This window comes from Liolophura sinensis, chromosome 3 (genome assembly GCF_032854445.1).
Source record: "Liolophura sinensis isolate JHLJ2023 chromosome 3, CUHK_Ljap_v2, whole genome shotgun sequence".
NCBI classification, from domain to species: domain Eukaryota; kingdom Metazoa; phylum Mollusca; class Polyplacophora; order Chitonida; family Chitonidae; genus Liolophura; species Liolophura sinensis.
In genome coordinates this window covers 26,989,116-27,133,294 of record NC_088297.1, presented here as the reverse complement: position 1 = coordinate 27,133,294, position 144,179 = coordinate 26,989,116, and the positions used below count along the sequence as shown (strand labels likewise).

Here is a 144,179-nt window from a genome sequence, read left to right as displayed (position 1 = left end):
AACATCACAAAGACAAAACTTTATGCTTATTAAACCACTTAATAGATGTATACATACATGTATATTTAGTCTATTGTTGTCTTTTCTTTTCGAAGGTCTGGCAGCAACCTGCAGATGGTCATGGGTTTCAACCAGGCTCTACCCGGTTTCCTCCCACTATAATGCTGGCTGCTGTCGTATAAGTGAAATATTCTTGAGTATGGCATAAAACACCAATCAAATAAATAAATAAATAAATAAATCTTTTCTTTTCACTCTGACCATGCAGGAACAAATGTAACCACTGATCAGTACTAACACTCAAATTTAAGGTAACACAGTAACGTACCTGTTGTCGAACATATTCCACCATGCGAGCCAGGGAACCTGGATCTGTATCTGCCTTCTCAAAAAATATCCTCCAAAGAGCGCCCGCCAACACACGGTCATGAGACAATAGGCCCTGGAATAGGTACAAGCATATATATAGCTTATCGGTAGCATGTATATGAAGGTGGCCAGGTTATGAGTGGTGGAAACTGCTTAGTACAGTCGCGGTTCTAGTAGCGATTCAAGCAAAAAGAATAATCCGCGATGACAGGAATAAGTTATTCTGCTAATTACTGTCAATTTAACAGGGAAACTGGCCTTCACACCCGATTCCTCAAATGATGGATCGAATGATTACCAGTACGAGGCATATCACATTTTTCTTTTATTCTGGTAACAAGTTTTTCTTTTTTTTTTTCTCATTTATTAATTTGAAGCTTAAAGCCATACTCAAGAATTTTTCACTCGTGTAATGGTTTTCACATTGATAGACGCATGAAACCGGTAAGTTGTCATACTATAAAGTACTTATTATTCGCTGGAATTTATTTTGGCGGATTTTCTCCAAAAATAAGTTCGTGGGAAATAATTTTCGTGTATTTAAAATACTGAAAAACAATCTTAAAACCTTAAAATTTTCCAAGATACAATATGGTCGAAATTATTCAAACAGGTATCATCATGGGTGGCTTTAATCCTCCTTTGTTTCCTGCGGTGTCGCCAATCCTCATGATCTGGATCAGAGGTTAAAACAATGGGGGATCTATTATCACTACGTAAGAAGATTAGTTTCGCGCCCACCATGAGCAGTACTCAAACAGGTGTCACTTCTTTTCGAACTGCTGATGAGTACTTTTGAACACCTGGCAAAGTGACCAGTCACTTTTTGAGCAGTTTAATGCAAAACATACAAATTCACCATTATCGGTGCAAGTCACTCATTCTTTATCTAGCAACACGGTAAGTTTTGCATTGTTTTCAGTTTTAATCGTCCTCTGTAGCAGGTCAGAAACCACAAACATTAACGTAACTGTCAAACGGCCATTGTGTGGTTGTACACACTTCACAGTTTGTTAGAAGCTCACTCATTGGACCATAGGAGAGACACAGCCAATGGCATAGTGTGTATCAGAGCGACATTCATTAAAAGCCAGCACGTGCTGGTATCTACTTTTCTTTCACTTTACATAGCGAAAATTGATCAAACTAAAGATGAATAAGCTCCCACTTTGTTTTATATTCACCAAGCCTTAGCACCAGAGTTTGTATATACATGTATTTAAACCGTAATTTCCCTTCCCTGCTGTCAAAAAATTTAGCTGGCCCATCGGGCATTCTCCCGTCACCCTGGCAAACGTTTCACTTCATTATTACTACTACCTGTAGTATATGATTCAATATTGGATATTTTTTTCGCTGGAATTAATTCTCACAGTAAATTATTGACCACGAAATCCGTGAAAATTAGTTCCACTCCAAAATTAAGTCCTTCACAGTATTAGATAAAGAGAAACAGTCTCCTGCAAACATTATCACACAAGGGAAACACATCAACTATCAACTGCAAGGTTGCCACAGGCATTTCAAACCAAAAATGCATGACTCTTTCGAGATGAAATCTGACTAAAATTCATGACTTAAATGGAAACAAAACCTGAAACCAGTTTTGATTTATTTATTTTTTTGATTAGTGTTTTATGCAGTATTGAACAATATTTCACTTATACCTTTTCAATAATGAAACTGTTTTACAAGTAGATTACACTGTGGTAATGGAACACACTGGTATAGGGCCTACATGTCCACATTCACAAACAAAAAGGACCTCCTCATTTTCAAAATACATTAATTCTTCATGACAATTCATCACTTTAAACTTTATCCATGACGGTGGCAACCTTGGAATTTTTGTGAAGACCCCTGAAAACAATGCAGTATTGTACATTAAACTTCCTGGTGAGTAAAGGGAATGAACCCATGCGTCTGGTGTGAGAGGCAAGCTTCTTATCCACTCTGCCATTAAGCAGTGTGAGTGGCAAACCTGAGGCACACTAGTGGCTCTATGTCACTACGAGCCTTCTATCTGGGTGATCCACTCTGCCATGGACGGCTTGCCATTAAGCAGTTTGAGTGGCACACCTGAGGCACACTAGTGGCATGCCACTGCCAGCCTTCTATCTGGGTGATCCACTCTGCCATGGACGGCTTGCCATTAAGCAGTTTGAGTGGCACACCTGAGGCACACTAGTGGCATGCCGCTGCCAGCCTTCTATCTGGGTGATCCACTCTGCCATGGACGGCTTGCCATTAAGCAGTTTGAGTTGCACACCTATGGCACCCCCGCGGCACCCTAGTGGCATGCCACTGCCAGCCTTCTATCTGGGTGATCCACTCTGCCTTGGACGGCTCGCCGTTAATCAGTTTGAGTTGCAAACCTATGGCACACCTGAGATACACTAGTGACATGCCACTGCCAGCCTTCTATCTGGGTGATCCACTCTGCCATGGACGGCTTGCCATTAAGCAGTTTGAGTGGCACACCTGAGGCACACTAGTGGCATGCCGCTGCCAGCCTTCTATCTGGGTGATCCACTCTGCCATGGACGGCTTGCCATTAAGCAGTTTGAGTTGCACACCTATGGCACACCTGAGATACACTAGTGACATGCCACTGCCAGCCTTCTATCTGGGTGATCCACTCTGCCATGGGCGGCTCGCTGTTAATCAGCTTGAGTGGCACACCTATGGCACCCCCGCGGCATGCCACTGCCAGCCTTCAGATAGAAGAGTGATCCACTCTGCCATGAACGGCACGCCGTTAAGCTGTTTGAGTGGCACACCTATGGCACACCCGAGGCACACTAGTGGCATCTATCTGGGTGATAATGTATTGAGCTATTCTGAGCGGCAAGGAGAGTCAACATCAAATAACACAGTACATACCTCATCATAGGCGTACAGACTCATGCGGAAATGGCCACCCAGGCTCTCTAGACTGTCTCTTAGGTAACTACGACGGGCTCCTCCCTGTACAACAACAACAACAACATATTATATAATATATATTAATATTTATCGGTTAGGTGGATACCTGTTGAAACAACTGAAGGAGATTTTTTTTTTGTTTTAATCATGATCTATAAAGGCTGTTAAAAAAAAAATTTAAAGAGATCCACTTCATGCAAATTAAATGGCTATTATTGTCAATGAAAAACAATTGAAAATCTTCAAAAGAGAATGTTTCTAGTTCAATCACATCTATAAATACTGTAAGAATCCCTTCACATCAAGCTTTAATAATGGGTCCTTATCATAAGACATTAGCTCAAAGACAAAAAATAATGGGTTCTTATCATCAGACAGCTCATAGACAAAAAATATTTGTTCTTATCATAAGACATTATCACATACACAAAAAATAACGGGTTGTTATCATAAGACATTATCTCATAGACAAAAAATAATGGGTTCTTATCATCAGACAGCTCATAGACAAAACATAACGGGTTGTTATCATAAGACATTAGCTCATAGACAAAAAAATAATGGGCTTCTTATAAGACATTACCTCAAAGACAAAAGTAATGGGTTCTTATCATCAGACATTAGCTCAGAGACAAAAAATAATGGGTTCTTATCATCAGACAGCTCATAGACAAAACATAACGGGTTCTTATCATAAGACATTAGCTCAAAGACAAAAAAATAATGGGTTCTTATCATCAGACAGCTCATAGACAAAAAATAATGGCTAAGCACATCAAGCAAATGATTTCATGGAACTGGGCGCTGCGGGGAGAACATCAGGGGTGGTCAGCGGATTACATGGACAGTCCCTGAATGCAATAGACATGCAAGCTCATGCTTGACTGGGCCATCAGCCTATGCTCCTACCACCAGCAGTTCACGTTTTCTTCAGCTTTAATCATAATGAATTTAGTATATAAAGGTTTACTTCACAAAAATTGCATCTTGATTGTTTCATGATCATCTTTTTATGATGAATGGGAATTCTGGAAGAAAACTCCCTGGAAATTGAGTGTGACCACCCAGTACAAGGCTATAAACAGAACTTACCATCAGATAATGTCAAACTGTGTTTAAAGCGACAACTTACAATCAACAGTGCTCGAAATCTCCATGTGTTTATTTGTATTATACCCATCAATGGCAGGATAAATCATAAATCACCCCTGGGCAAATTTATATACAGGTAATCATAAAAGATGTACTTTATTTTGATATATAGCCAGTTAGTGTGTGAGAACTGCTAATGTGTCAGCAATAAGGACAAATCCTGTCTGACTCCCAATATACGCTGGACTCGCACAGAGTGCTATTGAAAAGGAGTTGAAAAGTTAATCGCGGCAGTTGCGGAAACCTTACTTTGAGGATGTTTTCTGTGTTTAATGGGAGGTTTCCGATTTCAAGACGCGGGAAAGGAAACTCTTCTACAATAGGAGGACAGTTCTGATACTTCTTCACATTTTTACAAGAAGAAGCTATGATGGAGAGATAAGACCAAGTAAACATGTACATTGTAGCCACCTCCTGAATGAATCGGCACTCAATGTACAGGCAGCATTAGAACATTACCCCAATCATTTTGATTCTTTCTTCCACATCTTTCCACATCATTTCTACCAGACTGTTCCTCACATATTTCCCATCGGCTCCCTCTGCTGCCAGTCGCACCATGTACATCCTGAGCAAAGTCAAACAACGATATTATTACTTTTTCACACATACAAGGGTCATGGGATACTCAGGGTAGCTCATCGATAACAGTTGTTAGGAAATAACAGCATACCTTAGAAAACCAATTAACCTGGCAGTTTACTGACTGAGTGAATTTAAACTTGTATAGAGAAATCCTTTCCTCAGGATTTACTACCCTTTGTCCTCAACCTTTCCACATTTAAAAGAACAACTTTCAGAGCAATCTAGGAACATTTTTAATTTGATTTTGGGAACAAACCTACATTGGTTGGTTTGGCCAATTTCAGGGCATCACAAAAAGTGTAAATAAAAAGTATTTCAGTCTATGCAGAATAATGCCTTCAGAATATGCTTGAACAAACACCTGGGAAACATGTGAAAAGTTTGAAGAATTAAAGTACACCGAGTTAGACCATCATGTTGCATGGTATGGCCTGGTGTGAGATGAAATATCAAGCCGTGCCCCCAAATACTGCACTAGTACAACAACTTTTCAAAATGAAGGGCGGTAATGGACTAATCCTCTTTAACACTGAAGTGGCATTATGCAGCATGTAGGTTGTGTCACAGCAGCAGTGACTACCCTAATTGCTATGCAGTATGTAAGTTGTGTCACAGCAGCAGTGACTACCCTAATGGCTATGCAGCATGTAGGTTGTGTCACAGCAGCAGTGACTACCCTAATGGCTATGCAGTATGTAGGTTGTCTCACAGCTTCAGTGACTACCCTAATTGCTATGCAGCATGTAGGTTGTGTCACAGCAGCAGTAACTACCCTAATGGCTATGCCATATGTTGGTTGTGTCACAGCAGCAGTGACTACCCTAACTGCTATGCAGTTTGTAGGTTGTGTCACAGCAGCAGTGACTACCCTAATGGCTTTGCAGCATGTAGGTTGTGTCACAGCAGCAGTGACTACCCTAATGGATATGCAGTATGTAGGTTGTCTCACAGCTTCAGTGACTACCCTAATGGCTATGCAGTATGTAAGTTGTCTCACAGCTTCAGTGACTACCCTAATGGCTATGCAGTATGTAGGTTGTGTCACAGCAGCAGTGACTACCCTAATGGCTATGCCGTATGCAGGTTGTGTCACAGTAGCAGTGACTACCCTAATGGCTATGCAGTATGTAGGTTGTCTCACAGCTTCAGTGACTACCCTAATGGCTATGTAGTATGTATGTTGTGTCACAGCAGCAGTGGCTACCCTAATGGCTTTGCAGTATGTAAGTTGTGTCACAGCAGCAGTGACTACCCTAATGGCTATGCAATATGTAAGTTGTGTCACAGCAGCAGTGACTTCCCTAATGGCTATGCAGTATGTAGGTTGTGTCACAGCAGCAGTGACTACCCTAATGGCTATGCAGTATGCAGGTTGTGTCACAGCAGCAGTGACTACCCTAATGGCTATGCAGTATGTAGGTTGTGTCACAGCTTCAGTGACTACCCTAATGGCTATGCAGTATGTAGGTTGTGTCACAGCAGCAGTGACTACCCTAATGGCTATGCAGTATGTAGGTTGTGTCACAGCAGCAGTGACTACCCTAATGGCTATGCCGTATGCAGGTTGTGTCACAGCAGCAGTGACTACCCTAATTGCTATGCAGTATGTAGGTTGTCTCACAGCTTCAGTGACTACCCTAATGGCTATGCAGCATGTAGGTTGTGTCACAGCAGCAGTGACTACCCTAATGGCTATGCCGTATGTAGGTTGTGTCACAGCTTCAGTGACTACCCTAATGGCTATGCAGTATGTAGGTTGTGTCACAGCAGCAGTGACTACCCTAATGGCTATGCAGTATGTAGGTTGAGTCACAGCTTCAGTGACTACCCTAATGGCTATGCCGTATGCAGGTTGTGTCACAGCAGCAGTGACTACCCTAATGGCTATGCAGTATGTAAGTTGTCTCACAGCAGCAGTGACTACCCTAATGGCTACGCCGTATGCAAGTTGTGTCACAACAGCAGTGACTACCCTAATGGCTTTGCAGTATGTAGGTTGTGTCACAGCAGCAGTGACTACCCTAATTGCTATGCCGTATGCAGGTTGTGTCACAGCAGCAGTGACTACCCTAATTGCTATGCAGTATGTAAGTTGTCTCACAGCAGCAGTGACTACCCTAATGGCTACGCCGTATGCAAGTTGTGTCACAACAGCAGTGACTACCCTAATGGCTTTGCAGTATGTAGGTTGTGTCACAGCAGCAGTGACTACCCTAATGGCTATGCCGTATGCAGGTTGTGTCACAGCAGCAGTGATTACCCTAATGGCCATGCAGTATGTAGGTTGTCTCACAGCTTCAGTGACTACCCTAATGGATATGCCGTATGTAGGTTGTGTCACAGCAGCAGTGACTACCCTAATGGCTATGCAGTATGTAGGTTGTGTCACATCTTCAGTGACTACCCTAACTGCTATGCAGTATGTAGGTTGTCTCACAGCTTCAGTGACTACCCTAATGGCTATGCAGTATGTAGGTTGTCTCACAGCTTCAGTGACTACCCTGTCTTCAACTTTTCAATCACCAGTGTGGCTAATATCACTGAAACATTCTGAGAGGACTATGGAATGCAAAGAGTAGAGAAATAATTTGCACAGTTTTCTGAAGCTTGCACGTATAATGACACAAACAAATCATTTTTAGTGACATTTTCATAATACAAGTAGTTGTATGCATAAATTCCTCTGAAAAGAAGAGCCTTAGAGGTCAGAAGTCTTGAAGATTTTCAGTATATGCTAGTCAGCAGACTGCAGGAAAGCCTGGCATCAGCCCTTAAGATGCAAATCTTTAATGAATTCCAGGGGGTCTTCATGTATTTATTTATTTACTTGATTGGTGTTTTACGCCGTACTCAAGAATATTTCACTTATGCGACGGCGGCCAGCATTATAGTGGGTGGAAACCCGGGCAGTGCCCGGGGGAAACCCACGACCATCTGCAGGTGGCTGGCAGACCTTCCCACGTACCGACGGAGAGGAAGCCAGTATGAGCTGGATGAACTCACAGCGACCGCACTGGTGAGAGACTCAGGGGTCTTCATGACCAAGGTGGTTAGCAACTGGAAAATGACACCTTCTCTACATTGTATCACAGTTGGGTACAGTTTTTTTCTTTCAACACACGGCATTGACTGTCAGCAAGAATGCTTAGCTCTATGTGGAACCATATTCAGAGGGCAAAGAGGTGTTGTCTCAGGAAAGAAATGACAAGTCAGCCATTATTCTTTCATGAGGGAGCATATACAGAGGGCAAAGAGGTGTTGTCTCAGGAAAGAAATGACAAGTCAGCCATTATTCTTTTATGAGGGAGCATATACAGAGGGCAAAGAGGTGTTGTCTCAGGAAAGAAATGACAAGTCAGTCTTTATTTTTTCATTAGAAGCAGGACATGGATCTTACCAGACATGGAGTTCCATGACAAGGAACCAGGAGTTGAAAGTATCTGGCATGTCAAAGACTGAAACAGAAAAACACAAAAAAGACTGAATTAATAAGGAATATCTACCGTCATAGTCCACAGCCAAGAGCGAATATTTCTTATCATGTTTCTGTCCTATCATCCACACCTATGTAACCTCTGCTGTCATATAAGTGAAATATTCTTGAGTACACCTTAAAACACCAATCAAATCAAATCAGATAAACTCAACGACTTGGTGTTGTCATAACTATCGATGTCTTCTCTTCGCGTGAAAAAGAAATAAATCGCATACATGGACATTTACTATAATTCTAACAAGAGTGGATAATGGAGGATTTTGTTATGTTGCTGCATAGTCCGTTGTCTCAGCAACCATTTTTCTCAAGGACAAGGCTTTTAACACCTCTACTATATATATACCTAAAGAAACTGAAACTTCCTGTAGAACACCAATCAAATAAATAAACCATTTATTTATTTGAATGGTGTTCTACACCGTACTCAAGAATATTTCACTTATATGATGGCAACCAGCATTATAATAGGGCAAAACCTGGCAGGGCCTGGGGGAAACCCACGGCCATTCACAGGTTGCTGGTGAACTGTCCCACGCTGTCACTTTCAAACTGCAGCTGGAATTTAGTGATGTAGAAACTAAGAACATAGGGTGGCCTTAATAATGAGGGAGGATATATATATATATAGTCTTGAAAGTCTCGTTTTAGATGTATTATTTATATATTGATAATTATATCTTTGAAAAAAAAAAAAAATAAAATAAAAAAAACAACAATGATTATAGCTGCATTTGGCCTAAAATTTGGCCAATCAAAATGCACCTTGAGACTTTATTTTTCTTACTACAGGCCTGGGCATAAGGATGAAGTGGCCCTGGATTTTCAGTCAGGAGATCAACATCATGATCACCCCTACAACATCCAGCAGGATGGACTGCTCCCCTCATTCGCTCACCCATGATTCGGCTCAACTTTTCCTGGAGCATCCTATACATCAGCTTCTCTGTCATCTGGAAGACGTCACCTTCTAGAAAGGTGTATGGGAACCTCAAACCCATACCTTAACTTAACTAACTGAGAAGTTGTGTACAGAGAGAATTAATTTAAGTTACATATACCAACACTGCCATGTAAAGATAAAGGGCTACCATATTTTACAAACTATATGTTTTCTTCATTTTGAAGCTTACAGGTTTGATCACGTCTGAATGAAAACTCATACAGACAATTGTCATATATTTTACTGTTTTTAATAATATTATTTCATTGATTTTAACATGGAAATAGTGTTAATTAAAATATTAATCATTAAATTACATTTGCTATTCTGTATATCTGTGTATGATGTCACTGATATAAACAGGTGACTGGATGACATTATTGCTTTCAACCTGACTTCCTCCTACTATAATGCTGGTCGCTGTCATATAGGTGCAAAATTCTTGAAAAACAGAGTAAAGTACCAATCAAACACTGAATATTGTTGCACTGCAGTTTATCTATGTAGCTGTCACTATCAGGGTTCAGGACATCAGACTCCTCCGTGAATGGCCATTTGTAAAAGTCTTTTGATGAACGGTTTCCAGCCTTTCAGTGTGTGTGTGTACAAACTCCTCTGTGAGAACATTTATTTGGGATTATGCAAACAAGACATTTCACACTTTCACGATATATTCCTTGAGCCAATCATACGTCACATTAAACATAAGTAGTCTACACTCACAGCGGCCATTTTCATGTCAGTTGCCAATGCAGATAATCTGTTATGTTTTAAAACCGGCGTAAAGACCGGATTTTCTTTTAAGTAAAACAAATTTATATATTGTGACCAACTGAAAGCACACTGTACTTGACAACACATGAAATTATCGATCCCCTGCGGTTTACATGGTGATCAAGAATTTACATGGTGATAGAGAATTTACATGGTGATCCTGAATTTACATGGTGATAGAGAATTTACATGGTGATACTGAATTTACATGGTGATCCTGAATTTACATGGTGATAGAGAATTTACATGGTGATCAAGAATTTACATGGTGATCAAGAATTTAGATGGTGATCCTGAATTTACATGGTGATCAAGAATTTACATGGTGATAGAGAATTTACATGATCAAGAATTTACATGGTGATCAAGAATTTACACGGTGATCCTGAATTTACATGGTGATAGAGAATTTACATGGTGATCCTGAATTTACATGGTGATGGAGAATTTACATGGTGATAGAGAATTTACATGGTGATAGAGAATTTACATGGTGATCAAGAATTTACATGGTGATCAAGAATTTACATGGTGATCCTGAATTTACATGGTGATCAAGAATTTACATAGTGATCCTGAATTTACATGGTGATCCTGAATTTACATGGTGATCAAGAATTTACATAGTGATCCTGAATTTACATAGTGATCCTGAATTTACGTTTAGGAGAATGACAGGCGATCGGCCGGTTAATCGCCTCTTATGTCTTATGGCCTGTAATAATAATTTACTTAAACTCTTTGCAAAAGAACTCTTCAGTGGCCTTCTATGTGTGGATGGATCAGTCAGAATCCATCGAAATCTGTCACTTGAAACAAGCTAAACTTGTAGATGAAATACAGTAGATGAAATACACATGAATTTCAGTCTAGTCTTATCTGTAACTCACCTTCAAAGAACTCTTCATAATCAATCAGTTCTGAACAATTTCTGAACAGTTTGAAGCCAGTCATTGCCATTTTCTGTAAACGATAAAGGGAGACAACTGTACCTGTTGTACATGACCAACACTTCCTATTTCCCAGTATTTCTCTAACTGGCTAAAACTGCATTACTAAAACGATCCCATTCTACTGTGGTCTGTTGTGACCCAGAACGTATCAATTACGTCACATCTACACTTTTTGCACAAAATGATTTGTTCCAAATCAGCAAATGCATTCATTGATCTGTATGTATATGAATTTTGAATGATGAAATGTAGCAGTCTAATGTGTGCTAATTGGCAAAATGTGGCCTCACTGGTCTCATTTTGGTCAGAAAATGCCGCCATAAAAGAAAAAAATTCAAACGCAGGTTACACCAATTAAAAAACATAAATCCAACCATTCTCCTGGACAGTTTTTAATGTTCTTTCATCTCGTACACACAATGTACTTCAATTTACTGTTTTGTTTGCCTTTAACAGAAATCTTCATTTACATCTAGCGAAGTAAGGATACACTGCTGTATCGGTGAATCGCGATTTGTTGCCCCACAATACGCGTACCGATGTGCAACATCTATGTATAACGTATTTTGCAAAGATGTGAATGAACTCACAAACCTTTAGTTTGCCGAGTTTAAATCTGTGTTTTGACTACCGGCTACTGGCCTCTGGCTAACAGCCTCCGGCTTACAGCGGAAGTCAACCAGTTTCCGGAAGCCTTGCTCTGATTGGCTTTTGGTCAGCAGTACAGCTAATCAAATGACCCATACTATGTCTCCTTGAAAGACCAACAACCAAAATGGTGTCGCGTCAAGAACTTAATACCCCGTGCCATGTGAGCGGAGCGAAGTACAAATCTGCTGTGTGGAAGCATTTTGCTTTCCCGGCAGGCAGCCACTTGGTAACTACATGTCAGACATGGAAAATCGGTTTCAAATATACAGGACCTACCACAAATATGTGTACTCACCTAAGAGGCGCCACCCTGATATAACAGTGGACACAGCGCGCCTAGTCAAACCGAGATGTCAACTTTGTTTAGTACAGACCCTACATTCACCACTGATGGATGGACGTCATGAGGCACAGAAAGCTTCATCACCATAACAGTCCACTTCATTAAAAATGATTGGACGATAGGGAACTATGTCCTTCTAACCTGACCTCTCCATGAATCACACACAGGGATAAATAGTGCACATGTTCTGACATCAGCAGTGGATGAATGGAAACTCCAGAATGTGGGAGTGTTTTATTTTTGGAGATTCAAATAAAATAATAAAATTATATTTTCATTCATAAAATTTATACAGCTGTCATGTGATTTGTTTTCCCTTCTTCAGTAATCAAATAATGAAATATGCAGGGCTTCACCTAGTTAAAATTGAATAATATATTCTCCAGCGAAATAGTCAGGCAAGGCACTGTACAAAGTGGACATATCGTGAACGTATCGTATGGCGACTCCTGTATCGTGTAGTATTCCGACTCCTGTATCGTGAACGTATCGAATGGCGACTCCTGTATCGTGTAGTATTGAGACTCCTGTATCGTGAATGTATCGAATGGCGACTCCTGTATGGTGTAGTATGGCGACTCCTGTATCATGTAGTATTGCGACTCCTGTATCGTGAACGCATCGAATGGCGACTCCTGTATCGTGTAGTATTGTGACTCTTGTATCGTGAACGTATCGTATTGCGACTCCTGTATCGTGTAGTATTGCGACTCCTGTATCGTGTAGTATTGCGACTCCTGTATAGTGAACATATCGTATCGCAACTCCTGTATCATGTATCATACTGTATTGCGACTCCTGTATTGTGTAGTACTGGGACTCCTGTATCATGTAGTATTGCGACTCCTGTATCGTGTAGTATTGTGACTCCTGTATCATGTAGTATTGTGACTCCTGTATCGTGAACGTATCGTATTGCAACTCCTGTATTGTGTAGTATTGTGACTCCTGTATCGTGTAGTATTGCGACCCCTGTATTGTGAACGTATCGTATCACGACTCCTGTATCATGTATCATATTGTATTGCGACTCCTGTATCGCATATCATATCGTATCATGACAGAACAGTATCGTTACATGCCTACTTACATCATTTTCTTCCCTAACACTACTGGTATGTGAAGTTTCTCACATTCTACTCTGACATACCTTCCTTGTTACCTGACAGGGATTATGAGAGGGATTATGAGAGGGATATGAGAGCAGTAACTGAGGCGTGAAACCACGAGAAATCATGAAAATACCATGATCAAAGAAAATGAAAAACATAGAATAAAACTGGCATCACCTAAAGAAGCCTAAAAAAGTGATATAATCATACATACTGTTCTGGGGTATCTGTAAGTAGCTTTCTCCTTCAGGCCCACCGCTTTTTTAATCCTGCCAAAAAGTCCGCCACTGCCAGCTGTGTTAACGAGGGTGCCAGAGCTGTAACACTGAGAACAAAACACAGATAGTGTCATAGTACACTGATGCTATTACCAGGCAATGAGCACTGATGCCATTCCAAGGCAATGTACACTGATGCCATTCCAATCCCAGGCAATGTACACACTGACGCCATTCCCAGGCAATGTACACTGATGCCATTCCCATCCCAGGCAATGTACACTGATGCCATTCCAATCCCAGGCAATGTACACTGATGCCATTCTAATCCCAGGCAATGTACACTGATGCCATTCCAATCCCAGGCAATGTACACACTGACGCCATTCCCAGGCAATGTACACTGATGCCATTCCCATCCCAGGCAATGTACACTTATGCCATGCCCATCCCAGGCAATGTACACTGATGCCATGCCCATCCCAGGCAATGTACACTGATGCCATTCCCATGCAGTGTACACACTGATGCCATTCCCAGGCAGTGTACACACTGATGCTATTCCCAGGCAATGTACACTGATGGCATTCCCATCCCAGGCAATGTACACTGATGCCATTCCCAGGCAATGTACACTGATGCTATTCCCAGGCAATGTACACTGATGCCATTCCCAGGCAATGTACACTGATGCCATTCCCAGGCAATGTATACTGATGCAATTCCCATGCAATGTACACTGATGCTCATTCCCAGGCAGTGTACACACTGACGCCATTCCCAGGCAGTGTACACACTTACGCCATTCACAGGCAATGTACACTGATGCCATTCCCAGGCAATGTACACCGATGCCATTCCCGGGCAAGGTGCACTGATGCAATTCCAAGGCAATGTACACTGATGCCACACTGATGTATACAGACACCAGACATGATGTCCCACCCAGTCACTGTACACTGACACCACATCATCTCACACACATGGTGGTGAAAACATACTGTCTACGACAACATAATGTATAAGTCTAAGCTTACAATTCATGTACAGTTATGCCTGCTGTAATTTCTGGTTATTATCCAGCATAGTTCTCAGAATATCATCCATGGCTGAACATGTCATGGCTAGAACAACTCATTATGGAGGTGAATGAGATCGGAAGGAGCCCTAACACACCTAGTGGTGTAGAAAGAGTCAGTGGTGTTGCTGTCATTCGTTATTTAAAAGACATAAGCCTGTATTGTAAGATATAGCCATCTTTATTGTATCTAGGTGGATACACACTTTTCTGAATTACTCTAATTCCCAAAGAGCAATTTGCAGTGTCAGTTATACATATTGTAAATTTGATTTCAGAGATAAAACTACATTGGCTGGGTTGGCTGATTTCATGGCTTCACAAAAAGTAGAAATTTATCAGACTACACAGAATAATGCAATCAGAACCTGTTTCATAAACTCCTCGGAAACTTGCAAAAAGGTTGAAGAAGTGCAGTAGTTCCCTATACTTAGTACGTGTTACCTCTGACCTCTTCATCTACCAGCCACTGTGAAGTGCCAGGAGGTGGGTGGTCTTGTCCACAGCTCAAGAAAACATACACAATATAGTGAACACTTAATCTTACCCTGTGACAGTGGGTCATTCTCTGGACTAAAGACTGCTGATGGGTCCACATGTTCTCTTCTAGCTGTATCTTCTGGGTATTATTTCGTGTCATGGTACATGAAGTACTTCTGCTGAGTCTGATAGGTAAACTGTGCAGCCGAGAAATGAGCCTCAACTGGGAGGCCATGCTGCAGGCAACGTCCTGAAGACAAACAATACACCAAGTTTTACAGGTATATCACATTTATTCAAACACATTTTGGTTATAAGATGGCTTTCAAGTTCATGAATGGAAGACAACCAGCAGTGCAGCTATCCGATTTCTTCTCAGTTTTAGGACAAATATTGCTGAAAGACATTAAACATAAAGCCCTGAACATTTTATTTATTATATGGACTATCCATGTGAAAAATCAACGACTGAATATTCCTGCTACAGTTACATATATATTGACCAAGAAGAGCAGACCTGGTGTCCCAAAAATTGGAAGCAACAGGGTAACATGTACTTTGTTCCCCACCAAGCAAGACTGATGTTTTTACTGCTTTTCAGGTCTTACATATATCCTCTCACATAATAGGAGAGGAATAGGACAGTAATCAAAAATCTGGTCTAAGGACGGGTTGTATTTTAATGCTGCATCACACAAAGGGACTGCTAACTGCACCTCACACAATATCAAAAACTGAGAAAATTTATCCCTAGTAGGACAAGTTCAAAGGATTTAATTCGAGGTCTCCTGCCAATGAGAAATTTAGATGCCATAAATATTAAACTTCATATCTGCAATTCATCAGAAATTTAGTTGCCGTACACTTCCTTGAAGAAGTATTTAGGACTGGAAAAAGGTTCCAGACAAAGGCGAAGCTGTCGGAACAGTATTAATAGATCTGTAAATGACCTAAAATGTTGTCCTTGACTAAGTTGTTCATTTTTACCAGATTCTGATAGTTTTATTGATTTTAGAACGGTGCTTTGAGGAATCGTTGGGAGGTAGGATGATATCCCGCTGGGAAAATGTTACTTTAGCACCAGACATTTATTTGCCTCCAAAAATGCTCTTTTGTGGTTGAATTTTGAGGTCATTTAGGGTATCCAAGGCTTTCGATTCCCTTTTCCCATGACTTACTAATCGGCAAACTCTCATCCTATGGTATTAACGACTACTCTGCTGAATTGCTTTATGATTACTTAAGAAACCGGAAGCGTAGAGTTATAATCAGAGATTTGTAATACAGAGGCTGGCATGACGTCATCAAGGGAGTAATCCAGGGGTCTATATTGGGTCCTCCCCTGTGTTTAATATTTTTATTAACGGCCTTCCTGTTCATCAAATCTACAACTATGCACATGATAGCACAATTTCTAGTAGTGACAGGACTGTTGACAACATTCTCAATTCACTTAAAGTACAGACAATGAAGGCAATTACATGGTCCAATGAATATCTCATATGTGCCATTCCTAGCAAATTTCAGGGAATACCTTCTGGTGTACGAAATTTGCCACAAGATTTCCTAAACACTGACTTCTTTAGCATTCGAATGCAAGAACTACTAAGTGTTATTTTTGACGTCAAGTTGTCCATGACACCCATGTATCTGATTTGTGTATCTGATTTGTGTACCTGATTTGTGCATCTGATTTGTGCATCTGATTTGTGTATCTGATTTGTGCATCTGATTTGTACATCTGATTTGTGTATTAAGGCCGAGAGGCAGATCTCAAAAACGAAACAATTTGCCAGATTGCTACATTTCAAATGCAAGTTGGAAATTTTAAAGTGGTTTTTATGTCAACTTTTAGTTATTGTACACTGTGGAGTTTTTTAGGTCGTACTTGACAAATGACAAGTGATATGATGATGAGGTGTCATTAGGTGTGTGTGTGTGTGTATATATACTGTGTCTTCTCTTGGCGGAATGAGCCCATGCTGCCAAGGTACTGCTGCCACTGAAGTGTCATGCCAATGACACCAGACATGACACCCCAACCAGTCACATCATACTGATACCCAGCCAACAAGACCAGTATTCTTGCTCTAACCTCTCAGTCATATGAGTGTTGATCGCCAAACGGGGCAGAAACAAGTATCATTTTTAAAGTCATTAGTATGACCTGACCCAGGTTTGATCTCTGGTCTCCCCACTTCAGGGCAGACACCTTAACCATTAGGCCACTGAAGCGTTCCACTGTTCACTTTCTGAAGACCTGCTATGAACTTACTACATCTTTTCTTAAACATGTGTTTCATGCATATCTTGCATTGACTATGTATTTCTGCGACTACTTAAATGTTTTTATATATGCTGAAATAGTTAAATATGTTCTTATACCTGAAATATATACTTATAAATTATTTAAAAATAATTACTTTTTTATACTACAAAAATTTGTTTTGTGTTCTGTAGCTGCTCATGGCTAATACAATCATTCTGTATATAATTTGTTTGTACCAAACTGTATGGTTTCTTTTGTTCAGTTGGCATACGTAACCTATTTACAGCTAATGCTTGTATTTGCTTTAAAACATTGATTCTGAATAAAATTTAATTTGAAATTTGTTTTTGATTTGAAATTCAAGGCATTTTTTTAACAATAAACATCAGAATTTTAAAAGATAAGTATCAGAATTTTAAAAGATAAAATATCAGATTTTTTTAAAATCAAGTGCATCTACATGGCACTGCCATTCATCCTAATCCAAGTAGGTTTAAAATATCTGCATACGCCAAATCACGGCAGCTCAACCCATAGTAGCCATGATTATGGTGCATGAAAATATTTCTCAACCTACTCATCAGTGTACTACTACTAGTCCACACTAGCCAAGAAATCAGCTGGTTAAGGTCTACACTGGCTAGACCTCAACACTGGTTAAGGTCTACATTGGCTAGACCTCAACATTGGTTAAGGTCTACATTGGCTAGACTTCAACACTGGTTAAGGTCTACATTGGCTAGACCTCAACACTGGTTAAGGCCTACATTGGCTAGACCTCAACACTGGTTAAGGTCTATATTGGCTAGACCTTAACACTGGTTAAGGTCTACATTGGCTAGACCTCAACACTGGTTAAGGTCTAGTTCTGGGCAGAAACAACGTCCATAGTAAAATTCCTGTGCAGAACCTTCTGATAAGCAAGCTGGCAGTACGCACATACAGTATGTGCCAAAACTTTCATCTCATGGGGTCAAGTGAGGTGAATTACACTTGTGGTCTTTGCTTTGTGGTCTTCAGGACACTTTTTAGCCCATTCCTTGCATAAACAGATACCAATGCTAATTCCACGACATCTGGCTTTTATGTCGTACTCACAACTGTCACAACAGCGACATGTGATGATACACATGTACCAGTGTACACCCGTCTTAGACCTTTCATGTCTAGGCACATCAACTCACTGTTGAAGCATGAATTTCTTCTGCGCCTGGTGCTTCAGGCTTCTACCTTCACCCTACAATAAGCCTCCAAAACAACATCGCTGTGCACATCAGTGTTCTGAGCTGTTCTATAGGTTACAGTACTCAAATAATGTTGTGACATATTTTCAAAATGGTGCCATTTTCGAAACAGGAACTGACATATCAAGAGATCAATTGGGCAGACATAGCACCCCACAGCAAATAGCTCAAAAAAAAACCCTCAATCCAAGTTTGACTGCGATTATCTAAAGAGTTATCAGACAAAGGTACCAGTGGATGCAAACGGTACACAAATGTCTCAGCCTACAAACAGACCACATATTTAAAGGATTCAGATATTGTGTATCATATGCAGTGATCTTGGCAGATGGGTTACCTAAACACTTCAGTGCTGGAACTTAACATTAGCTTGCTTTGGACTGGGCAAATGAAAATACATAATGGGCAGGAAAAATGTTCCTGATTGTTGCTCTCATCCTGGCAAGCAATGTTTTAAAGAAATCACTGCAAAATCATTCCATTCACCATTGGGATTTCTCGAGTGATAAGCAGGAACTACTATAGTATAACCAGGCATAACTTATCGGTGTGTTTATTGAATTTATCTTGTAAATTTTTGGTGAAATTAGACAAACGGTTTTATGTAATCCTCATCGGCTAAGTGGGTATACAGTACCATTTGAATGGCAAACCTTCTTCAGAGGATACTTGAAGGTATTAAGTCAAGTTAAAATAACTACATAACCTTCTCAACATGCAAATAACAATTTTGTCCCTACAATAATTATCAAATAGAAAGCCAATCTCGCATAATCTCGTGTAAAGCTGAGATAAAAAAAAAATCCTGCTAGCTATGTCGATTTCAGATAGTGCTGATACAGTGGTGTGACGTGACAATGGCGCACCATGGAATGCAACGCCACGCAACAAAGAAAAATGAAGTCAGCATCCTAGTAATTTAACTGCACTGGGTATAAATTTAGCGTCACAGAGAAAACCCTGCATAGTAAATTCACCTGCGCAGGGTTTAAATCTCCTGTACCCTGTGTGGGCATGGGCTCTTACCAGTGTATGTCAACATTTTAACATGCTTTATTAGCTAATGGCAATTGATTGATTTATTTATTTATTTCTTCGATTGGTGTTTTACGCCATACTCAAAAATATTTCACTTATACAATGGTGGCCAGCATTATGGTGAGTGGAAACAGGGCTCAGGGAAACCCAAAGGCCACCCACAGGTTGCTGGCAGACTTCCCACATATGGCCGGAGAGGAAGCCAGCATGAGATGGACTTAAACTCACAGCAACCAATGGCAATTGAGAATCAAGGATGACTTTGAGACAATGTAATTTAGCTAAAAGCTACCTACAGCTATGGTAAATTAAAAAGCCTGATGCAGTTGCCTTGGCAGTTTGTCACGGTGTTTGAGACAAAAGTTATCCATCAGACGAGGTTTCACGGCCTGAAACTTCCAATCACACAAGTTCTTTGGCTTCATGTCTATCATTTACTGCAAGCACAACATCGATCAGTTATTTCCAAGGTCGTGTGAACCCAAAATTCATCGGTAGTGCTCAAAATGACCCAGCATACTGCAGGCCTTGGCATATTTAACAAGGGCGGGTAGCCTAACTGTATCAGCTTTAAAATGGACCGCCCTCTGACATCGGTTTAGGGCCATCCTTGGCCGAAAAAAATTTTGCCAAACCTAACGTCATGGCAATCAGACTAACTATTTGGAGGCCATCACCTTTCCTAGCCTCTGTAGCGTATTGGCACGAAGTACTATGTGTTGTCTACGGAAGACTCCTGAGATACCACTACCGTTTTGCCAAATGATCCCAATTTGATTTGCATGCTGTGAAATTTGATTAGCTTGCACTGAAATTTGATTAGCTTGCACTGAAATTTGAAGATCAATTCTTACACCAACGAACTTACGTCTTGTCGACAAACATTTAATCCTGTCCTCAGGACAACTGTGGAGCACCGTGCTGTCATCATTCTTGTGTACAAGTCCTATTCGATGGAGACCGCTTAGCGATGTCCAGCAATGTAAACAACTTGTGTAACGAGAGTAAGAGGCCACCATACGGTCAAGGGGAAACTCTTCTGTAATAGAGGTCAGAAAACGCGCACCTGTCACACACTTATGACAATATAAATTGTATATTTTTGAAAAATTCAGTCTTTACAGTCCGCATAATTCCCTCAAATGTTATTTCACATAAATCAATTCAAGTATGTATACTGTTTTCGAGAATTTCGAACTGAGGTAAGGCATATTTTTATTTCTCGTTGTTATGGGGAACCACGAGCACCCGAATGATGTTGCTGTTGTTGTCGTTGTGGCAGGACAAGTCGTGTGGGTAAGTGTGAATTGGTGAATTTCAGGGGAAAACGTGTGTGTGCAGAGGTTAGGATAAGAGAGATGTGTAGCAAAGATTATGGTTTCAGAATCTCAATCAAAATTGTTTTGAGCAAAAACACCCATTTATGATGCAACATTTGAAATGTGCCATTGTATGTCTCACGTTAGGACCGCTCTCGTCGACTCTGGACTCATGTTTTGCTATCACTCTCCGATTCGAACCGCTAATCAAGATTTGGTGAGTATTTACATGGCAGACATTAACCGCAACACGTCAGAGGTCAACAGGATTTGGTATTTGTTCAATTAAGTTTGGTTCAATTAAGTTAAACGTTATGCTTTTGAATAATTTCCGATATTTACCTGTCTCAACGTTTAATCATTGAATTAAAAGAAGCCAGCTTTAAGTGTGTTTCTGTGTTTTTAGCGATGTGCGTCATGTAAGCGAAAAATGTTAAGTTGTATGACATATGCAAATGAAATTTGCACATAGGAAATGCAGTCATAATAATGGACGAAACCTAACATTTCACATTGCTCTCATTTTTCAGGCCTAACAAGGGACTTGGCTGTTTTATGGTGGAAGTTGTGACAGTTGTACTGTAACGCTGTCAGCAAGTACAACAGTCAGTGACGACAGCCAGAAGAGGTAGTACACCATGGCTGATGAAGGATCTCATTGGTCATCTGACTTTGTGCCCATTATGGACATGCCCACCCATGTCATGAAATGTGGACAGTTACCTCCCTTAGCAGAACAATCAGACACTCCAAGTCCAAACCCTCGGTTCTTGTTTTTGGTCATTCCTGGTATGAAATTTTGTTTTTGGAAATTTGTTCTCATTTATTTTCCACCAAGCCTTGCCGGCGTAGGTATTAAAACTTGGTTCACTGTGGCTAACAGACCCTAGACTGTTGAGGTTGCATGTTCAAATAAAACTCTCTCGCTTTCTGTTTTGGCTTCAGCTTTAAGTCAAGGGATTTGTCAGGAACGTAGCCAACGGCGGTGGCTTTTTTTGACACTGGGCACTCCGGTTTTCCCCACCCATCAGCCTTATAACTGTCACTTAAGTGAAAAATTCTTTGGCGCGACTTTATATATAAACATCTATAATCAGTCAAGTATTCTCACACAATTCCCTAAGTTCTTTGTCAGTTAACTCTTTATTTACTGGCACTGTAATTTACCTTAAATTTAGCATTTATAAAGTGAAGCATTTTGACTGATTCTGATTGATTATTCATCCACTTTATAAGTCATGTAGGGGCCTCCCTGGCTCAGTTGGTTAGTGGGCTAGCATAGGGTAATGACCCAGGAGTCTCTCACCAGTGCAGTCACTGTGAGTTCAAGTCCAGCTCATGCTGGCTTCCTCCCCGGCAGTGTTAGATTTTTATGTGAAGTTTTAATTGATGAATCATTTTTCAGAAAAAACTTAAGGTTTACATCAAAAGTATAGGTTCAAAGCCCCTATATGCTTCTGAAAGTGCATTTATATATACATGTACCAAACTGTAGGTGAAATAAAGGACATGAGTATCCAACATTTGTCCACCTTCTCAGTTACAACCGGATTTTCTTGTACACATCTTTATATTTTATTTGGATCTTTGCTCCACCTGTAAAAATGCCTGTATTCTGATGTTTCAGGTAATCCAGGTATCATAGGTTATTACCAGGTGTTCATGGAGGAACTGTGGAGGTTATCTGGATGTTCTGTACCAGTTTGGGGGATTTCCAATGGAGGCCATGTGGCTATTCCTAACTCCAACAACAACCTGGATTTAGGTATGCGACATACAAATTTTAGCTAAGATCGTGTGAATGTCATGTATGATGTCATATCATTCCAGTGAGGCAGCACCACAAATACTGTATTTTGCCTAAAGTTTAATTTTTTTCAGTTGACACACTTTGCTGAGTTCTGGTCGATTCATAAACTTTGTGGGGTTTTTTGTGAAGTTTGCAGATCGATTTCTGAAGAAAAATCTTTTTTAAGGCCTTTATATGTTAATAGAGCATGTCAGTGTTAAAGATTAAAGTCTGAGACGGTTGAAATAATATAGAACAGAAAATGGCTGAAATAATATGGAAGGGAGAATATGGCTCAAATAATATGGAACAGAAAATGGCATTAACACCCGAGCAAACAAACTTCGGAATTAAATGTAATTCTAGTGATCTTATATATTTATTAATTGAAAGTGTTACAGTCATATTCAGGTGTCAGGGGTCAACATTTACATACTCCCAGCTCAGTGGTGACCTGGGAAGAAATTGAGGTCATTCAATAAGATTTAAGGTGTGAATCCATTTGTGTCATTGTAAAACAAAAAGTGAAAGAGGATAAAATGCAATGAGCAAGTATTTGCATGATGCAAAGTAATCTTTGTGACCTGGCCTCAGTTTGAGGTAATCAATTTTGTTAGTCATGATCTCTTAAAAAAGGGAGAGAATGACCGAACATTTTGGTCCCTGATATCAACATAATTGTTTTCTTTTTATTTTTTTTGCTTAACAATTTCAAAGAATTTTCTTTTAACACACTTTAATTTTTTTGTAGTTAAGACGTCCTACCAAGTCTGTTCTCTACAAGGACAAATCAAACACAAGGTGGCATTTGTGAAGGAACATGTTCCCCAGGATGTAAAAGTCGTTCTGATTGGCCATTCCATCGGGTGCTACATGATTCTTCACATGATGTCTGGTCTGCGGGACAGCCACCACGTTTTGCGCGCCTTCCTTCTATTCCCGACCATTGAGAGAATGGCGGAGTCGCCCAAAGGTCAGATCGCCACACCCCTGTTGAAATATTTGCGTTGGTTGGGTTTGGGGATTGTGTATATCCTATCATACCTCTCCCCTCATCTGCAGTATCGGATGATTCTCTGGTACTTCCGTGACCGCCATGTTCACGGGTCAGTGTATAACGCATCTATGAACCTCTTTGACCCGTTCACTGTGGGCAATGTCATCTACATGGCTCTGCAAGAGATGTTAACAGTTAAGGAACTGGACGTAGCTTTGGTACAGGAACATTTGCCTAAGCTCAAATTCTACTATGGTGTCGAAGACTACTGGTGTCCCCAGAAGTATTATCGCGAGATGAAGGCCAAGTTTCCTCACGCCGACGTGCGCATTTGTGAGAAAGGCCTAGATCATGCGTTTGTGATTGATTCCAGTGAGGATATGGCTGCGATTCTCTGGGATTGGTTCAAACCTGACCTTCATAAGGCGGTAGATTAAGTGAAGTTTGAAACAAAGAGATTCAGACCAATTTCATGAAATGGCTTTGTACGATGTCTGACAGCTGGGGGTTCTCTAATATATCTGGAAGCTCAGAACCCTTTCTCTTGTATGTCATTCCCTAACAATTCAAACGGCCGTTGGTGGGAAGGTCAGGCAGCAACCTGCCTATAGTTGTGGGTTTCAGCCGGTTTCCTCCCACAGTAATGCTGGCCTCTGTCATACAATTGAAATATTCTTGAGTACGACCAGTAACACCAGTCAAATGAAATAAATGAAAAAACAATTCAAATTGGGCATAGATAATGCTTTATAGCTATTGAGTTTTTATAAGCCTGGGATTAACCACTGGACATTGACTGACCATGCCATGCTTTATAACGTGTATTATGTTGCTCCTAAATTGGATTTAGGACTTCAGGTTCAGGAGTTACTTCCCTTTTCATGTGACAAAAAATGTGCTTAGTTTGAAAGGGGGTAAAATTGGGCGCCTGAGAAAAGGCGATACCTAGTACATGTATTTACTACGTGCAATATGTTTTTTTCATGTCATGTATCATAAATGCCAAAAAGATTTGTGAAAAGTGTTAATTAGGATAACACGTTTTGTCACGTGTCTGATGGATGACATGAAAGCTGTTCAGGTTAGACTGACTGAAGGCTTTAAGCACACAGAAACGCTAACCTCATTTCTGCCATGCTGATGATTTTCTTGCCGAGTTAAAAGTGTGCTTATTGGTGGAACAATGAAATGTGTGTGTAAGTGGAGAAGATCCAATTGATTTTGATGCAAGATTTGACAATCATCATGTGTCTGGAATCTATATGATATATGTAATTAAGACACTTACACAAATTTTCCCTACAAATCTAAGCTTGTAATCATGACAGTAATTGTTTTGCAGACACATTTTGCTTGGTTCTGATTTATTCACATTGTAGTTCCCCTTTTTTTAAGTTTAATCTTATCTTGGCATGAAGTGTCTTTTTAAGTCTGGTAAGTGACTTTGAATGTGCATACCAACCCTAAGCTCAGTTGGTATAGGGTCAGCTTCGGGTGGTACATCCAGCATTAAGGGGAAGTGCAGCAACTGGTTGACCTGTATCAGTGTAATGGCTCAGGAGGGACGGCTTACTTGCCTTCGGTAAGTTGTCTCAGTGAAGCAGCACTAGATAAAAAGAGCGGTGGAAATCCATCCTGCAACAAGGAGGAACATTACATGCACTCTGTGCACTCCTTTGTCGTCATAGGTCTGAAAAATTGTTAAGTACGACGTTAACCCTCGCACATGCGCACTCACGATCAAAATTCTGTTAGGATATAGTATTTTTGTTTGGATGAAATATTTATGCGCAAAATAAATGTTCATGGATGTCAGCCTAAAATAGCCCTCCATGTAAAGCAGACATTTACGTGTGGGTTGTTTTTGTAATTTGTTTGTCACTAATTGAATGATTTCATGCGACTGTTCATGTATGTAGGCTTGTGGCCTATGTGTACCAAGAGGGTAAATCTGTGATCGTTGTGTTCTAGAGAACAAGTATACACATAAAGCATAATATTGTCATTAAACAAAGGTTTGTAATTAAATCATTTTGCACTGACGCCTTTTCTTTCTTTTTCAACAGACTTTTGTTATTTTCTGCTGGGATTAAAATAATCTATCTTTACCCCAGTTAATCCTTCAGCAGATCATTCCTGTACTGCACATACACTGTATATTAGCTCAGAGTCCACTGCTTTGTTTGCTTACATGCAAGTCAGAGTGCTAAGCTGGGAAAAATGTTGGCCACTTCTCTAACAGATGATTTGTACATTTCTACTTTACACATGGGAAATTATTCAAAGTGTCCAATATTCTTGGGTGTATCAGTCACGGCGAAATCACACTGTAGACCGAGATCTCCAAACTATCGGCTTGACTCGTGTTCACTTGTCAGTCAGGTCATTGTCCAGGAAATTCACATCAAAAAGCAGGATTTCACATTGAATGAACTCTACCAGGTTACACCCAGGCACTCTGTCTCCCTCCACCCATGCTACTGATCACCATGGCATTGAGCAACAATTACATAACTTGACTGTTTTCATGTACATACCAACGGTCACATGTTCATGTTTTACCACACACTGTATTGTGTCTTGTGGCAGGGTGAGTCCGTGCCCCTGAAGTATCATGCCGAAGAAACCACACAACACCCCATCCAAGCATACTATACGGATACTGAGCCAATCAGTCTGGTTTCCTTGCTCTGTATAACCTCTGTCATGATCAACTTAGGCAGCAACAAGTCACCATAAACAGGTCATCAAATAATTTGTACTCAAGAATATTTCACTTATATGACAGTTGCCAGCATTATGGTGGGAGGAAACCAGGCAGAGCCCAAGAGAAACCCACGACCATCCTCCGGTTGATGGCAGACCTTCCCACATATGGCCGGAGGGGAAGCCAGCATGAGCTCAACTTCAACTCCCAGCCACAGAGGCTCCTAGGTCATTGTGCCGCTCTAGTGTGCTAACCCCTCTCAGCAACGGAGGCCCCTATAAAGACTTTCTAAAATAACCTTTATGACAAGATAAAAACTATTTTTGTCCTGAAAATCTGACTGATGAGTGGCAGCACCCAGCTGATTAAAACTGCACTTGGCAAATTTGTGTTTATAAACAGAGGAAACCGAATAGCTCTACATGTGACCCAGGGCAACTGAAGTACTGATCTAACAATCTTGTGTTGGTTGGATTCAAACACAGGTGCTTGGATCCAGACCGTAAACCCTATATATATATATATATATATATATACCAGCCTCCTACATCTATACAAGTAAAGGTATGAAACAACTTGTGACCGCCACCACGCAATGTCTCAGAAATTTAAGAAATAAACCCTTCAAGCTCCAACTTTTCCACTCGTTTCCCTACCTGCAGCTATTATCTGCTCAAATCCACCATTTGTGATAACCCAAATAGAGAAATTTCCAGTTTAAGCACTACCGTCTTATGGGCCTAATTAGCACTAGTGCAACTCTGACAAAATACAAACTGATTTGGAAATACTAATGCTGGATCTCCAGGAAAGGAAACAAGTGGGCAAGTTGGAGGTTGAAGGCTTTATTTCTAGATTTCTTGAATTTCAGAGACATTGTATGGTGGCAGTCACAAGTCAATTCATACCTTTATTTCTTTACGGACTGGATCCGAGCGCCTGTGGATTCAAACACACAAGCTCATCAGTCTGTGCTTACAGGCTTCCAGGAACAGAGTGACCACCCAACATCACTACCTGCTATAATGTACGTAATGCTTCTTCAAGGACAGAACAAAGTATTTTAGGGGCATGTTTTCACTTTTTTTTATTTCACCTTTGGAATCATCATCCGACTTCTTCTAATCAAACAGACCTGAAACATAGAAAAAAAAAATTAGCATCAAAACAGACTTATAAACTTCACCATTGATCTGCCGTCTTTTACAGAATTTTAGTTGAGATTTGACAGAACTACACGAGTGCCTGAATGAACTTGTGCTCAGCTCAAGTCTTCTCCAAAACTCAAGAAAATGTATTGATCTCCACTCCAGTAATAATACATATATTTAAATATTTATATCCTGAGACGTTTTGTCACATTGTAATATAATAGCAGTTCCCAGCAACATTTCTCTCACAAAACATAAACAAAACCTGTAAACTGAAGTCATTTTTTTCCAGTTCATTTTACAGCCCTAAATTGTGGGTTTCCATAGATTTTGCCTAATACCAACAAGCAGTTGTCATTCTTCAGAATCAAGAAATAAATATGTGTGGACTCACCAAAGCCCATGTCATCGTCAGACTCTTCTTCCTCCTCTTTCTTTTCTTCTTTCTTTTCCTCAGCTAAAAAACAAGTAACCAACATTACCATAGGACGATAACGAGCCTTTATTCCCTTTTACGATCGTCAAAACTATTTCTCAACTGAAACAGAATGTCACATCAACCACGAACACTTCCTTATCCATAAGAAAACAGACTATCAAATCTACACTCAGAGCATTATCTTTGGTTTAACCTCAACTGTGAACGGAATGGTCTGGTAAGGCACAATTACACTATCCTCTGCTCAACTCTACAAAGTACTGTTATGCTCAACTGCATGAGGAATGTATCCAGGCTGATTTTGCTGCTCTTATCAACTTGATTTAATTGTTTATCTTATTAATGCCATATTGAAGGATATTTCACTTATACAACTGCAGCCAGCCATATGGTGGGAGTGGGAAGCCAGGAACAATCAGCAGGTTGCTGGAAGACCATCCCATGCAAGTCCGACATCAGCTGGTTTTGAACTCCCAAAGAAAGCATTGGTGAGAGAGTCACTGCTGTACTAGCATGCTAAGCACTTCACCACAGAGGCCCTCACTCTGACCCACTTATCACATTTTTCTTAAATGTGTGCGAAATACACCTGTCTCACTCACATCCCCTACAACGTATAACACAGATCTCTCTTTCCTCTTAAGTTTTATATAAAATCTTTTTGAACTTTGGGGAGTGAGTGAATGAGCGAGTCAATGCTTAGGGTTTAACGTCGCACAATTTTTCAGTCATAGGACGACAAAGGAGTCCACAGAGTGCACTAACATGTAATGTGCCTCTCTGTTGCAGGACGGCTTTCCACCACTCGTTTATCTAGAGCTGCTTCACTGAGACAACTTACCGAAGGAAATGAAGCCGCCATTATATTGATACAGGTCAACCAGTCATTGACTCTACCACTTGAGCCATTGGGGCTGGTTTGAACTTTGGGGACAATTTTTTTTCCTACCATTTCTTTCTAATATGAAGGGGCCGTCTTGCTCCATCATTAAATTAACATGCTAAAAGACAACTGATTCCCTTTTCAACAGGACTCCAATGATACATGCAGGACAAATGATGCTCCACAAATACAATAACTGCGACTAAATGGTTCCCCGCGATGAACTAACTACCAAGGCTAAGATACACACCTTTGTCTGCTGCACCACCAGCCTCTGCCGGAGCTGCACCACCTCCAGCAGCAGGTGCCGCACCGACACCGCTTCCCACATTACTGATCAGATCCTTGATGTTAATTCCATCCAGAGCCTTGGCAAAGAGTCCTGGAAAGAGAAACATAGGTTTGGCTTCTTTCTATACCTCCATATTTTATTTGTTTATTTGATTTTAGTTCAAGGCCAGATAAAAACTTGCAAGTGCACATGGCCACTTTAAAGTTACTTATCTTTTTGGTCATTTACAATGCACTCAAGAATATTTCGCTAACAGGATGGCAGCCTGTAATATGGTGAGAGGAAACCCACGACTGTCCGCAGGTCTCTGGCAGACCATTTCTATTATGACCAGAGAGGAAGCCAGCAGGCAGCCACATCAAAAACTGTGTAACATGTATGCTCTCAAATCTACACATACACCCTTCCCCACCCACCTTACAGCTTTTTGCTTTCTTTCTTAAGCCCTGGATTAACCACTTGGCATTTACTTACGTAACTGATCACATTTTCCCAATTCTCCTTATCACGGGCTATGGGAGTATGGTGTGTGTAGCTTTGATATATCTTTACCGTTGAATGTACACATTATAAATCAAAAAAAAAAAAAAAAAGATAAATAAATAAAACAATTTATTAACATTCTCAACACTAATTTACTTTAACATTTGTAGGTCGTTATAATAAGTATCAGCCATCCAAATAATTTTTTAATGTATGCATGTGGACCAAAACTAAATGAACGACATTCTGCATAAAGTTTGGTCTGTAAAAATGGACTTTCCGAACGCATAAAATGAGGCCAAGATATAATCACCAGCATGTGCCAATGTCACCCTATTCTGACGAATACGGTTATCATGAGAGACTGTGCTTGGAAAGAGCCTGACTATTCAGTTTGAAGAACTGTGTGTTAGCCTCACCTGGCCAAAATGGCTCCACACTCACGCCAGACGCCTTCAGGATTGTGTTGATCTTTTCTTCCTGTAACCAAACAATTACAACATACATATTTTCTTGGACGTCAGGACTTTATTTTTGTCATTTTTTACCAGGAGTAAATGGATTTCAGCAGCTTTGCCATGTGAAACTCGGTAACACTTAATACAACAAAACAGTTCCACGAAGTGAAGGTTTTAGTACAAAGTAAAAATATATGATTGTTATATGTTAATAACAGCCATCAGCAGGACCAGAAATCCCATAGTGGAGAATTTCTTGGCAAAACCTTGGCAACACAAACGTGGCTGCCAGTTCAAAATCTTTCAAGATTTGCATTCTAGAAATGGTTGGCTTAAGAGTAAGCCGACTAGCCCAACAAAGGTAACATCCTCTCAGCTAAGAATTGCTGATCAGGAAAACGTCACATAGCAAATGTTACATAAGTGACTGGAAAATACCCAGGGCTCTAGGAATGGACCAATGTTAGACCCTCACCTGAACAGGTCAAAGGATGCCGATGCTTTGAGATCTTTGAGGAAATTTTCAAGCAGTTTTGTTACCCAAAATTAGGAAGAAAAAAAAAAAGAAAAAAAAAAAAAGACCTGTACAGAAAATCCAGATCTTTGTAAACCTTCATGAGCTCCCCCAAAGAGCATGTTGTTTTTGAACACTGCTATATGTGGTCACTTGCATACAAACCATCCCTAAGCTTTTCAGGTGCACTGTTTGTAAATATAAACTATGTTTATAAATACGACACTGTTTTCTCAAAATACTGCTAATTGCAACAACTGCATCATAGTAATTTGAGCCCATCAATATGTGAACATGCATCTGATAATATGTTCCATCTGACTTAAGCAAAACACCAATGTTTTTTTTCTAGATATGTCCCTGAAAGGTCACCATTTTCTTACTCAATACTGTAAGAGCATCTCTCTGTGGCAGATGATTGTCTCTTCATATATTCCAATGTTTACTGACCTGTAACACAAGTCTAACTATACAATTGGTTCAAAGACAAGAAATAACATTTTATTCAGGACCCATTAAATTTTCCTAGGACCCACTCAAAATGGCAACGTCACTCCATTGAATACCTATCAACATTACCGGTAATGGCCGCTGTACGCATGTCAAAATTAAAAATATTGACGATACCAAAATCATGGGGACAATACCGATAAAGAATAGACTGAACGGTTTTCTCTGATTAGCCAGTACTCGTAAGATATAAGCCAGTACTCCTCACCTAAAATTTGGAGGAGCACTGCCGTGTACGAAGGATGATTTGCGTCAGTGACAATGACATCATGGGGGCCATAGTAATGAGGATTTCCCCAAAACGATCATTCTGTTTTCCTGTCGGTTCCCAGGGTAAAAATTTATGGAACTGAAAGTCCGTTTCCCAAAATAAAAGGCTTGGTTGCTCACTCAGTACTGCTTAGTAAACACTGAACAGAGTTAATTGTCCGAAGACTTGAGTTATGATTCTTCAAATTGTGGCTATGGTGTCACTAGGCGCTTGTACTTTGTTGCCAGGAGTCAGTGGTCTCATGAAAAATGGGCCTTTTTCAATCTCTGAGTACAGCAAGCCTGAAATGTTTCTGCCACCATGAGGCAGGACAGCCGATGAATTGCATGTAGGACAGAAAGCTACAGAAGGTCCTTGACCAGTGAAGTTGTGATTCCTATGAAATAAGGATTCTGAGATTCGTTTGGAAGTTGCACACATGCTGGATTGTACACTTCTGGTTGGGGGAGATAGCACAAACTGACAAAGTTCAGAATAGCCAGTTCTCTGTCTTCATTTTCTCTGACAGTTCATAAATTGTTATCCAAAGAAAGGTTGATTATGGTAATTTAACGTCAAACAGTAACTGAATTAGATCTGTAAGAAACACCAACCACCAAAATTTATATGATGAAATGCCATTTACACGTAGGAACAAAATATCTTGCACTCGCTTGCTATAAAAAGACACTGGACCAGGAATGAGGAAGACATGGAATTCTTCTCTTCATAAATAACATTATCTACCGCAGACTGACAGATACTGTTTCAACGAGATGTTGAATTTTTCCTCGCATGTGCTTCACTTATGATTATTTTCCCTTCGATTGTGTAACTTTGTAAATCGTTGTTGTTGTTTACTTTTACGTTTCACGTGTGTCGACTTACGGTCACGGCCACTTGGTCATCGGTGAGGATGAGAGCCGCATAAACACATGCCAATTCATCGTTAGAAGCCATAGTTTTTTTCTATAATCTGTTTTACTTTAGATGTACTCAGGGTACAGTGCACGTCGCCGGATTGGCCTTAGCTCGTTAGAGAACGATGCACTTTCTTCTGCAAGATGGCTGAAGAGGACGAGTGTATTACTCTCCAAGTAAAACATACTGACAAATTTTTATACATTTTACATTGTACACAAATATTATTGGATAAATAAAACTTAAAATTATTGTTTTTTGAGAAACGATAAATTTATTTAAAGCTGGTCATTGTTATATCTTAGAAATGTTTTCAATTTTATTAGAGATTACTTAAAAGTCTTACTCGTACATTTTGTCAATGCCACGTGGATTTCTTCTTATTGATCTAGTAGGGGAAAGGTACGAGTGGAGTTGCGAACGGCTGACTGCATGTGGTGTTAGTTTTCATTTCACTTCCAGCATTAGCCGCATCGAGATGACGCCGACAACTTCTCTCCTCACCTTGCTAGCTGTTTTCAGCGCTTTCTGTGCTGTGTTGTGCGATGACGATCATGGTGCGGATGTCGTTTCTTATGGGGACGAGGAATTTGCCACGAAATTAGAAGAGAAAGCTCACTTTGTCATGTTTTTTGCTCCTTGGTGAGTTTTATTTACAAAGCATTTGACACACATGCAGTCTCATCAAAAATTCATGTCTCAAAGATAAAGTGTATACATCTTAGAGTGCAAAGTAGGAGGGTGGATGGGGATTTACTGCTATCATACGCACATATAGATCTCTAGTTAAAAACCTGTACCAGTATCAAAGATGGCTTGTACGTATACTATTTCCATTATATTCCCCCCCCCCCCCCCCAGTCAAACTGAAGATCATGTGGGGAGAAGATGAGTAAACTGGGTAAATTGATGACATTTGGACATTAAAGTCCTGATCAGTTTTTATCTACATAGCAAAGCACAGACCAGTCTGTGAAACGAATTATCACTTTGTATCCATACTTTTTTTGTGTTGTAGGTCTTGACAAGCTAAACACCCTTTTTTTCTACTACATGTACAGTGTACATCCTCTTTACCTGTGGCTTTTACTGCATGCTTTAATTTGTTAAATAGACGCTTATTCCTGACATTAAGTGGTCTTAGTAATGGCGTTAAACTCCAAGCACTCACTCACTCTTTGTAACGGCTTAATTCTCTTGAAGGCAGTTGTAAAGAGAAGGTTGATCCTTTTGTTATTTTCAATGAACTCCTTCTCAGATGTGAAAAGCTGGTTCTTCATTTAATATATGTCACTCTACCACGTGGCAGGAAACTTAACTTTAAAATTCCCCTATTGAAAGTCTGTTAGTCATTGATCGTGCAATGGCATTGCAAGCTTAAACCTGTAATTCATTTATTGTATTAACTCGTACCAAGTACTGGGAAAGCCGGAACTTACATCTTGTTGTCTGATACATGAACTCTTGGATAAGGTTTCATTTCTCAGAGCATCCTTTAGCACTCTCCAACATTTCAGATTGTCAGTATGAAAATGTCAGTTATATAGGTCGCAAATGGTATATTTATAGATAATACCACTAAAAACAAAATCTGCTTGTGTTAAATATAGTCCTCTCTATGCATTGGAACTTTAATGCACTGTCAGGCCCCTAATAACATATGCGTGAGTTTTGACATTACAACATCACACTGATGCCCCTTGTTATCACGATGTCATCACTTTACTGTCCAGTGGCCCGTGCTCATAAGCAAAATTTTAACGTTGGCTTGGCCAAACATTAACAAATAATGTCTGCAAAAGGTGACGTTTAAGTCCTGATTTATACATGGGTTTATTTTAGAATATGTGCAAGATACCTGTAAGACCGACCTGTGAATAAAATCATCTTTTCGGGATAGTTTTTATTATTGCATATACCCACCCATGTTAAAATGCAGTGATTTGCTGAACTGTTCCATAAAATAGTACCATACCTTATAGCGTACCAATGGTAACTATACCACATGAAATTGTTCATGTTTGAATTTATCAGGGTGGATATGTCACTCTTAATGACTAATAATAATAAAAATATATTAGTAAGTATACATCTATGTGGGGCGTTTATATTTGTACATTTAGGTAGTCATTAATTATGTCATTGTACTGCAGTAAATGCACTTGTGAACCTTGAATTTGATTCTGTTTGTGTTCTAATTGCAATTTGTAAACATGTATGTAGAGGACATCTTGTTTTTGTCAACATGCATGTTGATGTACACATTTGTGAAGCTGTGCAAACTGTCATGACTGTTGTGGCCTGTATGCAAAAGCCAGATATGTTAGTGGTCACATTAATTTTGCTTGATGCACTGTGAACGCAGTGTACATGTATATGTGCATGTGATGTAAGTCCACTGATATGGTGTGACCAACCAGTAACGCTAGCTTACTGTTTAGACACATGTATGTGTGTTTAGACAGGACTAAGTGACAACCAGTAACACTGGCTTACTGAGTAGACACATGTATGTGTGTTTAGACAGGACTAAGTGACAACCAGTAACACTGGCTTACTGATTAGACCCAAGTATGTGTGTTTAGACAGGACTAAGCCACAACCAGTAACACTGGCTTACTGAGTAGACATATGTATATGTGTTTAGATGGGACTAAGTGACAACCAGTTACCTGCAGGATGATGTGGTTAGTAGCTTTATAGACAGTTCAGACTCAGTCCTGCCTTTGGGATGGCAAAGAATCCCAAATACTTGTTATAGTTTTTCAAGGATTGTTGTTTGTGTGCTTACTGCTGATGTGTAGAAAGTGCCGAGATTTATCAGTGATGATTGTCACTTGTGCTGCATGATATTTACCCTAATTCCTCAAACTCTTCGCATTTCAATGCAGTTTATGCAAATTTTAAATTTAAAAAAATAAAGCTGTTTTAGTTAAGGCAATTCCCACAACACTGTAGGGTAGTGGTAGTTACAGTAATGACCCATACACTGGTTTCTATGGTGATCACATGTACCCGTGACACTGGTTACTATGGTAATCACATGTACCTGTGACACTGGTTACTATGGTAATCACATGTACCCGTGACACAGGCTACTATGGTAATCACATGTACCCGTGACACTGGTTACTATGGTAATCACATATACCCGTGACACTGGCTACTATGGCAATCACATGTACCTGTGACACTGGTTACTATGGTAATCACATGTACCTGTGACACTGGCTACTAGCGTAGTTACAGCAATATTATACATGTACTGTACCTTCAGTACAAACTAACAAGGTGCACATACTTACGGAAAAATATGCAATATGCAGGTTGTTTATTTAAAGAATAGGTGGATTTGATGAATTTGAAATATTTTCCTGAAAATCTAATACATGTGCATGTATTTTTATTTCTTCATATACTGATGCTCAGCATGTTATAGCTTATATCTTAACAGTTGATTATTGTCTGAAATGGCAAAAATGTGTTGCCCATAACCCACTCTACATGTTAGGAGATAAAAATCTAACTAAAGAGAGAAGTTCTGTTTTAATGTTATCATAATGTTGAGAGTTCCCATTAATCATCTTAAGGATGCCTTTTTTTTGACAAGGAACTAAAAGTTGTGCGATGTTCTGGGAAGAGAATTGTTATTATGTGACAGGTTTTAGTTAACCTTTATTTTATATGCTAAACACCCCACACAGAAATAAAGTACTGAAGATAACAATGTATTACTAATGGATCATAAGCACAATCTGAGGGGGATGATGTTATTTGAGACCTGCAGTAAAACTGAACAAGTTCATGTAAGGGACAGGAATTTACCAGCTGACTGCTGAGAGTGAGATTTTATGTTGATCCATAATTAAAATATATCATGATCAACTCCATAAAGTTGCGCCGTTGTGGCACTTGCATGCTCCATACAGACAGTTTCTTTTTTATATTAGACTTTTCAACAAATGCAGTTTTGTCACAAACCATCACGTTGCAATTCTAGGAAGCACTAGCATTCTCCTTACAGAGATTTTCTTTTTTATTTTCGACTTTCAACACCTGCTGTATTTGGACAAACTTCCATACTTCTCACATTGCAATTTTAAGAACCACCCACTCCTTACAGTTGGGATGCAATTCACATTATGAAAATGCCAATTGAATTGTTTATTAATTTGTAACAAAATCTAATTCAAAAGTTTATTCACGTATATGACTTATGCACAGTTGATGAAGCAAGATGTACATGCAAGTTGATAAAGCGAGATTTAAGTTGATGAAAAAAGTTCTCACTGTCTAATTATTTTAACTCTCGCAGGGAGACGGCAAGTCACAAGTTTTGAGTTTTCATGTCAAGTCTGTTTTCTCTCCGCCCATTTGTTGGAAGGTTTGCCATCAACCTGCAAATGGTTGTGGGTTTTTGTCCCACCATAATGCTTGCCGCCGTCATCTAAGTGAAATATTATAAGTACAGCATAAAACACCAATCAAATAAATAAATAATCAAGAATCTGTCATTGTTATGCAAGTCACGTCGTGGTTGACGGACAGCATTTAAAAGGCTTACCTAATGAAGTAGTTGTGATTCTTCATGTTTAGGTACTCTATTATAGACGAACTTAATTTGCTAAACGGGTGAATCACTGACACACCTGTCGCCATTGTGCTGTCAAATATTTGTTGAAAAGGCGATCATTAGAAAGTTGTTTGTTGTGAGTAGCGAAAATTGAAATGACTTAATCATTAATCTTTTCCTTTTCTGTCATCTTACCATTAAGTCAGGACTGTGTGAAATAACAAACTTTATCGGGAAAAGAAACTGTGGGCCATTTACTATCAGTTATCGTGCGGGACACACACACACACACACTCAAAAAAAGATTGTGCTGTTCGACCAACCCAATCTTAACAACAATGGTTTGTTACCGGCAACATTCAACTTTTTAAATGATGATCAGTTAGACCTTCTGTTTTCCACCGTTCAAGAGCACATGTGGGAAAGTCAGTGAGCCGCCAAAGGTTGATTTACATTGGCGTACTCCCGGCTTCAACTTCTTCCAGCCATAAAACTGAAAACCATTTTGTTAGTGAAAAATTCCTGATTACCTGAATGGTGCTAAGTTGAAATGATGAAAATAAATCCCTGATTACCTGAATGGTGCTAAGTTGAAATGATGAAAATAAATCCCTGATTACCTGAATGGTGTTAAGTTGAAATGATGAAAATAAATTTCTGCATGTATGACAAATCATTGTAAGAAGACCTCTACTTTACAAGTTACTGTTTTTGATGCTGTAGCTAAGAACCACATTTCACTGCATGCAGATGTTGAGTGTACATGTTGCGGTTGCTGTGAGAGTCAAATCCAGCTTATGCTGACTTCCTCAGCGCTACATGGGAAGGTCTGCCAGCATCATGCAGATGGCTGTGGGTTTACCCCGGGCTCTGCCCGGTTTCCTCCCACCATATTGCTGGCTGCCGTCCTATAAGTGAAATATTCTTGGGTAAGGTAAACACTTATGAAATTTATGAAAACATAACAGTGTACATGTGCAGCAGTGTAAGGTTTTTTTCGTGAACAGATAGATTGAAATTATTAAAGATTACTAGCATTATTGACACGTGATTGCTGGAGCTCTGTACAGTGCCTCGTTGTCACCACATTAATGCTGTTGAAAGCTGCGAGCGAGGTGTAAGGAATTGACACGTCACATGATCAATCGCGGTCATTCATTTTAATAACAGCTGTTACATTCAGCACTATTGGGGGCTATCTTCCCTGCATCTGTCCCTGAGGCAGTGAAATACCCAATACTAGTGGGATTAGCTGAAGGTGGTGATGGTGAGTGGGCTGTGCTGTGCGGGGCGGTGGTTACAGGGCAGTGCAACATGTGTGTGCAATTGATGAAGTTACAGGCTGTTACCATAGCATACTTTCTGTTCTCAACTCAGTCCCCCTCTGATGTATTCTTAGGTTAACACATAATATTGATCTCAGGAATGAATAAGGGGAAACTCTTGTATTTGTAGTGAATCAAAAAATCTGGATAAATGGTTATGTTCATTTAAATTAATGCCATGACATTTGAATTTTTGTTAAATGATGATAAAAACGGGCTGATGCTAACTTGTGATAATACAATATGTGTGTGGTGATATATCACATATGCCTGTGATATTTTGTAATAAACTACATGTAGTACACCTGCACTGATAAAGAAGGCATACTGTATTTCACCAAAAGTTTGGCATGCTTGAATGAAAATGCATTTTCAGAAGGATTTAGATGCATTGAAATGATATTTTGGCTGCCAACTCATACCCTAATTGACCTAAATTGACAAAAGTGCATTTTTAGGGGCAAATAAATGTCACAATATATTATTTTTGGTGCTGAAACTTACAATTTTCCAGTAGAGTATCATCCCACGTTCCAAGCAAACTTAAGAACACCTTTCTAAACTCAATAGAACTTTTAGAATCCGGAAAAGTGGACAAAATATAGGGTTATTTAGGATAAGTTTTTCTGATAAAAATTAATCAGACTTAACAAAAAACTTTTAAGTGGCCCTGTAAGGTTGGCGAATCAAGCGGAATCATGCACAGTGTGACAATGTTAACATACTAAACTATAGGGAAATATAGTACAGGTGAAATGCAGACTCAGACCGTGAAAGTCGTTAAAAATATGTTTGTTGAGCAGTCCCAGTGCAGTTTGTTAAAGGTACTCTGATTCCGGTGGCCACTTTACAGGGTTGAAAGGGTTAACTGGGATAATGCACCACCTTTGGCAAATTACTGACAAATTTTCTAAAGTAAAATGAGACATAAACATGCATGCTCTTGATTTCATGAAATTTTCTTTTATGCATGCCACTACTGTTGTAAGAAACCACATGTATTTGTTTGGTGTTTTATGCCATACTCAAGATTATTTCACTTATATGACTGCGCATTATGGTGGGAGGAAGCCCGCGGGGAAACCCACGACCATCCACAGGTTGCTGACAGAATTTCCAACGTACAGCCGAGGAGGAAGCCAGCTTGAGCTAGACTTGAACTTGCACTGACCACATTGATGAGAGGCTTCTGGGTCAACGCGCTGCACTGGCATGCGAAGCACCTCTGCAACGGAGGCCCTCTTTAGTGATTTTGATATACAGGTGTATACTGCATGTATGACTATCACTGTCAACACGTAGCTACAGGCCATCAACAGATAGCTATAGGCCGTCAACGCGTAGCTACAGGCCGTCAGCACGTAGCTGCAGGCCGTCATCATGTAGCTACAGGCCGTCAGCACGTAGCTGCAGGCCGTCAGCACGTAGCTGCAGGCCGTAAACACGTAGCTATAGGCTGTCAACACGTAGCTACAGGCCGTCAACACGTAGCTACAGGCCGTCAACACGTAGCTACAGGCCATCATCACGTAGCTACAGGCTGTCCACACGTAGCTACAGGCTGTCAACATATAGCTACAGGCCGTCAACACGTAGCTACAGGCCGTCAACACGCAGCTACAGGCTTTCAACACATAGCTACAGGCTTTCAACACATAGCTAAAGGCTGTCAACACGTAGCTACAAGCTTTCAACACTTAGCTATAGGCTGTCAACACTTAGCTATAGGCTGTCAACACTTAGCTATAGGCTGTCAACATGTAGCTATAAGTTGTCAACACGTAGCTATAGACCATCAACACGTAGCTACAGGCTGTCAACACATAGCTATAGGCTGCTGTCAACACGTACCTATAGGCTGTCAACACGTACCTATAGGCTGTCAACACGCAGATATAGGCCATCAACATGTAGCTACAGGCTGTCAACACGTAGCTATAGGCCGTCAATATATAGCTACAGGCTGTAGGCTCGTACACTGTTGCTACACATCTCATAGAGTTGTCTGTCAACTACATGTTTGAGCCGCTGCATAGAAGTGTACTGAATTTTGCTCATCATCACTTACCTGTATTGTCGATATTCCACATGCACTTGTAAGATCAAAGGATAGACGTACATGTATCATTTGCCTCAGGTGTATAGTGTACATCATATATTGTTTTTTTCCAGGATTTTATTATATCTGTGGTTCCTATAGCAACAGCCTATAAAACATGCATATTTTAGATATGGCATTCATATGATGTACATGTATGCAGATAGCCAGTATAGAAATATACCTATTTCTAATTCGAACTCGCGCTCAGCACGCTGGTATGACTGATATGACCTAGCCTGTACAACTTGCATGTGTATGTCCCTATAACATGAGCAGGTGCTAGTCTAGTAGAATGGCAATGCTTGTCACATAAGATGCGAGTTCACTCCTGAGCCTGGACATGTAATTTGTGCATTGCCCTACTCTCATTGTTCATAGGACCTTGTTGACCATAAACGTTTGACGAAGCATACATGCTTTTTTTGGTGCAGTCTGACGTTTCTTTGACGCATTGTCTTCCATCATTATGTATCTGTATGTCACATGTAGGAAGGTTTGTCAGTATCTTGCCAAAGGTCAGTGGTTTGTGCTGGCTGAATTAAAACAAACACGATCCTGTGAATGCCTGAAAGTGTTAACATTTTTGCCATGTGAACAATATAGATCTAATATATAGATGTCGTCCAGAGAGTGGATGTTAAGATTATAATGTGGAAACTTGATTGTTTGTTGTTACAGGTGTGGTCACTGTAAAAGATTAGCTCCTACCTGGAATGAACTGGCCCAGCTTTATAACAAAAACCTGGAGGAGACTGATGTGGTCATTGCAAAGGTAAACCAGGGTTCTAACATGTAGCCAACTGGTCATCAGGGGCTGAATATGTCATGGCTAGAACGACTCATCGTTGAGGTGATTGAGTTCGGAAGGATTTCTAACATTCCTAGTGGTGTGGAAGGCATCAGTATTGTTGCTGTTATTCATTATTTTAATAGATGCCAGCCTGTATTGTTAGATGTCACTATGACGCACCTGAGTACACACTTTCCTGGATTAACCTAGTACTTCAACCTTTTCGCATATGAAAGAGCAACTTGCAGTGTCAGTTATGCACATTGTAAATAAGATTTTGGAGACAAACTACTTTGGTTGGGTCAGTGACTTTCAGGGCTTCAGGAAAAGCATGATTTTATAATTTGTCTATACAACAAAAAAATATCCTTAGAATATGCTTGAAAAATAGATGCGAAAAAGGTTGAAGAATTGCAGTATATATATATAATTTAAAAATATAAAGTTTTTATGAGTGTCCTTGTTTGGTATTCTGGCTTTCTCTTTCTCATGATGATATATCTCCATTAATCGTAAAGTGGTGTTGAGCCAAAATCGTTCCTTCTTTCTATTGGTGTTAGTGTATTATTTGTGTACCTGAGGCTGTTGTACACAGATTTTGTTGGAAGCGAGATATTGACATTTCTGGAAAATGGAAAACAGACAGTACAGAGAAAGAATTCACTATGATAGGCTGACAGCTAGTGTATGGCAGTTTGGGGCCCCCTCTGGTTCTCCTCCTGGTTAAGACACTGTCTACCTGTCAGGCCCTTGGCTAATGATTTAGTTATTTGATTGGTGTTTTATGCCGTAATCAAGAATATTTCACCCCCTTGGCCACAGTCATCCAAAGAAACACATACACAAAAAAAGAAAGAAATGAGAAATGAAAGCAAGAAAGACCTGGGGAATGAAAAAAATGAAGAAATTGCGGGCAGGAAGACGGCTGACTAATGAGGTCTTTATGTCTTAATCCAGCACTCTCTACTTCAGCTGGAGGTTTGTCAGGTACCTAGCAATACGATGAGGGAAAGATTGTCAGTGACTTTACAAAGGTCGATGGTTTACTACGGGCTCTCCGGTTCCGTTCACTATAATACAGTGGGAAGTTCTTGATTACCGCTTCATGTACATGAAAATGTGTATGACAGTTATTATTAGGAGAAATTAGTAGGGTATGCATGCAGTTTGAACATCCTACTCTTAAGCTAAACAAAGATGAATTTCTCTATAATCTTACCATTTAAATCGATAGTAATAGTGACATAATTACTTTCAATTCATTCGGGACCGGTAGATCCAGGATCAATCCTTGGTCGAGTCACACCTAAGACTTTAAAAGAGGAAGTTGTAACTTCCTCGCTTGGTGTTCGGCATGAAGGGGATAGTGCAACGACTGGTTGATCCGTATCAGTATAATGGCTCGGGCGGGGCGGCTTACTTGCCTTCGGTAAGTCGTCTCAGTGATGCAGCACTAAATAAGAGCGGTGGAAATCCGTCCTGCAACAAGGAGGCACATTTCACATACATGCACCTTAAGGATTCCTTCGTTGTCATATGACTGAAAAATTGTTGAGTACGACGTTAAACCCCAAGCACTCACTCACTCACTTTCAATTCAGGCGCCTACTTTTGAACTGTGACCTCCTTCAATTCTAAATGAAAACCCTGGTATGTGATAATCTACAGGTGGACTGTACCCAGCAGACGTCTCTGTGCTCCAAACATGGCGTCTCGGGCTACCCCACCCTCAAGTTCTTCAATCCTCTGGAGGATGAGCCCATACGCTTCAAGGGAACCAGGGATATTGAGAGTTTTGAAAAGTTTATCAACGAACAGATGTCAGAGGTGAGGATCAAAGGGGTATTTTCCATTGTGTACACACATCATGTATTTTTTATACATTGTGTATTAATGTGTGTACACAATACAAATCAGCAGTTTAAAAAAAGATACTTGTTTCTGCATGCCTCTGACTTGGTGCTCAGCACTGAGATGTTAGATAAAGGAAACGTGGCCAGTTGGCCTGGGGTCAGTATAATGTGACTGAGTGAGGTGTCATGTCTGGTGTCCTCTACCTGACACCTTAATGGCTGCAATGCTTTGGCGGCATGGGCTTGCCCTGCCTCAAGAAGACACAGTCTATGTCAGGCTGCTTATTTGCAGACTTCTGCTGTCATTTTCAAATTGAAAACCTATATTTGGGGCTTTTTTGACACAGCTTACATGTACATGTTCCCTGAGTCTCAACTTTTTCGCATTTGAAAGTTGATCTTTCAACCTGTGTGGCCTTTAATAAGCTTAGTCGAATACATGTATTTGATTAAGCAACACCACTTTTTTTCCACTATATAGTGTGCCAGTTAAATTGGCATTTGCATATATAATGTTAATTGCACCCCAGTTATAAGGATTATGCAAGTGTTTCCTAAAATTGCAATGTGAGGAGTATGGAGGGTTGTCCACACATCCCAGTTCCTCAGCCTTTTCACATATGAAAGAGCAACTTTCAGTGCAGTCTATGCCCATTTTTAATTTAATTTTGGAAACAAAAGTACATTGGTTGGATTGGTTAGTTTCAGGGCTTCACAAAATTATAATTTTATCAGTCTATACAGGATAATGCTGTCAGAATATGCGTGAATAAACATCTGGGAAACATGGGAAAAGGTTGAAGAATTACAGTTCTTCTATTTGTGTATTTATAAATGTGATTGAGTTTCCTCTTTGCATTAATATTTGTAAAACATTATTTTCATGCAAAGAAATCATTTGGGAATAGTTTGTACATGTATATGTCTTAATATTGAACAGTGAAACTCATTTGGATAAAAATTAATAGTGGATTCTAGTGGTGTCCAAACTAAAATTATATTCATATGCAGAGTGGGCTGCTAGCCAGAATTGTTTTGTACTAAATTTGGGTCTATAATTGGGTCTAGATCTACACATATATTAACAACAGTTTGAATTGTTTTTTTTTTTTGTTTGTTTTTTTTTTTCAAAAAAAAAGTATTTCATTCTGTAATTTGTAACATTGTTGACATGACATTTGCAGAAAGTGCTGGGACCACTTTATTTACAAATAACATTTGAATAAAAAAGCTTTATTCATTCATCAGGTATGTTGGCAAATGGACTGAAAAAGGACCAAAAATATTTATTGGATAAACATGATGTTGACAAAGTTATCTTGATTTGTTGGAGATTGTAAAGAGATTATGTAATCACATGTTGCTGACATATTGTTATGAATATATTGCCGCTCTCACTGTACTTGGGGCCTTGATGACAATAAGCAGTCAGCAGTGCTTGTGTTGCCATTACTTAGCTCAGTCGAATACTTGATTAAGCTGAACCACTTGTCTTCCACTGATATCTCTGCATGTCGTAGTGTGGAAACGTTTGTCAGTAACTTGCCCAAATGTCACTGGTTTATTCCTGGCACATGCTGTGTAAAGGAAATCTTTATTAGCTTGGTGTTCAACACCAGTCAAATAAATAAATACATGTGTAAGCATTTTGTATATTGTCAATATTCCGTAGTCTGACGAACCAGAAGAACCCAAAGCTCCAGAGCCAAAGAAAACCCTGGTTGAACTTGATGAAACTTACGAGGACAAAATCCAGAAAGGTCATTGGTTCATCAAATTCTACGCGCCATGGTGTGGACATTGTAAACGTCTGGCCCCGACATGGGAGGAACTGGCCAAAACATTTGAGTTCAATGAGAACATCAACATTGCAAAGGTACCACATGCTGGCAGTGCCAGTGGAAGCATATTTGTCCTAGATATTGAATAGAATCAACGCATTACCCCTTTTGAATTTTCCCTGATCTTTTATAGCCAGCAGTGCTGTTCAGAACTCTTGCCATCTCTGCTGTGTCTGAAGTCGCAGTTTTGATGGAGAGGTCTCAAAATTTGGTGAAAATTGAGAATGATGGTCACGACTATTCATTGATAACAAAATTTGTGTGGAGTATGGTAGCTAAACGTCTAACTATTGCTTCGAAAACGTTTAGCTACGTACCTATAAATCCAAAACAGTGTGTATCAAGCAATCTTTTGTTTCCAAGTTTCAGCACATACACTCTTGGTATTACTTGGGCTTCTAACAAAATGCATATTCCAGGCTTATTGCTCCTTTGGCTTGTAGAGGAATCATTCTTGTTTCATTACAGGTCAAAAAGTGACGCATTTTTTTGTCATTATGATAGCCTATATTCTGTTTAACCTTGTTCAGTCACTCCGTAGTAAATTTGCTGTTGTTCAGTCCGTTTTCATGGTTTTCTTTTAGGTTGACTGCACACAGCACAAGACTGTTTGTGACAAACACAGTGTGAAGGGTTACCCCTCCCTGATCTGGTTCAGCGATGGAAAGCAGGTGGGGTTATTCGTCTGTTGTGAGTGTGGACTGCAATGTAAACGGCTGAGGATTAAAACCTCTATGACCTTTAACCTGTTACTCACAAGACCTTGTGACCAAGGTGACAAGGGTCAAATCCAACTATAGGCTTATGTAAGGGTATTTATCTGGGCTGGCATTATCAGGTAGCTTAAGACTCATAAATTTCAAATCTTAATAAGCCAAAGTCAGAACAGGAGAGAACTGAAATTGTGGTTAGTACATTGCTCTGCAGTGCAGTAAAGAATCAGTGTGTAGTTTCTAAACTTTCTAGAGCAAAGGATTTTGTTTGTAGGCTGTTTGAATTTTTGACTTATGTTAAATGCACTATGTTTGAAATGGGCAGATATATAAGCTACATATGTGAGTACCAAAATAGTATTCATTAATATGAAGATTTGTTAATGAAAGTGTTGAGAAATATTGAACAATAGGTCCCTAAAATTGCTTCAAAACTCCATTTATGGTGCGTCAGTGAGCAACAAACCTTAGTGACACACGCACCGTTTTACAACATCTTGGCATGCAATAGGATTTCCCCTGGGCTCTGGCCAGTTTTCTTCCACTATAATGCTGATTGCTGTCTCATAAGTACGGCATAAACACCAAACGTGAAGTAAATAAATATATAAATCATCAAGCCTTTCCGACAAATGCACTATTTTACAACAAACATCAGTGACATACATGTATTCTGTGGTTTACAGCACTTCAGTAAGCAACATACCCCCGCACCACGTGCACCATTTTACAACATTTCAAAGGGCAACAAACATTAGTGATATGCATGTATGATGTGGTTTACAGCACTTCAGTGAGCGACAAAACTCCACACCACATGCACCATTTTACAAGATTTCAGTGAGCAGCGAACATCAGTGATATATATGTATGCTGTGGTTTACAGCACTTCAGTGAGCAACAAACCTCCGCACCACATGCACCATTTTACAACATTTTACAGGCAGCAAACATTAGTGATATACATGCTGTGGTTTACAGCACTTCAGTGGGCAACAAAGACCACATACAGTGGATACTATAACACATCCTTCTCTATAAAGAAAGCATTGTACTAGGGCTGTTAACTGAAATAAGAAAGAGCCCATAGGTAAACAGTCAAATTTTTTGATCAGAAAATATTTCATGGGAATTTTAGAGCCGAGCATAAAAGCAAAGGCTGATGTGCTGTACCATGATCTGGACAAGCCTATTCTGTGTGATGATGTGTGTGTTCTGTGCATTGATGTGTGATGATGTATGTGTTCTATGCATTGATGTGGGATGATGTGTGTGTTCTGTGCATTGATGTGTGTGTTCTGTGCATTGATGTGTGTGTTCTGTGCAATGATGTGGGATGTGTGTGTTCTGTGCATTGATGTGTGTGTTCTGTGCATTGATGTGTGTGTTCTGTGCATTGATGTGTGATGATGTGTGTGTTCTGTGCGATGATGTGTGTGTTCTGTGCGATGATATGTGATGATGTATGTGTTCTGTGCTATGATGTGTGTTCTGTGCGATGATGTGTGTGTTCTGTGCGATGATGTGTGATGATGTGTGTGTTCTGTGCTATGATGTGTGTGTTCTGTGCGATGATGTGTGTGTTCTGTGCGATGACGTGTGATGATGTGTGTGTTCTGTGCAATGATGTGTGTGTTCTGTGCAATGATGTGTGTGTTCTGTGTGATGATGTATGTGTTCTGTGCGATGATATGTGTGTTCTGTGCGATGATGTGTGTGTTCTGTGCGATGATGTGTGATGATGATTGTGTTCTGTGTGATGTGTGTGTTCTGTGCAATGATGTGTGTGTTCTGTGTAATGATGTGTGTGTTCTGTGCATTGATGTGTGTGTTCTGTGCAATGATGTGTGTGTTCTGTGCAGTGATGTGTGATGATGTGTGTGTTCTGTGCATTGATAGGTGTATTCTATGAGAAGATGGGTGTATTCTGTATGATGATGTGTATTCTGTGATGATGTGTGTATTCTTTGTGGTGATGTGTATATTCTGTGTGATGATGGGTTTATTCTGTGTGATGAAGGGTTTATTCTGTGAGAAGATGGGTGTATTCTGTGTGATGATGGGTTTATTCTGTGTGATGATGGGTGTATTCTGTGTGAGGATGAGGATAGGTTTATTCTGTGTGATGAAGGGTTTATTCTGTGAGAAGATGGGTGTATTCTGTGTGATGATGTGAGATGATGTGTGCAGTACATCTGACTATGAAGGCTGTGGCTCAGTTGGTTAGTGCGCTAGCGCAGCGTAATTGCCTCTCACCATTGCGGTTGCTGTGAGTTCAAGTCTAGCTCATGCTGGTTTCCTCTCCGGCTGTACGTGGGAAGGCCTCCCAGCAACCTGCCTCTGCCCAGTTTCTTCCTACCATAATGCTGACCACCGTCGTATAAGTGAAATATTCTTGAGTACTGCTTAAAACACCCATCAAATAGATAAATAAATCTGATTATGAAGATATGTGTTGGGCACATCATATGTCAGTATCAGGAATGGTGGTTTTAAACTGGATCTGCAGTATGGTGTGACCCACATGTAACCATAGATCTGATCTTTTGAGTGAAGAAATCCTAATTGTACATAAACACGATATGGTCATTCAATGATTTCATTTCCCAATGGTTCTCTGTTGATAAATAAATGTCTTTCTCTCTCATAAATGTTCTTCAAAAAGTATTAAATGAATTCAGGTGACATGCTCGTGAACTTAGCGTATGTGGCGTAAGTATCAAACAACGGATGAAATTCAAATTAATTGTTGCAGTCTGAGAAATACTCTGGATCCCGCTCCCACGAGGACCTGAAGAAGTATGTCAGCGATATGACCAGTAAAACCAATGGGGAGGCGAAAAACACAGCGGAGAAAGTGCCCGAGTATGAGGAGGAAGTGGTGAGTGGGAATCCCTAGAGCATAAAGACGCTGTGATGAGAACAGATGGAGTTACATGTCGCCTTACTAAGTTTGCAACATGTTTCTGTCTAAAATAACCTAGAGCATAAAGAGGCTGTGATGAGTACAGATGGAGTTAGATGTCCCCTAAGTTTGCAACATGTTTCTGTCTAAAATAACCTAGAGCATAAGAGACTGTGATGAGTACAGAGAGTTAGGTCTTGCCTACCAAAGTTTTCAACACGTTTCAGTTTGAAGTCCCGAGAGTATAAAGAGAGTGTAGTGAATTCATGGGGCTAAGTCTTGAGTTTGTAACATATATCTGTTTTGCACACTGAACTTTTATAATACTGGGTTGAGTAACATGTGATTGGTCAGTCGTTGACTAAATGGAAGTTGTGATATAAGCATGTATGTTGTATCATTAGCCCTGGATTAACCACTGGACAATTTTTCATGTGCATCTCTGTTTTGGCGAAATGACAGTTGTCTCCCCTTGCGACTGTTGATAAAAGCACATCAGGGTTACCTGATGCCTAGCGAAAAAACAGGACAACAAACAGATATACAATATACCTGTACATGCAAGGGGTCTCAGAGCTTAGACTTAAGCTGTATCTGTTCTACTGTAGGCATCATCAAAAAACATTTTTATTCATTATGACCAGAAAAATCTTTTCGGTTTATTTCATTGCAAATAAATGTATCTGGTTTTCAACATTGATCTTTTCAAGGCATTTGTCCCAGGATGACCCTAGCCTTTTTTTTTTTCATCCGTGACAAGCGAGAAATATCTGTTTTCAATCCCCAACAATTGTCTAAACACACCTGCTCTGTGCAGGCATATTGCTTGACATGCATTCCTGTCGGGTTGGAGTTCATTTCCAAAATTTTTATGCAGACTTTCAATTTTGCTACGTTTTGATACATTGTTTCATCAGATGTTTTCATGTTATTAATTAGCTGTTGTTGTCAGTTTAAAGACCTAGAATATTAGTGGCTTTGGCTCATTTGCATATAGGATATCCCCTACTGTGTGCTTGAAAAATAATCAAAAGATAAATCCCAGTTTGTCTTCATTACAGGGCATTGTGCTTTCCTTGGGAGAGAAAACTTTTGAAGATCTTGTTGGTCAAGGTGTAACCTTCGTCAAATTTTATGCACCATGGTAAGTAACCTATTCGAGTAAACACAACTTTTTCAAACTCGAAAGATCAAAATGCTTGCTGTATCAGAAATTGCCTGGCCTGCTGCCAGTTGTACCCCATTACTTAATGAACTGGCTGGTGTGCCTCAGACCACTTCGATCACCTTCTGCTGAGATCATCTGCCTCAGAGTCTGGGGAACTGAGACCATCCTCACCGGGTCCTAACAAAAACTTCAAAAATGATACCACCTGGCTTGGCACCCGGCACTGAGACATTAGAGCAAGGAAACAGGGCTGGTTGGCCAGGTGTCATTACTATGTGGCTGGATAGGCTGTCATGCCTGGGGCTTGCTGCTTCCTTGATCAGCGCTCAGCACTGAGGCATAAGAGCAAGGAAACGGGACTGGTTGGCCAGGTGTCATTATTATGTGGCTGGATGGGCTGTCATGCCTTGGGCTTGCTGCTTCCTTGATTGGAGCTCACCACTGAGGCATAAGAGCAAGGAAACGGGACTGGTTGGCCAGGAGTTATTATTATGTGGCCGGATGGGCTGTCATGCCTTGGGCTTGCTGCTTCCTTGATCGGCGCTCAGCACTGAGGCATAAGAGCAAGGAAACGGGACTGGTTGGCCAGGAGTCATTATTATGTGGCTGGATGGGCTGTCATGCCTTGGGCTTGCTGCTTCCTTGATTGGAGCTCACCACTGAGGCATAAGAGCAAGGAAACGGGACTGGTTGGCCAGGAGTCATTATTATGTGGCCGGATGGGCTGTCATGCCTTGGGCTTGCTGCTTCCTTGATCGGCGCTCAGCACTGAGGCATAAGAGCAAGGAAACGGGACTGGTTGGCCAGGTGTCATTATTATGTGGCTGGATGGGCTGTCATGCCTTGGGCTTGCTGCTTCCTTGATTGGAGCTCACCACTGAGGCATAAGAGCAAGGAAACGGGACTGGTTGGCCAGGAGTTATTATTATGTGGCCGGATGGGCTGTCATGCCTTGGGCTTGCTGCTTCCTTGATCGGCGCTCAGCACTGAGGCATAAGAGCAAGGAAACGGGACTGGTTGGCCAGGAGTCATTATTATGTGGCCGGATGGGCTGTCATGCCTGGGGCTTGCTGCTTCCTTGATTGGAGCTCAGCACTGAGGCATAAGAGCAAGGAAACGGGACTGGTTGGCCAGGAGTTATTATTATGTGGCCGGATGGGCTGTCATGCCTGGGGCTTGCTGCTTCCTTCATCGGCGCTCAGCACTGAGGCATAAGAGCAAGGAAACGGGACTGGTTGGCCAGGAGTCATTATTATGTGGCTGGATGGGCTGTCATGCCTGGGGCTTGCTGCTTCCTTGATTGGAGCTCAGCACTGAGGCATAAGAGCAAGGAAACGGGACTGGTTGGCCAGGAGTCATTATTATGTGGCCGGATGGGCTGTCATGCCTTGGGCTTGCTGCTTCCTTGATTGGAGCTCAGCACTGAGGCTTAAGAGCAAGGAAACGGGACTGGTTGGCCAGGCGTCATTACTATGTGGCTGGATGGGCTGTCATGCCTGGGGCTTGCTGCTTCCTTGATTGGAGCTCAGCACTGAGGCATAAGAGCAAGGAAACGGGACTGGTTGGCCAGGCGTGATTACTATGTGGCTGGATAGGCTGTCATGCCTTGGGCTTGCTGCTTCCTTGATCGGCGCTCAGCACTGAGGCATAAGAGCAAGGAAACGGGACTGGTTGGCCAGGTGTCATTATTATGTGGCTGGATGGGCTGTCATGCCTTGGGCTTGCTGCTTCCTTGATTGGAGCTCACCACTGAGGCATAAGAGCAAGGAAACGGGACTGGTTGGCCAGGAGTTATTATTATGTGGCCGGATGGGCTGTCATGCCTTGGGCTTGCTGCTTCCTTGATCGGCGCTCAGCACTGAGGCATAAGAGCAAGGAAACGGGACTGGTTGGCCAGGAGTCATTATTATGTGGCCGGATGGGCTGTCATGCCTTGGGCTTGCTGCTTCCTTGATTGGAGCTCAGCACTGAGGCTTAAGAGCAAGGAAACGGGACTGGTTGGCCAGGCGTCATTACTATGTGGCTGGATGGGCTGTCATGCCTGGGGCTTGCTGCTTCCTTGATTGGAGCTCAGCACTGAGGCATAAGAGCAAGGAAACGGGACTGGTTGGCCAGGCGTGATTACTATGTGGCTGGATAGGCTGTCATGCCTGGGGCTTGCTGCTTCCTTGATTGGAGCTCAGCACTGAGGCATAAGAGCAAGGAAACGGGACTGGTTGGCCAGGAGTTATTATTATGTGGCTGGATGGGCTGTCATGCCTGGGGCTTGCTGCTTCCTTGATCGGCGCTCAGCACTGAGGCATAAGAGCAAGGAAACGGGACTGGTTGGCCAGGCATCATTACTATGTGGCTGGATAGGCTGTCATGCCTGGGGCTTGCTGCTTCCTTGATTGGAGCTCAGCACTGAGGCTTAAGAGCAAGGAAACATGGCTGCCACTCGTCCTGCCACAAAAAGGCACAATATATACACACACCTAAAGACTTCTTGTCATCATATGACTGAAAAATTGTTAAATACGACATTAAAACTCCCGCTTACTGGTTTGACTATTGCATCATATCTAATGATGTCTGATAGCATTTTAGGGGCCTCTGTGGCTCATTTGGTTAGCGCCTTATCACAGCGTAAAGACCCAGGAGTCTTTCACCAATGCGGTCGCTGTGAGTTCAAGTCTAGCTCATGCTTGCTTCCTCTCCGGCCGTACGTGGGAAGGTTTGTCAGTAACCTGCTGATGGCCATGGGTTTCCCCAAGGCTCTGCCCGGTTTCCTCCCACCATAATGCTGGCTGCCATCGTATAAGTGAAGTATTCTTGAGTACGGCGTAAAACACCAATCAAATAAATAATAAATATACATGGTAGAATTTTAAAAATTGAAGCCCGTACAAAACAAGTGCAAGTTCATAACAACTTCCGACAGTCTGCAAACAGTTGGATTCGGGTCCCTTATTAAATTAGCAGACGTTAAACATAGAACAAGCAAACAGTTGACTCACACAGCAATTAAAGTGGGAGCTAAAAACTCAGGGCCTCCCATCTTTCAGACCATTGTAAGTGTTGTAGATTAAACCACAAAGTCACAAGAAATTGTTCTGCATTTCACATTTTTTGACGGTATATTTATTAGTGACTTTGTTTTGTCTTTGCACAGGTGCGGTCACTGTAAAAAATTGGCTCCTACTTGGGACGAATTGGCCAAAAAGTTAGCCAAAAACACAGCTGTTCACATTGCTAAGGTGGATTGCACAGAAGAGAGTGGTCTTTGCAGCACATATGAGGTGAGAGAGACATTTCATAAACAGTGTTCCACAAATATTTGTTTGTCTAACAGGCGCAATTGTGTAAAATGTTCTTGAGATTTATGATCTCTGAATCACTTAATAGGATCCAGAAATATCTCGCAGCTCTTTGTCTGATGTAACAGGATCCAGAAATGTCTCACAGCTCTTTGTCTGATGTAACAGGATCCAGAAACATCATGGAGCTGTTTGTCTGATGCAACAGGATCCAGAAACATCATGGAGCTGTTTGTCTGATGTAACAGGATCCAGAAACGTCATGGAGCTGTTTGTCTGATGTAACAGGATCCAGAAACGTCATGGAACTGTTTGTCTGATGTAACAGGATCCAGAAACGTCATGGAACTGTTTGTCTGATGTAACAGGATCCAGAAACGTCATGGAACTGTTTGTCTGATGTAACAGGATCCAGAAACGTCATGGAGCTGTTTGTCTGATGTAACAGGATCCAGAAACATCATGGAGCTGTTTGTCTGATGTAATTGAGCTGCATTTTGGGTACTGTGTACTCAAACCCTGGCCTAGGCTTCAGACTTCAGTCTAGGAAATCCTTTCTCCCCAGACAACCAGTCTATCACAATTCTGCATTCCTTTTAATATACTTCGAGCAACATAGACATTTGTGGCTTACAGAATTCTTAGTGCTGTAAGTTAAGCCGTCAGTGCTGTAAGTAAAGCTGTCAGTGCTGTAAGTTAAGCCGTCAGTGCTGTAAGTTAAGCCGTCAGTGCTGTAAGTAAAGCTGTCAGTGCTGTAAGTTAAGCCGTCAGTGCTGTAAGTTAAGCCGTCAGTGCTGTAAGTTAAGTCATCAGTGCTGTCAATTAAGCTGTCAGTGCTGTAAGTTAAGTAGTCAGTGTTGTAAATTAAGCCATCAGTGCTGTCAATTAAGCTGTCAGTGCTGTAAGTTACGTCGTGAAAGTACAAAAGAGATGTCAGCATCAGTGGATGTCCAAAAGTTTAGTTTTTTCTGGAGGATGATGCTCCAGTGAGAAAGCATCATGGGATGTCATGTCTGCTGCATGATTCCTCACTGAGTCAGCACCATGATGTGTCATATGTAATGTCTGCACCAGGATGCTTCACTGAGTCAGCACCATGATGTGTCATATGTAATGTCTGCACCATGATGCTTCACTGAGTCAGCAACATGATGTGTCATATGTAATGTCTGCACCATGATGCCCCTTTGAAACTATGTTTTGAATATGGCACAATTGTAATTTTTACTTGTAAAGTGATATGCACCATTGGGACTCTACAGAAGTGTAGTTAAAAGTGCCAGAAGGAAACACTGTTAATACCTGCATGTGTACATTGAATGTCTTATTGTGAGTTTGACAGCATTGGACAATTATTTATTTTTCTCATCAATTTTTTTGGCTTGAATTTTTTCTTTTCACAGGTGTCGGGCTACCCCACGTTGTTGTTGTTCCGTAACGGAGTGCAGCTGAAGGAATATTCTGGAAAAAGAGACCTAGCATCTTTACATGCATTTGTGGAAGAAAACCTTGGTCATGATGAACTATAATCCTTATGTAATTTAATTATTGTCTCAGAATTTTTATTCATCTTCCTTTTTCCAGAACCGAATCATACAACATACATGTACATCACCATATATGCATGCATCAGCTTATACACTGTACCAGGTGCTTCAGTGTCAATGTAGTGTACTCAGCATTGTGGGTCACAGACTTCTTCGTTGACAAAATTCTCTGCTGAAATGAATGATTGATGATGAAAATTAATTTTTATCACTTAAAAAGTTCAGTGGATTTTTTACTTGGTTTTTTTTTTTTTTGCAGCATTTTTGAGAATTACAGTATTTTGTCATGAATTGTTATCTGTGTTAACAAAAAGCACTATTTGGGAGAAGTACATATATACTGTAAATGACCTTAAATTTTGTCCACAAAAGTGCATTTTTAGAGGCAAATAAATGTCTCAAAATAGTAATTTTGGTGCTGAAACTTACAATGTTCCAGAAGTATGTCACCCCATATTCAAAGCAAGCTTCAAAACAGCTTTCTAAAATCAATAGAACTCTCAGAATTGCGGGAGGGGCGGGGTGGGGGGGAGGACAAGTTAGCCCTGGACAAAATTTGTGGTCATTTAGGGTAGCTCATTTCGACTTCAGCTGTCATTCCAATAAGCTTAAGTGGGTGGACAGTAAGCTTAAGTGGGTGGACAGTAATCCTAAGGGAGTGGAAGCCTGAGTGGATGGACAGTAAGCCTGAGTGGGTGGACAGTAATCCTAAGTGAGTGGAAGCCTAAGCGGGTGGGACAGTAAGCCTGAGTGGGTGGACATAATCCTAAGTGAGTGGAAGCCTTAGTGGGTGGACAGTAAGCCTGAGTGGGTGGACAGTAAGCCTAAGTGAGTGGACAGTAATCCTAAGTGAGTGGAAGCCTAAGTGGGTGGACAGTAAGCCTGAGTGGGTGGACAGTAAGCCTAAGTGCACGTGGAGTAAGCCTAAGTGAATGGAGACTTCATACTCAAGGGTTCACCTATACAGATAACTGACAGAGTTTCATTCAGTGTACTGTTGGTGGTACTGTGTCAACCATAATTATTCATGACAGGAATTTTCAGCTGCATAATGAAAGTCTTGAGTTTTTCATAATTTTTAGATGCAAAATGAAAGTCTTCAACAAAAAAAAAAAAAAAAATTGTTAAATAGTGACGGCACTTTTTCAATAGATAGAAAGCTTCAACCCCAAGTATCATTATTTGCTACACCTTTTTGTTTTTTTTTGTTTACTCCTGTAAATTGTTCATTCAACAAGGTGATATTAAGTCATAAGTCAAAAACCAGTCGAGCAGTTAATCCTGGCATTTCTAGGAGCATGCCAGTTAGTGTGGACCACAACTAGCCAGCCAGTGGCATGCTTGTAGTGGGCTACATGTTGTGGCATGCTCCTTTGGTCCTTGACTTTGGTTTTTACGGCACATCTGTGTCCTTCTCTGCCAACATTGCGTAAAGAAAAATCCATACGTAATTATGTGTACAATATTTGTACAGACAATGTATTGTTTGTGTAGATACAAACCAATGTGTAAGCCTCTAATCTTGTACATCCATATGTGTAAAGTAGGCCTTAAGAGCAGTGATAGATATCTGTAATGTACAATATTACATATACCAGTAATTAGTACAGCCTATCTGTGATGTTTTAATGTGGCGTCTCTTTCTCTGTAACCTTGGTAATTACGTATTATTCAAGGCATTGCACTTTATCTGAACATTATCAAACTAATAAGACTACTGAATATGCAGATGTGTTCTTTGAATTCCATATTTTTTGAAAGTTTGCAAATTGAATACAGGTTTTATAATCACAAATCAAGATATAATGGCATTCAGTGGTCACCAGTAGCACAAAACCCAATTAGCTGCTGTTTGTCTTCAAATACAGCAAATTTACCCTCATTGTCATTCAATTCATTTTGACTGGAGAAAACTTTTAACACATTATGCAGACAATCAATTTTTACCACTTTTGGTAAGTGTATGAGATGCTGGCCATCATGAATTTATTTGTGCAAGTCAGGACGACAGTAAACTGTCCAGTAAATATGTTACCTATATCATACAAGCAACATTTGTGTAGATTACGCAACATTTTCTCAAAGCAGAAGGATAATTGGGGCATTAAAACCTAATTTGTTGAGATCATGGTAGCTTTTTAGCTAAAAGTGCAAAGATCTGAACAAGTGAAAATAAAAATAAGGGCAACTGTAACAGACAAGCACTTCATACTCTTTTTCCTTTCCCTTTTTTTACTTTCATCTCAGAAATTTGGTATTGTTCCTTACCTATCACCAATCTACAAATACAATTCTTGTCTTTTTTACTTGTCAGGCACAGTTATTTGTAAGACCTGTGTGCATTTATTGCTTTTGATCCTTGCAAATTAACAGCATACGGATTCACCTGTAATTTGAGACAATCATTATATTTTCATGTTAACTGTTTAACTCTAGAAGCATAATACAAACTTTGACATTGCAAGGTGCAGTTCCTTTCCCAGGGCTGCGTTTTTTTCCTGTTTTCTTTCCTAAACTGTAAACCAGAAAGCCAACACTCCAGTATCTGTATGAATAAAATAGTGTTACTCTAATTCTTCTAAAATTTGGCATAGATATTACTGTAGTAGTGTTGGGAGGAGAATATTTCATTTCTTTACCAGTCTTTTGGAGATAGGTTATTCATTAGATGGCCTAGCCATGTGAGAAAAAAACTCAATATTCCTGCTAGAATTACATATATGTATTGGCTGAAATGAGCAGACCAATGTGCCAAAAATTAGCAGAAATATGGTAGCCTTATCCTTATCAAGAGTGTAGTTGGGCTGGACATTTAATACATGTATGCAAGTAGCTTATCCATTTCATTGTAAAAATGTATGTTTAGTGTTAAATACGTTGACATATCATTAACTGTTACATGTGTATTACTCCCGTTATGCACACAGCATATTGGATACAGTACAGATTTTATTCCCAGAAAATGATGTCAGTTAATTAGGAGCCAAAGTAACAAGTCCTGTAAATAGCAATTGTCTTGTCCACAAATCATGACAATAAACAAAAACATCGCCATCTGTCCTGTTTGTATCAGTTAAGTACCCGAATTCCTCAACCGTTTCGCATATGAAAGAGCAACTTTCACTGAGCTTTAGGCACCTTTTGCGTTTGACCTCAAACCACATTGGTTGGGTTGACCGATTTTAGGACTCCACAAAAAGTATCATTTCATCAGTCCACACAGAATAATGCCTTCAGAATATGCATGAATAAACACTTTGCAAACATGCGAAAAGGTTGAAGAATTACAGTTGTTCATTTTCTACATACTCCTTACAAGAAATTTGAAATTGGTATCGAGTCCATTGCTGTATAAACATGACACTCGAATGTATTCTCTTGTATCAGTATGATGGAAGTTGTGGGGCGGAGGAAGGGTGGGGGTCTAGATCAAACCAACAGCCTTTGACAACAACTACCCTAAATGACCATAAATTTTGTCCATGATTGAGTTTCTCACTTTTCCTGGTTCTGAGAGTTCTGTTGATTTTGGAAAGGTGATTCAAGGTTTGCTTGGAACGTGGAATGATATTTTATTGGAAAATTGTAATTTTCAGTACCAAACATAATATTTTGTGACATTTATTTGCCTCTTAGAAACGCACATTTGTGGACAAAATTTTAGGGTACCATTGTGTCAAATGTGTCCCAGGTCATCTCATTGTGTGCCATATTGGCCGAATGCAACGTGATCTCTCAACTTCATGTAAGATAACATGAACAACCCTATACATCAGGGCATTTATCAGGTGCCCATTCAGCGGTGGTTTCCTTCACCCATAACCCTAGCCGCAGTTCTATCATTTCTGCATTCTTGAGCAATTGTACAACCACAGAATCCAGAATTTGCATCAGTATTTACCCCGCCACTCCAGATATAGCATACATTGTGGTACTCCAGCACGGTTCCACACTGATATTTCTGTCAAGTTCCACACCCATTTCTACCTAAATGACCTAAAATTTCGTCCGTGACTAAGTTGCTCATTTTTCCAGATTCCTGGAAGTCTGTTGATTTTAAGAAGGTGCTTTGAGAGGTGTTTTGAAGGTAGGAGAATATTCTACTAGGAAAATCTAAATTTTAGCATCAGTGGCAATATCTCATGACATTTTAGGTCATTTAGGGTATATCCTACATTGTCTAACCTTAGCTTTCAGAAATAGTGATTTATCTGAGAACATGACCAGTTGATCTTGGAGCTAATTTCTACCACGGCCATCTACTGAACACCACCTGTAGTAAAATGATTTTACCTGTAGTACTGTTAATAAAGAATGCTTGTAAAACACTTCTTGTTGGGATTCAGAGAACAAACCGCACGTTTAGAACAGTTGTCCCACTGACGGTCAAACTTCATGGATTACAGAATTAACGATTTTTGGTATGATTGCTACCCCATAGGACTGACACATGAACTTGAGTCATTTTGATGGGTAGTCTCGTCGGAAAGCTGGACAGACAGAGTATCCAAATTTTTTACCATCGGGACGATGTTGATATAAACAATGCACCTTATCATACACGGTGGCAAGATCTGATCAGTATCCTGCTGAATTTGAACAAATAGACAAAATTTAATTATTTATTTATTTGATTAGTGTTGTACGCTTGTGTTTTACTCAAGAATATATGACTTGTACAATGGAGGCCACTGTTATGGGTGTGTTGGAGAAGTGGGGGGGAGAGGTGCTGGGCAGAGCCCGCAGGAAACCCACGACACTTTCCCACGTGCACCAGAGGAAACCAGCTTGAGCAACATTTACAACACACCAAACCCCACCCCAGAATCCTCTCAGTTATATTCTGTTCGGTTGTTGTAGTTGTAGGGGGCAAAAGTCCTTTGTCTACTGGTGTTAAGCCCAACGATTTTCCAAATAATATTTCACTTATACAACGGCAGTCAGCGTTATGGTGGGACGAAACTTGGCACAAGTACTAGTACTTCACATGTAAATATATACACAGGTCTGACTTTAGAAGCTGATAACCATACACTGTGCCATTGGAAATTTTTTTTCACAAGCACTGTTGTAAACAGCAGTTTCTCTGTAATCTGACTTAGCTAAGTTGCAATTCATTCAGTCAGAATTTTACACAGCTTCTCCAGCATTTATACGTACTTTATTCAATGCTTTCTCTTATGGCTTGTCATCCTACATGTTCGTTGGTTTTCCCCGGGCTCTGCCTGTTATTCTCCCATCATAAAGTGACCACCGTCGTATAAGTGAAATATTCTTGAGTACGGTGTAAAACACCAATCAAATAAATAAATAAAAATAAATAAATCAATGCTATTTTATAAACTTTATTCATTGGAATTTGGAGACAAAACTACATTGGCTGTGTTAGCTCAGTAATGAACTCAGTAAATGTTTAAACAAACATCTAGCAAACAGTTGAAAAGGTTGATTTATTTATTTGATTGGTGTTTAACACCTTACTCAAGAATATTTCACGTACCCTATTTCTTCTAAAACTTGGGACACCTGGGGCCAGTTGTTCAAAAGTGTATTAAAGGTAAACCAGACTTAAATCTTAATACCAGTGTCAATCTAATACAAAGCAAATGACACTTCAGTCTGGACTAAAGTTAATACCAGGCTTACGTCTTTACACACTTTTGAACAACTGGGCCCAGGTCTGTTCATTTCAGCCAATGTATATGTAATTCTAATAGGAGTATCAAGTTTCTTTTTTCTCACATGGTTGGACCATCTAACGAACAACACACTCCTATCTTTACTTTTCCAATAGGCTGGTAAAAAAAATGCAATTTTCCACTTTCAACACTACTCATCTGTCCCAAATTTTAAAAGAATTTAAAAGAAGAAGGCACCATGCATTATTGTGGGAGGAAACTTGTCCAAGGAAAAAACATGACCATCCGCAGGTTGCTGACAGATCCTCCCATGTACAGCCAGAGAGGAAGCCAGCATGTTGAAAAGGCTGAAGAAATACAGTATATGTAATGTTTGGGGGTAAGAAGCTAAGTGTTAGATTCGTTTGATTGCTTATTTATTTATTTGTTTGGTGTTTTACACCGAACTAAAGAATATTTCACCTATATGATGGCGACCAGCATAATGGTGGGGAGAAACCTGGGAGAGCCCAGTGGAAACCCACGAGCATCTGCAGGTATGAAGCCTTTGAAATAGGTAGATTGCAAAAAACAATTTTACTGTAATTCTTTAACCAGTCTGCATGTTTGCAAGGTGTCAAACACATTCTGAAGGCATTATTTTTTTAAGACTGTTAAAACTACACTTTTTGTGAAGCCCTGAAATTAGCCAGTCCTACCAGTATGGTTTTGTCTCCAAAATCAAATTACAAATGTGCATAAATTGCACAGAAAGTTGCTCTTTCATATGCGAAGAGGTTGAGGAATTAGGGTATCAGGTTAACTGATGAACATATTTATACCAGTAAATACCACCATGGCCGTTTTGGCGTATTCCTCATATACATTTAGCAGGGCATGTTCAACTGAAGGCAAAAATTAAATGAAACAAAAAATTCACCAGCCTGAAAGAGGTACGTACTGATTTTTTTTTTTTTTTTTTTTTTCAGTATCACATGCTCTCAAGCTGATGTCTTTCTTTTGGGCAGTATATCAAAAGATCCAGTTTGATTACATGTTTGAACTAATTTTGGCCAAAACTTTTGGCGCGAGTAGCACAAATTTTTTCAGAATCCACTCCTCTGACATCCATGATATTGATACCACAAAGCCAGTCAGCCAGACTGTATAAAGGGTAACTGTTCTACCTCATATGAGCCTTAAAAGTCGATGATACTGAACAGTGCAGCATAGGTCAGCCGCACGACCTTAACCCTGATGTCATCGCGACACATACCCTTGAGCATATCCACGATTTTGGTCTCCATGACAGCCATGTTGTGGTCAGCCTCAACAATGCCTAGCTCCTCCATAATGTTCAGGATGTAAGTGACACGGATCCACTGCATGGTGCGCACCTTTGCGCAGGCACGGATGATCTCCAGCAGGTTTTCTGAGGAGAAGTTACAACTGAGGTCAATGCCCTTCAGCTGCTTGAGGTGAGTCAACAGGATGTGTGAGAATTCTGGGATGGACGAGACCGGGATGTAGTTCTGCGAGAGGTTCAGGAGTGTAAGACGTGGGAAATGCTGTGTGATTTTCAGCAGGTACGCCGGCGAGATCCGGTCGAAGTTTGAGATGGAGATTTGACAGAGTTTGCTCAGGTAGAGCTCCCGCAGCGACTGAGCGTGCGGCGATTTCGTCAATGCGTCCAGATCACTCTCATTTAGATCACAACCATGGAGACTGAGAAAAGAAAGCGGGGTGCGCAGAGCATCAAGGATTTCTCCCAAGCATCCTACGATGTAATTCCTGCTAATGTCCAACCGAGTCAGGTTCTGGAAGTTGGTGAAAGCACTAGTGATCTGCATCCTTCCTGAAGCTCGACTTCGCGTCCGACCCTGCTGTAAATATATACTACAGTCCTGCAGGTCAAGCGCACGAATGCGTGAAAACTTCTTAATGTCTGAAGACACTATGAAGAAAATACCCTCTTCTAACTGCTCTAGGCAAATACCCTCAAGAGTCTGTGAAAATATCAAGAAAAAAACACTTTAAAAAAAAAAAGATTTTAATATGCATCAATCTTAAAAAAGAATTCATCAATTAACTTTTCACTTTCAATGATTTCCGACTTTCTTCTGATTCATATACTGTTTTTGTTTTGTACCCATTTAACTACATGTAGTTATATGGGTACAAATTATTAAACTTTCCAGCACACTGTCCCAAGAACAGGCTCTATTTACCGAACGCTTGTCCATAAAAAGAGAAAAGAACACTTTTACCAATGTAAGAAATACACAGTTGAATTTGATAAAAAATTGAAGTGCCTGTCCCAGGGAAGTCATCAATCCTAATGGAGCAGTCCGAAGCAAAATAAGCATCTGGACAGGTGTTCATTTCGAGCCCTGTTTTATACTGTACAGCATTAAAATCTATTTTCCAATCATTTACATTTGTTACTGAGTATTTTTCTCTAATGAAAACTGTTCACAATTCAGTTTGGTCCAAAATGGTCAAGAGGTACATGTAATAATGGTAGAGTATGCAAAGTCAAAAAAAACAGAGAAGAGAAGAACAGAGAAGTCATCAATCCTAATGGAGCAGTCCGAAGCAAAATAAGCATCTGGACAGGTGTTCATTTCGAGCCCTGTTTTATACTGTACAGCATTAAAATCTATTTTCCAATCATTTACATTTGTTACTGAGTATTTTTCTCTAATGAAAACTGTTCACAATTCAGTTTGGTCCAAAATGGTCAAGAGGTACATGTAATAATGGTAGAGTATGCAAAGTCAAAAAAAACAGAGAACAATGCATAAGACGAGCAATGTGACGAGCAAAACTGTCTAGATTTGTATGGCTTACATTAACCTCTTGACCTCTCAACACTATGAATGGACCCAGAGAGTCCATGATCTGATCCCCTATCTCCAGCTCAGACCTGAAACACACAAAGTAAGGGAAGATAAGTCATAATACAGGATCTCAGTAAGCAAGCAACACATCACACAGGGGAGGTCACTCAGCAGCAACAAACTGCCTTCATTTGGCCACTGTCTACCCTTACAAATGACAGATTATCACCTTCTGGACAAATGAACAAATGAATGCTTTGGGTTTAACATCATACTTAACAATTTTCAGTCACATGACGATGAGGAGTCATTAAGGGTGTCTGCATATATTCTGTCTTCTCAAGGCAGGGTGGGTCCATGTCACCAAAGTACTGTCGCCACTAAAGTATCATGCTGATGACACCAGACATGACACCCTATCCAATCACATTATACTGACACTGAGCCAACCATTCCTGTTGCGAGGCAGCAACAAGTGTCATTTTTAACGTCTTTGGTATGACCCGACCCGGGTTTGATCCTGGGTCCCATGACTTTGAGGTGGACGCTCTGACGATTAGGCCACAGAAGCAGTTGGCTTCTGAAATACAGCTAGCCAAATGCTCAAGACTGTATGCTACGTATTTCTTTAATGTACCCATATTACTAGGAAACTTAAACCAAAACTGGATACATGTACAGTGACTGACCCATGTTCATATCAAATCCTGGCTATGGGCATTAATGAGAATTATTGCATTTCCTTTTCTTTAAATTTCACAGTTTCATTCTTTGTTAACTGTGAAATTTTTACAAACCTTGGACAACTATTAAATATCAATTTTTTTCTATCTTTGACAATTGTTAATAACAAATGCTTGTTGAAATTTTGAGAAAATTTTAAACAGATATTAATACCATAATGAACAAAGCCACCTTTTAAGGATCATCTTGCCCATGCCAGTGTGTCACCTAGTAGTGCAGAATGATGAAAATTACATTTCTCATTTACATTTTGAAAAGAAAAGGCAAGTGCATGTAGTTCATTATGTGAAGTAACCATTTGAGAAAGGAACAACTATATATATTCCTGTTACAGTCACTATAAGGAGCAGACCAGATATCACAAAAAGTCAGAAGGGTTGCAGTATATCAGTTTAATCTTACCTTATTGTGATATTTGAGACAATAACCACAAGGGGAGTTATCTCCCTTAGGCAGTTGGAAATGAGGTAATCCATGAAAAATGTGTTGTTTGTCGTCAAGGTAACGTTGTCAATCTTCACTTGAAGCTTTTCTCCTTTAGATTAAAAAAAAAAAAAAATATTCATTCATAAAGTTTTGGGGCCGCTTTCACAAAACTTCTTAAGTCACATTTCACATAACTTTTTTCATAAAAGATGCTGTCTGGCTTACAGTGCCAACAGGCCACATGATTTATCAGAAAAGATACGAATAACTGATTTTACTACAAAGTCTTGTGACAGTGGCCGCAGACATTTATCCAATTTCTTTGTTTTGTTGCTCCCGGAATCATCATACCAGGTGGACAGTGTCCTACATCACAGAGACTTCCACTTCACCCACATCCACAATTAATAACAATTCCCAATCTGCTGCCGTTGCAGAAAACACCCAGTAATGATTCAGTGATCAGTGTTTCATGAGGAACTCACAAATATCTCACTTCTTTAAGTTTCATGGGAACAGGGAAATGTACTTTGACAAGTCACTGACAACCTTTCTCACAGACAGCTCAATGTGTATTTCGTAAAGACCACATAAAATGTGACTTTCAAATAATTTCAAACCTGAAAACCTTAACAGCCTTGTGATGTTGATCCATTTTTTCTATCAGAGAGAATACTACACCAATTGACAGTTTCGTGAAATGACCAGGAACACAGGAATTATCAGAGATATTCAACTTTTAACCATAATTTCATAATTACATGTATATCTGACTTTCGGTTCTGATTATATTTTCAAAACAAATTCCTTGCCACTTGAAGTTTCCCTTTAAAATTACCTAGGGACGAATTTATAGTTCATTTTCAGCAAGAATGATGTAGTAGAGATAGGAAATACAAAATTTTACTTGTTCAAAGGAACACAACTTATAACTTTGCTCATGTGTGTTGAACTGTCAACAGGTGTACTGAACAAAAAAATCATGTTTCTGGTCAACTGAATGAATGACTGACTCAGTACCATGTCGGTACTATCACAGGTTCAGGGGTCACTTTCACCGTTGGTACTATCACAGGTTCAGGGGTCACTTTCACCGTTGGTACTATCACAGGTGTACTGAACAAAAACCTAATGTTTCTGGTCAACTGAATGAATGACTGACTCAGTACCATGTCGGTACTATCACAGGTTCAGGGGTCACTTTCACCGTTGGTACTATCACAGGTTCAGGGGTCACTTTCACCGTTGGTACTATTACAGGTTCAGGGGTCACTTTCACCGTTGGTACTATCACAGGTTCTGAGGTCACTTTCACCGTTGGTACTATCACAGGTGTACTGAACAAAAACCTAATGTTTCTGGTCAACTGAATGAATGACTGACTCAGTACCATGTTGGTAGTATCACAGGTTCAGGGGTCACTTTCACCGTTGGTACTATCACAGGTTCAGGGGTCACTTTCACCGTTGGTAGTATCACAGGTTCAGGAGCCACTTTTACAAAACTACATCGTATTTCTCGTGCCTTTTCTCGCACAAGACATTGTCTAGGTCATAGTGGCTTAAGGCGATGTCAAGGTCATTTACAAGGGAAGTTACGGAAATTTATTACACAACATTTTGTGAAAGTGGGCCCTGGAGTCCTGCAAGGTTATATTACACATTTCATTAATTATACAGATTAACATTCAATGTTTTAACTATACCTTTGGGAATTTTTATGGAGAAACTGGGACTCTTAACCATGTCATGACTCAGCAAATCTTTGAGGATTCGAGGCAAAATTTCTTCTGTTAATCGACAAGCAACAACACCTAAAAACAAAAAAATCAAAACAAAAAAAAAGGAGTAGAATTTGATACCAAAACACCAAGTGTAAAAACAATGACAGAGTCACATCGACCATAAAAACAACTCTTCAAACAAAATTAATCAAGCATGTACACCAGTTATTAAACTTTCAATCTGGATTGAAGCCAAAAACTTGCATTCCTGAAATAGCCGCAGGGCACTTATTTATTTACCTGATTGGTGTGTTATATTGTACTCAAGCATATTTCACTTATACGAACATCCGCAGGTTGCTGGCAAACATTCCCATGTATGGCTAGAACGGACACCAGCACTCACAGCGACCGCATTGGTGAGAGGCACCTGGTTGCACCCAGTCTATTATACTGTCTATTTCCTTAAGCTGACTGATATGGTGTACTTCAGTGAAACTACTTCCAGCAATTTCTTCACATTTCTTCATGCCTCTATAATAGGCCTCTGCCAAGTCTAACCAATAGACCCATAAAAAGTTTAACCTTCAATCTATGTATGAGTGCCTGTTATACAGCAGCTAAGGCAAAAACAGCTTAACTTTCCATCCGAATATGAACATTCACCGAATATTCCTTTAATGCACTAGGGAGCTAAAAAAAAAAAAGAAGCTTAACCTTCCATCCATGTATGTACATTTACATACCATACCTTACAGTAGGTCTGGGAGTTAAAAAAAAAAAGCTTAACCTTCCATCCATGTATGTACATTTACATACCATACCTTACACAAGGTCTGGGAGCTAAAAAAGAAAGCTTAACCTTCCATCCATGTATGTACATTTACATACCATACCTTACAGTAGGTCTGGGAGCTAAAAAAGAAAGCTTAACCTTCCATCCATGTATGTACATTTACATACCATACCTTACACAAGGTCTGGGAGCTAAAAAAAGCTTAACCTTCCATCCATGTATGTACATTTACATACCATACCTTACAGTAGGTCTGGGAGCTAAAAAAAAAGTTTAACCTTCCATCCATGTATGTACATTTACATACCATACCTTACAGTAGGTCTGGGAGCTAAAAAAAGCTTAACCTTCCATCCATGTATGTACATTTACATACCATACCTTACAGTAGGTCTGGGAGCTAAAAAAAGCTTAACCTTCCATCCATGTATGTACATTTACATACCATACCTTACAGTAGGTCTGGGAGCTAAAAAAAAAGCTTAACCTTCCATCCATGTATGTACATTTACATACCATACCTTACAATAGGTCTGGGTGAGTGAGTGAGTGCTTGGGGTTTAACGTCGTAGTCAACAATTTTTCAGTCATATGATGATGACACTAGGTCTGGGAGCTAAAAAAAGCTTGACCTTTAACCCATGTATGAGAGACCAATATACAAGAGCTAAAAGAAAAGGCTTAACCTGGCATCCAAGTATGTAAATTTGTACACCATATTTTAGAAAAGGGAGTTTAAAAAACAGCTTAACCTTCAATCCATGGATGAGAGCCCTATATACAGGACCTTAAAAAATGCTTAACCGCACACCAACACCGACACTTTTCTCTCCCCTCACAATACCTCTCCCTACTTCATACATGCGAGGTGAAGACAGTTCTACTGTATAATGAGCCTAAGATGTTAGGAAGCCTTAATTTACTTAATTTTGACAGAATTTTACCCATCACCTGTCACACCAATCCGGTAGTAGAGATCACATCTTTTTTCATCTTCCCTACTCAACTTTATCCACTGCTTGTGTACTCAAAATAACTTTTGTGAAACAACTTTCAGACCTTTATTTTATACTAAATGTGATACAAAAAATAGTTGCTTAACATTTTTGAAAGGTCATAAAACACAGTGTTAATTTTTTACCTGTAACGACAAAAACTCAAAACTCCCTTTTTGTTGCATGGAAGTTTTACACATTGCTCAAAATCTCAGCAATCCATTTTCGTCTCGCATCTACTGTATCCCTTTGAACATGTGACATTAATTAAGTTCAGTTTTCTGTCTGACTTACAACTCACTCCCGCCACTTTTGCCACAACTGCAGATAATTTTTTGGGGTTCAGTTGTGATTTCTTCAGCGAGAGGAGAGGCCACATCTGAACAATCAGTTTGGTGAACATCGTGTCTGCAACAAGAAAACATTGAGTCTGCAACACAAGTCAACACTGTTTCTGCAACATGAATACATTGTGCTTGCAACAAGACAACATTGTGTTGCCGCAGCACAGAAGAACGTGTCTGCAACAAGTCAACATTGTGTCTGCAACAAGAAAACATTGTGCTTGCAACAAGAAAACATTGTGCTGTCGCAGCACAGAAGAACGTGTCTACAACAAGAAAGCATTGGGTTGCTGTAGCACAGAAGACTGTATCTGCAACAAGAAAACATTGTGTCTGCAACACATAAATATTGTGCTTGCAACAAGAAAACACTGTGTTGCTGTAGCACAGAAGACCGTGTCTGCAAAATTAAACATTGTGCCTACAACACGAAAACATTGTGCTTGCAACAAGAAAACATTGTGTTGCTGTAGCACAGAAGACCTTGCCTGCAACAAGAAAACATTGTGTCTGCTACAAGAAAACACTGTGTCTGCAACATGAAAACATTGTGTCCCTGTAGCACAGGATATTGTGCAAATGTAAGTAAAACTTGTATCACTATAGTATGTTTGCATGCATATATGCTTGGGGTTTTATGCTGTACATAAAAAATTTTCACAACGAGGAGTCATTCAGTGTGTGTGTATATATACTGTGTCCTCTTGTCCAAAATGTTGCTGCTGACAGAGGAAACAGGACACCCACATCCAGTCACATGGTAATAACACCTGGCAAACCAGTCCTGTTTCCTTTTTGCATCCTCTCCGTGCTGAGCACCTAGCGACGCAGCTATAAGTACTATTCATATAACAGTTTTCTATATTTCACTCTGGATCTACCGTCCCAGAAGCAGATGCTCTATCAAAGGAGCCATCGTGGTCGGTCTCCCAGACATTTTGTCTGCAAATAATTAAATGTTGTGTCACCATAAGTTTCGGAGAGAAGACCTGGAGCAAGAAAACACTGTCTCTCGATAGGATAAAACATTGTATCTTGAAAGAGAGAACATTGTCTCTCTACAGCACGGCACACTGCCTGCAGCAAGTCAATGCTGTGTCTCTACAAAAGAGGACAGTGTGTCTCTATAGAAGAGTTCACTGTCTGCAACAAGTTAACAGTGTGTCTCTATAGAAGAGAACATTGTGTCTCTACAGAAGAGCTCTCTGTCTGCAGCAAGGAAACAGTGTGTTTTTATAAAAGAGAACATTGTTTCTCTACAGAAGAGTACACTATCTGCAATAGAAGAGAACATTGTGTCTCTACAGAAGAGTGCACTGTCTGCTGCAAGTAAAGGGTCTGTCTCTATAGAAGAGAACACTCTCTCTACAGAAGAGTACACTGCCTCCAGCAAGTAAACGGTGTGTTTCTATAGAAGAGAACACTGTGTCGCTACAGAAGAGTACACTCCCTGCAGCAGGTAAACGGTGCGTCTCTATAGAAGAGAACATTGCGTCCCTACAGAAGAGTACATTCCCTGCAACAAGGAAACGGTGTGTCTCTTTAGAAGAGAACATTGTGTCTCTAAAGGAGTGTACACTGCCTGCAGCAAGGAAACGGTGTGTCTCTATAGAAGAGAACAATGTGTCTCTTCAGAAGAGCTCTCTGTCTGCAGCAAGTAAACAGTGTGTTTCTATAAAGGAGAACACTGTTTCTCTACAGAAGAGTACACTATCTGCAATAGAAGAGAACATTGTGTCTCTACAGAAGAGTACACTGTCTGCTGCAAGTAAAAGATGTGTCTCTATAGAAGAGAACGCTGTCTCTACAGATGAGTACACTGCCTGCAGCAAGTAAATGGTGTGTTTCTATAGAAGAGAACATTGCGTCCCTACAGAAGAGTACACTCCCTGCAGCAAGGAAATGGTGTGTCTCCATAGAAGAGAACATTGTGTCTCTACAGAAGAGTACATTGCCTGGAGCAAGGAAACGGTGCATGTCTACAGAAGAGAGCATTGTTTCTCTACAGAAAAGTACACTATCTGCAATAGAAGAGTACACTGCCTGCAGCAAGTAAACAGTGCGTCTGTATAGAAGAGAACATTGCGTCCCTACAGAAGGGTATACAGTCTGCACCAAGTAAATGGTGTGTCTCTTCAGAAGAGTACACAGTCAGCAGCAAGTAAATAGTGTGTCTCTACAGAAGAGTACAGTCTGCAGCAAGAAAGGGGTACATCTATATAGAAGAGAACATTGTGTCTCTACAGAAGAGTTCGCTGTCTGCAGTAAATGGTGTGTTTCCATAGAAGAAAACACTCTCTCTGAACCAAGTAAGCACTGTGTCCCAAAAGAAGGGAACATTGTGTCTGCAACAAGTAAACATTGTGTATAGCAGGAACATTGTGTATGCAACAAGTAAACATTATGTATAGAAGGCAACATTGTGTCTGCAACAAGTAAACTGTGTATAGAAGGAAACATTGTGTCTGCACACAATTAAAAATTGTGTATAGAGGGGAACACACCAAACATTGTGTATAACAGGGAACATTGTGTCATCAAGTAAACATTGTGTATAGAGGGGTACATTGTGTTTGCAACAAGAGATAATTGCATCAAGAACAAAATGACAGTGTAGGGATCATCATGCCAAAATCAAGAGAGCATTTGATGTATTACAACTGAACACTCACTGTGTAGTACATTCAACAAATGATTAAACTGAAATAGTACAAATGTTTCACAGAAGCAAAACGAAGCAAACTTTGACTACATATACACATACAGTTTGTAAGTTTACTGATTTAAAAAATCGACAGGAGATCCTTATGGTAATACCCAATTTACAAACTTCACCAAATACCGCATTTCACCTTAAGTTTGGTACTCCAGCATACATATAGACATAACCTACGGTTTAGTAGGTAAAAATCCACTTTCAGAAGCACACAAATGCCTTAAAATGACACTTTGGAGGCTGTGCTTAAGTCTTTCTAATAAAAAATTAATCAAACTTCACAAAAGTCCATTTAGCGCCTGTATATGTTGAACGAATCAACCAGAGTAAACCAGTATAAACCAGTATAAACCAGAATAAACCAGAATCAACCAAAGTAAAATGTCTCACTTCAGAAATGCTAAACGTTAAGTGAAAAAGAGTAATCCTGATAATAGTTAACCAAACTTCAACACTTTACATTAATATTTACATGTACAAAACTGAACACAGATGCTCACTGAGTTTGCATCCCCTGAAGTCCAGAGTTCTCATCTTGCAGTGTTTGGTTCTGTTGGTGAGGCCACGGAACACCACCAGGTCCAGTCCCATCTCATCCATGAAGATGTCCTCATAACTCTCAGGCACAATCTCACGGAAACTGAAATACCAGGTCAGGGTCACTTATACATGTAGTTAGTCTCCATTTTCATAATACATGTATACAGGTTACAGCTTGTTTCAAGGATTTACCTCCCTTGATAGCATGTATCAATTCCTCTATCTAAAGCTGTTAGCATTTGGCAGTACTCAAGTGATTCAATTCAAGAAACCATAGTCATTAATTGTGACTAATCCACCTGGGAAATTTCCTGTCAAGTAAACTACTATTGGATCCTTGCAATTTGCTTCTGACACAGTACACAGCAATATATTCCGTAGTACCATGTGGATTTATACTGAAATATATTACGATCCGAATGTCCTAAATAACCCTTTTCCATCCCCTTATATAAGAATAAAAACATAAAAACAATAATGAGACTATCATTATTATTTAAGCATGTAAATGTATAGCTGATATAAAAGATGTGTATGTATATATACAAAGTTTCAGGGAAATTGACCAGTACTTTAGCAGGAGTTGCATGAACAGAATCTGTGTACATGAAAATCCAATACTGCACAAAAAGTACATCAACGAGAGTAATTATGAAAATAATTACCTCACTGTAATTAAACTTAGGCATTCACAAGGTTAGATGATAGGAGAGATGTACGCTAAGTTTCATGGAAATAAATTCAGTTCAGGACGGGTTGCAAGGACAAAATATGAACGCACATACATAACATAACGCACATGAAAATAGTTACTTGATTGCCATTAAACTTAAGTACACACAATTTCAGATGATAGGCAAGATGCAGGGTAAATTTCTTCAAAATCATCGCAGTAGTTTGGGAGGAGAGGCATGGACAAAATCATGTCTACAGACAGGTTGATTCAAGTTTTCCCCTTTGTTAAGGTGAGTATAAAAACAGATATAGTTCCTTAAGTCAAGGGCGGTACATGTAGATCCTTGAAAAGGGTAGTAGCCAATGTATTAATACCGAACAGATCTCCTGAAAACTTGTACAGCAGATCAGTAACAAACAGCCAAATGCATCTAGTTGAAGTTCATATAGCTTGACAATAGTGCCCATAGAGACATGTAGAGCAAGAGACGGAGTTGAACATAAAGGCACTTTTGGGGCCAAATGCCCCTTAATTCCTGGTTTGGCTTCTGGAAATTTTGACGACACCCTATTAATTTATTACCCTAAGGAGCCAACTTGGGTATCAAATAGATCGTCCTAAATTCAAGCCCTGTAACGGCATGGACATGGTGGAGGCACAGGGTACAATTTAATGTAATGCTATGTATTTATTCAGAAAGATTTTTATTTCTATTTCTGGCTTTAAAGTGACTTTCAGTGCTTCGTTCAGTGTGGACTGACCGAAGTCTAGGATCAAATGACAAGAGGCTAAAGTTCCTCGTTTACATATGACATTGTTTGTCAACAATCACACATTCACCACTGCTCTGGTTTTATTTCCTTTGCTGTATTAGTCCTTTCTACAAACAAAAGTGCCTTAACACAAGATTCATGCTCATGCATCTCCGATTTCTTACAAAGTTTAAAATACATCAAGATGGACATCTCATTATAATTTGACTATCTAGTTTAACCCATGCTTACCACAACGTATCCAGGGGCCAAGATGCCACAATATTAGTGACAGCTCCGATCTGAAAGCGTTCCATACCCACCCGCAGAAGTGGGTGGGCCAGGTGGGCAGGTATGACTGTCATAGCCAACTCTGTTAGGGCAGGACTTCGACATACCTCCAGGCAGCTCTGTCCCAGTAAGGAGACAGGTGCTGGAGGCGAAGACGCAGCTACCTTCTTCCCAAGGAATAGACTGTCATAGTTCACATAATCCAGAGCTTTAAACATGGTCCTGCAGCTGAAACAAATAACATCAAAATCTAATTCTAATTTTATTTGAAGCAGGGTCAAAATAATCTTCCATACAAGATGGCAATCAGTCCCAAGAGCCAGTACAAGGCTGGTAAACTTTCCCTTACTATGGGGGATTTTTGTCCACACAGCTGGCTCACTGTTCTTATTATGCTGGTGGAAGATGAATTTATTCATTTGTTTACTCCATTAATGTTTGACGCCCGCTGCTGGCATTATGGTGGGAAGAAACTGGGCACAGCCCGCAGAAAACCCATGACCTTCTGCAGGTTGCTGGCAGACTTTCCCGCTTATGGCCGCAGAGAGAAAGTCAGATTCCTCTTTTAAGGTCTTAGGTGTGACTTGACCCAGGACTGACCCTGGATCTACTGCTCCCGAAGCCGACACTTTACCGACTGTGCTATCAGGGCCAGTCAGTTGAATTAAGTGAGGGTCTCTCCGGAGCAATATTTCAGACCTGGAAAATGACTTACCGGTCTCCTGAAGTCAAGTATCAGCAAATCTGTTTTCGAGCATATCTTGGTTTAAATTGAACATAGCCCAACAGTAAAAGACTCAAAACAATCATTATCAAACAGTGAAAATATACAATGCATGCAAAACTACCACTAAGATTAATCTAATTCAGACTAAAGACAATGACATGGACTAAAACATGCATATCTCTTTGCATTTCTCATATACAAGTATAAACTATCTTACAAAACAACACAGTGTTAATATAGGATACCCTACCTGTTCTTTTTGAAAATATCATATTTTGTATCATTTAGCAGCTAAAGAAATGTAACCGACATAACCAACACTGCTGTTGTCAGAAATTTCCAAAAATGTGGTCGTGGTGTTTAGGGTGCACGAGGAATGTACACGACTTGTTTTGTGCTACAGTTTGCATCATTAGGTTCAAAGTTTAAAAAAATTCTGCAGATTCTTGCCCATATCATCGTCTTGAAAGAAAATGGAACATAATTAGTAAGTGTCTAATTGGTGTAAAGTGTTGATATGCTCTGTATACTCTCATGTGGTCCGAGGATTATTTTGACAGGCTGATTGTAGCTGCACCCTACACGCTTCATTCCCCTTGGATGGAGACCCTGGCAGTGAAAACACATGGATTTACTGTATATACTGACCATAATCTACAAAAGGAAGATGCAACGATACTCAGATAGCTTTGATCTCGTCGCTGACATGTAAATATATCTAGTCAGTGCTTGTTCTAATGCATTTCTGAAGCTTTCTGTCGGGAAGCAAATTTTTCTGCTTTCATGTTCTAACACCGTCGATTTCATCTGACGAGTGGATGAAGCTGACCCGCTCAGTACGTTAATACATTGTTGAATCAGGTGTCTGCTTCACTCCTGGAATTAGGTTGGTTGTTGTACTGTGTAAGGGTAGGGGCAAACATGACAAAGATAAGGTCAATTACAGATATGCACATTTTCTCACAAATGCAATTTTAAAATGCTTCGTAGTGCTGTGATGAGTATATTCACAAGTGATTTATAGTCAAGTGATTTATAGTCAAGTGATTCATGTAGGTTTGTGCGAAAGTACGCAGAGAGTGAATCCAAACGGCTGAGGCCACAACAACAACATCAACATGTATATCAGACCACCGCGACATGTACCTCTATTTCTCACCTCAACGTTTACCGCCCGTGTCCTAAATGGTGATTCAAGTGAATATCACTGCATTATATGTCGGTTGACATCATATACCTCACAGAAAATGGCTAAACTAAACTTCACAAAGATTCATCAAAGGACGTGAAAAATCGAAAGTTTTACCAGTGATCGCCATTTTACATTTGCGCTGGTAGGATAACATAAGGGCTAAAACAAGATAAAAACACGAAGACGGACTACGCATTTTCATCGGTACAAAAAAGCAAATGTGAACTAAATGACTATGGTTTTACTCGCTATTTATTTTCTCAAGTTTTATTGTTTAGGTGGAATATTGTTGTCAATATCTGTCGTGGGTAATTGCCCACGTTTCCAAATATTTTTGCATGTTCTTAGATTAGACTGACCCCTGTATATCGTCTTGTAGGCGCGAAATACAAATTAATAGGCCCCAAGTTACAGCCACCAGGATTAACTCGCGCTGAACACCAATGAGCCAGCAGATGCAGTGTTATTCTTGACAACGCGATTACAGAGAATACCACAAACAACAAAGCAAACTTATTCAAATGGAAATTCTTCTTTCAAGTACCAGTAAGGCTATCAATCTGCCTTCGTTCTTTGAGAGTGATAGGCTTAGAGGCCACGTGTACTAGTAGGCCTGTGTTGTATAGGTCGCCTATATTGGCTATAGCCTAAGCATATATATATATATATATATATATATATATATAGAACATAGGACTTTACCTGGGTGAAGGTACAGAAATTCAGGAATCGACAGATCAATTCTCTGAAATGTTTATCGAGAGAATATGTATACCCGACAAATGACTCCGTTAAGATTCGCACTCTTCCGCCTGGAGACAAACTAGAGGGGAAGACGTGGAAAGTAGGCAGCCTATGCTCCAGTATTACACATCTCGCGTGGTAACGCGCGAAAAGTCAGTACCGCAACATAGCTCAAAGAAGACCGATTAACCTAAGGTTACAGGAGAGAATTGGTTTATTTACTCCTGATTATGTCGTAAATTTGTCAACTTCAACTTCAAAAATATAGACCATAACTTTCGGGTGGTAAAATGTCATACTTCCACATGCAGTTTGCACTTTTCTTTACAATATATAATAAAATCAACCTAGCATGACCACCGAGTTTTTGAGCTGTGGTAGATAGAAGTGAAGTCATAGAATTTTGTTACAGACGGGTGGGTGGTAACACTGGGAAAAAGATTTCACTTCTGTCCAAAAGAGACTAAATTGTGATATATTTTAACTAGGTGCAAAATAGGAGTGCAGATATTTAAAGTGAATCAACAGCCTAAAATGAAAGAGTTACCCAATCCGTGCTCTTTCACTCATCTGTTCGGAGGCAAATCCTGGACCCAATTCCACGAATTGCTCATGTGTAACCTAAGGAAACCTCTGTGTCACCTAAACCAGTGTTGGAGGATTTGAATATAAGACAAGGATGCGCATATATCAAGGAACACGCGTTGTACCGGTAACCTTAGGACATCACTAAACCGCAAGAAAGGCTCAAAGAGCTTCCGTGACCGAAGTGGCAGCGCAGAAGCCTCTAATCGATACGGTCGAAGTGAGTTCAAGTCCAGCTCATACATTGGCTTTCTCTCTATCCGTACGTGGGAAGGTCTGACAGCAGCCTGCGATTGGTTGTGAGTTTCCCCGATCCCGGTTTTCTCCCATCATAATGCCAGCCGCCATCATATAAGTGAAATTTATGCGACCTATACCAAATTACAAGACACCAATACAGATATGTGTATATTAAGGCAATATTGGCTTACACCAAATTACACAAGATACCAATACAGATATGCGTATGTTAAGACAATATTGATCCATACCAAATTATGTAAGATACCAGTACAGATATGTGTATTTTAAGTCAATATTGGCTCATATCAAATTACACAAGATACCAAGACAGATATATGTATATTAAAGCACTATTCGGCTTCGAGTTGGATGCTCCAACCATTTGGCTACCGTGGCGGTTGAAAAAGGATCTGTTGTGAGAGGTTTCCTATGGGATGTATGGGCCTGGAATAATGTTTTTTTTTTCTTATGGTATTAACTCATATTTCGTTGAAAGGATCCCAAATGAACAATTTTTTCAGTTCGTTCACGGAAAATTAAAATAATATTAAATATGTGTAGATTCCTGTCCGACAATGTTTCGAGCAGTATAAGGAAATGTAGTTTTAGGAGGGGTTGTATAACCTAAGGTAACGATACCGAGATGGCTCTGAAATGTTTTCACGATTGCCTGAATTGTGTCATATCTGTCATACAACGTCTTATCTGAAAACACGGAGACATGAATAACATACGCTACACTGTAAGTTGACATCGATTTTACAAAGAGATCATGTTAATTGGTTTGTTAATTGGTTAAGACAGAGATCCGATAACACGAACAGGATACCTAACCTATAAGAGTTAGTTAAACCACGTAACAAATGCAAAATTAAGCATGTGTTTAATGACAGTATATAAGTTACACGTTGTATCAGCTGCTTAGTGAGAAAGTTTGCATCCGGCTTCCAACCATTTACTCGTATCACCTCTACATACTTGTCGGACAGGAATTTAATCGTATTGTTACTTTAATTTGTTGTACAAAGTGCAAAAGTTGTTCAGTTGGTATCCATCCAACGAAATATGAGTTAATACAATAAAAAAACACAATTATTACAGGCCCATTAAGCCGTCTATGAACTAAACCACGTAAAAGATTTTTATAGAGGTAACCTCTCACAACAGGTGCGCTGTGTATGTGTGGAGTTGGTAGATGGAGGTAGGGTTCCTCGTGTATATTATTAACAGATTGGACTGAAAGATGGGCACGTGTGCAGTATGGAGACAAACTACTGGAACTGGCTTTCCTTTACTTTGCCTTAATGTACACATATCAGTCTTAGTATCTTGTAATTTGGTATTGGCAATTAAAGATGTTACTCCTATAAAACTGAACAGCCTCGGTGGCCAAATGATTAGAGCATTTGCATAGAAGGTGAATAGTGCCTTAATATACACATATCTGTCTTGGTATCTTGCAGTTTGATATGGGTCAGTATTGCCCTAATATACACATATCTGTCTTGGTATCTTGTAATTTGATATGTGCCAATATTGCCTTAATGTACACATATCTGTCTTTGTATCTTGTATAATTTGGTATATGCCAATATTGCCTTAATATACACAGATATCTTGGTATCTTGTAATTTGGTATGGGCCAATATTGCCCTAATATACACATATATCTTGGTACCTTGTAATTTGGTATGGGTCAATATTGCCCTAATATACACATATCTGTATTGGTATCTTTTAATTTGATATGGGCCAATATTCCTTTATGTACACATATCTGTCATGGTATCTTGTAATTTCGTATGGGCCAATCTTGTCTAATATACACATATCTGTATTGGTGTCTTTTAATTTGATATGGTCCAATATTGCCTTAATATACACATAATCTAGGTGGGTGTTTTGTGTTGGGTCTCCAGCGTGACACATGTGCTTGATACATACATATATAAATAGCTTGATAACAATGGGTTACCATTAGTGCGGAAGTACTGAACTACAGAAATCCACGACAGTTCATGTAGCATCCACGATAAGTCGTGAACTTTTGAATATTTTTTTGCTTCGGGTACATTCAACGACAACAGTATAAATTATGAAAAATAATTGTACACAATATTTTTTATTTTGATCAGTTTTGTTTGTTAAGTGCGCTTTTCGCTGTGAATTACATTTCTCTGGAACCAGGAGATGACCTCTGCTGTAAATCAAAGCCTTTGGTGTAATCAGAATAGTGTACGTCCGTGACACTAAAATTCTCCTTATGTCCGTGGTTCCGGTATGTATAGAAGTCCACGTAGAACCTGTTGACCCGTTTCAGTGTAGATAATAAACATTTACAAGGATTTCGCACACGGTACTTAGAAACTCTCCTGATGTAGGGTTTTAAGATGAATTTCAGATGAATTTAAGAGAATCGTTGTTGCTAGATACTAGTATGTTACTCTCCAGGATGTGGATGTTGGTTTGCGGTTTAGTGTGAGGGTATAAAAGCTTGGAGAATCCAGATGCTGTAGCACTCATCTGTAATGGTGTACAAATCGACGTCTTGACAGGAAGTGACAAAACTCCTTTCTTCTCCAAGTTCCCATCACTTGAAGCTTGTGCCTATAGCTGCTATGTGCGAGGGTCGTCTATAGCTGTGTTATGCAGGGACTACTTCGTCTTGGGGCCCCGATTGAACAGGCGTAACGCGCTCAGAGACTTTCAAATCGTCCGAATTATTGTATCTGAAAGCTGAACGCACCTTTACCAGAGCCAACGAGACAGTGATAACAGCATCCAGTTATCAGCAAGGATCAAACCAACCAAAAGAGTCACAATGGTAACCAAGGTGACCGTTCTTTGTCTCCTTCTTACACGTATGCTCATTGGTCGAGCGGTGAACGCCAGGCTAGACCAGGTGCAGCTTAGGAGGGACATAGCGATTGGTGGACGTGCCATGTGTAAATATTGCTGGGCATGCGCATACGAGTCGCACTGTGACGGCTGGACCTGCTGGTTTGGTCTGAGTTGTAAATGTAACTATTGTGACATGAGACAGTACTGCCATACGACGTGTGAAACACTGTGTAATGATACCGATGACAGACAAAGCTCGACTTCGACTCCCAATCAAGACACAACACCAATGGAGTAGACTTCAACCAGATAATACCCCATGGACCAGGGGCATTCAATGAACGCCGGCTTAATTTATTTTGTCTCAAAACATTGATGGATGAAATTGCCATGTGTATATCTATGCCCAGTATTTCTGTTTGCATGTTGGTATGAAAAGAAACCAAATGAAATCTGTTCACATATTGATGTGTCAGTCAAATAATACATTCTCGAATACATGTACTTGATACTGGCTTATTGTACTCCAGTATCTATTTCATACCACACAATGTGCGTTTATCGCTATTAATATACCGGAACTTTTTGCGTTTGAATGCTGTCGTCTGTTAAGGTTCAGTTTGCGAGTGGTAAACCTAATACGACTTGGATGTCGTCACAGGCTCTCGCAGGCTGGTATGGTTAAGGTTGTCTTGCTGTGTGTCACGCCCTTGTCTAATTAGGTAGAGAGTTCGAATCCAGGTCTCGTTAAGAGTGGTGTTTTACTCCGGACACTCCTTCCCCTCCCCCCCCCCCCCCCCCCGACACGCCCATAAACCTGACCGCCGTCAAATAAGTTAAAATGTCTTCAATACGGCGTTACGTCTTACGATCTTCAAAGATTGAACAATCAATTGGACAATAGTTTATTAGCGCAATCCTGAGAAATATTACCTTTTACCTGTGAATAAGTGAGTGCTTGGGATTTAACGTAAATCACATGACGACGAAAGAGTCCTTAGAGTGCTTGTAAGGTGTTCTTCTTGCAGGGTCAATTTCCACCGCTCTTTTATCTAGTGCAGCTTTACTGAGAAGACTTACCGAATGCAAGTAAACTGTCCCACCCAAGCCATTATACTGGAACGGGTCAACCAGTCGTTGCGCTTACCCGAACCCGGATTGACCCTGGATCTACCGCCCCCGAAGCGGATGCTCTATCAACTGGGCTATCGGGGCCGGTCCCCTTTTACGATGACGGCCAGATTGATGGGTGGAGGATACAGATTGCTTGGATTAAACCACCGACTTCTGGCGAGTTAGGGGCAAACTCTTCCCTATGAGACATAGACTATGTCATCTTGGTCATCGAACTTCACGCAAGACCACACCAGTGACCTAGTATTCAATACGTTTGGAGCCGATTCCACCAATCCATTTCTGACTAAAGACCAAATTTAAAATACAATATTGTAGCTTATTTTTGAGTCATACAGATTCAAATGTTAAGCACCGCATGAATTTTATCTGAAGACAAAGCTCCCGTACCAGATATTAAACTTTTTGGCAGGGTCAAAAGTGGCTTTGTGGAATCAACCTCCGGTTCTTTAAGAGAGAGTTATATCATATTTATCGATGATAATCATCAAAATAAGAAACTTGATAAAGAAATCAACGAAGCATTGTTGTTTAAATATAAATATGTATTGACATAAAAAAATGTTTGAATATCAAAATAACATGATCACAATGTATGACACAGTTCGAAAATTCTTATCTTCCTGGCTTCAAATGATGGCACCACGCTGTGCACTTGAAATATACATGTATATATGTATATAACACGTTACATATCTCACACACACAAAATGTCTCGAACATGCCAAGCATCTTAACCACACCAGCTGTCTCAAGTACAAGTGTCTATTACAGCATTTTAAATACGTCACACATGCCGAATGACTGAAGCACACCAAATGACGTCAAACGTTTCAAGCACGCCAAACATCTTATGCACACCAAATGTTTCACACGCACCGGATGTTTCAAATATACTAAATGTCTCAAGCACACGCGCCGGATGTTTCAAGCATACTAAATGTCTCAAACACACGCGCCAGATGTTTCAAGCATACTAAATGTCTCAAACACACGCGCCAGATATTTCAAGCATACTAAATGTCTCAAACACACTAAATCTCTCAAACACACGCGCCAGATATTTCAAGCATACTAAATGTCTCAAACACACGCGCCATATGTTTCAAACATACTAAATGTCTCAAACACGCGCCAGATGTTTCAAGTATACTAAATGTCTCAAACACACGCGCCAGATGTTTCAGGCATACTAAATGCCTCAAACACGTGCCAGATGTTTCAAGCATACTAAATGTCTCAAACACACGCGCCAGATGTTTCAAACATACTAAATGTCTCAAACACCCCCAATGGAGAGTAACTGTGCAATTCAAGCTGAGGAATCTCAACTCTGGTCATAATCACACCACATAGTTTGTCTCCTGTACAAAAAAAACGTCTTCATCACACGAAGTGTCCAGTTCCCCTTAAATGTCTCGAATACATCAAATGTCTCTATCATCTCACGTGTCTGCATCATACCAGATGTCTTGGCCGTACTCAGTGTATTACCGAGGTATATGTTGACCATTTTGGCGGTTAAAGACCGTTTTGGTACTATTGGCCTTTCACCATTCTGTTTTTGGATTTAAAAATCAGCCATTAGAACATGGTTCAATACAAGAGCGATTTATTTGTTGTATTTGACCCTGCCCTAAACGAAGGTCATTTCTGCCCGTCCATTGTCGGGAATGTGATCCTCCTCGACAGCTTTTTCCGCGGGAGACGCGAGTGTCTTGGGACAGAGTGACCTCAAATCTCCACAAGAGAAGCAAGCTTTTAGGTGGTGGAGTTTGGGTATGAACAGGTTAACCTTCTTCTGTTCAACTTTTAGTTATGGTGTACCACCCCATCTAAACATTATTTATAGATTATGTCAGCGTCCAAACCCCGACCATCGGGCCGTCCTCAATCGCCCAGGATCTTCTGGAACTTTGTTCATTGGCAAGTGTTAGATCTGGGAACACGGGTTGGGTTATGGATTCCGCGTACGGAGGTGGCGGACTCTCTGGACGAGCCGGGATTCCGCTTGTTTCTGGATCTGTCGCCATCACATAGGGCGGATCCGCTGACGTCACCAGTGTGGGTGACGTCACAGGTATCGTTGATATCGCGGAGATGGGTGACATCACGGCTGTTCTGGTGTTGGTCGCCTCCTGGTAACTCGGCAGGAATGGCAGAGAGTTGGTTGCACGTATTTTCTGGTGATAAGGGCGTGGTCGACCGGGAATGCATGCCTCGCTGTGTCGTCTGGGGAACGTTGGTATGTGCTGCACAGGAGATAACACGGTAAATTTACGTCTTAATGTATACGCTACACATCACAGAGTGAAGTTTGAATACATAATTATACGGAATACATGAATATTGTTGAATATTTCACTTATTCCTCAATTTTATTAACAATATTGAAAAAATATGTAAAGACTTTGACGAGCTTTCAACCACTATGCCAGGGCCTTTCCCAACTGAATACAAATATGATATTGATGGAATATGCACACCACAAATGAGGACGAGCCCATGAGAATTTCTTATGATGACCAAAAAATATTCACATATTTTCACTGCTTGCCCTCCCATTTATATCCTAGACATACTGAACTATTAATATTAAAAGCTTAACTGTATTACAGCAAAAAAATACGTATACCACCAAAATGTTGAAGTCTGTAAGTTTATGTAAACATTATTATTTCATTTTATAGATATCCCCAACATAGGAAAATACGGTTGATTTAACCCTTGGTTTACACGGTAAATCGTTATTTGTTTCATCTCTAAAACGGCAGGTAAAGACCCGGCCCTGTCACCCAATAAGTTTTAACGCATCGACTTACGTAATGATGTAGAATCTCGTTAAGCCTGTTCAGTCGCTCTTGTCGCGCCCTCGATCGAGGGTTGTCCTCGTGCCGCCATGTGGGTCGAGACAAACAATAACATGTGGCCCCCAGACTGAAAACGAGAGCCAATATTCCCACCCCGATGGCGAGTCCTACGACAGAGACGGGGAAGGACGTGGTCCTCTCGGACAATGGCGCTGAAACAAATCATGGGTAAATCTTATTTCCTTTGTTTGTATGTTTGTTTGTTTACGTGTTAGTTTCGGGTTTACGTTCCACACTGATTCATATTTCCACAGAGTCCGCTGAATGCGGTAAAGTCCAAATGTGCTGCCTCACTGAAACACCATGCAAGGGAATGATTTATTTATCTATTCATTTATTTAATCACATTTATACAGAGAATATCTGTTCAGGACACGAGGTGACACTGTCCTCCCACAAGGCCCTACTAAACCCGTCTTTCCCGATACCAGCTATACAGGGAAGTCCACAACTCCCGCGACTGCAAAGCTGTTAACTTAACACCATTTTTAGGGTATTTCAATATAATTTCCATACTGGCCATCTGTTATGCGTACAGTTTAAATCGAATGTCAAGCCACGAAGTGTTACACTGTAAACACTTACTGTTCACAAAAGTAAGTTGTCGCCAAACACGTGGCTGGCAGTGTTACACTGTAAACACCCACAGTTCATACATATAGCTCTGACGCTTAACACGTGCCCGAGTCTGTGGAGCTGTAAACACCAATCGTGTTTCAATTTCTGATGACAAACTACTATATAGGCCTACATTAGCCTCCGAAAATCTCCATCACTCACTTTGACAAAATTCTCCAGTCCATCCCTCTGCACACCCCGATGGGCAGCGTCCAGTTCGCGGGTCACATACCCAGAGGCAGCGCTCTGTCCGGGGATTACAGTCTGGGGGACAGAGGTCACTACTGGGGTCACACAGAAGCACAGTCTCATTACAGTGACACACTCCTCGGCAGTCTGATCCGAAATAACCATCGGGACAATCTGAAAGCAACAACAACAACATGTGGTTAATGGATAAAGCTATCCATTTGTCAATTATAAGCTAAGCTTAGATCCATTTATTATAAGACTATACTTCCCTTATTCATTCGAAGTTTCTGGGGAAAATCTTTTGATTTTAAATGGCTTTTAACACATCCAGCCCTGTATTCTTGAATTATTTTGATTTATATATTTATTTTATTTGATTGGTGTCTTTCGCCGTATTCAAGAACATTTTACTTATACGATGACGTATAATTAAGTTGCTAATCATTAAGCATTCACATCAACAGTTTTAATAAAACCCTAAATGAGGTCAACTGACAAGTGGTTGCATTTCACTGCTCCAGATTTGCCCACTGTGTCTGTATCACATTATAAGACCAATATCACACAATAAGGTCAATATCACACTATCAGACCAATATCGCGCTGCAAAGCCGAAATCATACTATAATGCCAATATCACGCTGTCAAGCCAATGTAAAACTAAAAGCCAATAGCAAACTATCAGGCCAATGTCAAGCTATCTTTACAACGCCTCTGCAAATCATTATTACTTCTATATGCATATCCCAGCGTACGAAGGCTATAACAGGTCATGGTTTTTTGGACACTCCAATCTTTTAGCAATTATTTATCAAAAAGAAAAAACGTATCTGACCTTATTATTATAAAGACCTTTTTGAAATTAGAGGTGGCAAAGATAAAATCGTTCTAATGCTGAAAACACTCATATAATTCCGCTTATCCTGGGAATCAGGTGACGAATTTAGTCAAATAAGTAGGTCTTCCGGCGTGCAAAAAAAATCGTCCTTTTTATAAAACGATTATTATTATTCTTAATAGGTTGTGTTGACCTCATCGGTTAGTGGGTCAGGGAACGTATAAACACAATAAAAACTGTCCCGACTATTGTTATTTGTGGAAGTTCACGATCTGATAAAACTAGCATTGGCACAGAATGCCCGATGGACAGGCGATATATGCACCATCGGGGTCAAGTCTGTGGGTCGATGGTCACCCTTCGTCGACTCTAAGAGTCAAGCCGTTGTAGCGTGAACATCGTAGACAACGGTCTGCGTGAGGAACAATGTGTATCATACACATAAATGATTCCCTAGTTTTGCTAGCCTTTTCACATCAAAGATAGACATTTTTACCAAAAAAATGGGTTAGGTTGATTTGTCTGACTGTGACACGAAAATTACAAAACGACTGTTAGTCATAAGAATGAAATCATTTTGTACTCAGTATTTTAACATTTTATTATGTTACCATTAGGAGAAAGAAAATTCATAGCAATGACATGTATGGAACAATTTCTGCTGTCGGATTAGACAGTGACATGATATGAGACTAATATTATATATATTTTATTTTGTAGTATTCAGTACAAAATGATTCCATGCTTCAGATTAACAATAGTTTTACAAACTTTACTTTTACAAAAATTACTTTTACAAACTTTACTTTTACAAACATTACTTTTACAAACATTCCTTTCACAAACATTACTTTTTTTCTTGCAACACAGGCGGCATACATTCTGAATTATTTTAGAGTATTACTATCGTTCCAGGGCGGTGTTAGCTAATAGAGTGAAATGTTTCCTCTTTGTTTCATCTAAAAATGTGTGAAAATAACCGATTTCGCTCTATACATAATGTAAAGTAATGTAGCAGGACAGAATTTGTCACGTGAACACAATGATGGCCCTGGTAATTATTACTGATACTTTCATTTATATATTAAATAAATGTTTGATTTAACACTTACTTTTCAATTTTTTTCCGCATATTTATTTTCGACAACGCAACCGTAACACGTGGTTAAAATGTCAAAAAGTAGCAATACACACAATTTGGTCATTTGCCATGTTGGGCCACACAAATTTATACATACGTGCAAAATTAACGTAAACATTCACACAAAACTTGACGCTGTCATTGTTAATTTAGAATATTTATCATATTTTCAATGTTTGTGATAATAGAAAGCCTTTCGGGCACTATTTTGTGGTATTTTCAATGCGCTGGATAAATTCAAGTTTGTGAACAGTTCGCAAAAGGCAGAAAATACTTACTGAAACATGAGGAAGTTGTGATGAATACAGTCAGTACAATGACGATCTTTAGTACTCCTTTTCGTTGTGACGCCTCCATCATATTCATCAATAAGACTATACACTACAGATGTACACACCGTCAGTCTACAGTCGTACACACTAGCAGGTGCGGTACACACTGTCAATCTACAGCTGTACAGCTAACAGTGTACACGGCAATGTTAAAACAGTCAAACTGAAAGCCGAAAAAACAAAAACTGACCCACACACTGGAACTGTGTCGTTAAATACGTGTCCGCCTGATGCTATCAAAGCGTGCTAAAAATAAGCTTTTTTTCGATCTTAACATATCAATGCTAGAGGACAGCGTCACTGGAGCGGTCGGACTGATATAGACGTTTACGTATATGCGGGTACAGACAGTCACGGTTGATTGAGCTTTGACACAATACCTCGTTTGTCACTCGGACATGTGCCCCACATACAATATATTATTGATCACAGAAGAAAACGGAGTCCAATATACATTTTTTACCCTTCCTTTTTGTCTTTTCTTACACTGTACCTTACTATCAATTTCTAGCCCTTGTCTACCTTTCTTTGGCCAGAAATTGCTTTTTTTTTGGCTCTGATTAAATTTTCTTTGCTGTGATGACGATGAAACTATCAGGCATGTGAATCTTGTCAGACTAAATTTATTCAGAATTCTCCATAATTTAGTATGGCTGTGTGTATAATGTCTGTGGATGTTTGTGACACTTTAATAACCTCTCAATATGTATAAAAATGACTTGAATTAACATTGATTTCCACTCATACTTGAATCCATTCTGCCCCCATTGTATAACAACATCTGACCCCGTCGAGCCCGGTCACTATTCTAGAGGGTAAAGGTCAAGGAACATGGTAGCGTGTACAAGCACAAGCAAGGAAAATCAACGATACGGAAGGCTTTCTGTTTGGCGAACCACTATAATAATCAATTATCAACAGATGATTTACCCTTGAATAACCCAGTCAGTCAATCAGTCAGTTTAAATTATCGAGGCCATCAGTTAATCGCAAGGGCGGTCATTCACAGAACCAACGAATAAACTGACTTCTGAAGCCATTATGGCGCTAAATTTCCCTATGTAAGCTGGACAAGGCCGTGACCCGGTATGATTCATTTTCTCCATGTAGGCGTGGCCTACACATGAATATGGACCTAAACCCTCTAACCCTAACTCTATCTCCTAACCCTAACTCTAAAACATATTTCCAGTGTTTCATTAATATTCATTAGTAGGCCACGCCTACCAGGAGTAACGGTTGGAATCTTACGATTAAAGGATGTAACCATCCTCGAGGAGCGAACTTTTCCACAAGAAGCGCGAGGCAACCGGACAGGCAAGTTCACCATTGGCAAGGGCTCTCATAAAGGCTGACCTCAAACGTATTGTAAAGTTAGAGCAGTTTTTCTAATTCATACTGTTAAAGTCCATAAGCTCGGTTTCGACGGAATTATTCAAAAACCAGTGGCATGCTGGATATTGCGCGGAGTTCAACATGTTTTGACGGAGGGTGGCACCAAGGGCCGTATTCATAAAGATTCTTAAGCATTTCTTAACGTTAAAAAATTCTTAAACCCACTAAATAATTCTTAAATAACTAAAAATACTTAAGTGCCATTCATAAAAAACTTAACTGTTAAGAAATTCTTAAATTTTAAGTGTGCCCATGACCACTTTTATCTTTTTCTTAAATTCTGAAGTATTTCTTAAACAACAACAACATGGCGGCCATGTTTCTCAAGTTTTTGGGAAAACCAACATTGGATTTAGTAACTTTTTAAACTTGCTTAACACAACATATATCTGAAGCACTGTGGTAAATACCAAATTTATCACATTTATCACAATGTGCAATTGCACATTGCATTTTGAGAAGAATTACTCACTGAGATTCATTAAGTTGAATTAAGGTGGAATCTATGCCATCACCAACTCCCCCAAGACAAACATTGTTCTCCCCTAGAATGGACATTACCACCTCAGCTATAGCACTTAATGGCTTTAGTGATGGTCCTCCAGATGTAAAATAAAATAGTATATGTCCAAATAATAAGATCTTTCATTGTATTTGATCTCAAATCATTTTAGACTTACAGCTGATGATGCAATCAATGATTTTGACAACAGGTTTTGTTATAAATAAAGATTATGTTTCAAAGTAACAATTATGTACTACCAGTCAACTTGCAAAAAAAAATTAATATTAAAAATCCTTTGAACTTTCAGTTCAGTGAAAGTTGACATTGAGTTGTTTAGAAATAAAAAAAATAATACAAATAGGCCAATGGGGCACAGATGGTCTCTGGGTCAAAGTTTGAAACATGAACACATGAGAAGATAAAAAGTGTGCAAGTGTTGGGGCAGGTTGAATGGTCTGTTGGCTAGGTGAATATGATGCATAAATCACTGTTTATGTAACACACAGAAAGTGATTTGATTTGATTTATTTTATTTATTTGATTGGTGTTTTACGCTCACTCAAGAATATTTCACTTATACGACAACGACCAGCATTATGGTGGGAGGAAACCGAGCAGAGCCCGGGGGAAACCCAAGACCATCCACAGGTTGCTGCCAACCTTCCCACGTACGGCCGGAGAGGAAGCCAGCATGAGCTGGACTTGAACTCACAGCGAACGCATTGGTGAGAGGCTCCCAGGACAGCGCGCTAACCAACTGAGCCACGGCGGCCCCATGATTTGTTTTATGCCATACTTAACAACGTCTTGGTTATTAGATTAATCCTCACATATTCTAAAATTTCATTTCTGACATGAATCGAAATATAGGTCTATTTGAATGAGTCTTTGTCTGTGATAGTGCTCGGTATAAAAATGATATCTGGCTCATTGATAATTTTACATCTAGTCTCCACAGTTTGGAAGTCTACATATATTACAGAAGTACCTACATTTGCATTTTAAATTAAATAAATCAGTTTCCCTCGTACATAAATATTCTTAAGCTTAATAAATGAACTGCTTTCACTCACTTTACAAAAATCTAGTCAATAAAGGCCAAGTTCATCATCCTAATTTAATGTGTCGTTCACTTTGATCATTTGCAATATTATTTTTTCCAGTGCACTACACTCCATACACCCTCAACTTAAAGTAAGAACTATGGTTTTAATTAAACTCCGTGCCATTTTTGTTTTAGTACAATGTTTAAATCCTAGTCAATGATTAGCTGCATTTATGAGAGATAATCGAGCCGACAGCTCTCGAATTCCGGGTACAAACGGTTGAATTGGATTAGTTTTCAAAGGCAGTTTCGACGGTTGATTATTTAGAAAATAACTCCCGAAACTAAAGTTTAGCGAGACTTGGTCTAATCTTATAATTATAAAATACCGTTACACTATTCCAATTAAATATTTTACATAAAATAAATTAAAATTTAAGTTTACATACCCGTCGCACACCGCGCTTTCTTGTAGGCCGAGATTTCCGATTTGGTTTGGGAGAAAATATTGTGCCACTTTTTCTCCACTTCTTCTTGTGACCGCTTGACGGCTGTGAACGAGGCATTCAACCTGTCCGTCACCCACTTCCATGTAGTTTTTTTCTTTTCTGAGGTCAATCCTGGACCCAGCTTGCCCCTCAGTATGTCCTTGTATTGTGCCATGTAATTGGCGAGGCTCAAACACTCGTCGTTTGACCAGTTCGGCTTTCTTTTCCCTTTTTTCTCCATGTCAGATTGTGTTTACATCGAAATGTCGTCTGCTGCTCACGTGACATTATGATGTACCAAAATTATCTTTATTATTAGAGACCTCTCTCGTTGCTACGGGACACGCGTTTGAGAAAAACTTATCTTTTAAGTATTTTCTTCTCTAAGAATCGTGTTAAGAAATTTTATGAATGCATTCTTAAATATTTTCTTAGCTAAGAGTAACTTCTATACTTAAGTATAAATTCTTAGCTAAATCTTAAGAATCTTTATGAATACGGGCCCTCAGTTACCTAAATTACTATCGATTTAACTGTAAACCCAGTTAGGCCTACTGGCACTGCCATATTTGATATTGTCCACACGTTTTAGTATAATATAACCTTAATAAATGAATTTTATTTTATCTTCTATAGTATATGATCTCATAGCAGTATAGTACGGCATCACTGCGCAATGACCCAGTAGCCTCTCACCTAATCTTGTCGCTATGAGTTCAAGTTAGGCTCATGCTGACTGCTTCTCCGACCCTATGTGGGAAGGAATTGCAGCAACCTGCGGATGGTCTAGGGTTTCCTCCAGACTGTCCGATTTTCTCCCACCATAATGCTGATGGCCATCTCATAAATGAAGTTTTCTTGAGCACGGCGTGAAATATGATAGTATGATATGAATGGGTGGGGTGTCTTCGCAGGCTTTAAGGCAAGAAGTATAGTTTCAATTTATTTTACATTGTAAATTATACAATACAAATTTACTTTTACAATGAGCATAATTCTCTTGTAAGTATATCTTGACACAGCATCCAGAATCTCTGGCGCTCTGCTTGCTTCATGATTGTGTATAATCCCGCTTAACCTGGGGCAAGTGGAAGGATATTCATCGTGTTGAATTAGGTCGCCTCGTTGGATAGCCTATATGAACAGCTGCAATCAAAGAGCAACTGAGATGCATATTTTGTTATCGATAACAGAAGCATGGTACACGACTTGAATACTGATTTCACTCCGTGGCCTAAAACATAGCTTGCGTCTTTCCAACATTATTGAAAACTGTTGACTGTTTCTCTTTTCATGATTCCGTAGTATTTTCGTACTCTATATACGTTCTTAGTTTTTTAATGGGTTTTGTTATACGTCCTTTTGGGGAATTGGCCTGGTTGACGGCTGTTACACGAATGTCTGTTTCGACGCATAGGTTCGGCTTTAGTGGCGGCAGCACTTTCGCTGCATGCACTCGTTGCAAAATTTCGACATTTTGGTTGGTCCGTATATCTTTTTATTCATCAAATCGACCAATCAAAAGTTACAACTCGGCTCTACAGGCACTACTTTTTTTACAACTGTTGCTTGTCGTCTGCAAATGTCAACATGGCTGACTTTTGACCAGGAGTACGTAAAAATTGACAAAAACGCACGCGCCAGAGTTATAAATGTGACAGGAGATAATCGAATCAATGTGGAAATCCTCGACATTGACTGCGACATAGAGCTTTCGCAACGAAGGCTAAGTAAAATCCCAAGAACGGACACATCGGGTAGGCCATTATTTTTCTTGGGGCCTCCGTGGCTCAGTCGGTTAGCGCGCTAGCGCGGAGTAATGACCCAGGAGCCTCTCACCAATGCGGTCGCTGTGAGTTCAAGTCCAGCTCATGCTGGCTTCCTCTCCGGTCGTAAGTGGGAAGGTCTGCCAGCAACCTGCGGATGGTCGTGGTTTCACCCGGGCTCTGCCCGCTTTCCTCCCATCATAGTGCTGGCCGTCGTATAAGTGAAATATTCTTGAGTACGGCGTAAAACACCAATCAAATAAATAATAAATTATTTTTCTTAACATTATTCTAAAGGCCTAAAACTTTGTGCTTCGCTAATTTTGACATAATCCACATGAAACCAATAATATCTCCAATACCGTACTTAATTTCTGTTAGAAATCACTGATCCGTACACTGTTTCGCCTATTCAACCTTCGTTAAATTAAACTGTTTTTTGAACGTTGCACGGCGTGTACTCAGCGCACGTGAAATTTGTCTATTTTTAGGCAGTAATTCTTTCTGTAGTAAAATGTAATATTCTTGTTCTGAATATTAACGTATTGATCGATATATTTGTAATACTGCGCCTGCGTGATTTTACAAGCACCGATGACGGAAAATTAGGGCTGATCGTAGTGAAGCATGAACGGCTTTTAGTCCATGATCCACGTATCGGTGAGTGAGTGAGTGAGTGGGAAATCATTGAGTGAGTGACGTTTCACTGAGTTAGTGAGTGAATGACGTATCAGTGAGTGAGTTAGTGATTGACATATCATTGAGTGAGTGAGTAACGTATCAGTGAATGAGTGAGTGAAATATCAGTGAGTGAGTGACGTATCAGTGAGTGAGTGAGTTACGAATCAGTAAGTGAGTGACCTTTCAATGAGTCAGTGAGTGATGTATCAGTGAGTGACGTATCAGTGAGTGAGTGATGTATCAGTGAGTGAGTGAGTGACACATCAGTAAGTGAGTGACCTTTCAATGAGTCAGTGAGTGATGTATCAGTTAGTGACGTATCAGTGAGTGAGTGATCTATCAGTGAGCAACGTATCAATGAGCGAGTGACGTATCAATGCGCAGTGTCCATGGTATTGTATATGAAGCTGTCGAGTTTTATTACCATGTCACATCATTCAGAGGGTATAATTATTACCAGCATGCTATATAAGCAGGCTTGTAATTACCATTCCTTCCTGCTGTATGTGCAGTTATCGTACTGACACATGTTCGAATATGCAAATGGAGCCTATCTGCATCAACAGTCATAGGTCCAGCCTCATTCCAGCATCTGTATTTTGCGGAAGTTCTGTTTGCCTTCGACAAGGTCGTGACTTTTGCAGAATAAATACAGTTTTTCGTCTATGCGCTCTGACGGACATTTCTTTTACGTATCGTAAGTAAAACCTTTGAAATTTTTTACCAGCATACATGTACTATATGACGCCTTTACCAATATACTTGATAATGTATTTGAACACACCTTTACCAGCATGTTTGACGCAGTTTTTAATAGTAAACTTAATAACCTACTGTATTTAGCAGCATATTTCATAACATCTTTATTGTCATGCTTGATACGTCTTTACAACCGACTACGTGTTATTGATATTATATTTGATATTGACTTACTCACCTCTTGAGGTATTCTTTGAACTTAAGACCGCTGCAAACTTAACGATTGTTGTACACGTGACGTCCTGTGATTACGATATCTTGAAATATTTGTCGCCCTCACCTTGAATGGACAAGGTATGGGGGGTGGGGGGTGGTGACATTAAATAAAAGTTAACTTTCAGAAACAATACATATGCATAGTGTTTGTTTAGTCTTCCTGCATAGTTTTTATAAATCACGAAGCCAAAAATCCCCGTGTTACGTTAAAGACATTTAATGATGATTATGCCTGCTATTTGTCCACAAAGAAAACTACTGATACTATGAAGATGTTTCCAAATTTCTGTAATAGGCAAATGTGCCAAATGTTTTTCTCCGCTGAAAAACTTGCTGAAGAATATTTATGTAGGACAAGTGAAACGCATCGCATCATGATGTGGGAAAAATAAATCAAGATCATTGCGAGAGTTTGTTCTACAAGCTCCAATAAACAAGCAAGGCATTCTTTTACCTGATAAGAAGACCAACGGGATTTTCAAATGGACGATAATTTTCCATAAAATGGTTTCATGGCCATCATTTATTGACTCGAGTCTTGCCTAGCTGCTTCTCTCCCAGGGCAATCATCTATAGTTTTACCTAAAATTATAGAAAAATTGAAACATCTTCCCTCTTTATGATGTGGAAGTATTTTCGTGCTTTCTTATTTATGGAACAAAATTGTCTTACATTGTTGTTGCTAAAAAAAACCCGTAACTGTCGTACAGTACTTATAATTATTCCCTCCTTATGATATGGACATATTTTCGTGCTTTTTGATTCCCTTGAAAAAGTTGTCTAAAATTTCTGTACCGCAACAAACTATCTTCAAAGGATGTTGGCTTGTGGAAGGCAAATTGCCGCATACAATGGATGGAACGTAAATTTAATTTGAGAATGAAAAGGGCTTCTTTTCCTGATATTCGTTCTTGAAAAGGTTGTTCTGTACTTCTTTATATTTACTTGTCATTTTAATCTGTTCTCAAGGTTTTTCCCCTTTACGACTGGGGTTAGGATTAGGTGTGTCAACAGCACCCGGAATGTCAACATGTTGTTGTTGTTTACCTATATGTTGTTAATGTTGTCAGTTTAGCATATTACGTGTAATGTGTGGTTCATTTTGAAAAACCTGTGCTTTACCAATAACTTCATTTTTTAGACGAAATTTTCACACTGTCAGTGTAACAAATTAATATTTAAACCTATTTATATTTTTTAATTTGGTTTTCAAAATGGTTTTTCTAAAAGGCTGTTCTTTGCTTTATTTGCTGCAGGAAGAAAAAAACTAACAATGGCATGGTACCACGTCTGTGTTGTGTTTTGTGCGCTGTCAGTCTTCAGCATAAGTACAGCGTTAAGTAAGTACACTTATGGTTTATACCGTGTTGTATAAGTCATGGGGTTAGTTTTATGAAGCATGCTTAGTGTTAAGTAGCCCTTAGCACTCAAATAAATACAACATAGGTCGCCCAGGACCACGGAGCTGTCAGACCAAAATCATACAGTCTTAACTTGTGGTTTTATAAAACAGAAAGGAAGTAACTCCGAATATTAAAGTCATAATATTTTTCTATAATTCGGTCATTATGTTTGTGCTATCATCAGGAAATACATACAGTAAAGAATACATACGCATATAGATTATGCTTATATACATGTAGCTGCGTACTTTATCAGTGCAAATAGGAATTACACAAGAACGCCACAGAGTCAAGTACACTTCTAATTTACCCTGTACTTTGTGACTGTACTTTGTGACCATAGCCTATACTGGTAAAGTACAGCGTCAAATACACTTCTGTGTGACCAAGTACTTTGTGACAACACATGGGGACTACACTAGTAAACCACAGTGTCAAATGCACTTTTGTCTTACCCTCTGTTGTCTGACTACAAATGGGAACTACACTAGTAAACCACAGTGTCAAATGCACTTTTGTCTTACCCTCTGCTCTCTGACTACAAATGGGAACTACACTAGTAAACCACAGCGTGGAGTACAATTTAGAAAACTCTTAAGTTCAGTATCTGTGAAATAATTCCATATATGGTCACGGAGAAACTGGGGCAACCTGAACCGGAAGTGAAATGACGCGGAGTACATGCATAATGACGTAATAGGTGATCTGATTACCTAGTCACTATCTCTTCGTCACCCATTTCATAAGTCATTCGTTCATTGCGTTTCTCAGAAAACTGCGTCGGCTACAGTTATTAAGTCGTCAAAATAGGAATGATACAAGCTGCGAACGTATTGTACAGTGTATTTGCTTTTAGGTTAATCTCAAATAATCCAATCTTTCTTTAGCTCTGGAGAAAACATAAAAGTCAAATAAAGAAACGAAAAGGGCCCTCCGAGGCCGAGTTGGTTAGGAAGCCAGCAGGGCGCAGTAAACCATGCAGGGTCAGAATTTCGTGCGGAGACGCGAGAGTCCAGGTGGACTCCTACTACTGCCATTTGCGAGAGCCCAGAGTCAAAACGAAAATTCTCAAAATAAATGTATATACATGTAAGAAACAACTAAAATTCAGTTTAACTCTTTTAATGTTTAGATTTATCAAAACTTTAAACACAAACGGTTTGGTGACAAATTAACCTAAATCGACTTTTACTGATGGCGAGCCCTTGTCACAAGTGCCAACTAACAATCAGGCAACAGGACACAATAAATGAATACCATAATTCAGCATATGATAAACTTATGAGAAAAGCTTAGCTGATTATACAAAGTTGCGTTTTTAGTTTGATGTTAAAACCAGTGTTGAAAATTTCAACAGATTTATTCATCAGGAATAGAAGCACTTAAATAACAACATAAATGTAAGCAGACTGCATGTTGCAGCCACTAATTTCTCTCCTCCATCCTCCAACGTAAATTCAAAATTTGATTTTAAATCGTCCTCCCAAATAGCAATGGACCTTTTCGATATGCATTTCCCACGGGACGCCATTTTTGTAAACAGTCATTCGGCCCTCGTGTGAGTGTCCGACAGAAAACAAACTATTCCTCTGCCATACAAAGATACATTTTTTCTGCACAAACAGGGCGAAGTTTTGTTAACCAGTAGTTTCTTCACAGTTATATCTTTAAAGACACTAAATTCAGTATAACTGCCTTCAATGTTAAGACTGAACAAAATACTTATAGTCAATATTCTCCCGCAGATGCTTAGCCGAGATCATGCTGTCAAAAAACGAGGTGAGGAGTTTGGTAGCGGCCGTCAACCTCGACAGAGTTAAAACGGCATTGACTGGTTGACACATTTCTGCATGACCAATCAGCGACCGCGTCTTATGTATGGCAATACTCGGCCAATTTACGGCAGTCGTAAATGTCCGAGAGTGTCAACATCCGTCGGTTCCCAATTTTAAGTTATTCGAGACAGGAACACGCGTCAGAAAGTGAAACCTTTTACCAAACAAACCATGTATACATGTTACGTTTTGCGCGAATCCACATGGACTCGCCCCACTGGACTTTTGCGCGAGTCGGCTCACGGACTCGCGTCGAAATTCTGACCCTGCCATGAACCTCTCACCAATGCGGTCGATGTGAGTTTCAGTCGTGCGTGGGAAGGTCTCCCAACAACTTGCGGATAGTCATGGGTTTTCTCCCGGGCTCTGTCCGGTCTCCTCCCATCACAATGCCGTCCGCCGTCGTACAAGTGAAATATTCCTAACCACGACGCAAAACACGAATCAAATAAATAAAGAAATAAATCAAACGAAAGAATGTGAAAAGTTATTTGTAAACATGATCAAGACTGAATACTTTTTTTCTTTTAGGAGAAATGGACATTTGAAAATAATTTTGTATCGTGGGTATTTAGGGTCATTCCTTGGTATATATCTTCTTTGCACAAGAAAGTCATAAAAAAGGATATGGCTCATGTCCAATAAATACATTTGGGTTTCCTTCTGACAAGTTTATTACTTGACAACTCATATTTATATTTGTAATATATATCTAATTATTGTCTTAATTCAGATTTAACGGATATGTTTAGATATAAACAGCAGATTTTCATTCAGATAAATTTATTACACATTCATGCATCACATCATAACAAACCAATGACGCCAAATGGTGGTACCAAATATCAACCACACAAAAATTATTTTCAAATGACAAAAATATTTAAGACCATATTTACGATTAACTTTTCACACGTTTTCATGTGAAATTTGCATGTTTTTAACATTTTTTCTCCTTTGATATATGTTTTTAATTTTGTATTCAAAGTAAAACTGAATGGTGAGCAAAATTAAATGAAACCACTTCGAATTATTTGAGTAAAGAATGATGTGGGTGAAAGTGACTCAGTCGGCAATTTAACAAATTATTTAGTGTACATTTAGATCGTGAGTGTAGAAGACATATACGGACGTTCAAACTGATCTCAAATCTAGTCTGTCCAATGCTTTTTAGGTTACAGAATCAGTTGTTAGAATTAGTGTTTTACGCCCTTCTGGGCGCATATTTCAAGTGTATGTCAGAGGTCAGGGTTGAAATGGGTCGAAAAAACAGCGCGTATGGTCAAGTCAGGTCAATTTAGTGGTAGGGCCACCGGTAAACTGTCCTAGTGCGAAAGGCGGTTGTGCAGCGGCGCTTAGACCCCGACAGCTTTGGAGTCCTAGACGGCTGGAGATAAAATTGTTAACGGGGTTTCTGTTCTTCACATAAATCCATTGTAGTTTTATGTGATTAAAGGCAGGGTTTTACCTGGCTGTAATTTTTGTGGGGTCCAATGGACCCCATTCAAAAAAAAAGTGGGGTCCCACATACCATAATGGGGGTCCAATGAATTTTTAATATATAAATGACCTATAAAAACACATATATATATTAATGACCTTTGTGCTCTGTTTATTTTTTCAATGTTACAAAGACTTTTTTTTCTCTATCATTAAAGTCAAACTCTCAATTTATTTTATGATTATCACTTATATAGTCACTGAGTGGCCTTGAGTGACAGTCTGACCAGCTGTACACTGAGAGAACTTATTAATGAGGAAGTCTTTTTCTCATGTCAGTGAAAATTTTGGCTGCTCTGGCAAAGTCAAAGTGCTCCACACTGCCACCATTCAGTTTGATAAACATCAGCCTGTTTAGACGTTCTGGGGTTATCCGGTTCCTGGATTTGTTCTTCATTGCATTTTGGATGGAAAATCCCCTCTCACATGGGGCAGAGGAAACTGGAAGCACCAATGCAATTTTGCCATGTAACACAAAGTCAGGAAACTCTTCATTAAACCCTCTGATCAACACTTTCACAAAAGCTTCAAATGAAAGCACTTGGTATGACTTAGCTAAGTGTTTGAACTGTAGAAAGCTAGCTTCCATTCTCTCTTTGTTAACAAGCTCTTGGTAAAACTCTACTAACACACCAAACTGTTGCACGCCATAATCTAAGAGGTTAAGGTCACCAGGGTATCGCCCTGGGTTGAACAGGACATCAAAACATTCAAGCTTGTCTAACGTCACGGGGAAACCTGTCATCAAGGTTACTGCTGAGCTTATCCAGGTAGGTATTTCTGATATCATTAAACCTTTGCCTGAGAATGTTATTATCTGTAACATTCACATCATGGTACTTGGCTGCCTCTCCTGTTGTTGGCATCTCGCCCAAAGCATTGAGGACTTCCGTAACCTTGCTGGACCCTTTTCTCATGTCAGTCAATGTGTTCTTGGCAGAAGTAACACTGTGTTTGATATGAGAAAGGTTGACGGCATCTTTCTGGAACGTAAGACTTAGAATTCCAATGGCTGTTAAAATGTCAATGAGGAATGCTGTGAACAACAGGAACAATGAATTGCCAATAAATTTCGATAGTCCTACTGCTTTCGGTGATTTTTCCGCATCAAGGGAGAGCATAATGGCACAATAACTGTCTAGAATCATTTTCATAGCAGACTCAATAGAAAGCCAACGAACAGATGTGGGTTCCACGATTTGTTTTGCCTTGCCGTTAAGAACAGTTTGTAGTTGTCTTAGCTTATCGTATCTGACAGAAGAATCCCTGTAAAACTGATAGAGTGAGTGGATCATGGCGTGATAGTTCTTGCAATACTCAATCGACTTTCCTGCCTGGGATACAGCTAAATTCAAACGGTGAGTGGATATGGACAATATTCTTATTTCGACGGCCCAGTTTTGCGCCGAGTCCATTGTGACGACCAGTCATTACAGCCGCTCCGTCAGTTCCCAGACCAAGGACTTTCTGCATGTCATCCTGGCAAATGTTTTTCCTTTCCAAAACTGAGATAATGGCAGTTTCAATACCAGCAGCGGTACCGTCTGTTATACGTTCATTGCCTATAAACGACACATGCACTTCTCCATTGTCAATGTATCTAACATAAATGGCAATTTTTTTTGTTCCACTGATACATCACAAGTCTCGTCCAACATTATGCCCATGAAGTCACTTGCCTGTAATTTGTCAAGAATGCTTTCCTCCGCGACTTGTTCTATACACTCCTCCATATCGGAGACAATTTGCGGCCGTTTGTAGTACTGCTTCACTTTTACACCATTCAAAACTTGCAAGTCCATTAGGTCTCGAAAATTATCAGCGGCAATGTTATTTTTGGCCATCACAAAAACAGTTCTTAGCTGAATCATTTCGCTGTTCATTTTTTCGTCGTACGTATTTTGGCTGACTTCGCGAACTTTTTTCATGGCCGCATCTGTGTGAGAGCGCGTATGTAAAATCTTTACAGCCTCGATGTGTTGTTTAGAATCTTGATGGCGGGACAATGCGCTGAGTTGAAAGTTACAACAGCCCTGGTTTGTTGTGAAGGAATTGTCAAAATTTGCATTTTTACAAGTGTTACATATCATACCCGAGGCCTGGGATTCGGAGTTGGCCCTACTCAACCATGGAAATTTCATTTGCCATTCGGTTTGAAACGATCGAGTGCGAGCCCGTTTAGGTGCCGATACCGCGTCTGTGTCAGTGTGTGTTTTTTCAGCTTCAGCCGGCTCAGGTGATTCAGAATCACGCATGATAACAGTGTGGCTAGACTCGGATCCACCGCCGAAAAACTTTGACAACTTGGACTGTTTGCTCATGATTTGCTTTGAATGATAGCACATTTGCTCAGCGGACCGCTTACACTTTACAGCGCGTGCTGTGTGCATTGAAGTAGTGCGTCAATTCATTGATCCCCTCTAGCAGCATACGTCACAATTGTAGGCCACGCGTGCTATTTTTAGCGCTGGACGTGCCATGTTACTACCGTAGAACTCGTGGATGCTGGTTTATGAAAATAACTGGATACATGAATTATTTTAGTGACTAAATCAGCTTCCATGGGCACTTGGATGTGGTTGTAAATTTTGGGGGGGTTTTTTTGTTGCGTCCCATGGGACCCCTGCCGATGCATTTTTTGTGTCCAAGTTAAAAAACACGCGTCAGAGACGCGTGTTTTTTGCATCCGGTAAATCCCTGATTAAAGGTCTAGTGTGCACAGGTGTGCACATGGGCCTTCATTTTGTTGGTCGCCAGTAAATTTGTTCGACTTTACTTTTGATTTCTTATCTTAATTTTTCTTCTTTACGTTTTTTTGAGTGATGAAAGGTAGTACGGCCATGGTCGTACCGTCTGTGCTGCTTCTGACTGCACCGCAGGTAAATGGTTAGTTCCGAGGATGGCTGATCATGTCATCCTTAATTCTCTTCCTCAGTTCCTTATTCATGCCGATCTGAATCGTTGCATTCACTTACCTGGAACTCGGTGGCTCCGGTTGTGTTGTGCTGAACATGTGAAGTGTGAACGTCACAAAAAAAACAACAACAAACAAACAAAGAAAAAAAAAACACGGTTTACTTCAAGTCATTGTGACATTATGTCACCTTTAGGTACACCTGGAATCTTTCGTGGAATTGTGAAACTGATTGGGTGATACTGCCTCACGGACATTTTAGGTTATTGATGCACTATACATTTCTGCCCTGTTAGTTTGCACCTAGTTAAAATATATGAGAATTTTGTCTCTTTTTAGGATACGACTAAAAACCGTTTTGCCTATGTTACTTCTTACTCCCCTGGAGGTTACCAAGGTAACAAAATGCTATGACTTTACTTCCAACGGTGGTCATGCTAGGTTTAGTTTTGGATATGTTGTAGAAAAAAGTGCAAGGTTCATGTGGTGATATGGCTTTGTACTGGTGGAAAGCTAGGGGGCATACATTAGGTTTAGGTTCACTAATTTACTACATGAATAGTAAGAAAAATCAATGCGTTCTTGTAACATTCATATCCGAAAGCTTTGCAAAGGAGTCGAGTTCGGATGCTGTCTCAGTGGACACTTTCAAATACGTGTGTTTATGGTGAGGGCACAGTCTTTACTGTTCACGGACAATGAGGTGATTAGAATTCAGACTTGCTTCAATATCAAAGGAAACCAGTTTTGTGGCGTGTTTTCACACGTACAGCGCAAGCGACAGGGCTAAGTTCCAGGTTACTGAATGTATAACAATACACAGAGGTATAATTCTAAAAGCTGATCTGGGAAGAATGAAAGCGATTTCAGAACTAGAAAATGACCTACCTCTGGGAGCAGAGCTAGCTGGATTCGAACAAGGGACCTCACGTCTACGGGCCTGTTGTCTTTCGAGACTGGTTGATTGATTTATTTGATCGGAGTTTTTTTACGCCGTGCTAAAGAATATTTCAACGGCGGTCAGCATTATGGTGGGGGGAGTCGGGCAGAGCCCTGGGGAAACCCTCGACCATCCGCAGTTTACCTGCAGACCTTCGCACGTGCGGCCGGAGATGAGGTATGAGGTATTGGAGTAGGAGACGCCACCTACGAATAAAACCCAATCTGTAGGCATATAACAAAATATCGACGTCAATCCAAACTCGGCTTCGAAGAGAAATGATAGAGTTGTAAAGCTGAGGTTGCTGCCTATGTAATTGTTTGTCGTCTACTTGGTTCATTGTTTATTGTTCATTGTAAAAATCAGATTGTTGAATGGACTGATGTTAAACTCTGTTGTGTGATATTCCTAGCATCCCAACTTTACATCTCCCCCTTTACATCTCGATCTCGTACCACGTGACATGTCCCCCTCCAGTAAATGCATTTATCTTCTCTCCAGAACCACGCCCACCGTCTGTGTCGTCGCTGACTAGCCAGGACTTTTTTAACGATTATATCGCAGCTGAATGTGTTGTGACGGGATATCCACTTCCAAGGTAAGACTGTGAAAGAAATGTAAGATCACCCACATGTACTCGGAACAATGACACAGTTGGTAGATCGTCCGCTTCGGGACCGGTAGATCCAGTCACAACAAAGGCTTTAAAAGAGGAAGTTGTGACTTTCTCTCTTGGCGTTCAGCATGAAGGGGATAGTACAACGACTGGTTGACCCGTATCAGTATAATGGCTCGGACGGGGCGACTTACTTGCCTTCGGTAAGTCGTCTCAGTGAAGCAGCACTAAATAAAAGAACGGTGGAAATCCGTCCTGCAACAAGGAGGCACATTACGCGTACATGCACCCTAAGGATTCCTTCGTCGTCATATGACTGAAAAATTGTTGAGTACGACGTTAAACCACAAGCACATGGTTTGCAATGGTAGCCATCTTTGAGGTGCTTTTGCGTGTGTTGCCAGTTGTATGCCCTTACCAGCCAAGGGCCTTTGTCCAGCTTATGACTCCTCTAAGAATAGACATCCAGTAGGCACAAACTTACCATTGCAATCCATCTATTGCAGCAATCTGTATTATTCTTCGTCACAGACGCCGTCGGAGACAGTCAGTCAGGAGTTGATGGGTAAAGTCTTGGCTACTGTTGCGTGAACAGCAGGGGCTTTTTCACAAGGCTCATCACTCCAAATCTCGATGAGCTTGTCGTCTACCTGTGTCGTCCATGTGAACTCCTTGGGCGCCGCCATTTTGGATACCAAAAAGTGGCCGCATGACTGTGCGCCTAGTTCAGGGTGAACATTTCAAGAATACGTCAGAGGTCAGGTTTAAAATGGGCTGAAAAAAAAAAACACCGTGTACATGGTCAGGTCAGTGTGGTGGTACGGCACCTGTCAACTGTCCTAGTGCGAAAGGCAATTGTACAGGGCCGCTTAGATCCCGAAAATATGGGATGCTAGACGGCTGGAGATGCCCTGAAATTGTTTTACGTGGTTTTTATTTTTTACATAGATCCATTGTAGTTTTACGTGATTAACGGTTTAATGTGCGCATGGTTTTTTCTTTTGTGTGATGGAAAGTGGTAAGACCATGACTGTACCGGACGTGCTACTTCCGACGCCAATGCGAGTAAATTGTTAGTTCCGACGGTGGCTGGTCATGTCATCTTAGATTCTCTTCCTCAGTCCTTTATTCATGCCGATCTGAATCGTTACATCCACTTACCTGGAACTCGGTGGTTTCAACTGTGCTTCGTTCAATATGTTAGGTGTGAACATTACAAAGTTTTCTTTAAGTCATTGTGATTATGTCACCTTCAGGTTACACCAGCGCAATTCGTGGAATTGGGTTCAAGATTTGCCTCCTTGGGCACCGCCATTTTGGATACCAAAATGTGGTGTGGTCGCGTGACTGTGCGCCCAGTTCTGATTGGCTGAAGGTTGAAGACAGTCACTGACGATAGTAGGAGTGGATACACTATAAAAGACTCTCGACTGGGTCTGATGTTTTTTTTTTTTATAAATCTCGCACGGTCAGATCACTCACGACTAAACACGACTGCAGCCAACTGGACTCGATTTTCGTCGTGGAGAGGTATACACCAGAACATTTGTCAGCAACTCAATGCGATTTTTAATTGTGTCGGGTGGAGTCACAACGAAACACTCAGTTTACACCGGCCTTTACTCGACAGCCACTAAGACGTAACGTGAGATTAGGTTTTGTGGCGTGAACTGCTTTTACCTGTTAAAGCATACGGTATTTACGTTGTGTCCCGACAATGGCACACATTTTCTAGGCAACAAAATGTAAAACACATGATATCAGTCTTTGAGAGTCGCAGAAATGTCGAGAGATCTTAAATGAAGTCGATATTTTCCAGCTAAATATTGTTTGTTGTATTTAACTAGGGCCAGGATTTCAAAATTCCGTTCGAATGAATTCCAAAATACGTAGAATTTATCTGTGGCTTTCCAAACAAGTTTACAAACTTAAGGTCTGTCGGGCACTTTTAGGGAAAGTTCGAAAGCGCGGCTGGAATACAACCGTGCAGAAAATTAAAAAGTTTTATTTCTTCTTAATATGTATAACCACGTAATGCAGACATAAATAAACTACTTCTTTCTAGCTGTCCTATCTCCCCAATGCCCTTTTCTCCGTAATAAAGATTCTTTATTTACAGTATCACCTGGGTAAAAGATGGCGAAGTTCTGAACATTACTGAAAGGATCGCGTTAAAACAGGGGCATATCAACATCACAAGGGTCACGGTGGCGGATGAAGGAACGTACTATTGTGTGGCTACTAACACTTACGGAGTTTCCCGATCTTCCCCGAAAACTCTGACTAAGTCAGGTAAGATTCACATTGTCCAGTATAGAGCTTTACCACACATTTGGTGAAATGCCTAGATTTGTCACATTTATTGGAGTCAGATGTATATTTATTAAATCTTATAATATCCGCATGGGACTCCTGACTTTTTCTCACAATGATGTAGCTAATATATTGCGTTAATGAAAGATGTCACTCTATTCCGTTGCTGACGTCATCACATGTCACATTTTTAGACTAGGCTGTGTTCCATACGATAATATGAACTACATAAAAATGATGTCACTGTCATCACACTTCGCATATTAGATCTGGGCTGTGCTCTGTACGATGATGTGAGCTACTTAATTCCTTATCCCACAAGACTTGAAGGAATATGTCAATTGTACACATGTATGACCTAAGCCACTGATGAAATATATAAGTTAACCAATGAAATCTCACCCAATGTGTTCTGATAGGCTATAGGGTCGATTTTGCTTTAGTATTTAGTATTCCTCACATGTCTAATGTCGTTCCTGACATGCCTAATGCCAATTCCTGATATGCCTAAACCCAATTCCTGACATGGCTATTGCCAGTTTCTGACATGTCTGTTGCCTACTCCTGACGTATATTGTAAATTCTTGGCAATGTCTAACGCCAATTCCTGTCATGTCTAAGGCCAATTCCTGACATGTCTACTGCCAATTCCTGACACGTCTATGTCTATTTCTGACATGTCTTTTGCCAATTTTTGTCATCTAATGCCAATTCCTCACATGTCTATGTCCATTCCTGACATGTCCATTGCCAATTTCGCAGATGTCTATTGCCAATTCCTGACATGTCTAATGCTAATTCCCGAAATGTCTAATGCCAACTCCTGTCATGTCTAATGCCAATTCCTGTCATGCCTATTGCCAATTCCTGACACGTCTATTTAAAAATTCTTGTCACGTCTATGGCCAATTCCCGACATGTCTAATGTCAATTCCTGACGTGTGTTACCAATTCCTGTCATGTCCAATGCCAAGCCCTGATGTGTTGCCAATTCCTGACACGTCTGTTGCCAATTCCTGACACGTTTGTTGCCAATTCCTATAATGTCTAATACCAATTCCTGACATGTTTATTGACAATTTTTGACATGTCGAATGCCCTTTCCTGTCATATCTGTTGCCGATTCCTGACATGTCTAATGCCAATTCCTGACACGTTTATTACCAACTCATGTCATGTCTAATGCCTATTCCTGACATGTCTATAAAATTATTCGTGTATTTTTATGCACATGTACATGTAACACCGTGACCTCACGAAATGTGAGATCGAGGGAAGTCTGACAGAAGACGCCGTCACTAAAGTTGCATAGTGAGATTGTTACTTTGACCACTTCAATAAGTTCTGACTTAAAACAATAGGCTTCTTTCATCAGACTTGTTCAGATTCCCGACGGAAATGCCGGAGGAGGTGATGGGGTACGCCGGTGAGAATCATTCCCTTCCCTGCCGTAGTCGACCTGACAGCAAGCCACGTCCTGCCCTCAAGGACTTTAACTGGTACCTTGGTAAGAGTGAAATTCCGCATAGCCGGCGAATTACCGTGGACCAGTTAGGTGAGTTCTGGTTGTAGAACTACACAATAAGGGTATGACAAGATTTGTGAAATCAACTAATGTCGAGGTAGTTAATCTATGCGTCGAAACAGATATTCGTATACCAGCCGTCAACCAAGCTGGACGTTCCAGGTGAATAATCGCAAGACCAATTCTTGGGAAGAAGTTTAACATGAACTACCAAATAACTAAGAAAGTATATAAAGTATGAAGATAAGGCGGAATCATTCAAAGAAAAACAGTGAACAGTTGGAAATTTGGAAAGATGCAAGGTATTGTCTTGGCGAATGAGTGAAATCAGTACTCAAATCGTGTACTATGATATCATATAACTTGTCGACAATAAAATATGTATCTCAGATGCGCTTTGATTGCAACTGTTCATATATGTGGCTGTGATGCGGCGAGGCCACGCCACAGCGAGGTAATGGACAGCGAGATAGCATTTCCTTATTACATCGCTTGGCTACCTCGAGGTAGCGAGGCCTCACCGGAGCGAAGTAATGGAACAGCGAGATAGCGTATCCTTGGTCCATCGCTTGACTACCTCGAGGCAGCAAAGCCTCACTGTGGCGAGATAATGGGGCAGCGAGATAGCATTTCCTTGTTTCATCGGTTCCTACCTCGAGGTAGCGAGGCCTCATTGTAGCTGGGTAATGGCACGGCGAGATAGCATATCCTTTTCACATCGATTCGTTACCACGGGGCAGCGAGGCCTCACCGGAGCGAGGTAAAGGGACAGCGAGTAGCATATCCTTGTTACATCACTTTGCTACCTCAAGGCAGCGAGGCCTCACCATAGCGAGGTAATGGGATAGCGAAAGCAACTCCCTGAGTATAATTTACCCACAACAACAGCTCGACATCGATCTATAGAAGCTGAAAGCAAGCAGAAAGCGTATTTTATTTGTTATCACTTTTTTCTTCTCTGGAAACTGCCTTTTGTCGTTTTGTAAGAAAAGTATCCATCAAAACTGCTAACTTCTTACACAATACATCACCAAATCCTGTGGGCTGCACAGGAAAAAAGATCGTATAGATTCTACATGGCAGTCATTCCCCCCCCCCACTCCACACCCAGCTATCCCCCCTCCACACCCATCCCCACCACCCTCCACACCCACCCATCCCCCCACATGATTTTCAAACACCGATGAGGCTTTTAAAAACCAGTTGACATTAAAAATGATGGCTTAAAACCTAAATAAGTGTGGAGAAAGCAGTGCTTAGTGACTAAACGCCAGTGGTGACCAATGCCGTGTAATTCCTAAACAGTAGTGCTTACCTCTCACATCACACCGTTTAGACCTAAACGGACGCTTAGTTTTGGTAGTGTACTTAAGCGGTTAACTCCAAAACGCCTGTTTGACAAGCATTAAATAAATAAATGCGAAACACGCGTCACACATGTTCTTATACACGAACAAGTCATCTGAATAGCTTGCCGGGGCTTCCGTGGCTCAGTCGGTTAGCGCGCTAGCGCAGCGTAATGACCCAGAAGCCTCTCACCAATGCGGTCGCTGTGAGTTCAAGACCAGCTCATGCTGCCTTCATCTCTGGCCGTACGTGGGAAGGCCTGACAGCAACCTGCGGATGGTCGTGGGTTTCCCCGGGGCTCTGCCCGGTTTCCACCCACCATACTGCTGGCCGCCGTCGTATAAGTGAAATATTCTTGAGTACGGCGTAAAACACCAATCAAAAAAAAAAGAATAGCTTGCACAATGAGTTCTATCAGAAGAATTTCTGTCCATAACGCTACCAAAACTGAGATGAAATGGAATATAATTACAATTATCGGGTTATTTTACACTGAATGCTCAACTGCTTTTTAGCAAGAGAAACAAAAGCAATTTAACATAGACTGATAAACAGATTGCTTTTCAAAACTTCGCCTGTATCTTACCACGCTGAAATTACACACAATGTTTGAGTTCAGAGAAATGGCAAAATCAACAGCAAAATGGTGCTAAGTGGACAAAACAGCACGACATTCAAACTTTATCGCTCATTTGTCACGGTGAAACCAAGTGAAAACTTTCAGTTAGATTAATACAAGTAACTGTCCCACAGTGACGGATATAGAGACGGGGTATAGACATTTACTCACATTTTATGCAGTTCAAACTGAATTTTCCATATTTCCCCTCTAATAACTAACTTATATTCTTTTAGAAAATGCCAACCTTGGGAACATGCAGTTTTTGTTTTTGTTTCCAACCAAAAAAGCCTGTTTCTGAAAGAAACAAGCTATACAGATGACTTGTTTCTGCTGGAACGAAGAGCTCATAGACTTGCACGGATTTCGTTAATTTTCTCTCGTATCAGAATACCTATTATCGACAGAGCATAGAATCCATAGATTCGAATGGTTTGCCGTGAAGAGGGTATGGAGCAAATTTATTCTGAAGCAGACAATAAAAATCGTGTGTACAGACTGCTTGGAAGCAGTATACAAGTTTTCCATGGTATTTGCCTTACCACTACTGGTCACTCTTTGTACACTTTGGATGTGGACACCACACACAGATGCATTTCTCAGTAAAGAAATTAAGTCTCAAAATGCGTTTTTGTTTTCTGACGCCAGTTTTGGTGTCATCAAGTCATATTATTGGTTATAAGCGTTTAAACACCTGCCGTACCGAATGTTCAAAAATTTACAAAGTGTAAATTCATTTACATGAATTTATGTTCATCTATTCAATAGTTTGAAATAATCTACACGTTGTGTTAAAAAAAGGCAATAATGAAATCGATGCAAAAATTTCTCTGCGTAAATGCATACAAATTCCAATATATAAAGTAACCAGTTGCGAAAATGCAATTAAATGTAAGCAATCACCTGACTTGACATCTCCTGTTGACAGGTAATCTTCACTTTTTACCGCTCACTGTGAATGACTCGGCGAAGGACAACGCCACGTACAACTGCTCCGTGTTTAACGCTGAGAGTCGAGCCCGAGTGTACGGCAGCCCTACTAAGCTGACAGTGAAATCAGGTATCCCCTTACTTCATCTATAAATCAATCAATCAATCAGTCAACAAGATTGTCGCTTTCAACGCAATGGCCACTTTAAAACGAAGTATATATCAGATAAAAGAACATTAAAAACAGTCCAGGAAAATAGTTGGATTTATTTTTTTTATAATCTTGCTAAGAGTGTAAAATTGTGTTGAAAGATCTCTTGTGACCCAAAAGATGTCAGTTACGTTTATACATTTATAAGTTTTACCTGATATAATCCGTTCCAAGGTCAAATCGGCGAATGTATTCACAGATCTATATGTATATGCATTTTGAATGATGAGAGGTAGCAGTGTAATGTGTGTTATGTAGTAAAAATCCTTACGTGACGTCAGAATAGAATATTCAAATGCACTTTACTAGGTGAAACAAATTCTACAAAAAGAACACATAAATCCAGCTAGTTTCCTGGGCAGTTGTTAATGGTCGTTCATCTATACATACTTCATTTTAGTGTTTCCTATGACTTTCAAGTATTCAAGGGCTGGTTGTTTACACCTGCAAATTTCTTGACATCAACGTAGTTTTTTTCACACGACAGGATTTAATAAATTTTCTGATTTGATTAGTGACATTGACGGATTACATCCAGAGAAGAATAATAACTGTTAAGGTCTTTGTTATACGCTACCAAAATCATGAATAACATATCGCTTTTTTGTGGATATGGCTTATCAAGGTTTCAAAACACCTTTACTATCCGTGTGACAAATAAACTGACACGCTCTAACCAATAGAAAACCGTAAAATGTTGATTGCTCAATATGTAGCTATATCTTGGTGATATTCATGACAGAAAAATGAAATGCCATTTGTGTTTCCAGGCGAAAAGCCGCAGCCGCGTTCGCCACGTCTTGTGTATTACACTGAAAACACTACGCTTAATGCCGGGGACTGGCTAGAGCTTCAGTGCATTGTGGATGGCCTGTAAGTACAATACATTCCACAGTTAAGACACGGTATTACTTTTCTTTTCTGACCGGTTTCTGCAGTCAGTGTGAATACCGGAGTTTGGGCAGGAGACAGCCAACTAGTAGTATGACGCCCTCAGTTCCGTGTTTATTGTTGCCTCATAGAAACCATTCTAAAATACAAATGTATCTACTGCCCCCGTATCAACTGAGCCACGGAGGCCCCGGCACAGATTTAGACTCAATGAATCTGAAAACATTTATTAAATATCTGTTACTAGCCCATCAATCATTATCCCCAAATTTTCGAGGGAAATCACCACGCTGATGGCGCCCATATATACACGAGTCTTGTTTACGTACCTTAGGATCACGTAGAAAGGCGCGTGGTCTCGAATGCACAGAAATCTCATGCAGAGGTAAAGGGACATAACTTCCTGTCAATTCAATGTATGCTGGCACTGATTTTGACGACTTTTTTCAAGTTAACTGCAATGCTCGGCGTAAAAATATTTGGGGGTAAATTAGTGAAAAGACATAGCACAGTAAACTTTTAACTGTAGAATGGTAATAAAGCCTCTGTGATGCATGCTTAACTGGGCTTAAGTGGGCATTATAGTATTAAGCGTCAACAAATCACTAAAATCCATCAAACAAATCTATTCGTGATAACAATCCGGCCAGTACCCGTGAAAAAATCTTTACTACGTTCATAGCCCTCAACCGGAAGTGACGTGGATTCCCCCTGGTGGCAGCCTCAGTAACAGACATAAGGTGGACAGGTCGCTGTACTCATTGTCAGTGCGGAAGGTCAAAAAAACTGACGAGGGAATATACGCCTGTAAGGCGAAGAATTCCGGGGGTGAGGTCAAGCAGACGATTCAGGTGACCGTCACTGGTAAGTGTAGTGTGCCTCTCCTATGTCCATATAAGGGTTTTGTGTTCTGAAGGCTTAGCGTAATTTCTGATAATATTCACCATAACATGGGCGTCTGAAAAAAGTGTCATAAAAAGTAATTTAGAGTAGAACAATGGTGGAGAAAAATGACAATCTGACCGTATGTGAAGTTACTAAAGGAAAGACGTGTCATTTGTGCCTCGAGAAAGGGGCGAGACAGGTGAACGGAAAATTAATGTCAACAAATAATGCCTAATATTTTTTACAAGCCACATGACACAGTGGGACTGTTTTTACCTTTGACGACAAAAGAGTTCCAACTCGAAACTCCCCCTATTGATAGTCCTGACTCACGAAAACGCTCTGTCCTGATGCTCCATCCAAACTAGCTCTGAAATCGGTTTGCCATGTTCCCAGCTTACCTCCAAATCGACCGCTCTGGATCGTTACTCAGACAAACCTGGAGAATGACCATTTTGCCTGCGCAGTCCTCAGTGTACGCGACAAAAAAGGTTCCGCCACGTGATATGCTGTAGCAGAACAACCAAAACTTCACTCAGGCACAGCCGAACTTCACAAACCGCCATTTTCAAATCACTTGATTCGACTGCTCTTCAGAGAACTAAGATCATCTTTTTTTACAACAGTTGCTTATATTTCGTTCTCTTAATTATAATAGCAAAAATCAGTAAGCCCCCTAAAGAATCTTTTTCCGGACGATTGCGAGTGCGACCGTCTCGTAGGTTTGTATACAATTGTGAATTTACAGTCTATACTTTTCCTGGTTATGAAGTCAGAACCACCGTAGGATTGACTGAAGGAAATATGTTTTTGTTTGACATACAACTTTTGTTTGAAATACTACTCGAAAAGACCGAATTCCAGGTTATTGAATGGAAGAGTATGGGTCTGAACAAGCTGGGAATAATGAAACAGAGCTCAGATCGACACCCAAACAAACTATTTACTTATTTATTTGATTGGTGTTTCACTCTGTACTCAAGACAATTTCACTTATACGACGACGGCAAACAGCATTATGGTTGGGGAAACCGACGACCATCTGTAGGTTGCTGAGAAACCATGAGATGGACTTGAACTCACAGCCGTCGCAGTACTGAGAGGCCCCTTGCCATTGTGTTGCACTAGCACGCCAACAACTAGGCCACGGAGGCCCCAGAAAATACTTATATTTATATATTTCAACTGCACGTCGCTGGTCGGGTTCACGTTGGCGCAGAACACCAGGCAGAGAACTACCACAAGCACCACCCTTAGCTCAGTACCAGACAATTCTACTGACGTAAGGCTGCAATCCAGTAAATAAGAACTGGATTCAAATACACGATCTCAGCCTCGTGGTCAGAAAGCTCGACCATACAGGACTACCGAATTGTGGACATTTCTATAAGAAACTCATTGTATGGTTGAATCTTGTAGGAACAAGTAAGGCTGTAACCATAACAATGAATGTTTCCCACAACACTCTACTCTACTCTCAGTATGGACATCATGATTCTAATCAACACGTGAAACAACTTTTTTTTTTGCTCAATGCTGATTAAATAGTGTCGCGATGAGGCTTATCGTAAACAAGCCTTTGTATGCCTCACATGCTCCAAAGGTCAAGCTTGTCTTGTGATGGCAGTGATGTAAAGTGAGCGTAGATAGAGCGGCGCATGCACTGTGTATGTAGTATGATATAACGGATGTAGCATTATCTCTGTAGAGGAGCTGATTTCACATATCGATCCAATGATGATGGTACTGCCGGAGGGGAGCACTCAGGAGTTCCAGTGTGTTGTGAACGAGGCTGATGCCGACATTGCATGGTTCATTAATGACAAACCCGTCGGAGGTGAGGATCGTAAATTTATTGCTATGTAATATAATAAAAGATTTGCAGGATAGAGAGTAAAATCAGAGAATTTATTTATTTATTTATTTGACTGGTGTTTTACACAGTACTCTAGAATACTTTAGATATACGACTACGGCCAGCATTATAGTGGGAGGAAACCGAAAATCTGAGAAGAGACGACAGTATGATGATTGGTATGATACTGGTGAAATTTCGTGTCTTGTCAGTTTTCATCAGAATTTTACTCTTACTATTCATGTAAATGCCTAAACGGTATCAAATTTAAAATGCTTTGAGCAACCTGCGGATGGTCGTGGGTTTCCCCCGGGCTCTGCCCGGTTTCCACTCACTATAATCCTGACCGCCGTCGCATAAGTAAAATATTCTTGAGTAAGGCGCAAAACACCAATCGAATAAATAAATAAAATGCATTGAAGTCAATTGATGTCAGTTGCAATTAATAAGACGTCACTGGTCTAGATTGTACATGTAAGAGATTTGTACAATCGCTTAAATTTATCTGTGTAGGCCAATTTAATTTTGTGTAAAGCCAGCTGATGAGGTGGTGCTGAATGGGTTGGACAATACAAGGGCCAATACTCCGATGCGATTCGATGGGAGGTTAACCAGACATCGTGTCGAGTTCATGCCATATGCTGGTGTTCACTATTTGATATCATGTTTGAGCAAGAATTTGACCATTTCCCAAGAGAATACGTGATGACGTTATCACGTGTGAGATCCTCACATGTTCGAGGTTGATGTTAAACTCGACACGGAATCTGATAATCGTCGTTGTTATGACGTGAATGCATGCACCAGTATTAAGTAAAACTGAAGTAGCACGAGCTTGTGATTCGCCTACTTAAGTTGGCATTGATGGAGTGCTGAGTGAAGCAGCATCCAGATACCCAATGTTAATTTAATGCTGCAGCATACATATAGCAGTAGGTTTGTACAAAAAGTGAGTTGGTCTTCCTTTGGTGGAAACGTTTTTCAGTTGTGCTTATTTGAATAAAAACATTATTTTTGACAGGAAAAATAACCCATATTCAGAATATGCATGGTGAGTTACGTGAGTTAGCATCATTTATTATTTATATATAGGTGAAATGTCAGAATGTCCTTCAGTGATAAAAGTGATATCTCACTAGCTATAGTTAGATATCACTTTTGTTATTACACACCCAGACGCCCTGAGGTCACAAAGAAACATTGTGTTTTATTATGTTCCAATTCGTGCTTACCTTAATGACGCCATAACACAAGTTCAGTCGATTTTAGCTTTTCTTACGTCACGCAATAAGACACGATGTCAAACAAGACGCCATGTGCGACGTCACGTTATATACACAAGTCTGTGAAGGCCTACATATTGTCAAAATATAAATAATAAATAGAATGTTGCACAGTGGATGTTGAACATCAAAAATATTTTTCTTGTGAAAGGTGGAAGTGATAACCCAATCGACGCTTCGTGTCTCGTGGGTTATTATTTTCACCTCTCAGACGAAAAATATTTAGGATTTTCAACCATCACTGTGCAATATCTTCTATATATTACATTGCTTTCTACCTGTACTTTCTTTTTACAGAGGACAAAAGAATCAACGAGTCCAGGGACACACTAGTTGTGAATAACGTCCAGAAACCAAGAGACACCTTCAGTATACAGTGTCACGTGACAAAAGACAATAGGACGCATGTCAGCGACGCCACCTTAACGGTGATTGGTGAGTGAGAGTCAAGTAACAAACGTCATCTGTATAACCCAGTAAATATCTACTAAGACACAGCCAGCACAGTTTTACATAGTCTTCCTCTTGCTGGCCTCCTCTCTGGACGTATGTGGGAAGGTCTTGCAGCAACCTGCGGACGGCCATTGATATTCATGGGCCTTTGTCCGGTTTCCTTGTTTCTTGATTTAGTTATCTGGAATGTTTGGAGAAGTTGTTCTGTAAGCCTACGAAAAAGTTCTCTTGAACAAGTTGGCTGAACATCTACGGGTAACTGTCTTGTACTAATTGTCCTGATAGGTTGAAAGATGTTAGGAGAAGTTTTTTTAAAGTTGAAAGACGATGCTTGGAGAAGTTGTCTTGTAAAAGTTGAAAGAAGATATTTGGAGAAGTTGTCTTGTAAAAGTTGAAAGAAGATGTTTGGAGAGATCGTCTCTTAAAAGCTGAAAGACGATGTTTAGAGAAGTTGTCTTGTAAAATTTGAAAAACGATGTTTGGAGAGATCGCCTTTTAAAAGCTGAAAGACGATGCTTGGGGAAGTTGTCTTGTAAAAATTGAAAACGATGCTTGGTGAAGTTGTCTCGTAAAAAGTTGAAAGAAGATGTTTGAAGAAGTTGTCTTGTAGAATTTGAAAAACGATGTTTGGAGAAGTTGTCTTGTAAAAGCTGAAAGAAGATATTTGGAGAAGTTGCCGTGTAAAAAGTTGAAAGACAATGTTTGGAGAAGTTGTCTTGTGGAATTTGAAAAACGATGTTTGGAGAAGTTGTCTTGTAAAAAGTTGAAAGAAGATGTTTGGAGAAGTTGTCTTGTAAAAGTTGAAAGAAAATATTTGGAGAAGTTGTCTTGTAAAAAGTTGAAAGACGATGTTTGAAGAAGCTGTCTGGTAGAATTTGAAAAACAATGTTTGGAGAAGTCTTGTAAAAGTTTGAAAGAAGATGTTTGGAGAGATCGTCTTTTAAAAGCTGAAAGACGATGTTTGGAGAAGTTGTCTTGTAAAAGTTGAAAGAAGATATTTGGAGAAGTTGTCTTGTAAAAAGTTGAAAGACGATGTTTGAAGAAGTTGTCTTGTAGAATTTGAAAAACGATGTTTGGAGAAGTTGTCTAGTAAAAGTTGAAAGAAGGTGTTTGGAGAAGTTGTCTTGTAAAAAGTTGAAAGAAGATGTTTGGAGAAGTTGTCTTGTAAAATTTGAAAAACGATGTTTGGAGAGATCGCCTTTTAAAAGCTGAAAGACGATGCTTGGGGAAGTTGTCTTGTAAAAATTGAAAACGATGCTTGGAGAAGTTGTCTTGTAAAAAGTTGAAAGAAGATGTTTGAAGAAGTTGTCTTGTAGAATTTGAAAAACGATGTTTGGTGAAGTTGTCTTGTAAAAGCTGAAAGAAGATATTTGGAGAAGTTGCCCTGTAAAAAGTTGAAAGACGATGTTTGGAGAAGTTGTCTTCTGGAATTTGAAAAACGATGTTTGGAGAAGTTGTCTTGTAAAAAGTTGAAAGAAGATGTTTGGAGAAGTTGTCTTGTAAAAGTTGAAAGAAAATATTTGGAGAAGTTGTCTTGTAAAAATTTGAAAGGCGATGTTTGAAGAAGCTGTCTGGTAGAATTTGAAAAATGATGTTTGGAGAAGTCTTGTAAAAAGTTGAAAGAAGATGTTTGGAGAGATCGTCTTTTAAAAGCTGAAAGACGGTGTTTGGAGAAGTTGTCTTGTAAAAGTTGAAAGAAGAATTTGGAGAAGTTGTCTTGTAAAAAGTTGAAAGACGATGTTTGAAGAAGTTGTCTTGTAGAATTTGAAAAACGATGTTTGAAGAAGTTGTCTTGTAAAAGTTGAAAGAAGATGTTTACAGAGATCGTCCTTTAAAAGCTGAAAGACGATGTTTGGAGAAGTTGTCTTGTAAAATTTGAAAAACGATGTTTGGAGAGATCGTCTCTTAAAAGCTGAAAGACGAGGTTTAGAGAAGTTGTCTTGTAAAATTTGAAAAACGATGTTTGGAGAGATCGCCTTTTAAAAGCTGAAAGACGATGCTTGGGAAAGTTGTCTTGTAAAAATTGAAAACGATGCTTGGAGAAGTTGTCTTGTAAAAGTTGAAAGAAGATGTTTGGAGAAGTTTTCTTGTAAAAAGTTGAAAGACGATGTTTGAAGAAGTTGTCTTGTAAAATTTGAAAAACGATGTTTGGAGAGATCGTCTTTTGAAAGCTGGAAGACGATGCTTGGATAAGTTGTCTTGTAAAAGGTAAAAGAAGATGTTTGGAGAAGTTGTCTTTAACAAGCTGAAAGAAGATGCTTGAAGAGATTGTGTTTTAAAAGCTGAAAGAAGATGCTTGCAGAAATTGCCTTGTAAAGTTGAAAGAAGAGGACTAGACAGGACGTAGATGGCCGCACAGCTTGTCACATATCGGTTGGTTGTATTCACGAGGCTTAACTTTTCACCTAAAATCGGTTCTATTTTAGTGTTTTGGTCTCTCTCTATATTAGTCTTGTTTTTGTCTCTCTCATCTGTCATCAAAATGTTCTCCAAATCATCTGTTGTAACGTAATTGAAGTCAAAGGCAGCCATCTTGTGTAAATCTACCGAGAGATCGACGGTACTGACGTCATGTTTTCAGACGTGACCGTCTTTTTTACATATCTTGTAGGATCAATACGTGACTTGCGAATAATAAGTAATCAAACATCCATCTGCCAAGTAAAGTAACAATTTTTTTACACCCATCAAGTGGCTTCGGTTAAGCAGACATCTGGTTTGAGCAATTGTTCGAAACACTGGTAGCCTAATGGTTAGATCGTCAGCCTTGAAATCGGGGACCCAGAATCAAACCTGGGTCGGTACTTGTTTGTGCCTCGTTAAGCGCTCAGCTCAGAGCGGTTAGAGGAAGGAAACAGGACTGGTTGTCCCGTGTCAGCATAATGTCACTGGGTGGGGTGTCTTGTCTTGCGTCTTCGGCATGATACTTCGGTGGCAACAGCACTTTGGCGGCATGGACTCGCCCTGCCATATGAAGACACGTATATACACAGACGCACCTAACTCCTCGTCGTCATATGGCTGACAAATTGTTAGGTACGACGTTAAACCCCAAGCATTCATTTATTTATTCGAAACACTGTTCTCCTTACTACTATTGTCTGCAGAGCCCATTCAAATCAACGCATCAGACAGTCACGTGGACATAGTCCCTGGGGGGAAAGGTCATCTCAACGTCAGTGCCACTGTTGACCCAGATTACAAAGATGACCTGAAATACATTTGGCACCACGCAAACTTCGAGCTAAAGACATCCAACCTTGACGTCGGGATCCAGGTTTATCCACAGGACGGATTTAGTCACCTGACTATCGACACGAGCTACCTCAAAGCCAGTGAGTTTTCGAACATCATGGGAGAGTACGTCTGCGAAGTGACTGTAGGCGTTCCCCAGACAACCAGGCGACTCAAATTCACTGTGACGTCAAAGAAAGCTGGATATAGTAAGTTGTCGTTATGGGTCATATTGGTAGATTTCATTATTAAAAACTGCCCTATTGTAGAACCCGGCACAGGACATTTCGCAAACTCAGTACCATATGTCTAGATAGCGAAGCGAAGCAGCGAGATAACTATGACATCACTGCCTCCGTTACTTCGGCATGCACAACAAAAGTCGAGGCAGCGAGGCAGTGAGCTAACTATGACATCACTGCCTCCGTTACTTCGGCACGCACAACAAAAGTCGAGGCAGCGAGGCAGTGAGCTAACTATGACATCACTGCCTCCGTTACTTCGGCATGCACAACAAAAGTCGAGGCAGCGAGGCAGCGAGCTAACTATGACATCACTGCCTCCGTTACTTCGCCATGCACAACAAAAGTCGAGGCAGCGAGGCAGTGAGCTAACTATGACATCACTGCCTCCGTTACTTCGCCATGCACAACAAAAGTCGAGGCAGTGAGCTAACTATGACATCACTGCCTCCGTTACTTCGGCATGCACAACAAAAGTCGAGGCAGCGAGGCAGTGAGCTAACTATGATATCACTGCCTTCGTTACTTCGCCATGCACAACAAACGTCGAGGCAGCGAGCTAACTATGACATCACTGCCTCCGTTACTTCGGCATGCACAACAAAAGTCGAGGCAGCGAACTAACTATGACATCACTGCCTCCGTTACTTCGGCATGCACAACAAAAGTCGAGGCAGCGAGGTAACTATGACATCACTGCCTCCGTTACTTCGGCATGCACAACAAAAGTCGAGGCAGCGAGGCAGTGAGCTAACTATGACATCACTGCCTTCGTTACTTCGCCATGCACAACAAAAGTCGAGGCAGCGAGCTAACTATGACATCACTGCCTCCGTTACTTCGCCATGCACAACAAAAGTCGAGGCAGCGTCATTCCCTGTTTCATAGCGTATTACTGATACTATTACAGTCCTGTCATGTTCCATAAGCTTAGTTTGAACACCTCTGTACTTCCCGTGCTGACCTCAATACACTAATGCTGTCTGTCAAATAATATATCTGTTCGCACTCTTAATCGCATGAGCTCTTAATTCAAGGTGAGAGTACCATTGTGCACATTGTTACCAGAAAGTCCACAGAAGAATAAAACTAGTAGAAAGTGGATCAGTAGCAACTCCAACCGCCATGCATACATACTCCTCACAGCGCATACAGATGAGATAAACAAATTTCTGGTCTAGCTAAACATGACGCCACCACTAATAAGAATATTTTGTGCAGAAATCTTTTTAGTGATAAATGTTGATTATGAGTCAACGCGCGGTTATTACAGGTGAGACTGATACCTCATGTGTGTGAAAAGGTCAAACTTGTCTAGTAGTGGTAGTGATACCCTCGTGATTCCCCTCACTGTGAAGAGTGTGCATTGAAACATGGCCGTTGTAGTTGGAATGTATCCAATGTCCAGCAGTTTTATGCTTCTGTGGAATTTTAGTGATTGCACCTGGGCAAACCTACATGGAATTGATAGCTGAAACCAATATAAGCATGGACAGACACGTTATTTGGCGGACGGCAGTAGTGTACTAAGGACAGCAAGGAAAGTACAGAGGTGTTTAAGGTAATCTTATGGAACAAGACAAGGCTGTGATAGTATACGTAACCACTGACCTACAGAGCTAGGTAGTGATGTTCACCATGATAGAGCACATGCGCGGAATACCAAGACGGATTCGCGCGAGAGAACCGTGGTCGTCAAGTTAAAGGCTTCATCCGATAGTTTTTAAAAGCCATGCATTCCACTTATGCTTACTTCATTTTTATGTTTTCTGTCCCTATAAATTAGGCAACTTTCTGACATAACATCATTATTCACCATCAGAATCCAACGGAAAAATATTCCACATAAATATGTGTGATAAGGTAGTCATTTACGAATAGAGTGAGATTGAAAATGATTTGCTACAAACATACATCACGTGATCTGTCATACAGCTCTGCACAGGGAGCCCGCCTCTGCCAGAATGCCTTACTGGTGGTTAGGACTTGTGGGTGCCATACTTTTAGTCATCGTCCTCACTCTGGTGATTATATACATGGAGATCAGGAACGAGGGAGGCGTGTATCTAGGTAAGTGAAACGTAATCAAGAATAAATCAAAGAGAATAATTTGTTTATTTATTTGTTTGATTGGTGATTTACGGCGTACTCAAGAATATTTCACGTACATGACGGTGGCCAGTCTTTCTGTTGGGATCAACGAAAATGAAACCATGTCAGTAGGGACACGCGCGAATATGTGTTGACATTTTCTGGTTACGAACAAAGAGCCACGTTTTAGCCACGCTTTACACTAGAGAACATTCTGAGTTGCCGCTCAGGCTCCGGGATCACGAAGCAATATTAGACTTAAGTCAAAATTTCAAATCACTGTAAAATTGTTTTTGTTTACGTGCCAAGGGCAAAATATTGCTTGAGAGGATAAATTTTGGATAAGTTATTGTACAACAAAATTGAACTAAAATGACGCAAAGGAATATACCAACTTAATGCATGAAATTTTGACTTAATTCTAAGATCATTTTGTGATCCCGGGTCCAGATCGTTCCCTTTGGTCTAAAACAGAGCGTAACATGCCCCTAAACCATCGCGCTTCCTATTCACGCGTGCAACTTATTTCACAGAAAAAGAGGACGACTCTGATTGGTTTACTGATCAGTTTTGGACTTTATTTGTTTACCATTTGACCAGACTGTTTTGAAAAATAACGCATATTATGTGGTGTTTCTGGAAAGAGGTTTTTTTAATGTGACCAGTAATAAGGTAAAAGTCATTTTAATAGTAAGCCTATGTATACTCTCCTAATGCAGAGGACTGTAGCCTTCTATCTACTGCCTCTCCTGAAAGGGGTCACAAATCGGGTACAGATGTCATAATCATAATCTAGAATGAATGAATGAGTGAATGAACGCTTGGGATTTAACGTCGTATTTAACAATTTTTGAGTTCTATGACGACGAAGAGTCATTAGGTGTGTGTACATATACAGCGTCTCCTCGTGGCCGGGCGAGTTCCTGCCGCCAAATTGCTACCGCCACTGGAGTACATGTATCTTGCCAAAGACACCATAAATGACACCCCATCCAGTCACATTATACACTGATACCAGGTCAAACAGTCCTGTTTCCTTGCTCTAATCTCTCAGTGTTGAGCGCCAAGCGAGGCAGCATCAGGTACCAAGAATATTTCACTTACACGACGACGGCCAACATTATGGTGAGAGGAAACTGGTTAGAGCCACGGGTAAACTCACGACCATCTGCAAACCTTCCCACGGACGGCCGGAGATGAAGCCAGCATGAGCTGAACTATAGGACTAACAGCTACCGCATTGGCGAGAGGCTCCTGGGGGCTGTTTCTCAAAGGGTTCGTAATGTTAAGGCGCCCTAATCACAATGACGTCGCATACTGACGGCATATGCCGCCTTGGTATTTGCTACCGCCATAACGTAACGCCGGCCTAATCACCATGACGTCGCATACTGACGTCATATGCCGCCTTGGTATTTACAACTGCCATAACGTAACGCCGGCCTAATCACCATGACGTCGCATACTGACGTCATATGCCGCCTTGGTATTTACAACCGCCATAACGTTACGCCGGCCTCATCACCATGACGTCAGATACTGACGGCATATGCCGCCTTGGTATTTACAACCGCCATAACGTTACGCCGGCCTAATCACTATGACGCGAGATACTGACGGCATATGCCGCCTTGGTATTTACGACCGGCATAACGTTACCACCCCTTTGAAAAACAACCTCCAGGGTCATTGCACCGCGCTGATGTGCTAACGCCCTCTTCTTCCAATAGACATGCAGACGGCAGTTTTTACATTTTTCAGGTTCGATGATATGACGTGGCTCACTAGTGCTCGACTCCAACTTTAAGCAGGCTAGGTTGGAGTTCAACCCGTGCCTTGGACTGAGACTTTGTAAATTGGCCAAATCTCTTTATTAGTGAGGCCTTGGTGACAATAAGCGGCTGGGAATGCTCGAGTGACCGTTTGTGCCGTCAAATGTTCGTTAAGGACCACTTGTCGTTGACGAATGTGATGCGCAAGTCTTTTCATCAGATTTTCAAACAACCGTCAAAACAGAAAAAAAATAAAGGAAATAAATATAACGAAATTAGTTTTCGTATTTTGGTTTAATTTTTGTTGGATAGAATGGTAAGTTTGTATGCATGGATAATTTATCGATGAGAAGGAAGCGAACAGAACGTTCTGTTGCGTTTGGTTTCTTCTCCACCTATTGATGCATTCAGTTGGTTTTTTAACACATTTCCATGCGTATTACATTAAAACCACAGCGATCGAGTCCCAGGATGTCTAAAACTGGGTTAAGAGCTCTGTCAATACCATCGGCATTTGTTTTTAGTTGCCGGCATATCACAGACAACCGGATTCGAATGCGTTAACTCATGAGATCAGAACGCCTCCTCTACAGCTAGCCTATAGCCTCAATTTCACATGTCGTCCATAATCTGGCACTATGCTCAAATGGATTGCTGATACGTATGTAAAGACGGTGATCGGTGATTCGAAAGGGGCGATTTAGTATTTATGTCGTCAGAATTTAGCGGTGTTTCTATACATAACACCAAACACCAATCTGAGACCTATGTTATTCACACTAAAGAAAAATTACACTATACACTATCAGGCGACTTTGATCATTTCGAAGTTCAACGATATGTGCCGCTGTAATGCATTACACAGATTTAATCACAAAACAGGCTAATCTGTTTCTGTGTTGTAAATGATTTCCGGCGTGGTCTCGCAGCAGCCTGCGGATGGTCGTGGGTTTCCCTCGGGCTTTGTCCGGTTTCCTCCCACAATAATGCTAACCGCCGTCGTATAAGTGAAATATTCTTGAGTACGGCGTAAAATACTAATCAAATAAATAAACAAATTTAATCGTTATATCTCTGTTGTGCTTTTCAGTGGACAAATGGGAGCGCCAGGCCGGACACGATCCTGTGAAAGAGTTAGCCGAAGAAAACAAGATGCAGGAACTAAACCGCTCGTGAGTCTGCTGTGTCTTGTGCGCATGCTCTTACACGTGCTTTTGAATGTAGAAAGCAAAGTGCGCGCGCTAGACATTTACAACATATTAATGAGATCTAACTTCTGTTTTGTGATGTCGCTTTGGTGTCTGATTGACTTTTCTTTCGATCCTTAAAACTTCTAGCGTTTTCTTTGGTACGGTAATGTACATTATGTGCTTTGAAACAGCCCACTGAATGACGAATAGTGGATTCGAAATATCCAAATCACATGTAAGCGCCGTCAGCCGGTATTTCTTTATTTGATTGGTGTTTCACCCCGTACTCAGGAATATTTCACTTACACGACGGCGGCCAGCATTATGGTAGGTGGAAAGCGGGCATAGGCTGTAAGTCAAACTCCCAAAGACCCCTTTTACTAATAAAATTATGAATCCCTTAAAATATGTACTCAGTTCTTTGATACTAAAATACTGTTATATCCTGAGAAAAATAAGTAGGAACATGATAGATATGTGTCCTGGTGGTAACGAACAGGTAAGCTGCAACTTAGGAGGTCAAGGATGCCATTCAAGGGACCATTTAGAATGAGCTTATAATTTATTTACTTGTTTTCTGTTTTATGCCATTTTAGTCCTTTACTTTGTTTATTTGTTTAAATTGTGTTATACGCCGTATTTATGAAAATCTCACTGATACGACGGTGGCCAACATTATGGTGGGAGGAAACCAGGAAGAGCCCGGGAGAAATCCACGACCTAGTCGCATACTAATTCAAGGTCTATAGAAAATCACTCTTATGGTTAACTTTGCTCTTGAATTGCAGGGATGAAAACGATGACATCAACGACTACCAAGAGTAATAAATCTGCCCAAAAGGTCCACGTTACCACGACATATATCGTTTATGTGTCGCAAAAATGATACATATAAAATCTGTTGAGTCCACCAACGTCTAAGGGACTAGGTTTCACACAGAAACAGATGTCGTCAGTTTGCAGTCGAAACACGCACTTGTCCACATTTGATCTCCTCTCACTTCGCAAGTCGCTGTTTGCGTCAGAGATACATTCCATTGTTCCTTTGTCTTCTCCACTATGTGTGACCAAGGGGAGGTGCATTGCGCTGGTGTGCTAACCACCTCGGAGGCCCCTTAACGAAATGGATAGTTGTCATATCAAAACGTTTCTTCTGACCTTATGTCATGATTTTTTTCTACTAATTCACATGTTTTAATGTTTATTGTACTTTTTTCGTTGCAAGCCGTGAATCCACATAAAACTCCGGGGAGTTTTTGTTGTTTCTTTTTTATATAAGTCTCTTAAAAATGATTCTACTTGATTTATTTTTCTTAAAATTTAACGAATAAAAAGAAATTAGGAAAATGAAAATTGAGTCACATTTATTTGTTTTATTCGTGCTGTATGTACAATTCTGAACGATCATTTATTTACTAACAGTGAGCCGGGCGTGACTTGTTATCACGCCGTTTTTGTTGAAGTCAAACTGTGTCCATTTGCACGCAGCCGTGTAAGACTTTGCAAGTCGCTGTTTGCGTCAGAGATACATTCCATTGTTCCTTTGTCTACTCCACTATGTGTGACCAAGGGGAGGTGCATTGCGCTGGTGTGCTAACCACCTCGGAGGCCCCTTAACGAAATGGATAGTTGTCATATCAAAACGTTTCTTCTGACCTTATGTCATGATTTTTTTCTACTAATTCACATGTTTTAATGTTTATTGTACTTTTTTCGTTGCAAGCCGTGAATCCACATAAAACTCCGGGGAGTTTTTGTTGTTCCTTGCTTATGCTTTCTGCAAATATCCACGTATTGATTAACCCTTTAACTGTTTCTTTTTTATATAAGTCTCTTAAAAATGATTCTACTTGATTTATTTTTCTTAAAATTTGACGAATAAAAAGAAATTAGGAAAATGAAAATTGAGTCACATTTATTTGTTTTATTCGTGCTGTATGTACAATTCTGAACGATCATTTATGACTTGTTATCCCGCCGTTGTTGTTGAAGTCAAACTGTGTCCATTTGCACGCAGCCGACGTTAAGAGCACGTCGCCATGGTAGTTACGTGCTCGTTACTTCAAGAGGGCTTCGTGTGAGTTGGCGCAGGTCAGAGATCATTTCCAAACGTGCTTGTTCAAGAACAAAATTGAGCATTGAAATTCATCATTAAAATTTCTTAGACGGATTTTACCTTATTACAGATATGTGTCCGCCTACTTATGCAATGTACGCGTACTGGTCACATTTCTTGTCTTTGACAGTATTTGCGCCCAAATTGTGCAATCCATGATAATGTCCCACAATAGTAGTGCTTTATTACTCTAAAAGCTCTGGTTATCTCTGACTGCTGGACGTCTCCCGCTCGAATCCATCTCAAATTGTTTTCACTTCTGCTCGAAGTTTAGCAGACTTTTAATTCTTTAGCTTCTTTCTCCCAAAAACCTAACTGTCGCCATAGCTGGAAAATTTCTTGAATTATTTGCTTGATTGTTTCTCAACGCAATACTTAGGGTTTTTTCACTTACACGGCGGTAATAGTTTTTAATTGGTGTAGTAACCGAAGTGCCCGGGGTAAGTCCACGGTCAAGTTACTGACGTGCGTTCCCACATATATAACGTTGATATGCCAAACCTATCATGGTGGAAATGAACATTTTCCCTGCCCGAGTGCCGGGCTGGAGCCTTGGATTTTTCTGAGAAATCACAACACGTACAGGTTGTATGGTGATCAACGAAAACGCTGTAATAAAAGGTATCAGCATGGCCGTTGCAGGGTGGCAGATGACAAATGGTCATGCGTAATGCGTTAAATACGGCCTCTTTTCAGTTTACTTAAGTTATGTTTTTATTCTACTCATGAAAAAAAAAAATACAGAATAGAGTGTTCAACCATTTAGGGTTTTATTCTAACTGTTCATGGAAACATTTAAATTGTGTAATTTACACGCCCCAAAGCACGACGACTAAAGCAGAATTAGTGTGAAAATGCCGTGATATTAATTGCAACTTATAAGACGTCACTGATCTAGAATTACTCAAAATGCTGCCTTGTTATCATATTTAACATATACACAATTTTAGCAAGAAAGATACAGTGCAGTACAACTGCAATCCATTTGATGACACAGACTTCGCGGACCTCCGGCTACACAATGCCAAACTAAATTCTTGTAAATGATCCCGAAGTCAAATCAATGTCATATTAGCCGTCGCTCCTTTGGGCGAATGGGTAATGATCTTATAGCGCGGTCTGTTAGGGTTCAACTGGATAAAATTCTCAAGACGATTGCCTCGATTCACATTAGTATCATAACTTTCTTTTACCTCACATTCGGCGAAATTACATCGGCAAAATAAAGGTTAGTACTTTTTATGTAATAACAAGGTGACGCCTCATCCTTTATTAAGATTAGAATTTAAAGCAATCAAATACCTGTATTTACTTATTTATTTGATTCACCATATTATAATTTGTTTACTTGCGAACGTTCTCAGATTTATGGATGAAGGAAACCAGTCAGAATCACCACACGCCGTCTTTGTACACGTATTTGTAGGCCAATACGCAATACATTAGTTGACCGTTTGTTTTATTGCCCGAATGCAGTCAACGCGGCCTGGTCCACTTCGGATCAATGGGGATGAAAAGAATAGGACCTCAGCTCTCTAATCAAGCTAGGCGTAAAAGTTGACTAGCATCGAGCTTTCAGGTGTGGATCCCATAAAGAGAATAGGTACACATGTGTTAAAATGCAAGTTTGTTTTCCATGGGTGCCATTGCACATGTTGTTGACTTTTCAATCAGCGTTGTTAGGTATGGCGTAGTTAGATATTTAAAATATATGTGCTTTATTCATTTATTTCTTTGATAGGTGTTTTACGCTGTACAACATTTCACTTGTACGACGGCGGTCAGCATTTTGGTGGATGGAAACCGTGCTGAGCCTGGGAAAAACCCACGATCATCCGCAGATATTCCGCCAACACGTTGTTCCTGGGTCCATTATTTACAGGTAGAAAGAACAGAAAGAGCCAGGTTAATGCCACCGCATCATTGATCTGACAAACCTCCTGATGTATGGAAACTTCTGAGCCAACAGGTGATAAACTCCCTGAATTATTTTGAAAATTTTTCAAGATGATGCATGAAAGTCCTTTAAAAGACTTTTTTTTAATGTTTTGGATGCCTTTGAATGTAGACCTGTCTTTCTTTCATGCTAATACCAAACCAATTATCCAGATAGTGTCTATAAATCTTTTTGTGAAAGTTTGCACTGAAAATAATTTGTCCTTGAAAACGTTGGAAAACACCCTCTGCCATGGATAGAAACCTTGGGGATTTGAACACGTGGCGTGAAAATGGTTTAAGACCACATTCTCCGGTTCCCACCAGTGTGGTCGCTGTGAATTCAAGTCCAGCTCATGCTTTTTTTCTCTCCGGCCGTACGTGGGAAAGTGTGCCAGCAACCTGCGAATAGTCGTGGGTTTCTCCCAGGTTGTTCCCTGTTTCCTCCCACAATAATGCTGGCCGCCGTCATATAAGAGAAATATTCTTGAGTACGGCGTAAAACACCAATCAAATAAGTAAATAAATGAATCACATTCTCCAGTGGTCAGTCGTGAAATTAAGTAACCTGCTGCTGTAACCTTAATCGTTGGTAACTGTCTAATCAGCTCTGGACAAATTCCGGACTTCAGGCGCTAAGCTCGTCACGCGTTCCCAGTGTGTTCATCGATGACGTCATCTTCGAATATTTCCCAACACTGACAGAAAGTATGCATGAAATACAGGGGTGTTAAGAAATATCCCACGAAAACGAAAATTGTTTGTCTTATGGTTTGGTACATATTTCTTCATTTTCCTTACAACCACATACTCTTCGTTTTGGAGCACCTTATCATATACGCCATCCTTTACAACCCATTCATGCAAACAAAAATGACAACGTTCCTAATATGAGATCAGTGTGTTACTTTATTTGTCAGCTTTGTCATTATGGAAAGCAAAGATTGCAGGTAAAATTTTACTGGTCAGAAATAATCATAGCTTTCCATCTTCGAGTTCGGCTGTTACGACATGACGACCTCAGACAACTGGTACATCATCGCCGATCACACATTGTTGTGATAATCTCTATGTATATGATTTTTAAATAAAGCTGACAGATTTGCTACCTGAACAGTATGACAAAAAGTCAGACCGCTCCTAACACGCAAAGGCCATAAAGGTAACGTAAAGGTAATCCATTTACCACATTGATGTGAATATGTGATGAGTCCAGAACCGGTTATACGCATTCAGCATGTACCTATCACTACTGAAAACCAATCCTTAATTAGTCGACAGTTAAGTAAGCTGAAATCATGAATGTGATAGCATCAGAACAAGTTTTATTTATTTGAATAAACAAAGGTCTCAGACTTTGTATTTTTAATTGATTTGATGCAGATTCATCCACGGTTACGTATTTTATTAATTATTTGTCAAATGATGTGTATCATTAAGAGAAGCTATGTATTTAAAGTTTCGGTTTACTGGCTAGGCCATCCCCAATGCTGGGACTGGTTGTAGCGAGTGATGTTCGGCCATCCATTTCCGAAGGAACCGTTCGGGAAGTATCCGTTTTGCCAGCCTGTATTCGCCAAACGGGAACGCCTGTTCCTGCACACTGCCGACACAGCGTTCCAGTTATAACAGCCAGCACAATATGCAATCCTAAAGCCACGTCGTGTCGTACGCCAGTCTGTGTGAAATTTCAACTCGAAAAACCCAGTGCCCAAAACTGAAATGATGTTAAACGAATTTAGCGTAAGAAAATTGAACTAAGTACGATTTAAGTAAAATAGTGTGGCTAAGTTTGTCAAAAGTTTCGTACGTATCTAGGTAATGTCTTTGCTGTATCGCCCATCGCTTATGGGGAAATCTTGATTTGCTGGCTTGTATTGGATTGTATTTTACACGTTTATTTAATAGTGATTGACTTTTAACGCCATACAGAAACTTCTTTGTCAGCTTCTATATATGTACAAACAATGCTAGAGACAAACGTTTCTTCATGACCTGTGCATGATGTACAAACAATCGTGACGCACATACAACCATGACGTACAGACAATCATGACGTACAGATAACCATGACATGCAGATAATCATGACGTACAGACAACCATGACATACAGACAATCATGACGTACAGACAACCATGACATACTGACAATTATGGCGTACAGAGAACCATGACGTACAGACAACCATGACGTACAGACAATCATGACGTCCAGACAACCATGACATACTGACAATTATGGCGTACAGAGAACCATGACGTACAGACAACCATGACATACAGACAACCATGACATACTGACAATTATGACGTACAGACAATCATGAAGTACAGATAACCATGACGTACAGACAATCATGAAGTACAGACAACCATGACATACAGAGAATCATGACATACAGACAACCATGACATATTCACAATTATGACGTACAGACATTCATGACGTACAGACAACCATGACGCACAGACAACCATGACACACATACAACCATGGCGTACAGATAATCATGACGTACAGACATTCATGACGTATAGACAATCATGACATACAGACAACCATGCACACCATACCCGTGTATGGCAAGTGGTTTTTAAATGCCTGAATGAGCGAAGCTTTTCGTTTACTTTCACCAAGCCTTTACGGGCAGTCAGCTATCAGAATCTAAAACTTCCTTGCCAACTGACGACCAGGATAGCACTGCCATCGCGCAAATGGTAACGAGCTGGCCGCCACACTCACACTTCATCTCGCCCGATTGAATCCCACAAATCCGCTGCGTCCCGTTGAAGTCCACCCAGTCTGAGCATCCGCCGAATACAGACGATTCCACAGCGAAGTCACAGAGGTAAAATCGCATCTCATAGCGTCCGTACAGCGTCGGGTTGATGACGTAATCGCAGTCTAGGTTGTTATCATAATTCTGAGGGTGGTTAGGACTTGTTATCACACCGCTGTTGTTGTAATAGGACTGGTCGCAGTATCTCCCCCAGCGAGCTGGTTACAGAAGAAAATTGAAAACATTAATGAACTCACATCTAGTCTGCCTAATTTTCCTATCTAATATTGATGTTATGTACTGAGTTGTTCAGATGAGTGGGACGGAGCTCTTGACTTATGATATATGTATTTGATTTAAATTTTCTGGCCTAAGCTCTTAGGTGAGTGAGTGATTGAGGTTGAACGTCGTACTTAATTTTTCAGTCATATGACGACGAAGGAATCCTTAGAGTGCGTGTAATGTGCCTCCTTGTTGCTGGACGGATTTCCACCGCTCTTTTATTTAGTGCTGCTTCACTGAGACGCCTTACCGAAGGCAAGTAAGCCGCACCGCCCGAGCCATTATGCTGATAATTGTCAACCAGTCGTTGCACTATCCCCTTCATGCTGAACGCCAAGCGAGGAAGTTACAACTTCCTCTTTTAAAGTCTTAGGTGTGACTCGACCCAGGGTTGATCCTGGGTCTTCCGCTCCCAACAAGAGAAAAGACATCACTAGACCCAATGTATATATGCATCCATATAGTATGCCGTTTATTTTTGTGATGTCGTATAACCCTGATATCACCGGTTAAAAGGAAGCAAAAAATCTAAAGCGCCGCCATGTTATCACTTTTACCCAGTCAGGCGTGAGTTATTTTTATAACCAGCGAACGCGTCTAAAAGAGGTTTTCCGGTATGATGACACACCAGAAAAAAGAATCTATTTAATTTTCTAGATTTTCATTTGCATAAACTTCAGTGCAACAAATAGCGGTTCAAAATGTTAAGGTAGTCTGTATCCATAGTTATAGTATATATAGGCCTACATGAATCTTTTATCTGGAAACAAAGCAAATGCAACATCCCCGGAAAGAAGGTTTTGCCTTGAAAATTCAAATCCAAGGTGAACCAAAAAAAGTCAAGAAGTGAAAGATTCTAAAAAAAGTGTAAATAACCCTACCAGGTCTGTCAACTTCCGCTTCATTCACGTCCAGAGGCTGGCGTTGTATTCGGGACAAGGAAAAAGCAGAACATCACATGAAATAGGAAATAATTCATTAGTTGCTGTCTAACATGCAGTAATTTATTTATGTGCTTTATTGATCGATGTTTAGTAAGGATGGGTTCATTTTACACTTGAAGCGTGCGAGCAGAATGAGGCCTTATCGGGTTTAAGGCTGTAATCCCAATTGAGAACATTTTATATGTATTTATTTACTTAGGCCTATTTACGCCTTCCCACGCGCGACCGAAGAGGAAGCCAGCATCAGCTGAACTTGATCTCACAACGACCGCGCTGGTGATAGGTTTCTGGGTCATTGTGACGCACAAGCACACTAACCAGGTGCTAACTAAAACGCTCAGCTACATACAGGCCTCCAAATGGAAGCAGGTGATAAAATACAAACAGTAAAGTATAATTGCAAAGCTCATTTCTGTAAGTCAAATTACGCATTTCGCATATACAATAGTGAACTGTCTGAAGGGAGGAGGAAATCAGGCTGACGGGGTTACCAGACTTCTTTCGGTGCAACAGAATCCTGACTACGTGATGATGCAAGCGTGACAGGCGGCAGATCCAGAACATCAATGAAGACTGATAACGGACTTCATTGTAGGAAAGAATCTGGAGTTGCTTGGGCTTCACAAAAGAGTGAAATCGGACAAGATAATTATGCAGACACATCATCATGAAAAGTGCAGTCAGCATGGAATCCAATAGGTGAACGGCCGTCCTGGTGGAAGCACTACACGCACGAGGACGTTCATGAACGTTTGAGAACGTACCCGTCAAACAAAAAACACACGTCAAGAAGAAATCAGTGCATCTTTACATGCGCTGTAGTTAAGAGTTACATTAAGAGCTATTGTTTTATATTATTTTTTTGTTTTACTTAATTTATTGTTGTTTAGCCCGATGGCGGTTATTTTCATGCATACATGGGTGGTTGAAACTTAAGTGCCCGGAATAAACGATCAACCTTTGTCAGGTTACTGACGAACTTTCCCACGTGTTACGTACAGATGTGCAGATGATATTGGTTGAACTCATGAGTCGTTAAAGAGCGTCAAGAGTGCGTAAACGGCCTTGCTCACTGAAGACGTGTGACGTACAGATATGCGTATCATATATATTGGCGGAATGAATAAGGGGTCATTGGCGAGCGTAAAGACTGAGTAATTGGTCACACGAACGTCTTAGACCACTTGTCACATAGTCCCCTCGAACAGAGCGCATGTAAAATATACCAATTTCACAACCAAAGCAAACAACCAATAAGGAATCTTACCACAGCGGTCGCCTGCAGAACTGTCAGAGCTAACACAACAGCGATGAGAGTCTTCATGATGGAGTGATGAGGGGATAGGGTGTTAAGCTGGTGTTTTATAGGCTACTAGATGATGTTACTGTACACACAGCCGAAGTAACCTGATCAAACACCTTAATGATGAGAAACCATTTAGTTGTCACAAGATGCCACAAAGAAGTCCCCTCACCTGCGGATTAATCTCAGAGTTTGTTTGTGCAGCATATAGAGCTAACAATCGCACATTAAAAAGTCAATGATATCTTCCGCAGTCTATTATCAAAGACGCGTAAAGCTGCCTTTTAAACTGTCTGGTGATACGATGTTTATTTACAGTAAGATTTATTGAGTCTAACAATTCGTTAATGTACCATCCAAAATTATTCTGTTAATTTAACAGAACGTCCCTTGTCTGAGTGATGCTAGAATGTTTTCTATTATTGGAGTAGATTGTTCTGTTGAATAGAATACACACAATCTATTAGTTCAGCAAAATAATTCTATTAGACTAATAGGATGTTGTGTTGAATTTGAGAGAATATTGTGCCATAATAACAGAACACAATCTAGCATCACTCAGACAACAGACTTTTTGTTAAAATTAACAGATTAATTGTTTGAGTGTAAGAATCTGCAACTGGGATCATATTTCCTGTATCTTATTGACTTTTTAAAATTAATATTTGTTTACGTTATTGAGGGCTGTTTTAGTGTAGGCACTAAAGAATATTAAGGGGTTTTTGGTATGCAATAGAACCTCTTGACAAAAGCCTTCGTTTAACTAATCCCTGCTGCTGGATACGAACTAGGGATCTTATCAACCAAGGGCTATAGTGGTGTCAAGTTTTATGTCTCTATCAGCTGGAAAAAACCGAACTTGAAATGCATACATGAAAGTGGAGGCATTGTTGGGAAAACTGAAAATCTGAGGTGCAAAATGGAGCAAAATAAAGCCCAAAAGATAATTATTAACTCCAGTCTTGCCAATGTTCAGAAACAAAATGTCTCCAAATGTCACATGTTTAATAAGAGAGCGAGTAGAATATCCTTAATTCTACGTTGGTTATATAGTGCTTTGTGAAGTTTTAATCCACGGCATTTCGAAGATAAGCGTTTGTGGTTTTTGCATTCGATTTGTTTTAACTCTTTATTTATTTATTTGTTTGGTGTTTTATGCCGTCCTCAAGAATATTTCACTTATACGACGGCCGCCAGCGTTATGCTGAGAGGAATCCGAGCAGAACCCCTGGGGAAAACCACCACCATCCCCAAGTTCCTCGCAGATCTTCCCACGTACTGTCGGAGAGAAAGCCAGCATGAGCTAGTGAAAGGCATAGGTCGTTGCGTCGTGCTTGCACACTACCCACCTGGGTCACGGAGGCCTCTGCTTACGCTTTAAATGAGAATATCGTGTTTCCAGCCCGAGTCATCACTCTAGAAGATACTAGGTGTGTGTCTATATCAACATGTTACATGGTGCGTGGTGTGTCCAATTTTTGCCTAACAGTTAGATAGTACATATACTTAGTGTGTTCAGTTAGTACTAAACAGGAAGATAATACATATACTTGGTGTGTCCAATTTGTGCTGACCAGGTAGACAGTGCATATACTTGGTGTGTCCAATTTGTGTTAAACAGGTAGATAGTACATATACTTGGTGTGTCCGATTTGTGATAACCAGGTAGATAGTGCATATACTTGGTGTATCCAATTTGTGCTAACCAGGTAGATGGTACATATACTTTGGTGTGTCCAATTTGTGCTAACCAGGTAGATGGTGCATATACTTTGGTGTGTCCACTTTTTGCTAACGAGGTAAATAGTAGATGTACTTCTTGTGTCTAATTTATGCTAACCAGATAGGCAGCACATATACTTTGTGTGTCCACTTTGTGCTAACGAGGTAGATAGTACTTATTCTTGGTGTGTCCATCTTGTGCTAACTAGGTAGATAGTACATATACTTCGTGTGTCCAATTTGTGCTAACCAGATAGATAGTACATATACTTTGGTGTGTCCAATTTGTGCTAACCAAGTAGATAGGACATAAACTTGGTGTGTTCAGTGTGTGCTAACCAGGTAGGCAGCACATATACTTTGGTGTGTCCACTTTGTGCTAACCAGGTAGATAGTACATATACTTGGTGTGTCCAATTTGTGCTAACCAGGTAGGCAGTGGACTTTAAGGACTAGCACGAATTGTGGGGAGAAGATATAAAATAACCTGTAGAGTGAGATAACATGCATTTTTGTGACATGGCAAAAAATGCACACATCAGATAACATGCATTCTTGTGACATGGCATAAAATGTACAGATCAAATAACATGCATTCTTCTGACATTGCATAACCTGTACAGATCAGATAACCTGCATTCTTGTGACATGGCATAAAATGTACAGATCAGATAACATGCATTCTTGTGACATGGCATAAAATATACAGAACAAATAACACACATTCTTGTGACATGGCATAACCTGTACACATCAGAAAACATGTATTCTTGTGAAATCTCATAAAATATACAGATTAGATAACATGCATTCTTGTGACATGGCATAAAATATACAGATCAAATAACACGCATTCTTGTGACATGGGATAAAATATACAGATCAAATAACACGCATTCTTGTGACATGGCGTAACCTGTACAGATCAGATAACATGCATTTTTGTGACATGGCATAACCTGTACACATCAGAAAACATGTATTCTTGTGACACTGCATAAAATATACAGATCAAATAACACGCAGTATTGTGACATGGCATAAAATATACAGATCAAATAACATGCATTCTTGTGACATGGCGTAACCTGTACAGATAAGATAACATGCATTCTTGTGACATGGCATAAAATATACAGATCAAATAACACGCATTTCTTTGACATGGCATAACCTGCACAGATCAGATAACATGTATTCTTGTGACATGGCATAAAATGTACAGATCAGATAACATGCATTCTTGAGACATGGCATAAGATATACAGATCAGATAACTTGCATTCTTGTGACATGGCGTAACCTGTACAGATCAGATAACATGCATTCTTGTGACATGGCATAAAATATACAGGACAAATAACACACATTCTTATGACATGGCGTAACCTGTACAGATCAGATAACATGCATTCTTGTGACATGGCGTAACCTGTACAGATCAGATAACATGCATTCTTGTGACATGGCGTAACCTGTACAGATTAGATAACATGCATTCTTGTGACATGGCATAAAGTCCATTACATGTATCTGTCGTTGAATTTGTTAAAAATCATGCAAATTTCGGTTAAAAAGGTGTGAAAAGTTCTTTGTAAACTTGGTCTTAAATATTTTTTAAATTTTTCATTACAGAGAACATTTTAAAATATTGTTTGTATGGTGGGTATTTGGGAACCACCTTTTGGTGCATAGGAAAGTTCCATATTATGATGTGATGCTGGTCTAATAGATTGTTTGGAATGTAAAATTGTTGTTTATATCTAAACGCATGCGTTTAATCTGAATCAGGATATTACTAAGGAATATATTGAAAAAATTATTAAAATACGGCTTTAAAACGTTTGTCAGGAGAAAACACACAATTCAAGCTCAAATATATTTATTGGACATAAGTCACATCCTTATTTAGGACTTTATTATGCAAAGACGATACACTAGCATACCTAAAGGTGGTCCCAAATACCTACAGTATAGTAGGTAAAGAAAAATGGAAAAAATGTTTAAGACTATGTTTACAATTAACTTTCTCCGACTTTCCATCTTATGTATACTTCATTTTTGAGTTTTCCTAAAACCTGTAAGATTTTAGGTATTAGTGGATAACTGATCACTATTGGTCAGCAGCATCCTGGACTGGACAAAGAAGAGTCCTGATGAACACTACATGACGAGCAAGACACACACACGCCAAGTGCTGAGGCCAACCACCATCAGAGTTAGTTCCCCTGTTTAAACAACACGGTAGACTGTTTAGATAAACCTATTTCCGTGGTACATTTGCACCTTTGTGACTTCGAGTTTCATGCAGACGGAGAATATTTGCATGATTAAATGTCATTAAGAATGAGGACAAGTGTAACATGACATAAAAACGTACATCATCGTATACTGAGAGGAGCAAATGGTAAATAGAATTTAGTGTATATGGTGACCTCAGTCCAATACATTAACAACGGATTATTTCGGCAACCTGAGGATATTCGTGAGTTTCCCCGGGATTCTATCCGGTGTCCTACAAATATCATGCTGGACGCCGTAGTATAAGTACACTCATTAAAAATCAGTATTTGGAGGACAAAGGCGGTTTTAGCATCTTTGGTCAAGTTTTGTCCAACCAAATTTTCAGAAACATTTTGTTTATCGTAAAGTCGCAGAATGTCTATTGGCGATCGTAAAAGACAATCCCTTTTTGACATCACGCCATGGGGGTTTCAGACTTTATAAAATTAATTTTATAAAATTAAGAGTTTCACACCGAATATGAAACTATAAAGAAAACAATACGTTGTAGTTGTGTCGGAGAAGTTACCTGTATTTTCCTGTAAAACTTTATTAGTTGTGCGCAAGATATGTTTTGTAAAAACATTTCATTTGACTTTATTTACACTTTGGGGGTTTCTGGCGAAGCTCTTTGACAGTATTATTGCATCTTTTATCTGCCATGTATTTTTGGCTCCTGTATAAAAACACTCCCAACGCTGCAGATCTGCTTATGTCTTTTGATGTTACTGCGCCCAACTTTTAGAATGTTGAAGAGATTCTTACTGCAAAAGAACACGGGAGCTCTATCTCTTAGCGCTGTTATGTCAGTAGAACCTTGAAACATAATGTTTGGCATTATGAATGTATCAAGGGAACTTGACTTGATATGTTTGACGGTATTAGTGTGTCAAAGGAATCTTAAATGCACTATATATGTTTATCTTACAGTCTCACAGTGTCCAGAAGAATTCCTTTGAGTTGCCTAATATATTTGGCAGTGTTACTGTGACTAAATAATCTTCTGAAATCAAACCAGTTTTAATATAAAGCTTTCAAGCTATGTGTTTGATGTGTTACTGTGTTAAAAGAACCTTGAAGCTTTGTGCTTGACGTGTTATTGTGTCAAAAGAATGTTGATATGTAATCTATGTCTTACAGTGATACTGTGAATGATTATGGCTTAACGCCACATCGGCAATATTTCAGCCATATCGTGGCGACAAAACAGTTTGAAGATATATAGGTCTGGCTGACGGCACTAGTGTGCCAAAAGAATTTTGAGGCTTAATGTCTGATAGAATATTGCTCAAAGATTTTTGTGTTATATGGGGTTAAACAACAATCATATAGATAAGTAAATCCCGAACATGGTCCAGAAGATCTCGATAACAAGCGATCAGTAACGTCAATGTGTTTGGAAAAGAAGAAAATGGTTTCTGTATATTATCCCAAAGTGCCCAGATTGCATTGTTCTCATTTTAAACGTCATTCTCATCCTCGTGCAGATATATATGAATTAGAAGAACCCTCATACGTTTCTATAAACCATTTTAAACACTAATGGGGAGGCGGCATAATTTTTAATCCCGTGAGGTGGCGCTAGTGTGAAACAGGACCTCGAGTCATCGTTACATCAAGAATAGATTGTAGTGTCTACAACATTGCAGTGTATCAATTTCTGTCGTAATGTCATACTGTCTTTAATGTGACGTCATCATGATGGGCTGGGAAATGACGTCAACGTCCTGCTGCCGGACGTTTAATAGGTCCTCATTCTCTTGGACACCAATTACTCCTGTGCGTCCTTGTGCCTATTCATAATCTCCTCTGAGCCAATCATCAGTAAACTCTTTGGTCACGTGATAAGAGTACTGGCGGTGAAAACAAACTGGATTTAACCCCAAATAGATAGGCATTTGAGACGATTTAAAAATAAAAAATGAGAAATATAGCTTATAGGTAAGAAATTCTTTCTGAAAAAGTAATCAAAGTGTATTTAGCCTTAAGGTGTGACAGTTTCAATGTCCTGCAATGTTTTTAACTTTAGGAATATGCAAAAATAAGCCTTTGGCTCATTTAGCTCCATGTTTTGAGGAATGCTTTTAGCTTAGTTCAAACATGAGCATTTCTTTAACTTATGTGAATTTATGCAAGCTGTGAGAAATATTTCGGTTTAATACGAACCCCTATATTTGCACTAGTTTTTGTAATAATATAACTTGTGCGTTTTCACGAAGAATCTTATACCGTAAGCTTGTACACGGACAAAATACGGAGATTCGGCTGTTCACACCGATCTCCATCTCAGTTTACAAATATCCCAAGACACATTTGTATGATTCAATTAAAAATAAATTACTCTGCATACTGTGGCCTTTTGTAGTGAGCATGTGTACATATCCGCAGGACTATGCTGGTGGACTATGTGTCCTGGGGTCTGCTTACTTTGCATTGTTTTTATTGTTTACAAGCAGATCTGATTTTACTCTGTAGCATGTATGCAGGTGCCACTTGGGGAAAGTAGGTCTGATTTTACACTCCACCCTGTATGTAGGTGTCACTGGTATAAGTAGATCTGATTTTACTCTCCACCCTGAATGTAGATGTCACTGGTGTAAGTAGATCTGATTTCACTCTCAACACTGTATGTAGGTGTCACTGGTATCAGTAGATCTGATTTTACTCTCCACCCTGTATGTAGGTGTCACTGCTGTAAGTTGATCTGATTTTACTCTCAACCCTGTATGAAGGTGTCACTGCTGTAAATAGATCTGATTTCACTCTCAACACTGTATGTAGGTGTCACTGGTATAAGTAGATCTGATTTTACTCTCACTCCTGTATGTAGGTGTCACTGCTGTAAGTAGATCTGATTTTACTCTCAACCCTGTATGTAGGTGTCACTGCTGTAAATAGATCTGATTTCACTCTCAACACTGTATGTAGGTGTCACTGGTATAAGTAGATCTTATTTTACTCTCCACCCTGCATGTAGGTGTCACTGCTGTAAGTAGATCTGATTTTACTCTCCACCCTGTATGTAGGTGTCACTGGTATAAGTAGATCTAATTTTACTCTCCACCCTGTATGTAGGTGTCACTGGTTTAAGTAGATTTGATTTTACTCTCCACCCTGTATGTAGGTGTCACTGCTGTAAGTAGATCTTATTTTACTCTCCACCCTGTATGTAGGTGTCATTGGTGTAAGTAGGTCTGATTTTTCTCTCCACCCTGTATGTAGGTGTCACTGGTATAAGTAGATCTGATTTTACTCTCAACCCTGTATGTAGGTGTCACTGCTGTAAGTAGATCTGATTTTACTCTCACTCCTGTATGTAGGTGTCACTGCTGTAAGTAGATCTGATTTTACTCTCAACCCTGTATGTAGGTGTCACTGCTGTAAATAGATCTGATTTCACTCTCAACACTGTATGTAGGTGTCACTGGTATAAGTAGATCTGATTTTACTCTCCACCCTGCATGTAGGTGTCACTGCTGTAAGTAGATCTGATTTTACTCTCCACCCTGTATGTAGGTGTCACTGGTATAAGTAGATCTAATTTTACTCTCCACCCTGTATGTAGGTGTCACTGGTTTAAGTAGATTTGATTTTACTCTCCACCCTGTATGTAGGTGTCACTGCTGTAAGTAGATCTTATTTTACTCTCCACCCTGTATGTAGGTGTCATTGGTGTAAGTAGGTCTGATTTTTCTCTCCACCCTGTATGTAGGTGTCACTGGTATAAGTAGATCTGATTTTACTCCCAACCCTGTATGTATGTGTCACTGCTGTAAATAGATCTGATTTCACTCTCAACACTGCATGTAGGTGTCACTGGTATAAGTAGATCTGATTTTACTCTCCACTCTGCATGTAGGTGTCACTGCTGTAAGTAGATCTGATTTTACTATCCACCCTGTATGTAGGTGTCACTGGTATAAGTAGATCTAATTTTACTCTCCACCCTGTATGTAGGTGTCACTGGTTTAAGTAGATCTAATTTTACTCTCCACCCTGTATGTAGGTGTCACTGCTGTAAGTAGATCTTATTTTACTCTCCACCCTGTATGTAGGTGTCATTGATGTAAGTAGGTCTGATTTCACTATCCACCCTGTATGTAGGTGTCACTGGTATAAGTAGATTTGATTTCACTCTCCACCCTGTATGTAGGTGTCACTGGTATAAGTAGATCTAATTTTACTCTCAACCCTGTATGTAGGTGTCACTGGTATAAGTAGATCTGATTTCACTCTCAACACTGTATGTAGGTGTCACTGGTATAAGTAGATCTGATTTCACTCTCCACCCTGTATGTAGGTGTCACTGGTGTAAGTAGGCTTGATTTCACTATCCACCCTGAATGCAGGTGTCGCTGCTGTAAGTAGATCTTATTTTACTGTCCATCCTGTATGTAGGTGTCACTGGTGTAAATAGATCTTATTGTACTCTCCACCCTGTATGCAGATGTCACTGGTGTAAGTAGATCTTATTGTACTCTCCACCCTGTATGTATTAGTCACTGCTGTAAGTAGATCTTCTTTTACTTTCCATCCTGCATGTAGGTGTCACCGCTCTAAGTAGATCTTATTTTACTCTCCATCCTGTATGTAGGTGTCACTGCCTGTATGTAGGTGTCACTGCTGTAAGTAGATCTTATTTTACTCTCCATCCTGTATGTAGGTGTCACTGCTGTAAGTAGATCTTATTGTACTCTCCACCCTGTATGTAGGAGTCACTGGTATAAGTAGATCTTATTTTACTTTCCATCCTGCATGTAGGTGTCACTGGTATAAATAGATTTGATTTTACTCCTCATCCTATAATTAAGTGTCACTGCTGTAAATAGGTCTGATTTCACTCTCCACATTACACGAAGTCGTCTTTATTATTGCAACAGGTCGTAAACCCCATCAGTGCTTTGCCGTCGTCTAATCTGGGAAGTATTTGGCCTAACACCTCATCCAATATTATGGAATAAATTAGTTATGCGGTATTATCCCAAACTGATCACGGCCGATTTATAGGCCTACACCACTTTATACGCCCCAATTTTTTTTATATTGGCAGGTAATAAACCCGGATTTTATATCGTTCATAAGTAAATATCGAGAAATGGTATAACCATGTAACACGTGATCAGGGTTTGCTGATGTAAGCAATGGACGAGTCCTTAAGACTCTGTAAGGCGAGATTACAAGTATTGCTGAAAATTATGACCACCAAAGTGTGAAACAATAAATTATTTCAGGTGGTTTCCCTTGGGCTCTGTCCGGTTTCCTTTCATCATTATATACCAGATATATTCTCCATTGTTGCGTGAAACACCGTTAACGCGAATAAATAAGATTTATCTGGATGTTGTTTGACGTGGTTGGGTGGATGGCTCAGGTGGTTGGGGGGGGGGGTGGTGCGGCTGCAGAGACGAAGTATACTATACTATATACTAAAATAATGGCAAGATACACAAGCCTTTTGGGGTCTTCAGGAAGAAAACTTAACAGCCATCAAAACAAAATAGCCGTGTCTAGGGGCCTCATAGGCCCCGGAAATTCTAGCCTTTCCGCTAGCCAGATGTGAGTTTTTTATGCCACTTTTGGATGGTAATTAGGCGGAATATGGTGTAAGTTGGAGATGCTACATATATATAAGCGGACCTTGGCTGTATAGCTGCAAATGGGAATCTAGGGGAAGATAAGAGTGGAAGTTCTGTGTTCTGAGATGTACATGTAACCTGGGACGCGGCTTTGGATAATTTGTGGTGGCTAAAATTGTAGGAAGCCGCTGAAATCTAGACTTAGGTCCTTGAGGTGGGTCAGGCCCTGGGATCACCAAGATATCTGAGACTTAAGTCAAAATTTGAAATTACTTGAAAATTGTTACTTCTTACGTAACAAGGTCAAAAATATTCCTTGACAGTATAAATTCCGGGCAAGTCATTGTAAACAAATTTCAGCTTAAACAAAGGACAGGAAGATATCAAGTTTAATGATGGAAATTTTGACAAAGGTCGCTTTGTGATCCCGGGGCCAGGGGCAGTTTATGTCCGGGAAGTTTTTCAGGTAGCTTACGTACGTTTTTACACGATTTTTGTTATAGCCTATAATCTATGCAGCTATAAACAGAATACGGCGTCATACACAAATCAAATAAAAAGACAAAACCACTCCAGAATGAAGCATTAGGCCTACCTAATTTTTACGCACTACATAAAAAAAACTTTACTATTTCTGCAATAAAGAAATACATTTAAATAAAATATAAAAGCACACAAAAGAAAAAAACTGATTTGAAAAAGGCACCAAAAAATATGATTTTTTTTTCTGTTTGAGAGAATTTCTATTGCTCATAGGCCCTGCTTTAAAAATAAATACAGTCTTGCAAGTCACCGCTGTACACAGTGTATGTACCATGAAATATTTGTACAATGCCACCGGTTAGCTAAATAATGTACGGTATTTTAAGAGGGGAACATGTGCTACATGTGCAAGCATGTACTTCTTTACCGTAGCTATACAAATAATGGCGCAACGCGCTGGAAAAAGAAAAGCCTCGGCGGTGGCAACCATGCGTACTACGTCACGATGTAAGGTGCCCGTATGATATTACCTGCACAGAAGAGCGGAAAGTGGTTTGAGTGGCCGCCTAAACTAGGCTTTGTATTTACGAACTCGGAATTCCGTTCAAACCTACAGGTAAGTGCTGTTTAACTTTGATTGTCACTGTTCAATCTGTTGTCTGTACACGATCTCCTTGGTAAGATGAACTTATGGGGAGAAGTGAGAACACCACGTTGTGTTGTAACGTACAAAGCCGTTCTAACCCAGGCAAGGGCAGGCGACATCGCGACAGAGTGATTTTTTTTTTTTTTTGGATTGGTGTTTTATGCCATTCTCAAGAATATTTCACTTATACGACGGCGGCCAGCAATATGGTGGGTAGAAACCGGGCAGAACCCGAGGGAAACCCACGACCATCCGCAGGTAGCTGAAGACCTTCCCACATACGGCCGGAGAGAAAGCCAACATGAGCTGGACTTGAACTCACAGCGACCGCATTGGTGAGAGACTCCTGGATCATTACGCTGCGCTTGCGCGCTAAGCAACTGAGCCACGGAGGCCCCGCGACAGAGAGAAGCGTTTGCTGATAAGAGACCTAGTTTGATTGTGTTGAATTTGCTTTGAAATGTTTGTGAACACAGTTGGATGACTCACGGCCGTCTGCCCACGTATTTTCTGTTTAAGAGACAAATTACATTACAACCGAAAACGTCTTTAGTAACAGTTAAACCGGATCTGTTGAGGTCCATTTAGCTTCGTGACTGAAAGGACAGGAATATAGCTGGGTGTGTAGACCTACGTAAAGAATTTCCGATATACAGTGTACACGATATCTGCTCATCGTCTTTTGTCCGACGTCTAGGACTGCTTATACGAAAGGTGTTTAATATGCATAGGCCTACATTCTTGGGTATGCGGTTAAACAATTATTAATAAATAAATAAATAACCTACATATTGCTTGATATTAAATTTTTGAGATTACTTTTCTTTCTATTAC

At 40.0% G+C, this 144,179-nt stretch overlaps 7 protein-coding genes and 1 long non-coding RNA gene across 8 annotated transcripts in view; 3 read left to right on the top strand and 5 right to left on the bottom strand.

Annotated features, from left to right (window-relative positions):
* Positions 1 to 20,666, bottom strand: part of LOC135463825 (ubiquinol-cytochrome-c reductase complex assembly factor 1-like) — a 24,920-nt gene extending 4,254 nt beyond the window's left edge. Inside the window, exons 1-8 of the mRNA XM_064741271.1 lie at positions 20,496 to 20,666; positions 15,144 to 15,326; positions 13,515 to 13,625; positions 11,132 to 11,204; positions 8,429 to 8,486; positions 4,906 to 5,014; positions 3,253 to 3,336; positions 329 to 442 (exon numbers count right to left, since the gene is read on the bottom strand). Of these exons, the coding sequence (XP_064597341.1) occupies positions 329 to 442; positions 3,253 to 3,336; positions 4,906 to 5,014; positions 8,429 to 8,486; positions 11,132 to 11,204; positions 13,515 to 13,625; positions 15,144 to 15,326; positions 20,496 to 20,558 (795 nt within the window). The 5' untranslated portion in view covers positions 20,559 to 20,666. The remainder of the gene's footprint in view (positions 1 to 328; positions 443 to 3,252; positions 3,337 to 4,905; positions 5,015 to 8,428; positions 8,487 to 11,131; positions 11,205 to 13,514; positions 13,626 to 15,143; positions 15,327 to 20,495) is intronic.
* A 150-nt stretch (positions 20,667 to 20,816) lies between these two features.
* Positions 20,817 to 24,717, top strand: LOC135463860 (lipid droplet-associated hydrolase-like). Its single transcript, XM_064741317.1, has 4 exons — positions 20,817 to 20,923; positions 21,477 to 21,735; positions 22,574 to 22,711; positions 23,487 to 24,717. Exons 2-4 carry the CDS (start codon positions 21,585 to 21,587, stop codon positions 24,167 to 24,169), a joined length of 972 nt encoding a protein of 323 aa, XP_064597387.1. The 5' UTR covers positions 20,817 to 20,923; positions 21,477 to 21,584; the 3' UTR covers positions 24,170 to 24,717.
* A 2,770-nt stretch (positions 24,718 to 27,487) lies between these two features.
* Positions 27,488 to 32,487, bottom strand: LOC135463858 (large ribosomal subunit protein P1-like). Its single transcript, XM_064741314.1, has 5 exons — positions 32,308 to 32,487; positions 30,107 to 30,167; positions 29,163 to 29,294; positions 27,985 to 28,047; positions 27,488 to 27,574 (listed from the first exon to the last, which is right to left on the bottom strand). Exons 1-5 carry the CDS (start codon positions 32,377 to 32,379, stop codon positions 27,561 to 27,563), a joined length of 342 nt encoding a protein of 113 aa, XP_064597384.1. The 5' UTR covers positions 32,380 to 32,487; the 3' UTR covers positions 27,488 to 27,560.
* A 339-nt stretch (positions 32,488 to 32,826) lies between these two features.
* Positions 32,827 to 54,969, top strand: LOC135463567 (thioredoxin domain-containing protein 5-like). The gene is made up of 9 exons (XM_064740867.1): positions 32,827 to 32,982; positions 41,018 to 41,111; positions 42,798 to 42,956; positions 44,655 to 44,858; positions 45,408 to 45,494; positions 48,292 to 48,417; positions 49,503 to 49,585; positions 52,761 to 52,887; positions 54,309 to 54,969. Exons 1-9 carry the CDS (start codon positions 32,966 to 32,968, stop codon positions 54,432 to 54,434), a joined length of 1,023 nt encoding a protein of 340 aa, XP_064596937.1. The 5' UTR covers positions 32,827 to 32,965; the 3' UTR covers positions 54,435 to 54,969.
* Positions 54,970 to 59,849: 4,880 nt separating this feature from the next.
* On the bottom strand, positions 59,850 to 74,949 carry LOC135463797 (uncharacterized). The gene is made up of 8 exons (XM_064741237.1): positions 74,800 to 74,949; positions 72,875 to 73,141; positions 71,155 to 71,294; positions 67,889 to 68,002; positions 65,786 to 65,893; positions 64,057 to 64,189; positions 62,921 to 62,996; positions 59,850 to 62,076 (listed from the first exon to the last, which is right to left on the bottom strand). The coding sequence occupies exons 2-8, from the start codon at positions 73,129 to 73,131 to the stop codon at positions 61,270 to 61,272; spliced, it is 1,635 nt and encodes a 544-aa protein (XP_064597307.1). The 5' UTR covers positions 73,132 to 73,141; positions 74,800 to 74,949; the 3' UTR covers positions 59,850 to 61,269.
* Positions 74,950 to 80,922: 5,973 nt separating this feature from the next.
* LOC135464059 (uncharacterized) lies at positions 80,923 to 90,185 on the bottom strand. The gene is made up of 4 exons (XM_064741537.1): positions 89,765 to 90,185; positions 84,030 to 84,230; positions 83,202 to 83,401; positions 80,923 to 82,631 (listed from the first exon to the last, which is right to left on the bottom strand). Exons 1-4 carry the CDS (start codon positions 90,042 to 90,044, stop codon positions 82,233 to 82,235), a joined length of 1,080 nt encoding a protein of 359 aa, XP_064597607.1. The 5' UTR covers positions 90,045 to 90,185; the 3' UTR covers positions 80,923 to 82,232.
* Positions 87,612 to 124,627, top strand: LOC135464057 (contactin-4-like). The gene is made up of 14 exons (XM_064741534.1): positions 87,612 to 87,687; positions 94,482 to 94,565; positions 102,319 to 102,415; positions 104,553 to 104,725; positions 106,122 to 106,301; positions 109,166 to 109,297; positions 110,149 to 110,251; positions 110,952 to 111,133; positions 112,863 to 112,991; positions 114,590 to 114,727; positions 117,853 to 118,188; positions 120,157 to 120,291; positions 123,175 to 123,256; positions 124,063 to 124,627. The coding sequence occupies exons 2-14, from the start codon at positions 94,499 to 94,501 to the stop codon at positions 124,097 to 124,099; spliced, it is 1,791 nt and encodes a 596-aa protein (XP_064597604.1). The 5' UTR covers positions 87,612 to 87,687; positions 94,482 to 94,498; the 3' UTR covers positions 124,100 to 124,627.
* Positions 124,628 to 130,194: 5,567 nt separating this feature from the next.
* Positions 130,195 to 132,655, bottom strand: LOC135463779 (uncharacterized). The gene is made up of 3 exons (XR_010443591.1): positions 132,600 to 132,655; positions 131,270 to 131,306; positions 130,195 to 130,324 (listed from the first exon to the last, which is right to left on the bottom strand). It is a non-coding gene; the product is annotated as an uncharacterized LOC135463779 (long non-coding RNA).
* Positions 132,656 to 144,179: the final 11,524 nt, after the last annotated feature.

Coding starts and splice junctions, on each gene's coding strand:
- LOC135463567 (XM_064740867.1), top strand. Junction 45,495..48,291: donor GGTTCAGCGATGGAAAGCAG/GTGGGGTTATTC, acceptor TAATTGTTGCAG/TCTGAGAAATACTCTGGATC. Junction 48,418..49,502: donor CCGAGTATGAGGAGGAAGTG/GTGAGTGGGAAT, acceptor TCTTCATTACAG/GGCATTGTGCTTTCCTTGGG.
- LOC135464059 (XM_064741537.1), bottom strand. CDS start 90,044: ATGGAGAAAAAAGGGAAAAGAAAGCCGAACTGGTCAAACGACGAGTGT. Junction 84,231..89,764: donor GAAAGCGCGGTGTGCGACGG/GTATGTAAACTT, acceptor TGTTGCTTTCAG/ATTGTCCCGATGGTTATTTC. Junction 83,402..84,029: donor GACTGGAGAATTTTGTCAAA/GTGAGTGATGGA, acceptor GATTTGTTTCAG/CGCCATTGTCCGAGAGGACC.
- LOC135463860 (XM_064741317.1), top strand. CDS start 21,585: ATGGCTGATGAAGGATCTCATTGGTCATCTGACTTTGTGCCCATTATG. Junction 21,736..22,573: donor CTTGTTTTTGGTCATTCCTG/GTATGAAATTTT, acceptor CTGATGTTTCAG/GTAATCCAGGTATCATAGGT. Junction 22,712..23,486: donor CAACAACAACCTGGATTTAG/GTATGCGACATA, acceptor ATTTTTTTGTAG/TTAAGACGTCCTACCAAGTC.
- LOC135463797 (XM_064741237.1), bottom strand. CDS start 73,131: ATGTTTAAAGCTCTGGATTATGTGAACTATGACAGTCTATTCCTTGGG. Junction 71,295..72,874: donor TGGCCCCTGGATACGTTGTG/GTAAGCATGGGT, acceptor CTGGTATTTCAG/TTTCCGTGAGATTGTGCCTG. Junction 62,997..64,056: donor GTCTCAAATATCACAATAAG/GTAAGATTAAAC, acceptor TGTGTGTTTCAG/GTCTGAGCTGGAGATAGGGG.
- LOC135463858 (XM_064741314.1), bottom strand. CDS start 32,379: ATGGCTTCTAACGATGAATTGGCATGTGTTTATGCGGCTCTCATCCTC. Junction 30,168..32,307: donor ATGACCAAGTGGCCGTGACC/GTAAGTCGACAC, acceptor GTTTGGTTACAG/GAAGAAAAGATCAACACAAT. Junction 29,295..30,106: donor TGTGGAGCCATTTTGGCCAG/GTGAGGCTAACA, acceptor TTCTCTTTCCAG/GACTCTTTGCCAAGGCTCTG.
- LOC135464057 (XM_064741534.1), top strand. CDS start 94,499: ATGGCATGGTACCACGTCTGTGTTGTGTTTTGTGCGCTGTCAGTCTTC. Junction 94,566..102,318: donor CAGCATAAGTACAGCGTTAA/GTAAGTACACTT, acceptor TCTTCTCTCCAG/AACCACGCCCACCGTCTGTG. Junction 114,728..117,852: donor CGCCACCTTAACGGTGATTG/GTGAGTGAGAGT, acceptor TATTGTCTGCAG/AGCCCATTCAAATCAACGCA.